The sequence below is a fragment of the Zosterops lateralis genome, assembly GCF_965231275.1.
Source record: "Zosterops lateralis genome assembly, chromosome: 6".
Taxonomy (NCBI): Eukaryota; Metazoa; Chordata; class Aves; order Passeriformes; family Zosteropidae; genus Zosterops; species Zosterops lateralis.
In genome coordinates, this window is record NC_139761.1 from 39954722 (window position 1) to 40098900 (window position 144179).

Consider the following 144179-nt stretch of genomic DNA (forward strand, 5'->3'; position numbering starts at 1 on the left):
AATAAAATGTGTTGGTATTGCCTGGTTTTAGTTTCCAGAAGTATTTATGTCCAGAATGCAGCAGAGCTCCATGTGACATGCCAGGCCAGTGCTGCAGACTGTCCTTCTCCAGCAGATCTTCTATTGGCCACTCATTCTTTGAAAACGTGTGGATAAACCTCTTGCAAAGGCCATGCTGAGAAAGAGGACAGCTGGGGTTATTATTTGAAAAGCCGATAGTATTTTCTCCATAAGCCACAGATAAAATGTTTCACATTTCTATTTCAGGCTGTAAACCAGACCGGGCTGTTCTTGAGTGTAAGTTTACCTTCACAGGAAATCCATTGTTTGGAAAGCTAATGGAATCACCACACCCTGTTGAGCACACAGATGAGGCTCTCAGATAAATTCTCGTTCTCCATGAATACCTAGAAATTATCTGATAGTGCTATCGTTAAATTGCAATATTGAAAACCTTACAAGAAATGATACATTTATTTACACAAATCTGTTGGGGTTGGAAACTTGATCTGAAAGAGGAAGCAAATTAGCAAGTAGAAATTTTAGAGTCCAATCCAATGGACCAAGATAAATCATCAATCTGGAATAAATTACTGCAAGCTAGCAAGAACCCAAATTCCAGGGCTAAGATCTTAAAAAAAGAGAGCTTGACCTGTTGTACAAAAACACTGGCAACCTAGTAGCTTTATTTATCCCCCCCTGCATGTATACAAACCAAAAACTACTCTGAAGGAACATTTTTGCACAGTCAAGCATTCAAAAAAAAGTTTGCACATTCCCCTACCCTCTTGTGGCAGAAATAGGAGCTGAGTAAGATAGAAAATGTGTTGGTTATGAACAAGTGAATGAATTTTCTCCATAGATGGAAAGAAGTCCAGAGGAGACAATCAATGCAGCTGTAAAGTACTATGAAAATAGTGTAGACACCAGCACTCTTTTGAATGCCTTGCATTCAGTTCTTATAAAATGAATCTGAGCAAGGAAACCTTGAAATATTGTGAGAATTAGCATCTTAGCAATACCACATTGACATATTTAGAAGTTTGCAATTACTACTCAGCTCTAGAAATGCTGCTTCTTCTAGTATTTTACAGTAGAAAAAGTGATGAGTTGGTCTGTCTGTAAGGATATCCTAGCTCCTTCAGGCACAAGAAATGCATGGAGAAGATGTGAAACATGAGAGAGAAGATATCCTTTTTGTCTCCATACACAGCTACACCAGAAACTCAGTTTCAGATTAGGTCCCACTAAAAGAGCAGGCCATATCCATTAGCATATTCAGAAAATTCAATAAGAAAATCTAGTTGCAAAACTTGATTTGTTTACATGGCAGTTCTGAGTGTGTGAAAAATCTGATTTTTAGAGTCATATCCTCTCCCTTGCTCCTTATAGGAGTAGTCTGGCTAAATACAAATAGATTTTTAAAGGAAAAACTGAAGGCACATTTTTCACCAGCATAATCCTGAGATATTTGAAACTGTCACTCCAAAACTTAAGGCACTTGAGAAAAAAGGGATACAGCTTTAAAAATACTGGTCCAAGTGGCTGACAGTTTATGAAATCAAGTAGTTCTGCTGTCAGCAACTGAAATGAGACCTTAAAGTGGGAAGTACTGGGCCAGCTTCAAGTGTTAGTGTCTACATTGCAGCTCACCCAGCTTGTAATGCAAGTTACATTGTTGGATTTTAATCCTGAAGTAGCTTTTACTGCACATAGTTTTAGATAATCCCAATCACAAATTTTGGATAATCTGTATTTTACTTACTCATCTGCAGGGGCAAATGATCGTGTTTACACTGCTTGAGGCTCAATTTAAAGAAAGAATGTACACGTGGAGAAGATCCTTTCGCCTTTGCATTTACATTAGTGTCTTTCCAATATAATGCATGTTTTATCTCTGTTCTGCTGAGACATACAGACTGCTGCTGTTAGTGAAGCTGTACCTGCTTCATTTCCCCAGAAGAGATACCACTGTGCAGCTGTATTTTCCGCATAACCATAGGCATCTCTGATGTTTTATGAACATCCAAAATATGATTTTTTTGATTGCACAACCCACCCAGCACATTTTAATTGTGTTTGCCCTTTGTTCCTTTTGACCTTTAAGCCTTTGCTTGCAATAAAACCAGTAAATAGACAGAAACAAACTGCTATGCCGCATCAAGTCCTGCTAGAATTCAAAGAGAAGATTTGTAAATGTGGAAGTGTCAAGAAAGAATAAGTTTGCCCTGATTCATATAAACACTTTATTCAAATGCTTTGGGTACAGCTAAACAGTCCTTGGGCAATGTTTGTTATGGTTTCACCTGCTTCAAGCTGGAAACTGAAAGTGTTTTGGTTAATGGGACAGAAAAGTTTCTTGAGTTGCTCTGCAGCTGCAAGTACTTCTGTATGTTATGCTGAAACACTATCTCACATCTTTTAACAGCAATGCACTTCAGTAATTCAGATTTTTTTGTTTTGTTTGTTTTGGTTTCTTTTTTTTTCTTTTTTTTTCCCCCACAGGGGAGGAATCATTGCTTTGTACTGCACTTAGAGTGACTGGCTGTACCTGCTGGCATTTCCTGGAAAAGCAGAAATAAATACAAATCTTGATATCCTTTAATGGACACAGATATAAGCCTTAATGAAAATGTTTTAAAACTTTTCTTACAATACTAGTAACTTGGGGGAGGGCGGGGTGGGAGGGGTTCAAGTATTGGAAATTCTTTTCTACGTGAAGGTGAGACTTAACAAGTATGAGACCTGATTTCAAACCAGTGGAAAAAGCAGGAAAAATTCTGAGGGCTACAACAGAAACATCTGATGTATCATTTTAAATGTGTTTTTTTTTTTTTTTTTTTTTAGAATTTAAGAAATTTTGGTTTTATATTAAATGATTGGTAATAGACTTAGAATTTTTAAAGTTTTATTTAACACTGGCAGTTTCAGTAATCTATTATATCTTGAATTTTCTTTATCCCTGGTGACATGTTTTCTGTAATTCTTATGTTACAGTTGCATTTCTGCAGTTTCCTGACTGGTGCAGTGCCTGGGTACCCATAGCATGTTGACTTCTACAAGGAGGAAAAATTAACTGGTTTTGATTTTTGGGTTTTTTTTTCCCCCAACTCATCTTCCTCAGTATATGCAGTCTTTATTTAAGAGGGACAAAGGCATAACACCCTTACACTCCAGCTGCATTTTTTTCAAATGTAATTTCTACACTTGTTTCTTGAATATAATGGTTCTTGAGCTGTTCCTGCCCATGTCTTCTTCCTACTTCATACAACAAAACAAAGCTTGGATAAATTATGCTAGAAACTGTATTAGTCTTCATAGTAAGCAAAGAGAAAAATACCTGTAACACTCTCCTGTTCTGACTTTAGTTTAAGTGATCCTTGAGTATTACCATTTTACAGTGGTCCACAACAGGTAATATAGAGTAGTTGGTATGACATAAAGCCAATTTGCAGCACCAAGCTGTGTATGGGAGGATTCAGATAAGTGTCTGGTTTAACTCTGGTGTCACCTGAAGAATTGGATGTCTTTATTAATGAAGTATTTCCAAGGTACAGTTATACTGCAATAAATAAAAAGTGTCCACAAAACCTAAGGTCACCAAAGCCCCAAACTGATGTTTAATTAAAAAAAAAATTAAAAAAAAAAAAAATTGAGAAGTACTTTTTAACATCCCTTCCAGCTCTGGTGATTCTTCCTTTCAAGTTTACTTTTACTACTATGATAGCTAAAACCTGAATTTGCTTCTAATCATTTAATACAAAGGGATAAGGATTTAAGGTATTTTTTGAGAAATTGTTGTTATCCATCAAGATTGTTTATGGCTCTGGGGTTCAGAGATAGATAAAAATAAGAGACAACTTGTTAACATGGCACAGAGAAATAAAAAGTTCACAGAAGTAGAATCTTGTTTCTAGAGAGATTTAAATGTGGACTTCAGTATGTGTTCATGAATTTGGGGGGAAAAGCCAAAATACCTTTCCAGTCCATTTTAGCTCAAGTTGCTACTCAGAGGAACTTCGGAGACAGGTGGCAGAATGTCTCATCAAAGTGAAACTAGAGTTGCCCTGCTGAGATTCCACCTGCTATGTAAAAGTGCTACCATCTTCTTGCCAAGTGGGAAGAATTAGCTGACTCCAGCAGATTTTGGGTCTGTATCAGGTAAAAGTGATTAATTAGGCTGTGAGATTGAGCATTAGAAACTGTACACTCCACAACAAGATCTAGAATCCTCCACCTTAAAATTGTTTAAGTAAATTAATTTCCTAACCATGGCAGTGAAAAAGTGTCCCATATTCTCGTGAAAATTTCCCTTTCCAAGGGTTTCAGAGCACCAACAAACTAAGGCTCTGCCTCTTGGTCATGGGATGAAGAAATTGTTGGAGTCACAAGAGGCATTCTACACCTAAAATTGAGCTTTTTGTGGTGAAAATAAATTAGCTGCTGGCCTTTCAGTGTAATTTGGGAAATATACTCCAAATTGTATGTACCTGCAGCCTTTAGCATTTGTAAAAAGTTAGCACTCTGTAACATTTCCCTCACTAGCTTTTCATCTCTCTCCCAAGTAATTTAATTTTCTTTCTCCCATTATGTCATGGCTTAGCACAGTTCAGGTCACAAATTCCTCAAAATAAAAATGAGGCTGATAGCAGTAGGTGCTAAAACGTGGCTAGTATGGTTAGAACTGCAATATAAATAAAAATAGCTCCTAACTGTACAAGTTACGTGCAGATTGATCACATTTTACCCACTGGTATATCCCGTGGATACAGGGTATAGTACTGTGGTTTGTTCTATGATTATATGCCTGCAGCACAGAATATCATGGGCTTGAAAGCAAGTAAACCAGCAATAGTTTCCTGTTGCATTAAACAATCACTTGAAATGTACTTAATTTCACACCACAGTAAGTACAACTGAAATAACCACCACCTGTGTCAATGAAAGAGCCCATCTATTTTGGCCTGATTTTTGTCCAGTTTGCAAACATTGTATCTAAGAACTGTTTGCATTGAAAGTACCCTAATATTTTGTGGGTTGGTAATCAGATTTATGTCTATAAAATAGTATTTTCCTACCAAACAAGAAAGACCCATCAGATCTCCACTTTTCAGAAGTCTTCTGAACAATTTTACTTTCTTTTAGAATCCTTCTTTAGGTGACATCCTCCAAGCAAAGGTAACATGTTTCATTTGGAAGGACATGCCTTGGTTTCTGGATCATCAGCTTTGAGTCACAGAATGATTTGTGTTGGAAAAGGGCCTTTTAAAGGTCATCTGAGCCCAAACCCCCTGCGGTGAGCAGGGACATCTTCGACCAGATCAGGTTGCTCAAAGACCTGTTCAACCTGATGTTGAGTATTTCCAGGCTTGGGGGCTTCCTTCCTTTCCCTGTACCATGCAGACTTTTGGTCCTTTTGCATATACCTAGACTTTTGAAATGTTTTTGATTTATAGAATTTGGGTTTTGGAATACAAATCCTTGACTAAATTTGTCAAGCAATAAGCAATATAATTGTTAGTAGGTGTAACAACTGTTGCATTCACAGGAGCTAGCAACTGCACTCAGCGCTTGACAACCATCAGCAATCTGCTTATGATCTCAATTTCTCAACTAATCTATTATTGTCAGTTAGAAATCAAAACCTTAGGGGGAAAAAAGATATATTAATTATTTCTGCATTTCCAGATTGCTCTGGAAGGTTGCTATGGGCACAGAATATTGTAACGCTTCCTTCCCTCCCCCAGACGAGGCTTGTGGTGGTTGTGCCCCAAGCTCCACGTTAGCACACAGCTGATCCACAATGTATGAAGTCAAAAAAGAAAATCCAACAGACACTGGCATAATGTCTCACACCTTACAAGCGTATTTGTGAATGTTTACTAGTTCTGGGGAAAACAAAACAAAAACCAACACGAGGGCTTGTGAAATAAACCAGAGCAGACAAGTGTGAAGGAACACAGGACAAACAGCAATATGCAGAGCAGCTCTTCTGAGTCCGGGAGGGGGTGCAGAGGATGTGATAGTTACAAAATATCCATCCTTACCCGCTCTGGCTTTTACTGAAATCACAATATCCTCAAACACACTCCTACTACAATTTCTATTTCATAGGCTTGCTACCTTCCCATCTCTGCCATTCCTCTCCCAAGCACAGTGAAACATCACCAGTGCACATTACAAACTTTTAAAATGTACTTTCCTACATGAATGTTTAGGAAACTATAGATAGCTACGTTAAACGCCCTGAAATTCCGCATCCCCCCGGGGTTGGCCCTTTTAGGTGCCCTCTGGGGAAGGGTTTTGTCAAGGGTGCTTGGACAAGAGCGGGCCTCTCCCAGCCCTGCCGTCACCCAGCAGACACAGAGCACTCCTTTTTCTCTCGTAACTCTCATAATTTTCTGAGATTTCGTGAGATTTCTGTATTTTGTAGGGATGTTGGCATTAAGCCGCCCCGCCTGTTCCCGGGCAGGATGCTGGCGGGACCAGCCTGTTGCGGGGCCCTGCCGGGACAGAGCCACGGGGGGAGGGAGCCTTCCCGAGGGATCAGAAGGCCGCTCAGGGTGCCGGGCACCGCCGCCTCCGCTCCCGCCGCGCTCCCCGCGGGAGGCCGGACGGCCGCGGCGCCGCTCGGCCGGGCGCTGCTGCTCCTCGCTCACGCCCACCGCCGGGGTAAACGCTCCCGCGGGCTCTGGCCGCCGCCCCGGGTCCGGCTCCCGGCGGGAATGGCCCCATAACGCTGCCGGGCCGTGCCGAGCCCGTGCGGCCGCTCCCGGGGCGGGGGCGCGCGGGAGGAGGCGGCGGGGCGGGGGGAGCGGCGGCGGCGGCGGCGGCGGGAGGTCCGGGGCGCGCATGCGCGCTCCGGCGCTCCGTGACGGGGGCGCTCCCGCGGCGCCGGGGCCCGGCTCGCGCTCCCATAGGCTGCCTTCCCCCGCCCGGCGCGCGCCCGCGGCGCGGCTCTTCCTCCGGCGCTGGCGGGGGCGCGCGCTGCCCGGGCCGTGCGCCGCTGTCACCGCTGCCCGCGCGCCGCTCCCCGCCCTCGGCGCGCGCCCTGCCCGCGCCCCGTCCCCGCCAGCCCAGCCCCGCTCCGCCGCCCGCGGGTTCCTGCTTCCGTCTCCTCCCGCCGCTCCGCCCGCCCGCCCGCCCGACACCCGCGGCACCCACGGCGCGGGCTCCGCCGCCGGCGCCGGCGCTCCGGTAAGGAAGGGGATGCGGGGGCTCGGCGGCGGCCGCGGCGGCGGGGAAGCGGCTACCGAGGCGAGACGGGGCTGCTCCGGCCGGCGCTCTCCATCCCTTCCCCGGGCCCGGCGCCCCCGCTTTCGCCGCTCGGGCGCTGCTCGGCAACCGCCGCCGCCGCCGGCGGGGTGGCGATGGCGGGGAGGAGGCCGGTCCCCGCCGTGTGCCGGGATCCCCGTGGGCTCCCGCACCTGAGAGTCGCCGGCGGGGCCTGAGACCGCCGGGGAGCGCGGCGGAGGGAGGGGAGGCCGGGGCTCGGCGGGCGGCCGGGGCATCACCGGCGGCGGCGGGGCCGGGCCGGGCCCGGGAGGGGGATGGAGCGAGCCCCGGGCGGTGGCGGTGCCGGTGGCGGTGCCCGCAGCCCCGAGCGCGGCTGCCGCCGTCCCGAGCGCCGCGGCCCCGGGGTGCGGGAGGCGGCCTCCAACTTTCCTTGTCCCGGGAACTGCGGCCGCCCCGGGGGACGGCTGCTCTTGGCAGGGAGGGATACACGGGAAACGCCGGCTTGGAGCACCGACCTCACGCTCTAGGGCCGCCTGGTACCTCGGGAAAGTGCGTTGGTTGGTGCCTGGGGCTTTTCCCACGGCCACCTTTCCTATACTTCGGTACAATTGACTTTGGTGGATCCTGTTACTGGTAAGGCTCTGGCCATTTACCCCTGGGCGAGTTAGTGCCTGGTGTACGCTCAGATCCTTCACACGAGTGTGCAGGTGGTGTGTGCGCTCTGTTCTCATGCACTCCACAGACTGGGCTGTGACCCTCTGCTTTCAGAAGCTCCTGGTTGAGGGTACAAGAGGCAGGGACTATAACAGAAGCCTGAGGGCAAAGGCATCAGCTGTAAAATTGCGTGTTGAAAGATTGCAACTTCCTCGGGGCAATAGCTGCTGTCCTGGTGCCCTCAATGCACACATGCTGCTGTTGTGTACATGGATGTGGCCACCAGAACATTCTTGTACTTTAGCTGCAATCTTGTAGTAGCACTTGACACCTCTTGTTCTCTGTGTGTGTGTGTTTGTATACTGAAACATACACAAGAGCTGAAAACTATATGTTTCAGTATACATATATATATACATGCTCTTTCTATCCCTTAGGACAGGATCTTAATGTCTAGGCCTGAAAGTTAATGGAGTAAATACTTCAGAAAGACTGAGCATGAAAAGGTTTCTTGATTTTATGGTATTTATCTTATTTATTTTTCCGAGTAATTTTCCACTGGAAGTCATCAAAAACTTCAGGAAAAGTCTGAGCTGCAGAAGTAAATAAGTGGCCAGCTTGCCTGTGCTGCTGGTGCTTGGGGTGCTTTTACAGATGACTCTTACAATTCCTTTCATTATTGAAGAAAACTAGCTGTGAGGAGTTGGTGACTGTGCTTTGATGTATTTCCAGTAGCGTCTGTTTCTCCGGTTATTGCAGGTACTGCCAGATTTTTATTGATGCTTGTTAGGGTTTCATATGTATATGTACCTTAAGCAGGCACACTAGCATATTGCAAAGTTTGCATATTTTCCCAACTACGTGTAATAAGACAGCCTTTTTCAAAGTTGGAAGTATAATTAATTACTCATATTTTCTGAGCAAGAAGTCCAACAGTGAGGGAAAGGCAGGAATAATCAACTTGGAGTGTCGAATCAGGCAAATTCACTCTTTTAGTGATGTAGCTGCCAGGTCATTTGACAACTGGGAAACAGCTATGGACGGTCAGTTTGAAGTTGTAGCTTTCTTTCTCTTTTAGTCTGTTGTCTTCATTTATTTAAAATTTTGGCATTTCATGAGCTGAACAACCTAAAATAGTTCTAACTAATATGAGAAAAAAAAAAAAAAGGCAGCTATACTTGCTGGAGTAGAAATGGAGCTACTTCACCTTAAGTGAATCAGTAAAGGTTGTACTAAGCCACATAGGGGCTTCCCTTTGGTTTGACATCTGTGGTTTATGATCACTTTATTGAGACTGCAAATAGACACTTGATTGTATAATCGAATGCTTATGTATGATAAATATTGCACACCATTCATAGTGTAAATATTTTACTTTTGGTTCATTTCTGTCTTTGTGTGGCTGTATGGAATAGATGCTTTATCTGTCAGATCTTTTCTAAACCAAATGATTTTCCCAGGCTTGGAATGTATGCAGTTAAAAATAATAAATAATAATTTTATTTATAGTTTATCACATCAATCTGTTCATTGGCATTTCAGTGGATAAAGATGAAGAAGGTTTGGATATGCTTTGAGTATTTATATCTTGTTGCAGAGTCAGAATTAATGTAAAAAGTAATTACTATAATCTTAATCTGGTCTGGAGGGGGAGCTAGTGTCAAAGCAAAAGTGACTTAATTTTCTGGACTCCTTCAAAAGCTTGTTGTTTGGTCGTAGAATATGCTTCTAATACAATAAGGAAAACAAATATAGAGATGCATGCTATGTATGATTGCATTAATATGCATCTCTTCTGTGATGAAACCAATCTGCAAGTGAAGTGACGTGGGATGTTTTTAGGGAAATAGAAGATGTGTTTTGCTATTGTGCAACAAAAACTGTATCCAAAGAACTTTGAAATTGCCAGATCAAGCTCTTATAAATCATCAAATGGCAGAATTAGGGATTCTTTTAAGCCATATAATGTGGCCTCTAAGTGTAGGGTTAAATGTTACATTTTTCCCTACAATGTTGCTTTCAGAATATGGCATAGATGGTGTTCAGTGTGCGATACTGAATCCTTTTTCTTGGTGTTAAATAATGTGTAGCCTCACTATTTGTTTATGTGCTGTTCATACTGCACTTTCTTAATTTCCTCTATTGCTGTTTCATTACATTCAGTCTCTAGTGCCTGCATGTTTCACTAGTAATATTTTCACATAAGTCTCCTGAGATATATTATGTATTCCTTTGTGTTGGATATCCAATTTAGGACCTTTAGGATATGATTTTTCAAAATAATCTATCAGTGTTTTAATGATTTATGTGTTCTAAGATAATTTCCCATAAAGGTCTAATTTACTAACAATAATCCTGCTTTTTTTTGTTGTTGTTGTTTTTAATAAACCCCTTCAACAGGGATCCATGACTGCATATCTAGAAAATGCTTCTCTGCTTGATTTGTAGTATGGTGTGTGTTGATTTAGACTGCAAATATAAATACTTAGATCTGTTGCAGTGTTAACCCCAAGGTACTAAGTCCATGTTTTTGATGAAGAGTGGATTGCTCATTAAAAGTTTGTGGGGTTTTTTTAATTTTTTTTTTCTTTTAAAGATTATTTGTGAGCAAGAAGGAAGAAAATAAAATTTTCCAGGACAGTAGTAATTCCCTCACTTTTCCTACAATACCCATCTTATTAACAACATACTTGCCAATATTTGCAGTGCATGTGGTAAGGTCCTTATATAATATAATGTTGTTATTTATTTTTTTCTAGCACTTTGTTCAGTAACACAGCAAGAGCACCTTGGCCACAAGGGCACAGAGAACAAAACCAAATAACCTTTAATTTTTGTGGTGTGACTATATTTTCTTTGAACCGATGGTTAGGTTTTTGATAGTCAACTGTATAAAACACCACAAAATTCTTTTCACACAACCAAAATGTTCAACATTCTAGATTAAAAAAAAGTCAGCAAGCCTGGTGGACAGGATGAAGCTCTGTCCTCTGGGATTGCACATATGACTAATACACATATAGCATGTAAGTCCTTAAAAATGCTGAATTTTGTCTATTTTGCTATGAAACTTGTGCCACTTGAGCTACCTTGGAATGCGATACTAGTAATCTGTAATTCAGCTGTGCTCCAAATGATGTTGTCTGTGCATGGTTTTCTGAGATTTTTAAGTGTTTGAAAGTAGAGGTGAAACTCTGGAATCTTGGCTTCTGTTCCAGGCTCTGGGAGTGAGGATGTTCTGGTGGATGCTGATTTTTCTGCTTATTCCTTGTGTGATTTCTCTATCCCAATCTTTTTTGCCCTATTCTGAAATTTTTATCACTATCCTATTTTCCCCAAGTAAACGGTTTGTTTTTTGCTAAAGGGCTTCTTATCTGACATCCAGTGCTGCTGTGCATAGAAGTTTTAACTCATAAATTGTTTATCCCAGTTTCTTTCACTGTTTGAATCTTTTCTGGCTTTTCATAGTCCTGTCTGCTGGTTTCAGGTTTCTGTCCATTACCCTCAGTTTCACATCCAGTTCTCTGTCATAAAAAGGATCTCTCCTCTTTGTGTCGTACATTTCCACTGGCTCCTGTAGTTCTGTCCTCTGTATTTTTCCACCTTCAATTTTGTGCTTCATTCTTCCTGGCTTCCCTCATCTGAATTTGTTTTTTTCAATTCCTGCCTGTCTTCCTACACGGCTCAGACTTGGTCTGTATCACAAACTCAAGAATGTGTTCCCTGTGTCAACTGTATCACCTTTTTCCCACATTGCAGTTCTTTCTTTAGTCAAATTTTATTCCCTCCTCTCTTTTCCCCACTTTTGTTTTACATGAATAGCTTATGTTTTCATACTTGTTGGATCCAGCAAGGGTATCACTGAGAATAAATTTAGATGCCAGTGATCCATCTTGATAGTCAGGAAAGCAAACAGGCCTATCAAGAGATGAGCTTGACTTTGTGGGGAACTCAGGTCTGAGTTGCAGTACAAAAATGGGATATACAAACAGGGGCAGCTGGGACGGGCTACAAAGAAGAAATTTAGAAAAATTATTCTGGTATGTAGGGATGACACCAAGAGAGCCAATGCACACCTAGAGATGCCACTTAAGAGGGAGATGAAGGGCAGGAAGAAGAGTTTCTTCTACTACTTGAGTAGTTAAAAGCAAGACAAGTAAAATACGAGCTTATTTTGGAATGTGATGTATCATAGTGACAGATATGGATAAGATAAGGACAGATATGGAACAGATAAGGATCCCTCTGTTCCTTAGTGAGACATCACCAGCAAGATCTCCCAGGCCTCTGTGCTTAGTAACAGGGGTTTGAGGAGAGTAGCTTCCAGCAGTGGCTGAGGATTCATTTGGGGATTATTGAGAGAACTCAAATTCTGCCATTGCATGGGGCCAAATGGACTGTGCTTGTGAATGTTGATAAAGCTGGCCAGAGCCACAGTGAGGTCCTTCCCCATCACCTTTGAAGCATCTTGGACACCAGAAGACCCTCCCAGTGGCTGAACAAATGCATATGTTGCACCCTCCAAAAAAGGCCAAAATGCAGCCTAAAGAGCTACAAACTGGGTAGCTTCCTTTTTGTCCCTGGGAAAATAAGGGTATAGGTATTCTTGGAGCACATTTCTGGTCACAGGAAGGAAGTGAATGGGAGCAATCAGCATGGATTTATCACAGGTAAATCACTTATGACGAGGCAGATTGCCTTCTGTGGTAAGCTGACTGAATGTTTGGATGAGGTAAGAACAGTGGATTTAATTTTCATGGACTTTACTAAAATTTTCAACTCTGTCTCCAACAATATTCTTGTATCCAGATTTGGGCAGTACAGATTGCTGGAGAACTAGGTGATATAAAAAAGACTGGTTGGATGGATGGGCTGAGACAGAAGTGCTTAGTGTGTCATACAGATACACATATTGGTAACAAGAGGGGTGCTGCAGGAGTTTGTCCTGAATAGTGACAAAGTGTGCTCTTGTGCTTGCAGATGACACCAAACTGGGGGGAAATAGTTGCTCTGCATGGTGATGGGGCTGCCATTCAGAGGGATGTTGTCACTGTGAACACAATGCAAAGTCCTACACTGGTGAAAGATGAGCACCTTGGGGACAGGGGAGGGGTGTTTATGAGCACTGCCTCGTGTTCTCTCTGTATGGGGAGAGAACATGAGGCAGTGTTCATAAATTGAAATGAAGAAGGTTCAGGCTGGATATAAGGAAAACCTCTTTGTATGGGGGTATTGAAGCTGTGTAGGAGGTTTCCCTGAGAAGCTGTATGGCTTCTGTCTTAGGAGTTTTCAGGACCCAAGTAGGAAAGTTGAGCAACCCATGCTTATCTCATATCTGACTTTGAGCAGCAGATTGGTCTGAGGGACATGTGGAGGTGCCTTCCAAGTTCTGTTATCCTGTGAGTCTGCAGCTGTGGATCTTTAGTTACTAGAAGCCTTACAGGAGTGCAGTAAGTACAGACGGAATATGTAGGTGGCTCAGCTGCAACATAGCAAAACAAAATCAGTAACAGTAACATTACAGTGAGCTTGACAAAAACATCACTTATATGTCAGGGTAAGCATTTTGCTGTCTCTTAGAAAGATGCATGTAGAGCTTAAAGGATACAAGTGATTGAACTTTTTGAAGAAAAATTACCTCCTCTAATGAGGCAAAAGTGTATTTTTATGTAGCTTTCCTTGGAAAGAGGAAAAATACGTTTTGCATACCATGTAAATGTTGAAGCAGCTTTGACATGGACACCTGGCACAGAATGGGTCATCTTGAAAAGCCTTTGGCAACTTAAACTGAAAAATTATTCTTCTACAAGGAAGTACCTGTCAGCCTTAAAAATTGCTGATGTCTCTTGGTCATTTGTCATGACAAGTATGTAAATTCATATTATGTAGCCCATAATGCATCATTTCAAGGTGATGATTTTCTGACAATCTGTTAAATCAGTTGCAATCAATTCTGATTTCCACCCCCAAATATTACGTACTAAATCCCTCACATGATTATTGTTTCTTCCTGCTCTTTTCTCCCTCCCCTGCCACATTTTCAGGGTGGGGAATAAGTAAAGGAAGGGAGGAAGAGAAGTAGTCCTAAGATGCAAGGAGTCCAGTAACTGTTTTGGAAGACTTTTGGCTAAAAGTCTTCAAATCAGAAGAGTCGCCTGTAGCAGAGAACTACTGTGAAATAACAGGCTGGGTGTATATGTATATTTAAATTTTATTTTATTTTATTTTTGTTATTTAAGGATGAGATGTTATATGAGGTATGATCTTTTTCTGAGGTTTTTGCCTCTTCATCTGTATTTTTTAACCTGTACTCTTTAGGTATCCTCCCTAGAATAAATGGTTATTTCCACAGCAAAGCATAGGTTCTATGAATCAATGATTGTATTTAGTTCCTTCAAATATTAGATATTTATAAAGCATAATGTGCATAATTTTTTTCAGAATATATAACACAGTAAAAAGAAAGACTTCATCTGTTGGTTGATCTAGAACTTGATGAAGTTTGTGCTGCTACAGTTGCTTTGTGGTAGCAATATTCTGAATGTAAATGCTTTTTAGGAGTGTGCTTTCATTAAATGTTTACTTCATAATCTTATAGTATGATGAGTAATTTTTCGTAATGTTAGAGAATTTCTTTTGTGAGGCAGTTAATAACAATAAATATCACCATGGTATTATCAATTCTACATGCTACAGACTCTTTAGAAGCTTATGGAACATTGCTGTGAATATCTTATGGACATCAATTTTGACTTGCTGTGAATTAAACTCTTCAAAGCATTGTTCTTACAAAAGGTTTTGTAAAAGAGCAGTAGGAATTCTCTTCCAATAGCCTCCCAATGTTCATCTTTAGTTTATTATATTACTTATCTTTTACTTCGCCGTAATTTGTTTGTGCAGTGACACAATAACTTTTCAAGGTAAATGTGATTCGTATGGGTACCAATATATTTGTTAAGCTTTTTTGAGTTTATTTTTGAAGGTGTTTTTGTTCTTCTATGTAATAAATATTAAACTAAGTATTTATCCAATCTACTGCTTGTTGAAGAGTTCATAGAACATATTTGCAAAAATATTTGTTTAAATTATTAATGTTTTCAATTACAGAAATTTCTTCTTTAAGCCCTTTGCCTCTAAGGAAAATCCTGTTGACCAAGTTCAGAATGTGAGCTTTCAGATTGCCTGGAACCTTTGTCTTTAGCTCTGTGCCTCTATTTAAAATGATAAAATATGTAGTATACCTGATATGCTATACATAGCTCACTTTTTTCTCCTTTGAGTGTTTGCTAAACAACTTCCTTTATTTGACACTCATGTGGCAACAACAAAAACTGTTCCCTCTCAAGGATACAGTCATCTAATGTAGATGTAATGTGTCAATGGATACTCTCTCTCCACACCCTCTTTTTGATTTTCTCCAACCCTGGATTGTATAAAACCATTCATGGCAGGGCACCTGTGTCTTTAGTTTTTCTCAGCTGCCTAGGCAAGCATTTGTTTCTTATTTAGGCCAAGATTTGAATATACAGGAGAAAAACTTGAAACCAAACATAAATATTTTCCTTTTGAGGGTTTCACTGAGACTCCTTTGTGGTACTGTGCCATGCCTCAGTGTGCTTAGTCAGTCTCTGCCCTTCCTTTTTCTGTAGTCTGGGTTTAGAATGACTTGTTCACAGTTTACAATCATCTCAATGCATGTCTTCACATTTCTGTTCAATAACTAAATCTGTTTCACAGTTATCTTGGGATTTGTTTTTTAACAGTACAGCATCTGACTTTTTGATCTATTTATTGCTTGGGGTGTTTTTAAGTTATAGCAGCTAGGACAGCATGAATTACACCTTTTTCCTCATGTGGCCCACTGGAGGAATTCAGTGGCATTGAAAGATGTTCTCCTTGAGTTATTCTTCATTGTAGATGCCTACTCAGCAGTCTGGATTTTGGATTGAACTGCTAGATATTCTCTTTGCAATGTTTTTTTTCTTTTAACGTCAATGAAGTGATGTTGGACTAGGTATCAATACTCTGAAGTTTGCTCTGCCAGGCTATAAAGATGGATGGGAATTTTGGTACTGTGGCAGCTTACATTACACCCTATGACAATGTTTTCAAATTCTGCAGATATATGCTTTGTGGACTTCCTAGGGAGGAGGGGATGTTCCCTAGCAGGTTGTTGATGTTCTTTTCTGATGTAATTTTTTTTTTCAGTGGCAGCAGGATCCTTCTAATGCATGTGAGAAAGCACTTTTTTCTTTCTTCATTTAATTACAACAGATAGTGCTCTTACAGATGAAGAATTCAGTATAAGTAGAGCAAAGAAATATTGGTCTCTCAAGGAGCCAGGCATAGATATGAGATACAGAGAGATCAGCATAATTTAAAATGCTTGTTTGGTTTTCCTGTACAACGTACTGCAGCATCATGCATAGGTAATGTTAATAATTCTGCAGATTCTGTGTCTACAGAAGAGCTGAGACAACATGGGCTGTATTCATTTACTTGCTCTTAAGACCCTTCTGTATGTGTACATGAAGTCACTTGCAGTTTATCCTCAGACATTGACTGAACACGTCTAGTTGCTTCAAGCTGTTGAGAATAGGAAATATCCCAAGTACTGAAATCTGACATAGGGTCATAAAACCATGTGTTGAGATGTAATAGGATATGCTGGATCTCTTCACCAGAGATGTTTTGATGCTAGACTTTCCAAAGAATGAGTTTGAAATACTGTTTTACAGAGCATTGATTTTTACTTACTTCAAATCCACTGTTTCCTGATGTCCTGCAGCAGATAAGATCCCGCTGTCCTGGCTTTGAAGAGACAGTCACAGTTTTGTGACCAACTGTATTTTTAGTTAAGCCTTCCAAGACTGCCTTTTGTGGTACATGTTCTTATGTAGATTGTGAGTACATTTACTATTCCACCTCTACCAGTCTCAGGTTTGCTGTTTTTGTGCTGTGGCTCTTTGGGGTGGGCTTGCTCATTCTTCACAAGAATAGAGGGGGACTGTCACATTTGTTTGCCTGCTAAGTGGGTTGGTTAACTGCATGCATGTCCCTAGTGTTGGTTTTTTTCACAGTTACAGGTTTCACCTGTGGTTAAAATACCTTATCCAACTGTTCATGTCAAGTGGACATCAGTTGTCATTAGGAAAAGATTAAATCTAAGTCCTTTTTACCTGCAGTTTTTGTTGATGTGACATGTATTTCCCCTGCCCTATCTGATCTTTGATTGGTCATTTTATGTTTGTCAACTTTGGGGAACCCTTTCATAGTACTTTGGCCTATCTGATTCCAGTTTTACTCTTGCTTATGTAACATCCTGCTTTTCTTAGAGGAGAGATTTGGAAGACAAGCATAAAATTGACTGTGGTACAATATAGTACAGATTTTCAGGTATTTTCAAGTCATGCCATGCTGTTTAAGGCATTGGTGTGATATCCTGAATGTCATGGAGTCATAGAATGGTTGGTGTAGGAAGAGACCTTAAAGATCATTGAGTTCCAACCACCCTACTATGGGCAGGGATGCCTTTCCCTAGACCAGGTTTCTCAGAGTCCCAGCCTGGCCTTGAATGCTTCAAGGGATGAGGCATCCACATCTCCTCCAGGCAGCCTGTTTCAGTGCCTCACCACCCTCACAGGAAACAATTTCTTCATATTATCTGATCTAGATCTATTCTCAGTTTGAAGCCATCCCCTGCCACTACATGCTCTTGTCAGAAATCCCTCTCTGCCTTCCTTGCAGGCTCCCTTCAGGTACTGGAAGGCAGCAATTAGGTTACCCTGAAGCCTTCTCTCTTTCAGGCTGAACAAACCCCATTCTGTCAGTCTTTCCTCATAGGAGAGGTGTTTGCTATAAACTGTGTTGAAAATGAAATGATTAATCTTGGCCTTTTGATTTTATAGATTTATATGACTAATTTTTTATGCTTTCAAAAATCAGAGCTAGTAAATGGAGGTAATAGTTTAGTGTCCCATCAGGAATGTTAACCAGGGTATCAATTACATGGTTATATTGGAAAACAAGTGTGAAAAGAAGTAAGCAGAATTGTATCTTGTTTATTTCAGAGTGCTGTCTTGAAGGTTCTGAACCGCTTTCATGCCGAGTCATGTCTTTTGACTTTTTTCATGTTTACGTAGCTAATATAAATACAGAAATACTTTTTCACAGTCCTTAAATTTTCATTAAAATATGTTGCCTCGTGATGCTTGTGTAAAATGCTACAATATGGTCATACTGTGTTAGATAGCAGAGGTGCAACCTGGGTATTCCTGAAAACTGTTTCCTGCTGAGAGATTTGTAAATAGTGAGTAAAACTCACTGGCAACTGCAAGTCAAACATGTTTTGTAGCCAGTTTTTTGTTTCCTTAAGGGGTTTACTGTGATCTGACTTCTAGGACAGTAAAGAACTGCTTGTGTACTTAATCTTCTCTGTGCCATTCTGTTATGTACGAGCTCCTCGAATTCATGAGCAAATCTGGAATCTTTAGATTGATAACCTTTTGTTAGTGGCTTCTCTCTTGAAGTCTTCTACAGTTGTGTAGTATTTAACTTCTTACCATCCCTGGCGGAAGCAACCGCAATGAAATTGATTATTTATCTGGTTTAAGCATATCTTATTAAAAAAAGGTCATAGTTTTAACTGTTCTTTTTGAAATTCTTAGTCCTGTGAAATAGAAACAGTTGGAATGCTCCTTTGGACAGTTCTTTTCTTGGCTGTTGCTTGAAAGTATTCTATTAATATGGTGTTTATTTACTGTCATCACCTGGTGTTGAATTGTATCTAGAGCTCAGGGCCCTTAGACTATGGCTTTTTTTTTTTATTCTTACGTTAGGTCAAATGTGATTGTAGATTAAAAAAAATGCTGTGAACTGTGGATTCCCATCTGAGAATTCTTCAGCTGTGTTTGGATATGGTGTGTGAAGACTTACTGTTATTTTGAAAGTGGATAGTCCCAGGTGTGCAGTTAGTATGTGCTAACATAAAAAAATACAGGTTTATTTAAGAATAAACAATGGTAAACCAAATTGGAATATTGTCATTTGAACTGATTTCTAATGACACTTGTACTATTACAGGTGTCTGTCTCCCCTTAATTGCACTAATTACATATGTGTAATTGGTGACAATAGTGTGTAGAGAAAAGCTATTTGGAAGGCAGACTCATTAGTTCTTGAGGGTGCATTTTGAGCTTCACCAAAACATTTTGTCTCTCATCTGTCTTTTATCTTGCACTTTTTCAGCTTTAGACTTTATATTTCATGATGGAAATGTATGAAGTGTAGTGACAAGTTTGTCCTTCTTTATCCAGTAGGCTCTTTAATGAGTTCAGTGATGGACAGCACTCATGTCAAACTACATCTCTGTAAAACTAAGTGTACAGTGAAAGCTGCTACAAATTTTGCTTATATGTCAGGCTTAAGATTACACATGCTTTTTTTAGCATTGTCTCAATGTAATGTTTCCCAGAGTTTGTCCATATACTACCTTTTCTTTTCCTACTGTCCTGTTGCTAGGATCAGGATTTAGCAGAAACTCTATTTTCACGATTCTGTGTCTGTTGGTGTTTGAGTACTGCCTTGTTTTCTTTGCTTGGTGTCTGTCAGTATTTCTTGACTGATGGGAAAAGGTGATCTGTGGTTAAATGAAGCAGCTGTTTACAAAGGAAAACAGAATTCATTAAACAATTTATAAAGGGCTTTGCTGTTTGAAAACTGGGTTATGTGTTTAGTATAGATTAGACATATCCATATTATATGCTTATAGACAGATGTTTATACAAAATTATAAAACTATACCTGATTATACTGGTCACGTAGGGTGGCTTGTACCACAGTCATTGGGTAGTGTAGGGAAACATGACTTACTACCAATATATACTTGCTTTGGGTGTGAATGAAGCACTTTTTTTGTAGAGCCTTTAACCCATAGTAAATTCATTGTAGTGTCTGTCTGCTCTCTTTCATACATTATAAACTGAAAGAGAAAAAAGATGAAATTCAACTTGACTGAAAATCAACATGTAACTTTTTTGCTTTTTATCCCTAAGTAGGAAGGATGTATGTATAATTTGCTAAAGATTTTCTTCATAAATTAAGCATGAGAGGAGTAAGAAAGTTATACAAGATTGGCTAATAGATAGTAAAAGTGGGAGATAGGAAAATAACCACCACTTCAGGAGGAACATTAAAGTGTACATTTGAAGGATTAGTCTCTTAATACCATGCTCTTTTAGTCTGTTTCTGGTGAAGCCTGTTCAAGGAAAAGATGTCAAAAATTTTTCAAATAACAGCAATGTAAAAGACCTGAAATCCCTCTGAACTGAAAAGTACTCTAGCATTAGTATGTGTTTTTTTCCCTAACATTTAAGTTCTATAAAACTTGGTGTGAAGTATCAAAAAATATATTCCAAGTAATTTTCTGTTGCACTGAATGATACAAATTGCATGGGTTTTCTGTATAATATTTATACTGATGAAATTATATTTTATACAGATTTTCAGCTTCCTTCATTATCAGGCACCTAACAGACACTGGAGGAAGATCTTTCACGTTTTGTTATTGAAAATCTGTGACCACTTCTTTGATCTTTATTGCCAGGATCTTAACTTTGATAGTCTCCTTGACTTTATTTGAAGATTTGTTTGAAGATCTACCTTTGATTAACCTGTCTGATAAACATGAACATTTACCATGTCTGATAAATATGAAGCTGCACTGCTCTCTCAAGGGAAGCAGTGTTGTGTGTTCCTTTTTTCTCAGCTTCCTGGTTGCTGAACGCTGCTTTGCATCTGTTTCTTAGCCTTCCCACAGAGGAGCAGTGGCAGCAGCATAGAATTGATACTGTCTTTGAAATCTGCACAGCTGCTGGTGTGGGTCTGAGTCACAGCAGTGAGGTTGACCACAGTCTTGTTAATGCACTGCTACTTGACCAGTCAGTTAATAAAAGCAGACTCACTCAAGCTGATCGATGATAGGCTTTGGAATAAAGTGCTATGATTTTTATTTGGTTCTTTTTTGAAAGCCTTTAAAGGAAAGATGAAGTTATGTACAAATTTCTAGTATAATTTCCAGAGTAAAATCAAACCATGTGCTCATTATGGGTAGGTTTGAAGAACTTATCTTTTTCAGAAGGTAGAAAAAAAATGAAGGAAAAGGGTGAGGCACCTAAGGCACAATCAGAAATGTGGTTTCTTTCTTTCAATTTACTAAATTAATTATTTCAATTTCATACATAGAGGATTTTTAATAGTTTTCTTGGTGTTGATATTTCTCTTGTGTGTTCACATCTCTTTCAATATAAATTTTCTTTGACTGTAAAAGACTTGAGTAATGGTATTTGTAGGCTGGTATTTGCAGTGGGTAGTAAAGTCTATATTTTTAATTTTTAAAAAACTTTACGTGCTTTATGTCAGAACTTTGATAGGGTGAATTAAATTCCACAGTTTAAAATGATCCTGCAAAATTAATAGCAAGGTTCTCTAGCTTTTTTGATATAAATATGAACTATAAACAAATAAGACTTTCTTTTTTTTTGGCTTACAGCCATGTTCCTTTGTGTTGTGTTTTCAACATCACAGTTGTTTTTCAGTTTTCAGTGACATGTATGGTACTGTCTTTCTTCTTCTGTGAAGCTTGCTGGTTTATTTTATTTTTCCTGTGACTGTCAAACATTGTCTTTTGGTAGCATGAACTTTCTCTTTTGAACTGTTACTGCAACTAGTAACAAATAAACATGAGGTTGTAGTGCATGAGCAATTTCCTCCCTCGAACTCAAACCCAGGTTTGAATTTTGTTTCTTGACCTGGTTTTAAATGAGCAGGTTTGCCAGCATTTCAGCTTGTAGATCGTTATTTCTTCTGTATGTTGACTGTATTCTCATTTAACAACATTCTTAATTGGGTTTTCCTGACAGTTTTTTTCCCAGTCTTTTAATTCATTAGCCTGTGTCTACAGAGAGTGTTCTTTCTGTGTGATTTTCTTTCCTTCAAATTTTCTCATTCTTTCGGTTGAATTTCTGAAGATAGTTACTACTTTCTCTGCTTTTTTAATGTACTTTTCCAGACTTTATCTGCACTTAATTTTAGTTTCCTTAAGCTGGTTTCATTTCAAATCCCTTTTGACTGCATCATCACTAATAAAGTGGACCATTGTCTGTTAGAGGGGACAGCTGGCACAGATTGAGATTTGTCCTTTCTGTTAATCTTTCAGCTTTAAAATAGGTAGCTATGTGCTCAGTTGGAAGTTTTCCCAGCCATGTGATAACCCTCAGATTGTTCCCAGAGGTTGGGAGAGTGCAGTTGGCCTTTATCAGAAATATTTCAGGACTTGTTCTTATATGATGATTTTCAAGTCAGTGTCTGGGAAAGTTTTAGTCATTAATATATTGATGTAATCTGTAAAGTTAACTTTGTAAGGCATTGTATTGTAAAGACAATAGTTAAACCAGTTACCAACTAGAGGTTAACTCAGTTTATCTGTGATCTGCTTCCTAAAAGGCATAGTCTGTGAATCATTAATATTAAATCTTATGCTTTGAATGATTCTACTAGCTGTCTAGAAAAAACCCCCAAACCATACCCAACAACCAGAAAAACCCAAAAAACAAATAATCTCCCAAACCAAGCAAGCAAGCAAACAACCAACCAATCTCAGCAGTCCATCCAACTCCCTCATCTACTTAAATTTTCTGGTTTGGTAATTTATAGGAGGTCTACATTTTCCTGCTCACTATAACTTCTCCATTTTAATGTTATGTGGAGTGTTTGGCTTCTGTTGCATTCTCTGTTTCAGAACAGATGTGCTAATCTTAAGATTTTCAAGATAAGATTTCCTGCCCCACCCTGTGTATCTGTCCTCCCTGAGCCAAGTCTGCCTTCTAACAGGATGGAGTATCTCACAAAAAGTGTTGTGTCAGTTGAGTTATATTTTTGTTTACTTTCCAAGATTTCCATCTAACCTTGATTTTATTCCCATAGTTTTTGTGTTAGTTTGCTAAGAAGCAGAAGTTTACAAGGAGGCTCTGGAGATATTCTACTGTTTGCCACCTTCTCCTCCCCGTGACCCTTTAGCTACCCACACTTGCCACTCATTCCTTTGGAGCTGTGATCTAGGTTGCCATTTGTAAGTCTTGTTATTTTATTAAAGAGGACAGTCTTTGCCTTTAATTTGCTCACTGGTGATTTGAATGACAGCAGAGTTTTAGCCTGCCAGGCTGGGAAGCACAGATGGCACTTCACATGGCTGAGAAAAAGTGGAACTCTGGGGAAAAGAAGCATATGTTTTCCTGGATTTGAGAGAGCTAAAAGAGGTCCAGTGCTTGAAGTGTTTTTCCAAATTTTCCCCAAATTTGCACTACACATGCAATAGTGTAATGCATTAGCAATGTCACTCTAGCATACACGAAACTTTGCAAAGTGAAAAATGTGGGCCTGCACATACTGAACAACAGTGATGTGTCTTCCAGGAGTAATGGGATGTGTCAGCTAGGGCCATGTAAATGAAAGGAAGAAATCAGTCAAATGGTTGGGCTGGTGTGTCTTGAAGGAGAGGAGCAGGAAAGAACTTGAGAACTGTGCAGTGTTACATAGGTTTATTACCTTCTGAGTCACCTACCTCCTGGCAAGTGGATAGGTTAAAAATATGTTTCTGTTTGGGATTTTTAAAATATAACTTAATTCTTCATTTGGCCCTTTAATATGTCCGTGCACTCTTCTGTGTACTGCATCAGTTTTGTAGAGTGTTCCGAGTTTGTGCCTTGAGGAACTATTATATGTCAAAATTTTAATATCGTGAAGAGATTTCATACCTTAAAACAACTATTTTATATTTTCTTCTGTATAGGATAGGGTATCATTACTTAATGATACTAAATTTTATTCCTAGTTGTTTGTGGTGTACTCTTAGAACAAGGTCAGAGTGGCAAAGAACTGTGACAAAGGGAAACAAGTGTGGGGAGATCTTTGTCTTTTATGCTTATTTTGATGACTATTGAGGAATAATGCTCCCAAATCTGGCTTGATTGAAAGTGGAATTTCATTGACCAACTTGCATGTCCTTCTCAAACCAGTGGTAATCACAGCTTGTTTGAAGGGGAATCTCCTATATCAAATTGAACTGCAGAAAGAATCCTGTGCACTTCTCTGCAAAACAGATGATTCCTGAGAGCTTTTTCTCTGTGCATTAGAAGTTTGATGATTTGACTTTGTACCTTGCATATACCTTTGTACCTTTTTTAGCTCTTAGCAGTATGAAATCTGAAGAAAAAAAATGCAACAAAACCAACCCCCAAACCACTCTATTATGTATATAGAAAACTCTATATGATTTTCTTAATATATACACTTAAAAGATTAGCTTTCCTTCTGTCTCTGTGGGATGTTTTTCTTTCCATATTTGTTTCAGGAAATTTGCTTAGTACCAGCATTTATCAGTGTTACCAGACAGATGGACTGATGGATATAGGAGAAATTAAATTCAGTTTTTCAGTTATATACCTACTTCTCCATTAGAAACATACATTATCTCTTAAAACTGGAAAAAATCATGTTCTGAGGCTCACTTTTAGAGGCTTAGAGAATTTTCCATTTCTTTTTCTTTACCAATTTACTGATTTTGTTTGTTGGTTTGTTTGTTTTAAGTGGTTTTGTTTTGTTTAAGTGTTTTAAGTTGTTTAAAATAGATTATTTTCATGCAGTGCTCTCCCTAACGTAGGCTCAGTCACTTCTCTTGAAACTCGGAGCTGTAGAGCCAGCAGTGGAATATGTGGGTGACTATACTAAATTAGCTGGTCTGTGTGCTTCAGAAATTGCTTGTACTAGGGAAGGTAGGATTATCATGATTAGGAGCAGATTCATGTGTTTGGAGTAATAGAAAGTGTTTAATAAATAGAAAAAAAAAAAAAAAGATTGCAAATTCATGTACTTGAGCACTGATGAGAACTCCTGATAGAACTAGGCTGGTGACAAGAGGCAGATTGCTGTTGTATCATCCAGCTCTTGATCTGCTTCCTTCTCAGACTATGTGGCTTGGTGAGAGTAACATGATTCTAAACCCCACTAGCTGGTTTCTAGATTTTAAAAACAGATTGTTAGGACCAGCCAATAAAGCATTCATCAATTTACATTTAGATTGGCATTAGCTCTGATCACAGTCACACTTGGAGAAGAGCAAGTCATTTGGATAAGAAAGAACTGTTAGTGTGATGAAGCTGAACTTGCCCTTCTTAAAGGAGAAGAAAGACATTTGGCAAGTAAGACCTGGGAAGAAATAACAATAGTCTTTATTGGGTGGGAAGGCATATATGGGAGAGAAACATCTGAAAATAGATATATCTGAGGCATAAATTTAGGAACAAATCTTGTTTGAAAATCAGAGGATGAGGTCTAGTCTCAGTAATGGGGAGAAACTCAGTGGCTCGAGATGATCTTTTGCATATTTATGTAAGAGTACCTTGTAAAATGATAAGGTTGATCCTGGACTCACAAATTAAAAAGGAACATTTGAGATTTCCTGGTAGTACAGTAACAGAAATCTCTGAAAATGGGGGTAGAGCAGATAAAGAATTATTAGATTGTTATTTGTCCTAAAGTTTTCAGTTTTATGAATGCTTGGAGCTACATCTGGTATCCTGTGCATATCCAAAGAGAATATTTATTGTTTACATTTTTTCACTTCTTAGTGTATAGTTATCTTCTTCTGAAGTGGAGACAATTTGCTATTCTCTAAAGGTGGGGTTTTAAGTGATGCGTCTGGTCTGCCCTATGGTATCGGGAAAGTAGTCCTGGCCTGGCATATGGGTTAGTGTCTGTGTTCAGAATTAAATCAGTTTGCCCCAGTCAAATGGAGAAGGGATGGGAGAAGTGTTTCCTTTTTTCTTTCTCCTTGCTGCAACCCTCTGTATTCCTAAGATGATGCAGGTATTTTCATCTAATATTTCTGTAGTTGCAGTCACTAAATTATGGCATCCTTGAGCTCTATTACCTTGCTCTTGTGCTTTCAAATTTTGTGTCTTTTTAAAATGCAACTTAAAGTATATGAAAATTTTTGATTAAATGTTTTGGACTCAGTTTTGGTTGTAATGCAGGAGACTGGATTGAACACTGCAGATGTTATTGAATCCTTTATAAAGATACATTTTTTTTTTTTTTACAAATAGTTTAATTAAAAAAAAAGAAAAAAGATAATGACTAGTCTGTGTACATCGAGCATTCAAAGTCAGAATTGGGTGTATAACTAGAATTTCCTATTCATAAGATTGCTTCATGACGTTTATTTCCAAAAAGATCTGTGTAAGAGGGCAAATTTATCTGGAGAGAACCACTGTCTAATTAGTGATATTTGTAAATACTCTTGAAGTGGTTGAAACACAAATGTAAAGATTTTTTTAAAATACTTTCAGTTTTTACATTACGAATAGAATTCAAATCTCAGGGATTTATTTGCAATACTAGCCTGTAAATTTGTGAAATTTTGGTAGTTTTGAATGTTTCATAGTAGGCTGGCTGTTTTAAGATAATCATAATTTCTGTAAAGTGACTGTCTATTCTTTTTATGGAACAGTTGGAAAAAAAACCCAAAGAGCTTTATTTCTGTCCTCTTAGTAATGTAAGTCATGGTGATTTGCCCAGCCTGGTAGGACTGGAAGGCCTTTTGGTACTGCTTGCAATTCTATTGCTTACAAATAAATCAACTTGTAAATTTAGTAATAGTTCTTCTTGTTATATGAAATGTCAATATTTCCACTTCATGTTTACCATGAGCCAATTGGTCTAAATCTATTTTTCCTTATGTATGGCTCACATAATGTACTACCTTCTACTTGTTAATGAGGTTGGAAAGATGAATTTGTAAGAAAATACATGACAATGCTTCATACAAAAGTAACAGTAAGCATCCTTCTAGACCATGCTCTGATGTGTTCCCTGTAGGGCTACCCCTTGGGACATGTGGACTCCAAAATTTGTTCTGCTTGGCTCCTTGAGTCACCTTCAGCTGAAAGTTTCACCTCTCCATTTTTGTGAAGGAGGCAGTGTAGCTGATTTGATGAGAGCTACAATAAAAGAACAAGTTATTTTTTCTGATGTTACTTTTTATACATGGAGTAACTGGGTTGTATTTTTTTTGTTTGAATTTCTGAGGTACTTTATCACAGCAAAAGCTATAACCTTTTCATTGAGTGCCTTAGCCAAAGTATACCCAAACTATCCATCTCAAATAGAAGTGAAAATAGGCTGTCTCCTTATTTCCCTCAGGCTTTCTGTTTTTGGAAGTTCATGGGCTCTGACTTTGTAGGTGCTGATTACTTTAAATAATTTATTACATGAATAGGAAAACACTGAATTCAGATTTGTTTTTTATCACTGTTGCTGCTTTTGAGAGCTTTAGGGTTGCCAGTTCATCTTGTTCATTTAGCAGTACAGCTGCTGAAGCTTCTCTTTGAAATAGAAAATCACTTAATTTTTATTCAAAAATAAGACTAATTTGCCAGAATTCTCATTGCAGTAAAAGTCAGTTATCTGAAGCGTTTATAATTTTTTTTTCTTTTGTTCCTGTTCCTGGAACTATTGTTGCTTTAATTGGTTTCCTGTTTATTTCTTTTTTCTTTTTCTTGCTTTCATTCCTTTCCTTGAAGTCAGGTTCACAAATAAGCTTTTTCAACAACCAAATTATTGCTGTTTCAGAGTCTGATAGTGCAGCTTGTGATTGCTTTTCTGTTAAATGGCCAGGAATCAAAGTTTAGTTTGCTGCCATTCTGAATTAGTGAGGTAACTATTAGGAAATGATGTGCAAACTCCATGCCTTGATAATTCCAAAGTAAGATTTTGTTTAAGACAATTGTTTCTTCACTGAAAGAGTTGTCAAGCACTCCAATAGGCTGCTTGGTGAAGCTGTTGAGCATCCATCCCTGGGTGAATTTGGAAGATATGTAGCTGTGCCTCTTAAGAACATGGTTTAGTGGTGGGCTTAGCAGCAGTTGGTTTATGGCTGGGCTTGATGATCTTAAAGGTCTTTACTAACCTAAATGATTCTGTGATAAAAACTAATGATCTTTTCTTCTTCTACTTTCAGAGGATTGCCTATGCTTCAAAATGAAAGTGAGGAAGAAGGATCCCCAAAAGTATTAATTTGACCAATAATTATTGCTTGAAAGTAAGTACTTCTCATTCTTTGTGGTGTTGCCTTCACAACTGAAAACTGCTCTTCTGTTGATAAGCCTTTGTCAGCTGAGAAAAGGAAATTGCAAAAGAGAGGTCAGGTCCTTCACTTTTCACTGATCATTGACAAAATGGGTCAATCAGATACCCGTTTCACCTTTTGTTTCTCCTTACACCTATTTCTCTACCTTCTCTTTGCCTCTCATCTCTAAAAAGAGAAATTCTTTGCTAGGTTCATTATGTACTCTCTGTGTTATGTACAAAATCCTGTATTTCTTTGGCAGTATTTTTGTGCCCTTTCCATCTGTATTGCAGATATGACATGTATTTCTCAGAGATAAGCTGTGCTTCTGCAGAGGCTGGGCACAGGCTCTACTCCATGAAGTTTTTCAAGAGTTATAAGCAACTAAGCTGTTGTGAGTGGAAAGTATTGTGTGTTCTGGGATACCCCAGATCCAGTGCTAGTTAATACTTCAAATTCCTATGGCCTGGGAAGGTCCCATAATAGTTATGTTTAAGGACACATTTTTTTTTTTAATTTAAATAAAACTTAGCAGAAAGGTAACTCTCTTCGTTTTGAGAAGAATGCTTAAAGAATAAAGTGAATTCACTGAAAGATGAATTTGGGTGTGAACTTGGAAACCAAGCATACTATGTCATTATTCTTTTTTTGGTGCAACTGTAGAAAAGACTGTTATAATCAGTATTCTTAATTATGATAAGAAAGTTGTGAAAATTTCTTAAACTTCTGCATTTGTACAGATTAGACTAAGAGTTCATGCAAATTTGTTGCAGATTTGATGCTTTTACAATTCACCCAACCTAACTAGTGGTTGTCAAGCTGGCAACATCTAAAGTGCTCTCAATTATTTTGATTTATTTTGTGCACTTATAATACTAGAAGTACTGTGGTACTGTAAGAGTTCAATGAATTGTTGATTTAAAAAAAAAAAAAAAAAAGGAAAAAAATAAGTGAGATTTCAAATAATGTTCTAGGGACCTTCTGGCAAGGCCAGAACAAAGAATATGGTGATAGCTTTCTAAGTGTCCAGGTAGGTGTCTTGAAACTGGGTTAGCTGTTGTGACTGCTTCCTATTGGTGAGAGGACTTGTTTCCAGTTCTGACCCCAGCAGTTTGTGGTAATGCTCATGGTTTGACTTTGAGGAAGAACAGGCTTCTGTGGAAGCTTCAGACTAGAAGTGGCTAATCTTGCCAGATCCCTCCCAGCCAGTGCAGTTAGTTGGAATGCTTTATTGGTATTAAGTAGAAACAATGAGGGGAAAAATATTTTAGCAGGTAACTAGGAAACTGTAACAGTCTTTCCCCCACTCTACCCTCCAACTCTCCAGCCCAATGTGTAGTATCTGTGTGCTCCAGGCTCTGAAAATGAATGAAAAGTAGAAGAACTTTCATGACTTCTCAAAACCTCACTTGTAGTCAGAATTGGCTGGTCCCTTGTACGTGACGTTATGTAATACAACAATTTGTATCTTGATTTGAAGTTTTGTAAATTAAAGTTTGTTTCTCTGTGAAAGCCTGCTTGCAGGCATGAATGCATATGTAATTACTTACTTTTGTACTTCCTGTTGTTCAGTGTTCACACTAACTTGATTTTTCTGGAAGCTGTGGTGATGACTGTCTTTAGCAGAGACCTGTTCCCTCCTTTAGCAAGAATGAGGCACAGTGGTTGAGAAGTGCATGAAACCTCTTCTTGCCTTTTCTGTTTAGTTTGTGTGGGAGGGTAATTAAAAGGATTTGTGCAGGTCTATAAACTGCAGTGCCTGGAGCTATAGTTAAGCCAGTGGTTTGATACATGCATTGCTCAACTACTGAGGGAAGTTGAGCAGTAGAGGAAAGCTGGTTTGGGCTAGGTGTCTAGGTAAGATCTAGGTAGTGCTGGTGGGTTGAGACAAGTAACTGAGCACTATAGTGAAGGTGATATCTTTCCTGTATTCCTTGATTGTGCAATCCATGGATTGTGTTGGATTCCTGCTTCTGGTCACATTTTGTAACAAGCTGTATTTGGAATTATTTTCTGCTATCACAGTCTGGCTTGGGAAAACTGTATTACCGTCCATATACTTATTTAATATTTTTTCCTGATTCTTTTCAGATATAAAAATGTTTCCATGGTAGCCTTTCCTTTTTTTTTTTTTTTTTTTTTTTTTTCCCAAGTCATGTTTCACACTTAGTCTAATCCATTCCATCTATGAACTGCTGTTCTGTAGTTTGTTGAGAAATAAAGATCAAATCAATGTTTTTTATTGCATTCTAAAACACTTTCTTATCCTTTCTTGGATATTCTGTAAGTTAGATTAATCTGTGATAGGCTTTTCAAGATAAACTAATCTCTGGAAAAGGCCTGTATATCTTGAGTTTTATTTATTGTACGGGCACCTAAAGTCTCGGATAGATATTCTCTGTTTCTACATATCTAAATGGATCAGTGTATGATTCTTGTTGGAAAATACCTTTTCAGGAGGATAAGTTGCTGATTTGGCAACTGCCATTTTATCAGGACTGTCTCTCTTAGGTTCTGGAGTGTCTGTGATCTTACTTGCTACTTTCCCTCTTGCCTGAGGATCAGCAAAGTCTGTTTCTTGTTCTAACACTTGGCTTCAGTGTGCTCTTCTATCCTGGTAGGCATTTAGCTTGGATTCTTCTTTGAAAGATTGCTTCCTGCTCCTCTGTCTCTCTGAACTCTATTCTTTGTTAAAAGTGTTCTAGATAAGTCATTTCTGATGCAGCAGCACAAACAACAGTCTTTTATGTTTTTCTTTTCAAGAAAAGAGGATGCTAATGGATCCATTGACACACGTTTACTGCAGTGAAAAATGATACAAGGCTGAGACACTGTGGAGAGGTTGGAAGACTGGAGGAGAATTTAACATGAAGCCAGAAATTAGAATGAGCAGGGAAAAATGGGTTTCAAGCCGTTTAAGGGCAAACTTAAAATACTGCTTTTAAATTAAAGGAAAAGAGAACAGACGATTCCAGGATAAGGAATGGCTGAGAGTTCTGAAGAGAGAGATTGAGGGTTAAGAGCTGACCTTAAATTGAGGGTATCATGCACAAAAAGTAGTTCTGAGAATATAACATCACACCACGATGAGTAAATGAAAGTGCTGTCATTCAGCACTGTAAAAGTGATGTAAATCTCTCTGCACAACCTAGGATAGAAAAGGAGTCAACTAGGTCATTGTATCCAATTTGGAACTGTACCCTTAAAGCAAGCAAAGAAATCAAAATTATCTTGCTAAATTGGAGAGTCCAGAAGAAAATAATATTGAAAATATAATGCTTGATCCAAGATCTGTGAGGAGAGGTTGAAATAATAAGAGGCTGATTAAGGAGCAAAATTTTTTCCCTGCTTAATTGTCTATCTCTTTTGTGAATGAAGCATAGGGAGAACAGCTTTTTGCAAAAGGTGCTGAGAAGAAGTGCAGGATCTCTTTCTGCATATTGCAGTGGTTTTTATTTCAAAAATTTTTTAGCTTAAATACTTCCAATGGACCAAATAACATTTCATCTCAAATGCATCTAAGTTTAAACTTAAATAGTCCAAATCTAAAACATCAACTGAAAATTTGGAAAAAAACCTAGGCATGATAACTGGTGGATATTATTTGGCTTTAAATTATTATTATTTTTACAGCATCTGAAAAGCCAAATTTCAGATACCACTGGTAGTCTGTACCTTTAAAAATGTCTAGGGTTAGTCTGTTACACAAAACTAAACTTTTGTGTTGGCACATTGTTTAAAGGGACAAGATCAGAGGAAATAGCCAGGCAAGAAGTTTCCTGCTTCACAAGTTCTTTCAGTTAAATAGGTGAGGGTGTACATCACAGGGTTTTTAAAATCTTGTTTTTAGTATGAAATACAGAGAGATATTGTAGGTGTGACAAATGTATCTGTGAGTTAGAAATTTTTATTTAACATTATCATTTTTAGATGAAATGATAGAGGAGGAGATAGTCTTGCACGTTCTGTTGCTAAGTGAAAGAAATTGTAGTTGTCACTGGGAGAACAAGATGTGGATAAATGTCAAGGCAGATTCTACAGTATAGAAATATTCTGCAGTTGTTTTGGCTTTGCTCTTTTTAAAATGATGTAATTGTACTACACTGATAATTCAGTACTTCTTTATTGTTTGGATTATATTAAATAGTGGTTAATAAACACTTCTGAAATTGGCAGATCCTGTTAGCATAGGAAACTTCATTTAATTGTTTTTGCACCTCAGTCTTAGTGGGGTTTTTTTGTTACTTCATTTGTTCTTAAATAAATGTTGAAATAAGCCAAGTCTAAGGGGAATGAGAAAAATTAGATGCTTGTCAGTATGAGGAAAAAAACCTAATCAAGACAGAGGTTAATTATAGGGTGATTCACTTGAAACTGATCCTAATGATACTGTCTTTTAATTAGATTGATTTTGCCTAAGCATATTTGCTGTAACTCATGTTAACTGTATTAAAATTGGTTAATGAATCAAAAAACCTGTCAGTAAGGAGGGAACTTTCAAACTCTAAGGAAGGCTCCCTCATTGCTACATGGCAGGAGGTTCTTGGTCATTTGCTTTAGCTCTTGGGAAGAATACATTGCTTCTAATAAATGTCTAAGTTTGATAGAAAGAGATCACTAACTGTTAAATTGCTTGGCAAGTTGAACTGGAAAGTATTTGGATAGAGCCAAATGTGTGATTCCAGGTCTAGAGACCAATGGTAGATTGCACTTATCAATTAGAGACAATGGTTTTGAATAACACACCCAGTAGAAGGAATGTAGGGGAGGAGATGTTAACTGCTGTGTATACAATATTAATGGACTGTGGTGAGTGTATAATGGCTAGTTTAGGGTTCCCAAGATTAATCAGAAATAGTCTTAAGAGTTTTAAAAGAGAGTGTAAAAAAGCAGGTTCTGGGAAAGTGTTCTTCTTCATTTAAGAAGCTTGTTCTGTTGAAGTGTTATTTGAGAAGTTTTGAAGATTTGAACTTTAATCCTATATGAAAAAGCATTGGTGAGAGCTGAAAACAGAGGTTTGGTAACTAAGTACTTGAGCAATTTGTCTGGAAATCATTTGTTCTCTCTCATTCTTTCTTTTAATGTTTGAATCTCATGGATGGTTTTAGTAAAATGTGCCTTTTCTTGGAGAATATGTGTGGTGCTGATGCAAGAAATAGGAGAAAATGTATGATCATTGGATCACAAAGTAAAGATGGTAGTCATGATGTATTAGAGTGCAACAGGACAGTATAGTAGAATATACACATTATTAGATGGAAAGAAAACAAGGATTGCCATTGGTCTTGCACAGGGAGCTGAGACCTAATGTTGTGGCTCAGGAAACATAGATAACTACAGACTACTACAGAGGAATTCCAGTTCAATTCCTGGTGCAAATCCCAGTCCATATTCGCCTCTGGGGGAGCAGGATATTAATATACCCTTACCCAAGTCAGCATGTTACTGGTAACATTTTTCACAAGTACTGTGTAAAATACAATGTGTCAAAACAACAGGAATATAAAGCTGTGAAATCCATCCTTGTTTCAAGGCATTTCCAGCTCCTTTTCTGCCAGCCAAATGCATTTTCAGGCATCATGTTGCATCTTCTTATGCAGTAGTTGTATTATTCCTTTCTCCTTTCTATATGGTGTATAGATTTTTCACCTGTCGAGCTAATGGTAGAATCCTTCTCAATGAATGTCGACTTTGCAATTCTGCCACTGAACATGTTCCTTTCCAGGAAATATGCTAATGTTTTCACAAAGTTCCATTTTTAACAGACTGCTTTTTGCACCTTCCTTCCCAACCATATTAATATTTGTGGTATTATTATTTTTCTTTTTAACCATGGAAAAGTACTCTTTTCCCCTGTGTGCCTCAGATTGGCTTAGGAGGGCAGAACACCTGTGTGTGTCTCTCTCCTCTTGATTCATCACGGTGTAGAAATTCCCTGGTCTTGAAGTGTGCTTTTTCCTGCATGTTACTTTGCTGGGCAAAGGTCATGTTTTTAGCATCTCTAAATGTATGAGAATAACTATTTTCTTTATATTTCCCTTCAAGAGGGGGGTAGTCTGGAATTGCAAACTTCTGGAGGGCAATCCTTCCATTTCGCAGCATTGTCCAAGGACTTTGACTGTGTTGCAGAGTTACGCACAGTTGTGTTTGGCACGAACATGGTCTGAAGGGTGTGAGGAGATTGCTGATAGTCCTGTAAGTGTAAGAGTGAATGAACTTACAACTCAGTGCTTTTCTCACAAACCTGAAAGCACCACTCAGCACTCTGCAGGTGGTCAGTGAATACTTAAAGCAGTTGATGGTTTTTGTGCACCATCTGTGTCATGCATCCTTTCTTCTTAATTATCTTTTCATTTCAGTGTGTTTTGGTGCTTGCTGAAGTCAAACAAATACGGAAAAATTATGTATGTTATTGTTACATGTTCATAACACTCCTCTGAGAAGAATTCATGTGTCTTCTGGAGAGTGGCTGAATGAAAACTGGTGCGATGAGCCACATGTATTTTATAAAGGGTACACTAAAAAGCCACTAATGAAGTTGTGGGAAGTGGACTCTTGAGTCCTCATAATTTCCTGAATGCTGTGATTAGCATCCCACAGAGCATTGTGAAACAGTTCATTAATCATAGTCAGCGATAAAGAAGGCTCTGGAATGTCAGCTGTATTATGCACCTTTCTGTGGTTACAAGATCTTGGGAACAGGGACCAGAATATTTACAAAAACAAGTGTGTGTGTGCTGAGACCCCTCTTAGCAGCAGTATGACAATTAATGCTTTCTGGAATAAAGGGAATAAAACTTTTTCTAGTGTAGCAATACTATTAGAATAGGTTCTTAAGTTATTTTGCTAAAAATGTTTTATTATATTTGTATTTTTCTGTTACTAAACTATTTCTATTTTAAATTAACATTCACATTAGAAATGCTTGCACTGCACTAATTTTGTCCCACTGATTCCATTCAAACAATTCATCTAGTTGTGTTCAGTTTGCTGATCTACATGTTTTATTATTATTTTGTAATGTTCTGTCCTAGTGTTCCAGATATTCCAGAAAACTAATTTACATATACCTGGAATCTCTGTTTTCAGTTAATAATTGTTGCTGTTAACTAATGTGTATTTCTTAAAATACGTTCTGATGTAAAATGATCTGTATGGTGAATATGAATTACTAAGCTCCATTGGATGGGAAAAATTAATGTGGATATTTTTGGAAGTTATTTTGCAAAAACTGAAAAGTGAATATTCATTCTACATCAGTGCTACATAGTTTATTTGAAACGGTATATTTCTGAAAACTAGTACTGTTTTAAAGCATACACTTGGAGTCAGAGGTCACTAAATCAGAAGTGTTCCACCAATCCCTAGATTTTTCAGCTAGCAGCTTATATTTAGTTTTGTCTCTTTAGTCCTATAGCAGTATTGTACCCCAGAGAGTGTTATTAGGATGTGACACCTATGAAAAATAATCTCTGAGTTTGGGAGAATTTTACGGCAACATATATTAGAGTGGGCTAATGTTTTGTTGTCTCACTAGAGGAGGAAGCATAGCTTGAAGCAAGGTCAAGAGAAAGGAAAACTTGAGCTCTGTTCAGAAAATCAGTGGAATGTAGTTCATGCATTGGCTTCAGAAAGTATCTTAATAACATAAGCTTTCCACCTCTCATTCTGCTTTTTTCTTCTTTTTGGAGCACTGATCTTTCAGTCTTGAACTCTGCAATCCCTTGAATTTGGCAGAACTTGAGGGTTTTTCCATTTATCTTCTGTCAAAGGATTGCTTATCACCTGCTTTTCATTTATTCTTTTGGATCAACTTTTTCATAATTTAGTAACTGTAACTGTTGTAAACATCATCTAGAGATGGAGTTGATGGCAGAGAGAATGGGGTATTTCTTGGTGCATGCCAAATATGAGTAGGTTTTGTGTGATTTCCTAAAAATCTATGGGTTTTCTCCAGATCTCTGTGCAGTGAGACTCAAATCTCTTCTGTAAAGAAGCATCAGAAAAATTAATTGATAGCTTGATACAGAAAATAAACAGAGCTTTGATGAAATTCAGTACCCATGTGCATGTATGTGCTCTTTCCATGTAGTTGCTCACTAAGTCATTGACAACTATTTCTGTTGCTATCTTGTATTTCTATGGTATTTTAATCTGTGCCATTTCTTCAGAGATGTCAGGAGCATGTTATGTATCCATATGCACACAGAAAAGAATTTTTAAAAGAATTTTTATCTATGCCCTTTTTAGCTGTCATAGTATGAAGAAATGTTTTTTTCTGTTTTGTTCACATCTACAGTACTTTTTCTAAAATGTAATTTATTCTGGTACTCTGCTTAAGGATGTAACTTTTTTTGGTCTAATTCCTGCCCTGTTATGATGAGTAATCAAGTGTTTCTTTCATCTCGAATGATTGTTGTGTTTATGAATTGATTATCTTTCTTCAGCTGCTAAATTTCTCATTTCTGTTTCTCAGAGTGTTCAATGTTCTTCAAAGCAAGAAGATATTTACCTTTTTTTTGCTCTGTTCCTCTGGCCCAGTTCATGCAGTCAAATTGTGGAGAGGGTTCTAGATTTTTTTGCCTGTGAGCCTGTTTTTACCTTTCTCCACCTGTCATTTAATTAGACAAGATTAAGGAAAGAAATACACAAATGCATTTTTCCTAAGCAAACAGGGAAGACAAATTATTTCATAGCAAGCTAACAACCAAATAATTAATAAATGTTTTGGTTTTATTAAAATATCAAATATATTATTTTTGGGGTGATTTGGATGAACTAGTTAAAAATTGATTCCATTCCCCCATTTTCTTGTTCGTAAGTCTCCTCAGACATTTTAAAATAATGATTCTCATTTCTAGAAAGCTCAGAACTGTACATTAAGAATGTTTTGGCGGTGTGAGATTGTATTGCTGTGTCCTGTTTCTTGTCTTTTTATTGGAATCCTAACATTCAGTGTGTTTGATCTATAATTTTCTTGGTCAAGCAGAGAAAATCTGAGAGAATGGTGCAGAAGAGAATAGTCAGCTCAATGCTTAAAACATTAAAATGTCCCAAACCAAAAAACAATCAAACTAACAAAAAAGAAAAAAAACCCCAAAACCAGAAAACCAAACCAACAACAACAAAAAAAAAATCCCCAAAAACCAAACCAAAACTTGTAGCCAAGCTGTTCCAAAAGTCTCTGTTGCATGTCAAAAACCTTTTTCTACAGGATTGCAAAATGATGGCCCACATTGCTCCAATAAGTGTGACTCTCTCATATACCTTCATCTTATTGATTATATTTCTGTGCTAGGATCAGAGCCTATTAATTCTATATATAGAACTGGCTTCCTTGTGTAGCTGTTGCTTATATTGGTCTTGACACCAAGAAACTAGAAGGTTCTCTTTAACCTTATTTTACAAGAATTCCAAAGGTGGTCTTTGAGGTAAAAGATGTCTTAAGTTTAACTCCTGTAAAACACAACCATGAAAAGAGTTATTTGATATGTGTTCCAGTATGGTGTGTTGAAGAAGAGCCAATGTAGAGGTGACCTGATCAACAAACTATGATTAAACTGCCTGTTTTTGGCAAGGCTTTTCAACAATTGCTTTTAGAAAAATGAAATTTCAGGGAGAAAAGAGAAACAGGGTTTTTTTGTGAATTTGTAATGCCATAATGGAATAAAAAAACACCAGAATATATGGTTATTTTCATAATGGTAACAGTCTAATACAAGCTTTCATCTTATCCTGCTCAAGGGCCTGTGCTGGGGTCATGTGTACTTCATCACAAGGATAAATTGTCTGGAAAACAGAGTCTCTTGAGCTTTCCTGGATAGAACCTATATAGGAAACTTCAGCATTGTATTTACAACCAAATAATCTTGGCATAATGTTTTCATTTTAATTCTTATTTTGTGTGTGTGCTTCTCTAATATAAATAGGGAGTGAAGGAAGTTAGAAGTGACTACATATTGAGATTTAGGAAGAAATCTTCCTATGGTTGGGTAATGAAAAAAAATTTTTCATTTCTGTGAACATATGACTATATGATACGTGTTACTCAGTACAGTGTGTGTAGTAATGGATCCATTTAAAGCAAATTAGGGTCATGTGGTTTTTTAAAGTACCAGTGTTGAATTTTTGATCACCTGATGCTGTCTTAGACATTCATCTACCATCATTGCCGTAAAAAAGAATATACTACTAGAATATTTAAAACACGTATTCTATTCCATGCGTGCTTTTAAAAAGCTTAACTTCTTGTGTATGACTGAAATGAATAAACATCTCCATGCTCATTTTTGGATCTAAATTACTTATTTATCTCTTGCACCAGCTGTGTAAATTACAGTGGTATAAACAGAGTGTATGAAATTTTTCTTCTATCAGTTGTTGTATCGAGAGTTTTTTCTGGGGAAGTCTTATGAAATCAATCAATAAATATTTAGACTATTTATAAGTGATGTTGTATAAAAGTAGGAAGTAGTGGTTCTTTTTATATGTCATTAGGGAACCTTTTTGTAATGTTTTATATTTCTGTGAAATAATGAGTAAATGTATAAATTATATGCCTATCATTCCATCATTTTTCCAAAGACAACGAAGATATTTTACTACATATCTGGTATTTGAAAATAAGATTCTGAAAATTAGCTAATTTAGCCAATAAACACATCCTGGGCTCGTACAGTAGTAGGATGTTGTGATACTGCATTAATTTTTTGATTAGTGTCTGGTTACTCTTAACTGTCTTTCTCTCAATATTGCTGTCTTTAATATTGATTTGAAATGTGTTTAGTAAGTGGATAGCAAAATTCACCTTGCCATCATATTCTGGTAGCTATTTTGTTAGTTTCATTTATTTAAGAATCTTTACATCAGTTTTAACCTCCTGATATAAGGAAACTGGTGTCCATCACCACTATCCTTCAGAAAAGTGATGGTTATATTGTGAAGTACTACATCTTGCCACCATACCTGTAAATATTTTAAACTGCTAAAGAATTATATTGATCATAGCAAAATACTTATTCACTTGTGTTGAAGAAACACTTTGGTAGTGAAGATAGCAATGACAGCAGGAATTAGTGATGCTGCTCTAGGTGAAAATAAAAAGCACAACATTCTTGTTTAACTGTGACGTTATAGTTTATTGAAGGAATTTATTACTTTGTTTTGTTCTGAAGTTAAAAAGGAGAAATGTTATTGCAATATTTTTGCACATCTTCTGAAAGAAATGCAACTTGAATATTCCTTCTGCCATACAAGCTATTTAACTTCATAAAGGCTAAGATTTTTCTCCAAATAAGTGTAGTGGCAGCTACTAACAGTCTTGAATTCATTTATGGGGAATTAATCAGCACTTCAAAAGGTGGCTGAACAGACCATAAAACTGTTTTTCAGAAGAACCAGTTATCATAACATTTTCAGCCTCAGGTAATGTTATTATTATTGCTCAGCATCTCAAAAAACAGACACCAATGTCTTCCTATTAGTATTACATTTCAAGTTGGTGCTTTTATGAAAAATCTGAAAACAGCAAGTTATGTGGTCCAAGATTATTTAGGTTTATATCAAATATAAAATAGCTGTGAGTAGAGGAGACAATTAGAATTGCATCTGAAATACTGTAATGATATTTTGATTCTCATGTCTTTGCAAACAATTGGATGTTTGCAAGTTACAGAGGTTGAGAAAAAGAAGATTGTAAAATACATGTTGCATTGCAAATTTTAAATCTGTAAAATACAGGTTGAATTTTACAGGTTAAAATTTACAATCGTTTACAGATTGTCAAATGCAGTGAGAATTTTGGTTGCTGTTTGATTCAGTCTCTATGAAAGCATATGTATATGTAGCAGACAAAAGCTGCTGGAGAGCTGATGTATCTGAAAAGTTCAAGTGAGCATAAGGAATCTGTTCTGAAGAAAGAATCTCAGTGCTCGTTATGTGTAGTGATGGGTGGAGTGCAGGGAGAAGATCAGTTACCACTTTATCAGTGTTATTTGTCCAATTTTCAGTTCTTGTTTCCCCATGTACTACACTTTTGGGATATATGAATAGTGAAGATAAAGAATTTTTAGAATTTAAAACATAGCGTTCCCTGAACTTTGAACATGTTTTAGTATTATCTAAATGTACTTTTTTTTCCCTCTGACTGACTCGAAATGCAATGCTTTGTGATTTCGTACATTTGAAATGAAGCCTCTGGATTTTACTGTTTTGGCAATCTAATTTTTTTCTTCTATATAATGTGGCAAGAAAACGGGTCTGGGACTATTGGGATGCAATATTGGAGAATGCAATGTTGGTATTTCTTGGGCTTTTCTGCCTTATACACAGTAATTGTACTTAGTAAATAGTTAATTTATTTGACATCAGTTACAGAAATGGATGTAAATAAAAAAAGGAAAAAATTAATACTTTTCCTCCAAATTGATGATTGGATGTTGTTCTGAAAAGATAAGAAATAGTTCAGACCAACTTTTAGAAAAGGAAAATGTGTGAAATTACATAGGTAGTATGAGGTTCTGTTTTGTTTCTGAGAATTCTTCTGTATTGATTGCAGCTGACACTTTGGATGTGTGTGGATGCTTCTGTGAATGCTGGTTGCAGGATCAGGATCTAAGTTAGGGGTGCAAAGCAGGAACAGTAAGTCCTTTGAATACAGGACTTAATTATCCCAGCAGCAGTACGTGACACCCTGGGAGCACTTTTATTTATTACACTGTTCTGAAAAGTGCAGTCTGCCTGTGTTTTAACTAGTACATATACAGATGAAATGATGAGGTTCTTATATTAAAACATGAATACAAAGTGTTCACATGCACAGATTTCATTAGGATATAAAAATCACATACAATTACAAAATTTCTTTGATCTTGTTTTCCTAATAGACTCCTTTTTGGAGCCTTTAACTGTATTTGTACTAATAATGCCCTGTTAGTTTGGAGAAGAACATAGTAATTACTGCATTTACAAAACTTATTGTTGGGAGTTTTTAATTGATTTGTTATGAGGGATGGAAAGCTCTCTGATTAGAACAAAGTTACAGACAGAATGTAATAGGTTTGTTTCCTCTAGCTCCAATACTGATTGTTATATAAACTACAGGTAAAATGTTAAGCTTCATGTTTTAGTTTACCATCCAAGCATCTTTCATAACATTTCTTTTGTACAAATGCTTGTGTTATTTCATCTTCCTTTGTTTCACATGACTGGTCACATATTGTGACTTCTTTCTTTCTATGCTTTACTGCTACTTTTCATAAGAAGAAGGGTGTGAGATAAAGCAATCTTAAAAGTAGAATTTATTTTCTTTATTATATATTTAATCTGTATTAACATTGACATGGTAAGGCTTAGTTTTGAAAAAGTTTTCCCTAAATTCTCTAGCAGTGTGGGTTTGCTGTGTATCTGCAGAATTTAACTCTTGCTACCTACTTCCAAATGCGTACACATGCATCATGTCATTCCAGCCAACTCCCAAATAATTGCTTTTGAAATTCTTGCAGTAAAGGTGTTCTCCCTAGCTCTGGTGCTTCAGAAGTTCAAGTTTATTATATTAGGTGTCTTGAAGACTCTTAAGAACAAAATCGAAGCTCTATCAGAATGGGCTGAGTTCCATGGCACTGTTCATTTACTGTATTTTGTTGCAATTTTCTTCACCTTTTTCCTTCATTTACTGAAAAGATGTTCAGTAATGACCATACCTACATAAGATCCAGTCAGAAGTAGTCATGTTTAAATTAATGTGATCTGAGCTTTTGTTTGAAAAGCCTCCCTGTCCTACTCAAATGTCAGCAGTAGTTATCTGTAGAAGTGGAAGCAAGCAGCCATGACTCTTCTAGGTTACTTTCTGAACTTCCAGGACTTGGATTCTTCCAAGACAGATGCAGTATTGTATCCATGGATGGACTTTTGTAGAAAAAAATATTTAAGTCTGCTTTCTTTAACATATCAAATTCTTTAAACTAAAACATTTTAATTACAGTGAATTTCACAATCTAGAAGTGCCTTCTGAAAATCCTAATATTCTACATCAACTAGCTCTCCCTAATTCCACCCTAATTTAGTTTATAAAACTTAGTCACCTTCTGAGGCATGACATCCCTTACAAAAACAATGTTCTTTATTTCCCGGTATCTGGTATTAATTGATGTGCTTATTGTTTCTGATGAGTATAGTAGTTTCCTAGCTGCAAAAATTCTTCTGTCATCTTCTTTGTGAATAAAGATTTCAATGTAGGCATTGAATAGAATTCCTTCTGTTAACTACTAATACATTTATTTAATTTAACTTTCCTGCTGTGGTCTTGTATTCAATGTGCTGTAATAATCAACTCAAACGTAATTTGCACTTATGGAATCTATGTCAAGTCTTTCACTTCCATTGTGCTTTAAAAATATTTGATACAGCTTTTATACATGTAAGAATTGGCTTCTCAAAACTTCTGTAGGCTGTCAATTTCGTATTTTCCAATTAAGTTTCATCACCACTTCTCTGCTTGGTTTATTTGTGTCACAGGGAGCAAAAACTTGGTCATTGATATTTTATACTTGGTAATTTTATTTTGATATTTTATTTTTATTAAAAAAATACAAATTTTTTAGATTGTAAATTAAATGTTAAAAATTGTACTCCAAAGACTTTTTGCTGCTTCTGATGTTGTTACTGGAAGTGATTGTGGACTTGAAGTGACCAGCTCCTTTCCAACATTTTCTAAAAGGCTATCTAGTTTTTTTTAAATTCTATCTTTATACTCAGCAGTCACTTCACCACAGAGCACTCACTAGTATTAAACAGCTTGTTATCTTATATGGGTGATATTTTATACATTATTGTATAACCTGTCTTTTATCCTTTAGAATCCCTGTTAGTCTCCGCATAAGAAGGATGTTGGTATCATCTACTTATGGGACCATTTCTTTTCTAAAAATTTTCTTGAGACTGCCTTGACTTGTGAGCCCAGAGTGCTGAAATTATTAAAATTTTTGTTCAGTGTAGATGTGGCACTTTGGGATGTGGTTTGGTGTGGACTTGGCAATGCTGGATTAATTGTTGGACTGCATGATCTTAGAGGTCTTTTCCAACTTAAAAACTTCAGTGATTGTATGATTTTACTTATCTGTCTAGAATATTTTGATTTTAGCAAAACCAACTTCAGAAACCAGTGTTTCACTTCTAAAGGTCCTCACTTACCTACCTCAACATAAATAATCACATGTATAGTGCAGCATGACGAGGTAGCCTCTGCCCTCTAATCTTCTGCTGCCATTTGTTATAGTCTTCAATTTTCAAGTTGGGTAGCAGGCTGATTTTCTTCTTTCATTGTTGCTTTTTAATTTGTGAGTAATTTAGGGGCTAGAGATGTAGATCCTTTATGCTCCTCTTTCTGAACTGAACTCTAAATGCCATCCAGACTCTCCTTTAAGTTACTAGGAGATTCTGTCCTGAGACTCAGTTTGCTAAAGGAGGGTTGCTTGCTTTAAAAAGAATACAAAGATTTATAAACCAAAAGCCTACTATCTGTGTTTGGGCCTTAGCCAGACTCTTGAATAAAAAAGAGTTTGTGGAGTGTGTGTGACTCTTGCAGGAGACAGCTCAGAACCATGGAGAGCTCTTTTCAATTCCAGTATAGGGAATAATGGGCATCCTTGATTTTTTCTTGTTAATATTGCTAAAATTAGCCTGAGCTATTCAGAAATGAAGGAAGCTGAAGGGCTTGAAAAAACCAACACTGAAAATAGGAACAAGAATGTAATACCTGTTATAAAAGAGTAGGTGGAAAAAGCCTAACTTGTAAGTTAAGGAATTGTGAGATATTACTGGAGAACAGCTAAACATTGGAGCCACTGGCACAATCACATCCTCATTATAATGTGTTCACCACAAAGGAAAACACTGCTTTTCTTCCAAATAATAAGTTTATACACAATTATTCTGTGAGGTAAATGGCTGTGTTGCTATGTAGGTTTGCTTAGGAAACAGTAAGGATAATATGATTTTAGGTTTTTCCTATAAGTACTTGACTTCCAAATTGATTCAAACAGTGCTTTCAAATCCTGCATTTTGTTACTTATTATCAGTCTGAAATACTTGAATGGGATTTCACTAGAATTATCTTTGTGAACATAAGAAAATTGAGCTTTTAAGTCCTTTGTTACTGTGAAGTATTATATTGCTTTAATAATTACAGATTTCATATGGAAAATTAATCTAAAATCTTATTTTTAGAATTTTTAGCTAATAAAATAAAGTATTCTTTGGTAAAAAAAACACCAAGCTTGCTTTAATTGCTGTAGAAAAAGTTATATATATCTGGGCACATAGACACAAAAATCCCATCTTACATATAAAAAAAATAGCTCATTCATTAAAGCTGATATTTGCTAACACTTGCCATGGTTTGACAGCAAATTTATGCATTAGCGATAGCTTTTATAAATAAAAATGGGGAAGTTCTGATTAACAGTGTAAACTTAAAGTATTAAGTTTAAAAGGACATAAAAGGAGCTAAGCAAGAAGCTAATACTGTCAAAGGTGTTTTAAACTCAGTACGTTTTAAACTCACCTGTCATTTTTCCTTAATAATGTGTCACACCAATTTTGAGAGGAAAAGGCATTGGCAGCATTATGTGAAGTTTTGACTTGCAACTTCACAGCTCTATTTTATTCATAGCCTTACTATTGTGCAGAGGGCTTTGAGTTGTTCAGTTCCTTCACTTTTAAACAAATGGATAGATCTTAGATCAGTGGTACCCTTGAATCATGGTGATAGTGAGGATCACATGCAGAAAGCAATCAATTTTTGGTGCCATGGAGCTCTACAAAAGCTCTAAACCAGTGTGAATTAGACAGCATGAACCTATATGCTAATGCAAGTAAATTGTTTCCTATGCTTGAATTAGCACACTAGGTACCTTTTTTAAATGTTTTTTAATGTGTAAAGTTCTGTATCCCAAGTAAAAAAAAAACAAACTGGAGTGCCAAGGGAAATTTTTACAAATTAAGATTTGCGTATTTTGGCTGAATGGAATTAAAGTTGAGGCAGATACTTCTTTATCATACAGCAATATTACTGTTTGCAGTCTCAGTAAAATTTGTCTTGCTCTAATAAAACTACTGCATAAAACATTGTTCAATCTGAACTAGAAAATGGTGATAGAAAGCAAGTCTGATTATTTAGTTAATGATCCCATTTGACATTCTTTCCCTGATGTGGCCCACTCAAAACTGTATTCTGGCATTTCTGTCAAATCACCCAGTCTCCAAGCCTGCCATATATAAGAAGAAAGTATTTTAGCTCAGTTCTGTGACTTTTTTTTTCCCCCAGCATCTGAATACCATATAGCTTTCACTATGCTTTGATTTTGCAAAACCTCCTGGTTGCAAATATCACTTCGGTTTTCTTATGGCTGCCAAGTGTCATGCATTTTTGCATAACTATTACAAACTCAGCAGCTCTCTCATCTGCCTGTTTTTCATCTTGATTTATAAACATCCAGCTGAGTTGTGGACAGACTGATGTTAAGTTTCCTGGTTATTAGATTTTTTCATGTTGCTTTGATGCCAGCCAAAGGAGGAAAGATCTTACCTCTGATCTTGCTTCTGATGTTTGCAGCCATTAAGGAATGACACGGGGAGGCAACTGGAAAAGAAAATTTAGTGGAGCGCTTCAGCAGAAACAAGAATGAAAAAGTCAAATATTACCTTAAGGTTGTCCATTGTTTTTTTTTCTCCCTCTCTGTTCCTTTCCCAAGTTATCCATATTCTACAGATAGGGAGCTGCACTTTCCCCAAGAAGAGGGAGCTGTACTTTGGTCCCAGATGAGCCCTGAAACAGGAGGCAAATCTTCTATTAAGTTTTGTTAAGAAAGGAATGCACCATTTCTGTTTGTTAACTCTCAAATGACTAATGCAGGGCAGAAATCCCTTTTCTCTTCAGCTTCTTGATTCAACTATTGTGTATTTTTGAAAGCATTTTTGGTGCTTCAGTTAAAAGGGAATGAGCAATTTGGAATCCATTAATGAAGTCATTATTATAATGTTTTTCAGTAGCTGTTTCCTTTATCTGTTTTGGACTTACACATTTAGAACTACTTTTTCCTACCTCATGAGCCAAATATATCTACATGGAACTCCTAATCCCCAGATTTCATTGTGTGTTTTATTTGCAAGTGTAAGAAACAATTCAATGTCACAAATTCTTTCTTTTTATCACATAAGTTATGTCCTTCTAACTTCCACAGTCTGTTCTTTTATTCATTGCTTCCAAAAATTCTCTTTCTGTTTTTTTTTTTTTTTTTTTTTTTTTGGAATGAGGCTTCTACAAGGGTTATCAGTAGATTATTAACTTACTACTGTGGAGGAAGATAATCATGCTTAATGTTAGAATGAGGGGTTTCAATTTTTATTATTCATCGACTGTGATTATATTAGAATAGGATTGTATGGAGTCAATACAGTAAGTCAACAAGAAGAAGTATACCTTTACTATCATGTGATTCTTCTGTTCATTTTCTGAGGCAATTTTTATTTTACAAAGACATTTCATTAGTTCAGATTAAATAGAGTAACTTCTCACTTCACTGTGTTTCTGGTTAATGTATTATCTTAATAGTTAAAAAGGACTGTAAAAGTGAAGATTGTTTTATCCATATATATCCATATATATAATTTCCTTGGAGGAGTGCATTGTTTCTGCAATTCACTCTTTTATCTTTCTAAAAGAAGAATCACCACTAAGTTTTTGTCTGTTTGACAGAAAATCTTGTATATATTTGACCAGTACACTGCTCTTTTTCTTTCGAGGTACAATTCTCTCTTTTGTTCAAAATGACATCAATTTTAAAAAAAAGAGAAATTACTGTATCACTTTTGAAGTTTTAAAATGTAATATGTTACAAGAATCATGAGCACTTATATTTGTTACTGTGTCTAATATAGAGCGCTTATTATTTTCAAACTGTATTTGTTACTGTTGGTGTGCTGTTGTTTCTTTTATCTAGTTTAGAAAAGTAATTACTTCTGATTAGATTCTTAACTCCTGATAAACCTTTCAAGGTCAATGTTCTATGTATAGCTTTAGCTTAAAAGCCCCTGAGTGCTGAGGGTACGGACATCTCTGAGCCACTGCTCTTGTGATAACTGAACCTTTAGGTGTTCACATAGCATAATTTTGAGGAATGTTGGGCCTCTGATACTAAAAATTACCTAAATTGGTGTTTTGATTGGTTTTTAGCTCTGACCAGAAGCTATGTAGTTGAAGTAGGATTAGTACTTAATTCCATTGTGTTTTTTGTTATTGTGTGTGTGTGTGTTTTGCGTTTTTTTTTCCTCCAGTACAAATAAATTTAGTAACTACAGGGGCACAGGACCCTGAGTTTGCCATAATTTTTATGTGGTACACCTTAGGTGTTCTCTGTGTAATTAGCTCCTCAAAGGAAACCAAATGTTTTTTAACTGAAAAGGTGCCAAGATTTATTAGGATAACAGTTAGGATAATTAACACTTTAAGTATTGCAAACTCAGTGAATAGGGAAGAAAGAAGAACAGGGAAAATTTTTACAAGGTTTTTCTCTGCCCACATTGCAACTCTAAGTGTACTGTTGCTTCTACTTGCTCACAGTTAGTTCAGTGCCTTTAAGCCTTGAACTAAATGAAGAAAACTTATGTTTCTTTGGAAGATAGCAGGAATTTCCTTGAAATTTTGGAAGTTGTATTCTTTTGCTGTGGAATACTTTTAAAGAGCTGTTCAATTTATTTGTGGTTTGTTTTCTCCAAATCTCCAGATCTGTGATTTCTCCAGTGATTATTCTAGTGACTTTTAAAATTTTGATTAAAAGAAAATTATTTCCAAGGTTTCCTTAACGTAGTCATAATTTTTATAAATGATAAAAATACATGAATGATAAAAGATATAAAAATATTTGAATAATATTCTATTAATTTAATTAAAATTAAGGGTGAATATTCTATCTTGGATTTTTTTTTTCCCATTTCAAAGTTTTGCCTGGTATTTTGAGCAAGGAATAATGTTTAGAGATGGGGAAACAATTATTTGACAAAACTGCTAAATAGCTGAACTGCTTTAATTGATTATGCAGATTTATATCTTTCATTCAACATGTATAACATCTTTCAGCTGCAAATTTGATGGTATCTGTAAATATTAATGAATCAACTTCAAACATAATTTTGAAGTTGGCAAATATTAACAAGGGAAAATGGGGGCTGCTGAGACTGACTTGTAAAATTTACTCATTAAATCAATACAGAGCCTAAAATATTCTTTGATTTAATTCTTTGGTTGCTAGATCACATTGTCTCTAATCTAGATATAATAAAAGATAGTAGTTAAAAATGTTCCGATTGAATGATTGATCTTTGTAGATAATCCATGATTAGCTAAATAACAAGTAGAAAATGTGATATTTTAAAAGAAAAAATTAGATTCTTTCTCACTGTTATGATAAAGAGTAAATCAAAAGGAACTTATTCTTACAGAATGTGAAATAAAAGGGACTTTGTTTTTTTTTTTTTTGTTTCAAACAGTTACTAATTTCACTGACCTCTGGAATAGTGGAATTACATGTTAATCTCCAACCTCCATGATGCAGTTGTGTTTATTTCCTGCTGTCACGGAGAGGGTAAGCCATTCTTCATATGTGTTATGAAGTCAGGATTTTTTAAAATGTACTGCTGTCTATGTGACCCATAAAATACGTTGTACATTTGTGTGCTATGCCTTTTAGAATAACATGTTTTTACACACCAAAAGCTGTACGAGTTCTTTTATTTCATGGAATCACATCATAGCTGGCTTTGGAAAGTTTCTTTGGGGATCTCCTAGTCCGACACCAATGATCAAGGTAGGGTTGATTAGAGTGCATTGCTTGAGTCTTTGCCCAGCTTCCAGGGATGGAGACTTCACTGACACTTTTTGCTGCACTTTCACCAGTGTGACCATGTGACAGACTAAATACAAGGAATTTAATCCAATCTAACATATTGCATAAAATAAGCTATCATGGGAAGTTTTAACAATGAACTGTTCTGTTGATCAGGAAAAACAAATAACTAGAAATTGTCCTGCAGTTTTCTTTTTCTAGAAATTTTGATTCAATCTTTTCTACTTTTTCAAAAATTTTGCATCAAATGTTTGTATTTATTATAATCACTTTTTTTTTGGTTTTCTTGTAGAATCATTTCCATTAATGATTGATGTGAAATTTCCTAAGTATGTGGGTTTTGGTTTTGTGTTGTTTATTTGTTTCGGCTTCATTTTTAGTTTGTTTTTGGTTTTTTTCTTAATTTTTTTCCAGAGGATAAAAATCCAGAAATTTCTTGGGTAATTTGTACCATTTTGAACAGCAAGGAGATAATGTAAAGGAATATAATAAACTAGAAAGTAATATTAGAAATCATTTTGGGTTGAAAGAACTAAGACCTTGTTCAGTGCGTCAAAAATTATTATTTTTGATAACAACTCAGTTATTTGTGGTAGTTAGGGGTCATTGATGGAGGAGGAGGCTTATAGGATATAATTGCATACATTTCTTAATTACTTTCCTACATGATTCTGATTGAACTTAGACTTGTGAGGGAAATGCATTTATTCTCTCAGCTTCAGTTTTTCTGCTACACACCACCTTAAGACCTTGAAAAAAGCAGTAGCTTTTTTGATTTGCTGATTTCTGTCATGCTTCACTGATCATCAGTCATTTTGGGGAATTTATTGATGCTGCTTTGGTTGCAAATGCGACAAGTCTTGAGCTGTTGATATTCTCTCAGTTTGTATTTTATGTGTTAAATTTTGATCCTGTTGATTCATTTTGGTTGCATCAGTAAATATTGACTTCCTAAAAGAAGAATAAATTTGGCACAAGATTACTAATTGGTCATTCTGAATATTTGTCCCCTGCCTTCCATTTCATTTCAAATTTTTGCAAAGTTGTTTTCAGGTATGAAATGCTATGCAGTTAGATTGAAAATTGTTTCTGTGCTCCTCAGCTGAGCATTTTACATCAAATACACACTATAAGTACCAAGAATCTTTCACTACATTCATACATCCCTGCCTCAAATGTTTTGTTTCTATTATAATATGTATTCTGCTAAAGCTTCTAAACGAATCTTCAGATGATTCTTCTCAAGTTCATAATCTTGCTTTTAGAGTCAAGGTTTTAATTCCTCAAGTCCTAGCAATTTACCTTCTTCGTAATCTCTGTAAGTCTGAAAAATCATCAAGCTTCTACATTCAGAGACAGAATCTCTTCAGCGAAAGTTCAGGATGGATCAATGACATGCGTCTGTCTCCAAAACTTGTTCCAGCTGGTTAAGATTTTGTTTTCTAACCCAATGAGTGGGCCTGTAGCTTTCATATGTGAAGTTAAGGAAGTCCCTCAGTACCATCTCTTCCTTCTCAAATGTTTAATTTGAGAATAATCTGCAGATTGTATAAGATGCATAGACTGTATTTATTCATGTACCGTCATAAGGGACTATATGAAGAGAATATCACACAAACTCCTCAGACCAATCTGTACAGATATAAAATTAGACTTTTACAGAAAGAAGCAGGGAAAGAGGGAGATGTGGATGTACGAGTAAATGGTGAGCAAGTCTAATGATTATGTCAACTTAGAGCCTCTGATACATGTAAATGGAAGTTAGACAAAAGAAACAAATTTCTACAATAATTAAGTATATATATATATGGAATACTATGAGTTTTATGTTCTTGTTCCAGAAAAAAGAGGAAATGGATAGTTTTTATGAGGAGAAAAAATATAACTAAAACAGTGAACTTGACTAGGAAATTAAATGAACTTCATTTTGGGTACTTTTAGAACATAAACATTAATACATGCTCTGTGAATGGGTTTCTGGTCTCTGGTTGAAGAAAACAGTAGATATAATTTGTATGCTAATAGAGGTAATTAAAAAGTTATAGATGAATGAAATGCTTTCCAAATTGTTTCCAGTCATGATTCTAAAAACGTTTGCAACTAAATGGGAAAAGGTCTCTTGGGATTGATATATATGAATGCTAGAATTAGAAATAATTACCAGTCCTGGCTTGATCACAGTAGTGTGCAAAGCATGGGGACAAATTTCAAAGAAATGATAGTTAACAAAGTAGAGGTAGATAAAAAACGGGAAATTAGATAAATGCAACATAGATTTGTCATCAAAGATTCTTTGATCTATATTATTCTGGGTTTACTTACTAACTGTTTCAATGAGGTCAATTTCCCAATGAAACACAGTTGGGGAGATAATATCTATGTATCCCTGTCAGCATTTCTTGGCATGTAGAAAGTTCTATGTTGAGTGAGAGAAATTGTGGATGAAAAATAGAATAATTTGTTGGAAAAGGAAGTAACTGAAAGGATGAAGTGACAGGGACTTATGCTGCAAGGAAGAGTGTCAGCCTGGAGGAGGAGACTACCTATTACTTCAATGGATTACATGTGTTATCCATCTTGGATGTTTTCAGTAGTAAGAATGTCACAAGTATATAATAGTTTATAATGAAATATAGGTCACAAATTAGAGGAGGGGGTCAGAAAAATTTACAAGTATTTTTTACTTGGGAATACTGGGGTGGTAGAACGGGATATAGTGTAATAACATAAAGTTAAAAGGATGAAAAAGAAGAATTTTTATATATAAAATAGTGTATAAATTTGAAGAGAGATAGATGCAAAAAGGTTTGAATGTATTATGTCCCTGTAAAATGGTTGTGGACTGCCAGAACAATGCAGGCATGAAAAGAGAAATCCTGTTTTGGGATACATCACAGTAGGCAGGTCCAAGAGAGAAAAGCAAGTATTTGGTTCATACGAGACTCCAGCAATGCCTTGTGTTACATGCAGAATTCTGATTCAATTATTGTGTAAAAACTTCATAAAGAATGCATTGCATACACTGTGAATAATATTTGTAAGGTTTGCTTATTTTTATCAAACAGTACAGAAGGATTTACTTGTTACTTTTGTCCTTTGATCCTTAGTTTTATCTTAATATCCTAAAAGGATTATTTCCTTAGGCTCTAATCCTTTGTCAGAGGCTGTGCCATCACATTATTCTTAAATAGGAACTGGAATCAGAAAGTTGGTTTTAATTTTCATTTTTATGAGAGCACAACAAGCTAACATTACTTAGAGTAGAATGCTTTCCTAAGAAGGTATTTTTGTTAGTGAAATCTTAAAAATTCTAATATAAGTTTACTTTTCAGGAAAACTAACAATGTTCTGAGTTGTATGTCTGGTGTAACATGCTTTTTGAGTGTTTCACAATTAGTGGTAAGTCATTGTGATAGCTCTTAGAGTGGAATAAATTTCCTGTTTTGTACATTTTACAACTTTATGTGATGTACATGCCTTAAATATAGTGCTGTAAATGTTAGCTATAGTGGTGTGTGTGCTTTACTTCATGAGTAATTTTCTCCTTGTCAGCTTACATAATGTACACTTTTTTTTGAGTGAATCTAGGCCAGTAGGTGGTTGAGCCAAAAGCAGACTTCCTTAGTTTGCTTTGAATTTAATCTAAAATAACTTGAAACCATACATTGCCAAGAAAAATCATAATGCTATTCTGGGGCTGTGATTCTGTAGGAAGCAAAAATACACAAGGAGAAAATACACACTGCGTCACTGAATTTACTATTGAAAGCATGTCTGAAACAGTACATGAAAAAGAACCTCATTTAAGTCATAGAAGATGCCCGTCCATTTGAAATTATATAGTATTGGGCTATTCCATTTTCTCATTCTTAAGTACCTTTTAAAGCTTTAAAATAACTTGTAGGCTTTATGGGAGCAAGAGGAAGAAAGGTAGTGGTTTTTGGTTTTTTTGGGTTTTTTTTTTAATTAATTATTTTTGCTATAGCAAAATAACTTTGACATGGATGCACATTATTTCTCGTTAAGATATTGGTGCTGTGCTTCAGTCTCTTTTTTTAGTTATCATTTTAATCAGGTCTCTTTAGTGTTTCATTTAGTTATTTTCACTCAGTCATTCAGTGCATTCCAGTGCATTGAACCAATGCTGTTTTTTAACCAGATTTTTCCAGTTAATTTGTCAACAAAACATTTTCACATTCTTACAATTAACTGTGGCTTGCATGTGTAGTATGCACAGTTTGATTTCCTAATTAAGGCTTGAAGCAGACCATTGTTTTTAGGTAAATATTCTGCCTCCTCTTCATGGAGTCTAAATAAGTTTGTGACACTAACCACATTTTCTGTGCTATGCACTTACAATAAATAAATTTTAACTTGAGTTCCTTTCTCACAGTGTTATTTTTCATGCAACTGATGCATTGAACATTATGTATTCTCAGTGATTTGTGGTAGCCACTACTTACCATACCTATTTTGTTTCATTAGATAATGCTGCACATTTTGTAGTGGCTTTTTATAATAGACCCACAAGATTAAATTAAACCTGAAAAATAGCTTACTGTACATGACACTTTCAACTTCACATTTGCTTTTAATGTAACTTCATTCTTATTCTACAGATTTTTTCCTGATATTGGTTTGATGTCTTCAGTAGCTTAAGTAACAAATCAATTTATAAGGAGTGATAGAGAACTCCTATATTTGAAAACAAAAAGCATTCATTTTAATCAACATCAATGTGCTGTTTATTTCTCATTATGTTGAGAAAATTTTATAGATATCTGTAGTCTCTTCATCTTCTCTCTTAGGGCACCAGGAGACCTTTGTAATTTGCATATGGAAGATTTTGCACTGTTAATGTCATATCAATTTGCTTTATTTTGTGGCAGCTAAAATTTGTGTCTTTACAGGCATACATTCAGGAGTGACTGAGAGTTATCAATTTCACTTTGGCATCTGCAGTCCCACACTGATTACTGGCACTAAAGATGGCTTTTATTTACTCTCCTGATGTACCATACTGCTTCTTGTACTGAGCTTTGCCTTTCCACCCATGCCTAGCACCTGTGACTGGTATTTCTGTGCTTGGTAGCTGGGCTCTTATGAATAGGAGCTGATTTACCTGAGGGATCAGGTTGAAGAACCCTCTTAACTGTAGTGATGAAACTTGTAAAGAAAATTGGTTTGAAAGATTGCTCTAGAGCTGCTGGGGAGAGTAGAGGAATACATTCTTTTTCATTTCGTATATCCAGGGTAAGCATTTTGAAAGAGATAAGAGATAAAGAGATATTTTTTTTTACATTATCTTAGAGGGTGACATTGTAAGAATGTAGTCAGCCATTCTCAGGTTCCCCTAGAAAGGAAACAAAATTAATCTAAAATTGAAGGGAAAAAAGTTAGCTAATTGCCAATATACTATGTTTTGGTGTGCTTATGCCCCAGAAAATGCCAGGGTATGGGTAAATCTAATCAACTGTAAGACAAGAAATTATGGTAAATCTCAGGAGATAACTAACTACTAAATTAAAATCATGACTTTTTCTGGTAAAATAAAAATAACATAATATTCTTAGATAAAGGACCTTCACTATAATTATAACATAAATTTATAATAACACTAACAACTGCTATTTTGATATTTTTCTGTCTTCTGCTTAATAAAATATATTTATTGGTACTGCTCTGCCTCATCTTTTGGGTTTGGTGGACTCTTATTTAGACATTCAGTGTCAGATGGTGTTAATAACTGTGTTATGATCCATGACAGGTTTGAATTGCTGCATTTGTGGGCTGCTGCTGCGGGTTTTTTTTCCTAACTAAAGGCTCATACTTTCAGTCTTGGCAGTCTTGAACTTAGTTTACAGTATGAAACCTCATAAACAGCTGTAGAAAATTAAACAAGTATAAATATTGACATGACATCTTGGCCTTCTGTCAGGCAGATAGCTGTGGTTTACGTCTTTATGTGGAGATCTTTCAGAAACCTGAGACAAGCTATAAGAATTGAACAGTTTAAAAAATGTGACAATTTTTGTTTTAATTTGATTTATCTAAAGATCTTGTGTGAACTCCAAAATAATGAATCACAGAATGACAGAATGGTTTGGTTGGAAGGAACCTTAAAGATCATTTAGTTCAACTTCCCTGTCATAAGCAGGGATGTCACTCACTACATCAGGTTGCTCAAAGTCCCATCCAGCCTGGCTTAGAACTCTTCCAGGGATGGGGCATCCAGGGATACTGGATGTCTCATCCCTGGAATGTCAAATAGTTTGACAAAATGTCAAATACGTTGACATTTTACATTCCAAGAACAGTATGAAATAAAAGAATTAATGTGAAAGTTGGTACAGTACAAAGTTGGTAGTTAATTGTTGTTGGAACTCATTTATAATTGCATACAACACATTTGAGATACAGGCTTTTTAATGTTTTCTTTCAGAATGTTCTTCCTGTTCATTCAGCTACTTTGGCATCTGTATTTTATATTTAACTCTACTGTGACTTAACTTATGAAAAGAACAATCACATCTTCAGAGATTGATAGAAATTGGATAAAACCTGTGAGGACTTTGTTGCATTTAGCCCAATGCTGAACTGATATTTCATAGAATTACCAATCACAGCTAAAGCCCCATTCTTAATGGGCCTCAAAGGTCATCTATACACAACTCCACACTGATGAACTACGTACTGATTTTTTTTTTCCATTTTTGATTTTTTCCTCATTAAACATCTTGATGACATCCAGTTCACTGCTGTCAGAATTTTTCACCTCATGTTTCACCTTGTTTTCCAAAGACTTGCGAATATGTCAAGCTGTATGAAATCTGCCGTGGGTGCAGAGAGGTCTCTGCCCACTCTTTCCACTTAAAATGATTGCCTGGTCTTACTGTACGTTTCTTCTCTCCTAGTGGGGTGGGGACTCACATGATGATCCTTCTTCTTCCATTCAAGCTTAGATTTTTTGGAACATTTTGGGGACCTTTTTGAATGCCATTTAAAAATCCATATTGACTATATCAATTATATAACAATTAGAACTGGTGCTATGTGTTTGTTTACGTCTTCAAAAGAACCTTAATAAACTTATGGGGCACAATTTGTCTTTCTAAAAGTACATTTTTACTTTACATTTTACATTTTACTTTCATCCTTATGTCTGCAGATTGGTGACAAGAATATATTATTTTCCTGGCCTGTAATTACAGGGTTCCCTGCTGTAGCCCTTAGAAATAATTCAGTTTACTTCTTTAAGTTTACTTTTCTTTGCTACAAAGGTGTTATAAGTAAGGGGTTGCACACCTCTGTTAATAATTAAACTATTGCATTCTTTAATTTCTTTAGAACTGTTGGAAGAATACCATCTGTTCCTGATGACTTGTTATATCAATTTAGTGGATTTTTGATTGTCTGATCTACTAACACTGTTGTTTGAGACAGACCAACGCTTCCTGTGATAAACAAGATACCTAATTTGTGAGTCTGCTTAAACTCATGTTTTATGAAAAACAGATTGGAAAAAAAAGTCAGTGTTTTACTTGCAAAGTACTCTATAAACAATTGTGTCCCATCTTAATAGTCATAAGTGAATTTTTTTTCCCTCTTTTTAACATATACCAACTACCCTTCCTCTCAAGATAAGTAGAGAAATTTTTCAGCATTTTCAGTGCTGTTGAAAACACTAAGGATTTTCAAGGTTAGAGTTATTGTATCTGGAAGTATGTGCTCCAGGCATATTTCCATAAGTGGGTGAGTTTGGAAGTTATTGCAATTTGGGAAGATTTTGCTCTAGAGTTTAAATGAGTTGGAACAGAATAAAATAACTAAATGAAATTAAAAAGAAGTTAAGTGAAATAAGGATCAAACTGAAAAGAATAATTTCGGAGAAGGTAGATGTGGAGATGATATCTCAGAGGAAATACAGTGGATTTAGAGGTTTGAGAATTCAAAAAATAGGTTGCCTTGAAAATTGAGTCAGAATGGCATATATGTGCCCTTTAAAAAAGGTAGAAATGTTACATTTATGAGGAAGAGAGGGGAAAACTGCTTAAAGAAGACTCTGGACATGCTGTCAGTTAAAATTTGATCTAGATAGATAAGGAAATTTTTCCTTCATTGAATGATATTTTGCCAAGTAGAAAAGGAGTTGAGGTGATTTTGCATTTTTTAAAACGGCATGGTGATTTTTTGTGAGAGAAGGTATTATTACCTTTGGAGCATTTTTGTTTCTTTTTTTTATAGTTTTCATAATAACAACTTGTCAAAATGGTTTTGATAGTTTTGAAAAAGCAGAGAAGTGTTTCTAAAGTCATGGCTGATTTTTAAATACTTGCAAATAAGCATAATAGACTGTTAAAATGGCTATAATTCATTTGTTAGACTAGCAGTCATGATAAAAATGGAGAATAAAGTTAATAAAAGTGAAAAGATGTATTTATAATTAAATAAAAGCTATTCATTGATAGTAAAGAAAAATGTCAAGCTTACACAATGACTTTTAAACTATTTTAATGTCTGAAATGACACATGAAAGCGTAAATATTTCTCTTATAAAAAGCAGCATTTCTTCTGGCCATTTCAAAGCTAGGATTAATTGCATATTCTTTGTCATTCATTGGTGAATTCCTAATAATGTTCTGTGGAAAGTTAAAAGCTTTTTTCTTTGTCTCTGACAGAAAGTAGTAATATTGTCTACTGTCATTCTTGAATGTTAATGACAATACATTTAGCTCAATTGCAGTCCACTATGTTTTTACATATCAGAATTATAATTTCAGCTTTATTTTTATTTTTTCCCCACAGAATATAAATGAAGAATGATGCAATATTCTTTGTATGTACAGCCTTATAAGAATCTTCTTTAAGGAGTTGCATTAAGACAAAGACTGAAAGTAACTTTTCTCTGGTACGATGTGTTGAAGCAGAGGAACTGGAATTGTCCACCTTTGTACAAGCTAAGAAAATGTTTGCTATTTTGTGAGTGAAAGCAGCTCTGGAGTGAATTGAACTTCTGAAAATGCGGCCATGGACTGGTTCCTGGCGTTGGATTATGCTCATCCTCTTTGCCTGGGGAACTTTACTCTTTTATATTGGTGGGCACCTGGTACGAGACAGCGAGCACCCGGATCACTCCAGTCGGGAATTATCCAAGATCCTTGCTAAACTTGAACGGTTAAAGCAGCAAAATGAAGACTTAAGGCGCATGGCAGAATCTCTCAGGTAGGATCTCAAAGTAATTAAAACTGTTCAGAAAATGTTTGAAATACGAAATAGCAGAATTTAAATTGTAAGGGTTTTTTATGGGAGTTTTTGCAAAATTGTATTTCACATTTAAAAGTATATATATATATAAAGTGCTATAAGTAGCTGAAAATATATTGCAAAGCCTTTAAATAAATAATGAACATTTAGTTCTGGTCTAACGTAATCATTTCTTAAGAGCCATTTAATGGTGTGGAAGTGTTACTGTCACAATAACAGAGTTCTGCAGGTGATTCACCCCTCATTCCCAACTTCAAACAAGTGCAGTTATTATGACATCCATACAAATTAGAACATCTAGTTCTTTATACTTCTGCATGCAGTAATTGGAAGAGCTCGTTTTAAAATTGCTGAAAACATTTGTACAGCTTGTTGAAGATAAATGCTGACTTGCTGAAGATGATCTGCATTAGATTGCTGCATTATACAAATTCTTTTATCGAAGTTTTCTTCCTTGCCTTGCTGCTAAACTTGTAGAAATACTTATAAAACAGTAGGATCATTTCCTTTTTTACAATTACATAGTCATTGAAATATAACCCATTCAAATTACAGAGTGACTAGATGAGAGTAAATTATTTTACTGGTGGTAGGGTACTGTTTGCCTCTCAAGGAGGCAGTAGAGACAGGAAATAAGTAGTGACTGAACTATATTTTAGGCAGTAATGATTTTTCTGAATACCTTTCTGTATTTCACTTATCGATATTCCAATCAATATTAAATTTTGGTGGGCAAGTTTTAAATAAAAGCTTATACTGTTGATAATTTCCCATGATTTATAAAAATAAAACCAGCAGTTTGTATCTGCTCTAAACATGCTACAGTATTTCAACATTCCTTCTCTATGATTCTGTTAATGGTGTCAGGATGCTGGAATTAGATGAAAAGCCATGTTGACTGGACTCTGTTCATCCTTTTTGTAAATATGTTGTTTAACAGTATTTCTGAGACTTTTCCTCAGAGTGTTTGCATATCATAACCACAGGAGAATCTGAAATCCTAGCATGAGAAAGCCTAAATGACTTTACATACCAGTTGAACAGCCACAGATGCCCAGATTTAGTAGTCAGTAGGCTCTCCAGGAGTCAGGGACAGCTTGAGACTGGAAGATCATCAAGCATCGTTTTTTGCTGGAAGTAATCTGAGATTGGTGAAGTACTGGACTTTGAGGGAAATAATGCATGACGATGTAGGGCCTTTTCATTATTTTTACTGTGCCAAATCCATGGTTCTGTTTGCATAGAAACATCACAAATAGGTTTTAGAAATATCCTGGTCAACCTCTGTTATTAAAGTATCAAATCATAATGTGGTACAGAATTTCGGTATCTCGTTTCTTTGTTTGCCAGATAGGATAAGCTGTGTTGAAAATAGCTGTTAGCTTTAAAACTGTCCCATTTATAGTTTTGTAGCAGTGTGTCTGTTTAAAATGAGGCATTAACAAGCAGTCCATAGGTGGAGTATCTGTGTCCTGGAAGAGATCACTGTTGCTGTGAGCATACATTATAGAAACAAAACACCTCTTAACTTCAGAAATCCAATTAGATGGAAAAGATTACTTTTGCTCCAGTTTACATCTTAAAGTAAAGACATAATTTATTTTAGACTTTACTGTTCAAAGACAGAAATTATTTGAATATGATTTAATTGCTAGAGTTTTTTGGTTTATATTGAAAACTCTAATTACTCAATTACTATAGTGACAGTTAAGCCTGAGTGGATAAGACAACACTCTCCATATTGGTACAGCTCATACAGGGCATGAGGTAAAAACTTGGTTTTGCTGCCCTTTTCCACTAAGATTTTGTATCTAGAGAATGAAACAGGATGTTTTGTGGTTAAAACATAACATATATTATGATATGCAAAAAGGCTAAGATAATGCCTCAAAGTAGGAATATTCCAAATAAGAACTTAAAGTTACTTGTGGATGAGTTTATACAAGATGAGAGTGCCTACCTGTAAAATTAAAACAATAAACAAAAATCTTCTGATTAACTATTCTAGTTTGCTATACTAGTTAAAGTATTTTGGCACTATTAGATAAAACTTTTGCATGGTAAAAAGCTCCAAGTTAACAGAATTTACTTCAAGGAGCAAAGAAGTTCTGTGAATGTTGGAAAATTATCATAATGAATATTAGTGCTAGTGAATATTAATTGCTAGTTAGGGCAGGCATGAAGGGGCAGAAGGCAGGTACAAGAATTAGTAGCTTAGTAGAAGTGTAAGTTGATTTTATGTTCCATTTTGAAGTTAGAGAAAATTGGTATTTCGTCTTTAATTGTTAGTTAAAATAGTAAAATGCAGTTCAGTATATTTCAATTGCCTGGACTTTCCCATAATAATGGGTTCCTGTGACTTCCTTATCACCTTTATCACCTGATAAAAGTGTCAGTCTTCTGGGATGGTTGAAAACAGGAACTGGACTGTGCTTGTGTCCATCCTTCTCTCTATAAATACCAACATACAATTACAAGAAGTGATCTTTCCACACTGAGATTTGAATCCTTCTTTGCCACCAATTTGTGTAGTAGCTTCTCATCCCCAAACACAACAACAGCAACAACAACAAAAAAAACAACCCAAAAGTGTGCCTTGTGTAACATACCTTACGTGCATGCAAACCCAACCATTCAAAACTTGACAAAGATCATGTCTGTGAAAAGGCTTTATAAAATCTTGCTTCACCCTGTTTTGCTCTGTGATACTTAAATAATACATGGTTTTGTAGTTTTCTTCTGCTTGCTTCTTTTCACAGATGTGTAAGGAGTAGCATTAGGGTTTTAGGGCAGACATAGGTACTTTTTTGGGTTATTCTAGTTTATTTCCCACCCACTGCAACCATTTCTATGTTTGATTTCAAAAAATATGTTATTTTCTTATGAATTTATGATTTAAAAATATATTTAATTTATTACCCATACTAGTTAACAGTAGTTTGTATTTTTGCAAGGATTTTTGGTGAGCATATTTTTTGATATTTATTTTCTAAGATGTACCTTTGCAAGAGTGCAAGTTGAAACAGTCCCATCTTTTTGAAGATGGCCTGAAATAAAAAAAAAAAATATTCCTTTAGGAACTGAGTACACTTTAGTGGTACACTTCTGATTACTTGAAATTACATCAGGTGCCACATAGTTTTTATGGCGTATTTAAAAAGCCTTAGGTGAGAAGTTACTGTAGTTTTTCTTTTGCCAATATGATACTCTGTAAAACCTTCCTTGTGGCCTAGAATGAGGCACAGATGTATATTAATGATGCAGAAGATAAATGGAATTAGAAGTGTTTTGTATTGTCTGAGTTTTAGAAATTATGTGCATGAATATTGTAGTAGAGTGAGTTTGGACAGTTACCATAGTCTGTATATGTTTATAAACAATATTGTGTGAGCAGATCTGGGTTGATTTTAGAAGCATTCTAGATTTAATTAGTGCAAAATAGTAATAAATCTGAGTTTTTCATAGGTTGTTGTTTTACTATTCTATATCCAGTAGACCTGGAAGAGCCCTTTCAAGGACACTTACTACAGATGTAGTAGGTGTGACAGCAAAAATAGAAATTTTACTACAGTTTTTGTAGTTATTTAAGGGAAACTTGAGAGGGAGTAATAATCAAATCAAAGTATTACATAATGTTGTTTCCTAAAACCGCTAGATTTACCCAAAATTTTTACTTACTATTAGGATTATGATATGACTGCTAAAGACTGTCCCTGTTGCATGGAGATGATATAAGGCTTTTAGGAATAGGAGAGCTTAAAATTACAACTTTCATAACGTCCCATTTCTTAGACAGAAGCTGTGAAGCTGTGTGTGCCTTCATCCTTGTCCTAGGCTTTCTTTGTTTTTGCAATGCATGAATGCTTCATAGTATTCATGTGCTTCTTTATGTACTACTAGATGGTAGTCAAATTTTTATAATTTAGGGTATTTTGATGGAAGATAAACCTGGCAGTTTAGGAACCAGTAATTTGAGAGTTCTCAGGGAAATAGAGAATCTTGTTAAATGGATTCTTACTGTGTTCATGTTATGAATACACATTTGGACTATATTTGTTTCCTAGAGTCTTTTAAATATTGCATTTTGTAGAATCGGCAAATCTTTTAATAAATATGATAACCTGTTTCTTACTCTGAATTAGGAGTGTGTGTTATAAAGCAGAAAAGAGGTGGAAAAGAGCAAAATATCATCAAACACATAAAACCAAACACCAGTATCTCTACACATTATTCTTTGAGTTCTGAGAATAGCTTTAGAAAGAATAGATCAGATTTTAATTTTGAAAGAGCACTAGAGTATTTTAATGTAGCTGGTGCTGAGGCTGGTGGAGAATCCAAACTCAAGATCAATTAATCATAAGCAACTCTATTAAAGTAGTTCTATCAATTACTCTGGGCAGTTTTTGAGTCTATTAAACCTGTAAAGAGCATTAAAGGGGCTTGGATAGAATAGTTTTGGGTTGATAAGGAATTAAATTCTAAAGTACACATTTCTACTACATGTATTTAAAATATCTCAAGTTTGAAGCTGAGGGTATTGCATAGGCCAGTGTGGGAGGAATGATGATAATTGAAGTAAATGGTTGGCACCTCTGCTCCTTCTACCATTTTTTGTGCAATTCTGAGTTAAGGGAAGGAAGGTGTGCAGTGGATATAAATCAGTGCTGATCAGGGCTGTGCTGATCTAAATTGATAAGGGATGCTTGCTCTTTATTTGCAGATAACATTGACTCTTTTATTTCAGTTTTGTTTACTGAGGAGGTTTTATCTCAGAAGGATAAAGTGACAGCCTGTATTCTTTCCTTTTGTGTGTGCTAGTGGTCATTAATAATTGAACATGATTCTCTTCTTGGAGAAGAGAAAAAAGTGAAAGAAGAAATCATAATGTGACTTTAGTTAGTTATAAACCTTCTAGCTCCATACAAAGAACTTGAATATAAATGAAAGAATGAGAAATTATTTGAGTGTGAACTTGTGAAATCTTACATTTTCCTTTTGCTGATAAATTAGTGTAACCTTTTAGGTATCTTGGAAGGAGGAAAAGGTTAGAATGGTTTTTTATAATTTATGGGTTTTAAAAAACTATTTTTACAATTATTTTACACAGTATGGCAGTTCTTCTAGCTAAATTGAATGTCACTATGATTAATTTTTAAGGGGTTCTTTTTGCCTTCAGAGATCCAGACTAGAGATCATTGCTTTGTCATTGCCCCTTTGTCTCCTGAAGGTGATGAGACAGTGGCCTCAGTCATATGGATTATGTACACAGAAATAATTTTTTAAATCTGGATTACTAACAAGGGACAAAGCAAAACCAGGTTATCTCTACAACATAATCTTTTTGATGTTTAAAGTTATACAGTAATATCTTTATTTGATGACTAGATTATGGAAAAGAAAATTTATATTTGCTCTCAGATGGCAGGAAGCAGCATGCAAACATCACACCTTGTAACTATTGAGAATTCAAATAAACTCACTGCTTGGTTTATTAGCTTGACTGATCATTTAATTGGATTATAATGGTGTTTATTTTGTGTTCATAACTTAATTTACAGTTTTACCATAGTAATAACTGAAGGATACTCTATACTAGATGCTTACTGATGTGGTATTTATTACTGCTTAGAATCACCTTAGTTTAGATGAACTTACTTTAAACTCACTTCTCGTATTTTAAGGAGTAAAATAATTGTCAGGACTTGAGTAATAATTTTTTGGTAAGAATTCCTGTTTTTCAATAGGAATTCTTACTCATAAGTATGCATAATTACTGGGATATTCTGCACTAGAAGTTACCTGCATACCGGATGCCATAGACAAGGATTTTAATTCAAATGCTTCTCCCTCAAATGTTGTCTTACCTCCAACTCAGTTGAAGTACTTATAGAGGGTAATAACAGCCAAGCTGTGCTGGTTGCAGAGAAGAATATTTTCCTTAATTTTGAGATTGGATGATAGTGAGGAAGACAGCAATTCCAAGTCTGATGAGGTAACAGATGTAGACACAACTGAAAAAAGAATAAGCTATCTTAGTTTCATCCTAAAAAGATGTGATTTCTGGAAGTCCAAGCAGCTAGCTTAGAGAATGTCCCCCCATCCCAGCTCTTTTATCTAACAGTCAAAGTGTAATAAAAAAATTTATTGCAGTGTGCCAAAGCAAGATGAATGTTAAATGGCAAACTGGTACTCTTCTTTTTAAGTTCTTAATTATATCAAATGATCAACATTACTGTGCTTTTTTCATATCATCCACAACCATCCTTCCATTAGGATTCTCTGATTTACAGACTTTACAGACTTTCCTTATGCTAAGAGGATGTGTGCACTGTCTCAAGACTTCTTATGGTAATGATTTTCTATCCTTTCACCCTATTGTTCTTCACAGATACTACCTTTAGGGTATGTGACTTGCACAACATAAACTGTTCCATTTTTTTCCCTGGTAATTTCAGGGTTAGTTGTTCTTCACAACTCAAATTGTGGTACCAAGTTGGCAGATCACAAACACATTTCCATCTGGTGGTTTTCAATTAGCATAAGAACGTAATTGTCTTTCAATAATGTACATTTTAAAGGCTTGTTTGTATTGTCTTGTACATGGCAATACAATACTGCATCTCAGTCGGATATAACACCGTACAAACAAATTTGTTGTACAAACAAATTCACAAATGGATTGTTGAAACAGTATATTTAGCGAGTGCACGTGTTTAAAATTAGGATATTTTACACAGTTCTGACATGCTTATTCCATCAGTGAATGAAAAAGCAGATGTACGAGCAGTTAATGATAATTCCTTTCTGTTTACTGTGGTACTTTTGGAACACAAATATTTTTTTCAGTAATTTAATTATCCCTAGTAAGATAGGGATAGGATAGCTTTCAATAGGAAGCTTTAAGACTGCAGAATTATTTTACTAAAATTCTGTCAGGCTATGTAACTACTTCTTCCTTCGCCTCTCCTATCCCCTTCTGAAAAATGGTGCTTAAATGCTATCCTTCATGTGATGCACGTTTCTGATGCTCACATTAGGTATTTGTTCTCTTAGCTGTTCCAGGGAAAGTGAACTTTTCATCAGTTCCTGAAATTTTATTGGCATTAGTCATCCATACCTGAGAGATATTAAAATTAATCACATCTCGGTAGGATACTTAGAATGGTGTAATTTCTTTTTTACAGGGAAGGTGCTCCCTCAAACCATTCTATGCTAGAGGCATCTTTTGTCTGTCAAGGACTTTTCCTGTATATGGTGCTGTGGAACTCTGTGTGTTTGTGTGTGGAGAGAATATCTGTCTCTTTTTATGTTCATATTCCTTTATGAAGGAAGAATCATCTTCATGTTCTGCAAGAATTCTGTATTCTTTGCAGTTGTAAAGATTTCTCATTGCGTGTCTGCTTGCTCTTTTTCTTTCTAGGATGAGCTCTAAAAAAACTTATAAAACGTAGAATAATTTTTAACCAGAAGAGTGTTTCCTCTTGAAATGAAAAGGGTTTTTATTTTTTCCTGCATTACATTGTGAAAAAGAAGTTAGCATCTAATTTTTAAACTTTAATTTTCCTTTTTTAATATGCGTATTCAAGTTGAGATGATGAACAAACCTCAATAATGAGGCTGATTTTTTGCTCATAGATTTCAGGATATGTATTTCCATACATCTCCTGTGCTCACATATCAGAAATTTAACAGATGGATGTCACAATTGCTGGTGGTTTTTTAGGTGATTTACACTTTAGAATACTTGAGTTGTCATAAAAAATCATGACAGTGGTACATTTAAGAAGGTTGGAACTTGTTCTGAGTCCAGACAATATGTTGAAATCATCCTGTGTGAATGTGTAGGTGACTTAACTGGAGATCAAGTGCAGGAGCCCTGGTTCTTTAAGAATATATGGCCAGGGTTCAAGATCAGGATGGCTTTCTTTGTGTGCCAGTCAGATTAACAATTAAACTGCCACAGATACTATTTTCACAAGCAGAGCCTTGGATTGTTCTTGTTGGTGAGTAGAAGTCTTGTAAAAAAACACAGTTTAGGTTCAGGCTGGATCGTACCTTGCAGCTGTGTTGTGCACTGTTTTTCTCCTGTGGAATTGTGCTTTTAAAATCTTGTTTATATTAATATGTTTTCTTGTTTTAAGGAAATCTGATGGAGGTTTATTAGTACAACACTATGAAATGAAAATGAGAGGAGAGCTGAATTGTTAATGCAAATAATTTATCAAATAATTGTATTTATAAATCATGCAATTTCTTTATTTTCTGTGTCCTAGGATACCAGATGGTCCCATTGATCAGGGACCAGCTGCAGGAAGGGTACATGCTTTAGAGGAGCAACTTCTAAAGGCCAAAGAACAGATAGAAAACTATAAGAAGCGGACAGGAGATGGTTGGTAGATAAGTTTTCTTTTACTTCTAAAACAAGTTTTGGTGCTTTGGTATTTCATTTGGTATATCACAGATGTATTGGCTTCTTAACAAGTAATTCAGATACAAGTACTGATGCTTTTTATGCCTTTTTTTTTTTCTTTTTTTAAAGTAGAAGGCCTCGGAAAAGACCATGAAATACTAAGAAGGAGGATTGAAAATGGGGCTAAAGAACTTTGGTTTTTCCTCCAAAGTGAACTGAAGAAGTTGAAAAATCTAGAAGGAAATGAACTACAAACACGCATTGATGAATTTCTGTCTGATTTGGGTCATCAGGAAAGGTACTTGCATTAGTTGGTTCTGACCTTCAATTTAACTGTCATTATGTTGTTCAGAGATGCGTGGCAATTATATTTTTCATTGTTGCCAATCATCAGGACTCCTTATTGTTGGAGTACCTTTTGTATTATATTAACGTATTTTGTGTGAGTTTTGTTTATGCTGAACAAAATTAATCCAGGAAGTGTTAAAAATTCAGTGACGTCTGTATTTAAGCATATTATAACTTCTGTTCCTGTTGGGGAGGATGAATCAGGGAAACCTTATAAATATGATTGCTTAGCAAAAGATTCTGAAAATATGAAACCTATAATCGAAATAGAAATGAAAGCTTACTTTGAGTTGTAGGATACTGAGTCTTAGTTACTATATAACCTGGAGACAATAGCCTGGCCAGCTGAAGGAGAATCCCTTTTGATTGAACAATACCTTTCTGCTGGCTAAGGGATCCAAAGGTCAATGTAGCAAAACAGAAAAGTCTAAAGAGTAGTTTTTAGAGTTTAAATACATTTTAGAGTTTACCATACATTACAGTATGGTAATGTACTAGTTCTTATGGGCTGTATGTAGATTCTATAGGATTTTGTGTCTTGTACTGGTTGGTTAGTGTAAATTAGAGTATTCAACACTAAAGGAGATATAATGTTTTGTAACAAGGACCTCGCTCTCTTACCTTGCTTACTGCTCTTACGCCTGCGCTCTGACCCCTGCCACCTCTCTCTGGCTCTCTTGCTCCCTCCTCTCTTACCTCTCTTACCTATTACCCTCTTGTTCTCTCTCTCCCTCTCTCTTTGAGACTTCCCTTCAGCCGAGGCTGGTGGCTGAAGGCAAGGCCCTTTTACCCATGACCCTTGCAATAAAACCACGTACTCTAGAATGTCTCAGATCAGCAGAGTTCCTTTTCCCTGGTGTCCACAGATGGTTTTATGTGTTCCCAGCAGGACTGCAATGACAGTTTGAGTCTCATCAGTGAACAGTTATACAAAAATAATTGAATTAACTAAATATACTACCTTAAATCAATGACCTGAAAAATGCTGTGATCTCCATGTGTGAACATCAGGAATTAAGCAAGAGCCTTTGAAAATAATGATATAGTAAAGGGAAAAAGTCATAAGAATTTTCAATTCCTTAGAAATAATGCAAACACTATTTAAAACATAAAGACAAAATAAATTTGATTATAAATATGGGCAAATAGTATAGTCCATTAAATTTTATAATTTAATATTCCACAATTCCAAAGTCCATTTTGTCACAGATTGAGTTGAAAGTGAGAAGGGACTATTCAATTATTGAAAGTTATTATTTATATAAAAGACATGATTAAATTTCATCCAATTAGTGCTCTGCCAAGTGCAGTTTTATATATTTGAAATAAAAGTAGGTGCTTGGCTGAAGCAGAATTTTCCAAAGGACTTGAGATCTTCACTTGAGCAGTGCACTGACAGAGAAGCTGCCACTTCCCTGGATGGTTTATTTCAATGCTATCTCCTCTCAGAAATATTTATTCTCCGTTGAAGTGATTTCCATCTAGGCTTCTTGAACTTCAGGTCATGGATTCTTAAGTACCTTTTGAACTATCTCTGCTAAAAACAGGAGCAAGTAGTCTAATACCAGACTTTCCGACATTGGTCATGGTAGCGCAATCACTTGTGTGCACATTATTGCTTCATTTATAAAGCCAGGCTGAGGCAGGCCACATGAAACCTTGAATAATGTTGTGTGTGTTTGATGCCAGAAGGTTTTGTGTTGCCACCTCCCAGAGTGAGTCCTTTTCCGTAGTCCTTTCCATTCTACACCGATGATTATTAATTCATTCAGTCTTAGTTTGCAAGTTTCTGCATTTCTGTCACTCTTATGTTCACATTTTTCTATACTTCAGGATGGGATGAAACCCATTCGAGTGGTGCATAAACTCCTTTGCATTGAACTGTGAAACTGCCCTGTAGATCTCTTGAAGTTATGAGATGAATCTTACTGTGGTACAGAAAGAAGTTTGTATATGATGCAAGCAATCACAACTGCTCTTTTTTTTCCTCTGAGAATTTTTGTGTCGAGTACAAGTATTCTTTCAGTTGTCACAGTGGTTACTAAATATAGAATAATCTGAAGTCTGTTTAGTCTTAGTAATAGGTCTATGTAGACCTTCCTGTCTGGTGAGGTCCTGAAAGAAGACTAAAATAATTTAAGCTAAAATCAAGCAGCCATAAACTAGTTTTTATTAAAATGAATCTAGACAATCTGTTTATCCTATAGAAATTCAAAGGAATTGCATTGGAAAAAAAGAGATACAAAAATGTTTCTATGATATTCAGCATGTGTTCCTGGTGCATTTGTAATTTTGCCTTCAAGCAGTAGAATTATCTTGTGTTGCAGAATGCACTTCTTGATTACCGCTAGTCCTAAGGAAGTTCTCTCCTGCACCTTTGAGGTCAAGCTGTCTCCTTCTTTCCTTTTAATCTTTCAGTCTTGTAGTGTGAATTGCAGGAAAATTCTCATTTTTTAATGTGCACATTCTTTGGCATGTGGTGCACTGCTGTCTCTGGGGCGTTCTTTTCCCTTACAATGAATGCACAGCAGCTCCCCAGGGAAGGAGTGGTCTCATCTTCCCTCCACACTGTCCAGCTGGTCGCTTCTCTGAAAGGAACGTAGCATAAGTTTGGAATGAGAACATCTGATTTGCTCGTTGTGCTGAGAAGCACAGTGTTTTGGGGTTTTTTAAATTATTATTTTTTTCCTTTATTAAAAAAAAATAAAATTCCTTTTCTGTTTGTTTGTAGTTTGGGTTTTGTTTGTTTAGGTTTTGGTTGGTTTGGTTTTTTACTTATTGCCTGTTTGTTGGTTTGATTTGTTTTTTTTAACTACACATGTATGTTCTGAGGATTTTTTTAAAATGTTGCCAAATGCTCTTTTGTTTACAGTTGTGTCTTAAAAAGTTATATTTTAGATAAATGGAGCACTGCAAGTGCAGCTGCTATTACTTACTTTTTTATATATATGTGCACATAAATATACATAAAGCTATCTCACAAATTTTAATATATATTATAATCTAATGTTAGGATTAGAAAGATTAGTGTTAATTATAAGTACTCCAGGGAGTTTTTCATGCTGTCCTTACGTGGGAAAACAGAGAGGTGGGTATCAAATGATAAGATAGCTATGTAAGGAAAGAGGCTAATATTTATTTTGTTTTGTTTGAGGAAAGCCTACTGTGTCATAGATTAAGAGTTGCTGTCTAAGAGATGATAAATTTTAGTTTCTGTGGTTCTGGACAAGCAGTATTAGAGTTCTTTGTTAATTTTGGTTGTGTTAAGCAAATTGTTTACTACTTATATGGTAGTGCTTCTGGTTGGATGCCTTAATCAGTATTGGCTATGCCCTAGGAGCAGTGTGAATTTTCTCCAGGAGAGTGCTGCTCTTGCATATATTTTTGTCCAGTATTTCCATACTGATCCTATTTGAGAAACGGTGTTGGCCAATACAAGAGTTTCCTTGAGAATTACATAACTGTATTCTCATCGTTGCTATAGGGAAGAGGGCTGTTGAGAGTAAATTCATCTAAACACTGGAAAGACTGTTTGATATTGAGTTATTAAAAAAGAGCAAATGAATCCTCTAGTTGTCATGGTTGTTTCCCGTGTTGACAAAATTTGTTTGCCAGGTGGCTATTACTGAGTTAGTTTCATTCCTTCTCCTGGGGAGTAGCTGTCATCAGGGATTTTGTGGTAACTGGCCAACATTTGATGCATAGTGTTTGGACAAATTTTCACATTATTTCCTTTGAACTACATATTTTCCTTTGAGTTTTTATTTGTTGATGTAAAATTTTTAGGAGGTTTAAATTTTTCCATGTGACTGGGATAAATGTCTAGACTGATTGTTAAAAACGCCCACCCTTCCCTCTTTATTTTGGCAGTCAAATACAGATGAAACACAGCCAGATTTTTTTCCTCCATTCTGCTTTCCAGAAGCAAAATGCTTTTAAGTGCAGCTCCAAGGTTTATTTTATGATATGAAGCAACAACAGCAACAAGTTAGTGTTGTTGGTTAGTAAGTGAAGTTTCCTGCCATTTTTCCACCTGCAGTAGCCTCTGATAATCCTGTGCAGGCTCATCCTTGTCTGCACTGAGCTATCTTGGGCTCATGGGTCACCACTCCCTGTGCTTTTAACTCTCTGCATGGAGTGTGACCCTGGTCTTTGGTATTTGTGTCTCTTCTAAATCTGTATTAATAAGTTATCACAATGACCTGTCACACTCAAAAAACCCTAGCAGATGTAGCTAGAAAATGCACATTTCTGAGCAGTAACAATCAAAGAAAGAAGGTCTCCGTGACGGTGTCTTAAAATAGCACTACCTTATAATAATTCCTGTGTGATAGCACCTGTGAATTTTTCACTTCCTGGTTTACTTCAGGGTTTTATATTTCTTTTTTTAAAGAAGATCATGGATACTGTCTGAAAACTCTTTTATGAATGCATAACATTTCCTGCAAATCATTTGATACTTTTTATGGTTTTACTGAGCAAAGCTGCCTTTACCTAATGTGATGAGTCATTGAGGCTGTGTAAGGACACTCTCACCATTTCTCTTACCTCAAAAATTGTCCAAGTAATTATATTTCTTCTGTAAGACTGATTATTAAAACTAAGCCGCTGCCTTTTCTTTGTCATGATCACCATGGCCAATAATATAAAAAGTAAAATTTGGGCAACACTTTTTTTTTTTTTTGTAGAAATAGGAAAAATTACTTGAGAGCTGACAGCATTTTTAATTTTTTTTAAAATTGGTTAACTTTGTATTTTCAGTTATTTTTTCAGTATTTAATGAAAATATATTCCTATAAAGTATAGGGAGAGTACACTGATTACTTACAGGTACAGAAAATACTTTTTAAGGCTAATTAAATTGCATTTGAAATTGGTTTAAAATGTGACTATCGGGTTGCACAGCTGCTTTTAATGATAGAGGATTTTTTTTTTTTTCATTTTTTAATGTTTAAGCCTTAACTTGGTATTTTTTCTTTAAACACCTAACCTGGTTACATCTTGACTGGGAGGAAAAATATATTTAAACTCCCAAGAAAATGCATCAGTTTCCTTTTCTAGTATGCCTACTATCCTGTGTGTTTTCTATTAATAGGGAAACGGTCTTAGGAGGAGCAGACTCTTTATCTCTTCAGTTATCTGTATATAATCCATTGTATTAGAACTAGTCCATCATTAGTTCTGTTTTTATTCTCTTTAAACTGTGTGTGCATGTTACTGTGAGTATTATGTGTCTTTAACAGTAAGTGATTTAAAAATAGTTACCTGTTGATGCTTTAAATTAATTTTTATGCAAAGCTGCAATACGGTGTTTCAAGCTCAATTACCTTGTAAAAGAAAATCCAGTTTATATAGTTTCAGATTAGAATGTAGATCAAGTTCTTCCACTTGATTCACAGAAGGTGAGGATTACTGCTGCTGAATAATTTAGGTAAAATATTTACTACAACAGTAGTAGATGCCATAGTCAGTGTCTCAGTTACCCTGTGTAGAAGCATGGGGATAATGACCAAATGAGAAATATGAGACTAAAACTACAGATCCATAAATCCAATTATTAAATTAGCAAGAAAAGATTGTCTGATAACTTTGCTGATAAAGATAGGGCTGCCCTAATTTGATTTATCTCAATTTTTACTGCTTAAATGTTATGTCATTGGAAGTAATTTCCTAGTAGGGATATGTAGCGTGCTCTTCTCACTTATATACAAGAGGTAGCCTTGGCAAATTGGGTTTGTGCTTCCAGTGCTAACAAGTCCTGCCGGCAGCTTGACAAGACCACTTCAAATGTTATTAGGAAATGTATTTGTCTTACCCTCACACTTTTTTTTGGTCACCTCCCAAATTTCTCTGCCTTTGTTCTGTTGCTTCTCGTTCCAAGTGATCAAACTTGTGGTTTATCAAGGATTTCGTGCAATAAATAGCGGCATCTCAAGTTCAGATGAAAGTATTAAGGAAAGTGGTTCAAGCTTACAACTGTAGCATTGTTATGCAGAAATGTTTAGCAATATTAACTGTTCTCAGTCTATAAAACCAGCTCTAAAATTACTGGTTCTGAATTGGACTACCTGTTACTTCTAGAATAACCATTGACAGTTCTAGAAATACTTTAAATCGTTTCTCTCTAGTTTTTTATTTCTTCCCAAAGGCCACAGAGATTTAAAAAAAAAATCTTTTCCAGGGTGGTACCATTTGGTCAAAACCAGTAATTTTGACTAATCTGCAAATTTTAACAAATGAATGTCATATAACATTTTCATTTTCATGAAAATGATTATGAGTACTTTATTCTCTTTTTTGGCCAATGAAATGTTTTAACCCTAAGAAGAGAATCTCTAATGTATTAGATAATCTCAAGTTAGTATTTGATAGCTCCTCAAAATTCATGTTTTGTAGTATGGACTTGCATGGCCATGACTCTGTTTAGAATTTTTAATTGCTAATGGATATGGAACATTTATTAGATGAAGGATGCAGTCAGTCTGTCTTGGCTGCTGTTTGACTTGTATAGTAGGAGGTGGCATGAAGAACATGATTTTGAAGCTACAATTGAAATATCTCTGTAATTTATCTTTGATTTAATTTAATCCTCCAATTTAGTAATGCTAAGATTTTCCATGGTTTGTTATGTTTTCCATTGTTGTTCATAGGTCAATAATGACCGACTTGTACTACCTCAGTCAAACAGATGGAGCTGGAGACTGGCGAGAAAAAGAGGCCAAAGATCTAACAGATTTGGTACAGAGAAGAATAACTTATTTACAGGTAAGAGGGTAAAGCTTTTGTATTGAGGTAAACATCTTTTTCTTCTTATATAGATTGCACTTAGCTAAAACCTTGCAATAGAACAATTACGTGACGGTTTAAAATGAATGTTGGTATATGAGTGAATTATGTAGAAAAGAAATGATTACATTTGTTTCAAACATTTTTTTGTATGTATAAGGAAGGTAATATTCCAAGGCAATCATCAGGGTTTGTATTTTTGTCATTTGTTTTTTTTGGATCCATAGTTTTTACTGGGCTGTACTTACCTGTTTGAATTTTTCACTGTATTGTAAAAGATAATTCTCTGCTTGATATTTTTTAATTTTACTCTTTAGAGTATCAAAATGCATAAATATATTTGCATAGTTTTAATAATATAAAAGACCTTGTATCAAACTCCTGAACTAGCAGCCCATTTTAAAAAACATAAGGAAGCAAAATTGAAGTGCTTGTATAGTGTATTGTCTAGTCCTAGATTGTTTCAACAGATGTTTCAGACTTCTCTAGATGCTCATATTTTTGAGTGTATAAAGTCTTTTTAATATATGTATTTTTTGTGTGTGTATAAAATGTAAATAAAAATTGGTCTGAAGGTGTTGGGACTTTTTTCATGACTGAATGCATGTAGCTATTTATGTAGTGATCAAAAATATATTTAATGTAGTCTGCTTTATTTTTACCTGGTTTATTTTTTATGGCATGTGTGCAGCTGTTTTGTGTGGTCACTCCTAATGTCTGATCTTTTCTCTTGTGTAAATAGCTGAATTTGTTTCTCAGATTTTCGTTATTTCACAGTTCAGCTTCTCTTCTGTGACCAAGCTATGTATTTGTTGATTGTTAAATAAAAAAAGACACCCTTCTGAGGAAAAAAACATCTCTCTAAATTGTGCAGGAGTCATCACTTTATTGCACTTCTTCAACTCCTTTCTGAGAACTGTTCCTTATTTTTTCATTTTTATACCACTATTTGGCAGTAGTATACTGTAACAGCTTTTCATCCTGATAAATACAGCCTTTTTCTATCTTTTCCTTGTCTTTCACTATCCATTTGTTGTCCTATTTAGTAATATAACTGTGCAAGTCATCAAAAAGAGCGCAAAGTTATTTGCTTTAACAAATATGCACCAATGTAAAGCAGTCAATTGATTTGAAATTACACACATTGATATACCTCTATTAAATAAAACTGTATTAAAAAATAAAATAAAATGAAAAATTCAGCAACCTTGCCCCTCAAGTTGATGCCAAAAAATAATTATATGGCACATATTTGTAATTGTTTTTTAGTTAAGTATGAAAGTACTGCATAGCTTTTTTCTGGTACATGTTGAACAGTGACAGCTGCATTATTTTGGGACATCTCACTGGGAAGTCATTTAGCTGAATGATTGTGAATAGTGATGACTGCTACTTCATTTGGATGACATTACCATAAATTTGTTTTAATGAGGCTACATGTAACTAGTTCCCTATAGCTGGAGCAACATTTAAAAAGCTAGGACTTTATATTTAAGGAAAAGGCTTTATTTTCAGAGATGTTTTTTATCAAACAGTTGAAGAGAATATGCAAAAGAAGTCAGATAAGAGCACCTGTAGTTCTGTAATCAAGTGAGCAAATTATTATGAAGGCAGCAGTTTTCTGTCCCTTCTCTTTTGTGCTTATTTTTGTTCTGTTTATTTTAGGAAGTTTGTGATTCAGCATGCAGTCTCTCAATAGCAGAATATTTTTGCCTCTGATTTAAAAAAAAACTTTAAACTTTTTGTTCAGCTTTTAAGGTTAAAAATAAAACCAGGTGAGAAAGGTTACTAAGTACTCAACAAGACATCAATTATATTAGTCATAGTTTGCCATATTCTAGTCATATTCTGCCATACTATTTAGTTGAGGCTTTGTATGTATGCAAAGAAAAGAAAATTGGTCACAAGACTTTTTTCTGAGGTTAGTGGACTTTGCAATATTTTTGGTGAGTTTATGTGTCACTTAGATTTTTCTGTCTTCTGTATTAAATCCTCTCTCACATCAAAATTACTGATTCCTATTTTTAATAAAAGTGCTCATGCTAAAATTACAGCAACAATAGAAAAGGCTATGGGCACTCCGCATACATGCAAAGGGATGCACCCCATACAACTGTAATCAATCAAATTAAAAGTATGTTATATGGTTTCAGTACAACAACCACCCAGGAAAGTGTGATCACTGCTGATATCTGTGATTTCTCTAGGACTGAGGAACACAGAGTGTTTAAGTCCTTCTGCATGCTGAAATGTTTTACTTAAGCTGGAACTTGTGTGTTGTAGGAGAGTAGGTGCAAACTAGAAGAATTAATATTAGAGGAAGGTTTGAGATTTCTGTCTCTCAAATCAGACACTATTTCTGACTAGGGAGAAAAGAATGTTTTCTTCCAGCAGCTGGAAGAAACTTCTGGTGGTTTGTTTGTTTTTTTTGTTTTGGATTTTTTTCTGCCCCCAAAGTCTTGAGGGGAGCTGGTATGAAAAGGAAGGACTACAATGACATCACAAATGAAGGGGAGTAGAAGATGGTATAAATTACTTTTGTGTTAATTAGGATAAGAAACATCTATTTTTGACATATATCTCTAAAATAATGGGATTTTCCAAAGATTTTGTGTGGGACTCTCTTCTCCAGCAGACTGTAGGGTAAAAGAATAAAATATTTATTGAAAATATAAAAAAAACCCCAGCTTTGTTAACAAGTGTCATACTGTGTTGATGAGGTTACTTAGTAAATGGTATCAGAGTGCTCCACTCCACCCACTCCACCCTAGTATCTTCTATTTCATTGGATTAAGTACATTTCTCTGAACTGTTTTAAATTCATTATCAACACAGTCATTTCTCATATAGTAAAATATGTCAAGGAGCAGGGTTTACTTTTGCCAGTTTGTCATGTGTTTTGATGGTTGACTACACGCTTGAAAGCACTGGAAGATGGTTAGGCATAGAGGCAGCACTTGGGACATTATTCCCATCTGAACCTACTTTCTGGCTCAGAAAGGCCAACCAAGAGCCCTGGAAGAAGAATACAGTGGAAATCCTGAATTTTGTGAGAGCAGCAGTATATGCCCATGTTCTTTGTGATGAAAGACCATTAAATCCATCTTGCCAGATAGAAAAATCTACTTTTATTTTAGATGGTATTCTCTTCCATAGAGACATGTAATTCTAATCATTTTGCTATTCTGAAAATTTGTAAATTTTTTCAGTTGCTTTGTTCATAGAAGTTATTTTGAGGAAGATAAAAGATGTAAACTCTAGATAGGCTGGGTGATCTAATTTATATATTGAAGTATGTTTTGTGTGATGTGTCAGTTGTAGGTTTTTTCTGTTTTTGATTTTGTGTGGGTTTGTTTAATTTTTGTTTGGATTTTTTTGGTATTTGTTTTTACTGCAGTTGTATGGCTGTTACTTTACAGGGCTTGACATTCATGGAGGTCCCTTTCATCCCTCTCTTCATTATGTAGATCATTAAATTGGAGATAGGAGTGTGATGAGCAGTGTCATTAGGGTTGAGAACAGAATGTACTACCCATTCAAATCAGGGATTTATCATCCTTTTCTGTGACTTTGTGCCAGGAGGAAAACTCTTTTGTCAGTCTTAATTGGTTTTGAAATTGACTGTTATCCTTTATCAGCTCAGTACTTTTACTGGTTGCTTTGGTTGGCAGTTTTGGTTATGAACACCCAAGCTATTCTGATGCTTGAAATGTAACTTTTCTTCCTTATGAATGGGTAATATTTCCACCTTTTCCTGGAAACACCAGTTGAAATTGCAATATGTCCAAGTATCTCTACTTCCCCTTTTTCTTTTAAAATTCTCAATGGACAATTAAAGCCCAAATACTGCTTTGTCTTTTTGCTATTTGAGTATAGCAATTTGAAAAAACCCCACAGTCATAAAGAAATAAGTTAAATAACTTCCTTTTAAAGTCACAAACTAATACCAATATATATAGTTTTCGGTTAAGTCTACAAATAATGATAAAACCCATGTAAATACATTATATTAACATTGGTAAGCAGTCACACTATCACATTATGTTTCATTGTGTGATTAGTACTTGATTTCCATAATGTTTATAAGCTATTATATGAAGCTTGCATTTGCATGAAAGAAAGTGAGAAGGGCACACCTTGACAATATTTCAAATATGCCATTGATTAAATGCTTTCATTTTAGAGGACACAAGCATTTGGAGGTAATGACAACTGTAAAAAGCATAATCTAATGACATTTTCCAAAAATTCACAGAGATTATCCCTTCCAAAAAGAATAGTGTTATGGCTTTACCCAAGCTGGCAACAAAGAACCCCCCAGACACTCACTCCTCCTCCCTGGTAGGACAGTGAGGAGAATCAATGGAAAAAAACCCCAAACAAACAAAAAGACCCACAAAGAAACCCTATTGTGGGTTGAGAAAAGAACAGTTTAGTAACAAACCAAGCAAAGTATGGTAATATTAATGACAATAGTAGTAATAAAAATATAACACTGCTGGTAATAATGATATGAAGAGGATTTTTTTGGTGGAGTTCTTTCTGTGTGGACTTGCAGAGAATACTAGAAAGGCCCTTTTTCTCTTCTGACAGACTGTGAGAAATACATTTATTATAATTTTAAAGATAAAGTTATCCATTAGGTTAGGTTTAGTCTCAAGTTATCCATTAGATTTGTGATGACAAAAGTACTGGTCTGAGGAACAAAAATTACAGATGGAAATTTTATGTAATTTATTGTTTTCATATCTAGTTAGGTTTTGAATTAGATGTATTTAAAATGAAAAAAAAATTAAAATGCTGAAGTTATAACTCCATATGTTGTAGAGTTTTGAGTTTGTTTTGTTTTGGATGTTTTATTATTCCTGCCTCCCTCCAGTCTGAATTGTTGTCCCCTTGTTCATACCACTAAATGCACAAATTAATTTTCTTCTAAAGCATTTTAGGACTCAGAATATTCAGATTATCTTTAAGATCACTTGAAGGAGGGATCTCAGTTCACCAGACAGGGATCACTGTTTTTCGAAGATTTGATTTGATTGTTGCAAATTTACAGAAAATTTAAAGTTGTTTAGATGTGAAAGAAACAGAAATTTGATTTTGAAACAGAATATTGATGCTCAAATATCAGTATTCTCATACCTTATCTGAAACTTTCATCCCAGAGATTTTATGGGAGACCTTTCTGGAATTTAGAAGTATCTCTAGAGTCGTGCAAGTATGACTCTAGACAAGTATATGTACTAAAAAAGTACTATCTTTTACGTAAAGAAAAACTTCTGTTGGTTATGATGTTGTGTTGTCTACGTACCTAAAATACGGTTTAATTTAAACATAGCATTCATACAATGTAGGCATTTGCCTCCTATCTTGTGGTTTCTTGGTTTGTGGAAGTGAAGTATGTTATTTTATGGAAAGTGTATGCAGATTAGAATTCTGTCCTTTATCAGTCTGCTCAGGTATGTGTTTTACATTCTGCATTTACTATGTGGTCAGTTAGCCTGGGAAGCAGTCCCTTAATAAGCATTTGTTTTATTCTGTACCATTTGTTTTATTCTGTACATTGTAGACAGGTGGAAATTTTCTTTTATTGGATGACATGCATGCTTATTGAAAGAGAACTAACAAACTTGAAAAAATGCCAAAGGAAAAAGCATTCCAACACTGAGAATCATGTTGATGAAATGTGAGCTCAGAGTCCAAATGTTGGCTTATTCTGACAGATTTACAAATGAGAAAGTAATTTAAAATCTTAAATGTATTCTATTTTACATTAGGATAGTGAAGTACGTTCAATAACTGTTCGTGTTCACAGTGAAGAATTCACATAAAATTTTCATGGAGCTTGCTCATCCATTTTAATTGGAGATGTGTTATAGCAGAATGGCTTCTGTGATTGATGACATTTGCCAGTTTTTCAGAAAAACGCAAGCCTTTGGTGCATCTTGTCTTCAGCTCACTTCTTCGTCCATCCTCACAGAACCCGAAGGACTGCAGCAAAGCCAAGAAACTCGTGTGTAACATCAACAAGGGCTGTGGCTATGGCTGCCAGCTCCACCACGTGGTGTACTGCTTCATGATCGCCTACGGCACGCAGCGCACGCTGATCCTGGAGTCGCAGAACTGGCGCTACGCCACGGGCGGCTGGGAGACCGTGTTCCGGCCCGTCAGCGAGACCTGCACCGACAGGGCTGGCTCCACCACTGGCCACTGGTCAGGTAAGGCTCAGTCACACACACCATCCCTCCTGCCTTCCTTGCAGCTTCATTCCCGTACAAATAATTTGTCATCTCTTTTGTGCTGTGTGGAGCGTAACTATGACCGCAATTGTGTATGCAAGTGCCTTTTACATCTTATTTATCTGTTGTATTGAAAAAAAAATTCCTTGGTAAGATAGCTCTGCATTGGGAGAGTTTTTTTAATATAAAAGTTTTGTATTTGATATTTAAATTATAATTTTTTAGCAGGCTGCTGCTGCGTTCTCTGCTAGATATTAATCTTGTTTTCATGGGAAGAGAGTATTAAATAGAGAGTGTTGTTAATAAACTTTTTTAAAAATAATGGATATTGCCAACGTTAAGCGATAGAAATGTAAAAGAAATGGTATCCAATAGTCATTCACACCTCAACAAAAGAAATAAATACCTAAAATAATTCCTAATGCAAGCTGAACAAATCCAAAATCCATGTTGTTAAAACAATGCCCATGTAAAATATGAATTTTTGTTGTACAACAGCAAGTTGGTCCATTCTTATATCATGTGGAACAATTTGCCTAGAATAAGCACTGGGCACTGATGTTTGGAGGATCAGGTAGCTTTGTTTGTGTCAAAGTAAACAGTATTTGTTTTAAATGACATCTTTCTCCATGTGATTGATAGTAAAAACATATCAACATCTTCAGTCTTTTCACTAGGACACTGCATAACCCGGTGAGTGGAGAATCTTAAAGTAACTATTAAAGTTTTACACATCTGAAATTAACTTAATCAGATTTATAAAATCCAGTTTACAGATTGCATGTAAACTTGTGTGTTTACACATTGAAACAGCATTTGCACATTGAAACAGCATCTGTTCTTCAGAGCTTCAAGGTGCTACAAAACTTAGCTGTGAGAATTCTAGTGGGTTTTGTGAATGAGATTTCTTTTTGCATGAATGAGATTTTTTTTTGCAAAAAAATGTTTCTTTGGTTGGATGTTTATAGGAACAACTATAAATGGAAAACAGGTATTGAGAACTCAGATGAAGTTTTATTCATGTTTGGCAAAATTAGTAAGTGAAACTACCATCTGGGCATGGCTCTCAGTGGGCTCCTCTGTGTGACTCCAGAATTTAGATGCAAGGAATTTTGTGAGCAATTTTAGACCACAGTAGACTGAAAAACAGTGCACTCATGCACACATAGCTTTAAAAGATTTTATGCTTTCATGAAAATCTGTTTAAATAGATGATGATTTCCTGCAATATAGGCTCTTGTGGATGAAAATACAAATAATGCTTCATTTAAGTCCCTACAGTTTGGATTCTTTTTTTTTTTTTTTTTTTTTTTTTTTCAGTTAGTTTCTACATCAGGATGAATAGTTTGAAGACTGAGCACATGAAGTATTCTGATGCGATCAATTATTTTTTAAATAACGAATAGCACTAATTTGAGTTTCGATACTCTAGAGCTGGAGGACATTGAGCTATGAAGGACAGTCTTTCTATAGTCAGCCTGTTGGCCAGCCACACATGCTATAAACTGTGTTAAATTCTGATCTTGTGGAATGGCTTGGTCAGTGAGGATGAATGAGACAATCAATCTCTGTACTTGCCTCAGTGTGGCTTCAGTAGGAGTTTTCACTGGATACTTAAATGCTATTAAATTTTCAAGACAGTGTATTTTGCTGAAGATTTCTGTGTGTTTTTTATGTCTCCCTAAATTTATATAGATTTTTATTTACTTGTGTATCTATTTATTTATTCCCTGTTTTTTTCAGGGATAAATAAGTCTGAAAGTCTTAACTCTAGTTAAGAGCAGTTTCTTTGCAAAACCATACCTTTAATTTTTTCTTTTTTCTCTACAAATTCTGAAGCCAGCATGGATTTTCTAGATTTTTAAAGTAAATGTCTTAAAAGGCGTCGACATTTATCAGTTTTCATTTTCATAGACAAAACATTTCTCAAGTGTAGTATAAGAATTTTTCATGATTTTGTAAAATTATGTATCAAAAATATTTACACAAGTGAATAATTATAGCAAGTGTTCAATGTAAATTATAGAAATAGGCCCACAAATCAGAAAAGTATATCAGCTAAGAAAAATGCTTTCACATAATTTGCAGATCTGAATAGATAATAATTTAGTAAAATGTGCTTCATGACAAAATTGTTTAAGTTTGTACATTTATCTTCCTTTTATTTTAATTGCTTCTTCTTGACATTTTATTTGCAGCACAAAATTTTGCTGTTTCTGGACTTTATTTTTGGAGAAACAATTTAGATAGTAATACCTTCTCCAAAGAATTAAGAGGCTTATATAAGCTGAGAATACATATAGTTCTGGAATTTCCTTTGTCCAGTCCTCTCCTAACTAGGTGTAAAGGCTAAACTTGTTTTTGGAATTTGGGAAAAAGAGTGAATTTTAATGAGCAAGGTGATATTTGCCTGATAGCAGAAGATTAGTAAGACCTGTTCTCATCTGTGAAGAATTAAGGGTCACCTCAGCCCATGTCATGTCTTGCAGGAGTTGTTCTTTGTGTTTGACACTAAACTTTGTGTAGTTTTGGAATCAAGTTTAACTTTTCTGGCTTAAACATATTAAATGATTGAGAATTCTACTGCAGATTTCTGTAAATACAGCAGTTATTTTACTGTGGCATAATTTTTCCTTGTCTTTTGGTTCACTCATACTGTCATTCTAGAGAAAAAAATCTGAAGAGATGGTTGGGTATATGCTCTTTTTAGTTCTAAAATTACATCTTGCCTGTAATTGCATCTTTATTGTAGTTAGTTTTTCATTTGATATCTATGGTCAAACTGTTTATGAATAATTATGGTAGGAATTTTTATAAGAAGCATGAATGATTTACCAGTAATAAGAGCCAAAACGTAGAGAACTTGTAAAGACATATTTATCATGAAATTTTTGATCAATTTTCTTTAAATTAATTAGTTAGCCAGGTCATAATGTTGCTATCATTGCTACATGCTAAAATGGAGCCTCTTCTTGTCATTTTTTACTCTTTGATTTATGATGTTATGGTGGCATTCCCCAGTAATAAATTGAAAGAGGTCTATAAAATAACTAGACAAAAAAAAAGAGAAAGAAAACAGATTAATAGGAAAGACAGATTAATGTACTTTTAGAAGTCATATCTGCATTGCAAGCTGGAGAATGATGGGATGTGGAGGTAAAGAAGCCCCTTTACATGCTTTAAATAACACTATGTGCTCTTTCCCATAAGGCCTAAAACCCAGAAAGATGAAAGATAACTTGAAAAAGGAAACCTGAAACAAAGTTTCCTACAGTTATCCATGAATATTGATTTCACTGCCTCTAACTGTGGTTTGCTGAATTAATGCTTTTGAGGAAGGGATACCCAGAGGGGAGAAAATGGCAGAGCTCTTCATTTGTTGGTAGTGCCAGCTTTTAAGTATTAATTGAACTACAATCTTAAAATATGAATTAACTAATATGTTTATATGTATAATTCAAATGCGAGGATACTGTGGGTACACAAAATGAATGTTTAATTTATTAAAGTCTATCTGGCAACAGTAATCAAAAGGACTAAATAAAAATTGCAAAATCAAATCATAAAAGTTGTACAGAATTAATTGCAATAAATTAAAAAGTTTCACTCCATGAACTAGATATTCCTTGACAGTCGTTTTTTATGGAAATCAGCTGAATATTGAGTAGTGGCCTAAAAACCCCTTTAACTTGCATACAATTGTAAGACTTATGTTTTGCTCCTACGTCTCACTCTTGTTTATAAAATCTTCAGATAAAATGGGTTCATTTTTAGTTCTAGTTCTTAACATTGTTTTTGTACAGTGACTTTCATTGTTTACATTTTACTTCAAACAAGTTCCCTTTCTGTGAAGCAAGCTGGAGAACAGTGATTTGAGAGAAGAGAACAGAGTGTAACAGCAACCTCTGAATTTTGCTTTTTTTCAGTTCTGTTAATCTTGAAATCAAGCTACTGATATTGTGTAGATTTTTTTGTCCTCAAGGTGCCTTGTAAGATACTCTATGTAAAGACATTTGTCTGTGTAAACACATAAATATATTTAGAAAGCGGTAACTCTTAAAAGGACCCTGGAATTCTAATCAGGTATATCTGAGTTTTCAGAGCAATGCAGTAGCCTAAAAGAGCTAAGTGATCCTTATTTATATCTAAGTGGAGAGTTCTTCAATAATAGCAAAAAGTTATTTTCACTGTGCAGAGCAAAGACAGGCTGCAGGACACCATCTATTTCGGTTATATGGTCTTCAAAATGAATATTGATAAATATGAAAGGATTCTGAGAAAGACCTACACTGATTCAAGGACATAAAAAGCTGCATTACAGTAGGAGATTAAAAACTGTAATTCAGTTCTAAAATAAAGCAAGCTTTAAAAGCTGGCACATTTTATAGGTATTTCTATATGGGAAGTATTTCTGCTTTTAGACAAAGATGTGGTAGACAATTTTGATTAGAGATGAGGTCTGTTTTTTAACAACTCACTGCTGCTGTTGACCCCTATTATAGCAACTGGTCTAAAAGTGGAAAAGCAAAAAAATTCCATGATCTGAAATTGGAATTACAGGAGATGCAGTCTTTTCTTGTAACTAGCTTTATTTCTTTTGGGGATTTTCAACACAGAAGAATGTTTGCCTTTGGCTTTTGAGTGGGCATGGGGTTTTTAAAATTTGTTTGCTTTGTAATGATACTTTTAATATTGTCTTACAACTTGTGTCACGAAGTTCACTTGTGCAGTCCCAAATCTGCCATACTAAACTAAATTAATTTGTGTTTTAAGGAGGTTGTATTAAAATACATCTGTGTGTTCTTTCGTGCTATAATCAATCAAATCAAATTGATCCTAATTAAGCCATTTATGTGGCCTAAATGTACCACTGGTTCTCATCTAATTTTAGGAGGAATTTCATCAAATCTATTCCTCGTAAAAGAATGGTGTTCTTGGAAGTTGTTTTGCATGTCAGTGGCATCTTTTAACAGGATGGGAGATAAATGGGAAATACTTTAATTTCAATACAGTCATTGTCTAGTAAATATTCTAATAGCAGAAGTAAGAATGTCTGTATTTGTTTAAAGGCTGATGTGTATAATTGTGCTATCTAGCAAAAAATGTTCAAGGAACAAAAATATTGGGATTGTATACAGTGAGTTCTCCTTATGTTATTGCTAATTTAGGTGAAGATTTTATGTCTGTATAAAATGCATTTAAGAATTTGGTAAGAGTTCCTTGCATGGGTGGGACCATAAGCAGATGAACAAACATGTTCCATGACAATTCTTTCCCTGTGCTGAAATGAAGGAAGGTAACCTAAATGTGCCCACTGAAGTAATTACTTTCCAAATAGCAGGGGCTTCTTTCCCTACATTTTTTGATAAGGGGAAGATGAAGCTGAGGATTTAGAAATCCAAGAGTGCATGGAGGTGGGGAAAAGGATTCTCAGTTTTGTTCTGTTCAGTGGTAGGAATGTCAATTGCATATTTGGTTACACATTTTATGCTGTTCATATGAAATACTACACTTTGAAGCATGATTTTTCCTTTTTCCTAACAGATTAATGTTGCCCCCCCACGATGTAGTAGCAAAATTGGTACCTGTAGGTTAGTGGTTGATTGCAAACTTTGCTCACGAGCATTAAATCGTGGATGACAAATTACAGATTGGTAAACAAAATGTCCATTACAAACTGTAGAAAAGGTTTTTGCTTAACTGTTGCCCTTCTAAGAATTGTTTAATACGCAAAAAAGCGACAAATTGGCTTAATATTAGAGTTTATTTGGTTTAAGATAGCCATTCTTCAGTTGATAAGTTGTACTGCAGCATGCACAGTAGGGAAAAATAGTATGTTTTGTACTCAAATGAGAATTCAGGGGGGTTTTTTGAATATGAAAGGAACGCATGAAGTAAACTAAGTATGTTAGGTCTCAAACTACAAAGTTTGAAATGCTAATCCGACTTCTTTGTTTGGCCGCATAAATTCCAATCCAAACTGAAGCATTCTTAGGTTTTTGGAGAATCAACCTGCATTCAAGTTTTGAGTTTTCTAATGTATTACACTGGTTATTACAACCAGTTACACTGGTCATTACAACGTACTAGTTCAGTAATATTACCTATTTTTAAGTAATCTTTAAACAAGGGTAACCTGAACTGGCAGCTGTGGAATTGAATTGAAGTAATCCAAACCCTTCCTACATCTTGAAAATGACTACAGCCATTTCCAGGTGGGAGACGTCCCAGAGCACCACCAGTACTATAGATTATGGCTCTGATACTTGTGAATATATCAATTATTATAGTGGCCATTCTTTGTCTTCATGCATCTTGGTTTTTTCGTAATGCTTTCATTATGTTTTCCCCTATGACTGAAGATCAGAAAAATTTCCTTTTCCATTATTGCAGACTTACACCCCTGATTTTCTGCTTTCATGTTGGTAGACCATTTGAAGTAGAATGCATCCTTGTTTCTTTCAGATGCATTGTTAAGGTGTATCACTACTATGAATCTCAAACAACATACAAGGTTTATTCTCTTCTGTTTAATTTATGGGTAACTAAAATGTCCTTTTGTGTACAAATACCTTGAGAGCCGTGTTCCATCTCGATTTGCATATGGAGATACTTTTACTAATTCATTGAAAGAGGAATCCTCCAAGTGTTCAAATTAGAACAATACAAGACTAGGAGTTAGAAAACCACTATCTCAAAAAGATGGTGAATGTCTTGTCTAAAATGAGAGTGCTTCTCCACTAGATGCCTGGACAGCCAGCTGCAAATATTAAGCTCCATTGTCATGACCTGTTGGAAACTTCTAGGTCATGAGATATGAGATATTGTCTGCATGTTGTCTTGTTTTTTACATGCTTATACATGCCTGTTATAGGCTTGAGTGTATGTCCAGTCAGCATGTGCATGCAAGAGATAAGTTCCTGAAGCTGTTGAAGGATTATTATAAAAACAGGCTATTTTCTATTCCAGAAGATATTACCCAATATTGAAAGCAAGTATTTGCAACCATTTTCAAATATATAATAATTATCATTAGACTGAAATAGAGAAAAAGCTTCAGTGGAATTGTTTGAAATCAAATCCAAAAATGGTTTTTCATCAATATAGCTGTAATGATCTTTTTTATGTGTTCCTGAGTTATTTCAACTATTCTTACGTATGATCTTACTTTTAAAACATCAATTCTGTTTACTGTTTACTTGAATGACTAGACTTGGGAAACGTGGCAAAACTCCTTTGCATTTATTTGCCTTTGCAAATACATTTCATGATATTTTCTGTCAGCCAGGGAATTGGAGCTCCTCTTTAACTGGTACCCCTTTCATATCTGCTGTTTAGTTGAAACGGGGCATTGTTCAAAAGCAGTTTGAATATATAAAGATAAAAGGAAAAATAAATCGCTAGTAAGCATCTTGATTTCTACCCAGTGTGATGGTCTTCTGACTGTTTTATGAAGTCCCTTTGTGCAATCTCCTAATCTGTAAACTTTCCAGCTGACATGCTGGGTATCTAAACAATTGAGGATGGGAAAAACCTTTGCTTTTTAATGTTCTCTCGAAGTGATGTGACAGTTGCCACATAAAACTTCAAGTTAGTGATGAGAAGTTTTCAGTAGGGTGAAACAGAAATATAGGTCTTTGTAATATAGCTCATCTGAGATGCTAAAAGGGAATGGAGGCTCTAAAGGCACCACTGCTTTTGTTTTGTAAGAGACAGAGCTATTGCAAATGCAGAAATTGTTACACTCAGTCGAAGCCTCCGTCAGTCAAAAGGGAAAACATTCACTGGAATCTCATCACTTGATAGGACAGTAAGAGCACTGTTCATATTTATGCCGTGGTTTTGGTTGTGGGTAGGATTATCAAAGAACTGGCATAACATGGGAAAATAAATATTATGGCAAGATTACTCACTTGTGTTACAAAGACATGTTAGTAGTTCAGTAGCTCTGGAAGTCACAATTTTTGCAGGAGCAGAAAGGATATTAATTAAAGTTTTAGTTTTTGGGAGGGAGATGATAAAATAATATCTTTAAAGATTTATTTTAGACTTGTTTCTTGTGGAAGCAAAAGTTTGTACAAGGAAAAGATTAGAGAAAAAAAGCTTTTAGATATATGAGTTGTATTTTACATTGACTACTTTAAAAGAAAAATATTATTTTTACCTCATGTCAATTTCATTTTATAATTCATCTATGGCATAAAGCTCTTATAAGGTAACTTTATTTAAGTTTGCAAATGCCCTGAAGATAGTTGTAGGAGGTGTAGTCTTCATTACAAAACAGATAAAGGCATACTTTTACTTTCTTCTGAATTATTTAACAGTTCATACAGAGAGTAACACACCATCATTTTACATAGTTTTTACTTTTTGCTGTGTCTGAAAAGAAGAGCACTGAAATAACATAGATGGACCCTGAACCTGCTTTCCTTTGCAATATGTAGCAGGAATGAGCAGGACAATGAGGAGCCTTGAGAGAATTCAGCACAGTCCTCTCACCATATTCTGTGCTAGTCGAACAGCTTTCCCAGCACTCTGACACATCTCCTGAGGCTGAATTTAGAGTTTTTCACTTGGGTGAGATTTTAAATTGGCAGTCAGTCCTTTGTGCTGTAGGGCTTGGTTAAGTAGATCTGTGATAAGCCTATGCAAGTTGGTATCAGCTTAATTAAGTATATTATAGATACAGAAAACAGGAAGCTATTCCATTTTACATTGGTTTATTCAGTTGTGTTTCTAGCAAGATAAACTGAAATTAAATTGAAGTTCTCAGTTACAAGACAGGAATGTCCATAGCATGGTGTTCTTTGGCATACTTTTAAGGACTTCTTGAAAAATTGAAATTAGCTGATGAAATTTGAAATAATAGGAGAATGAATGATCAAACAGGTTTTCAGTTAATATTAAGTAAAAGTAGTGATTGTACGGTAATATGTCAGCCTCCTTTCAGGTAAGAAATTAATTAACACCCAATAAAAAGCCCATCCAGGTGCAGGTATGAGCCAGTGTTCAGATGGCAAGAAGTAAGGTTACCTAAAATGACAAAAATTCCACAGGTCTTTTTGAGTCAAACCAACATTTTCAGGTTTCCAAGAAAAAGAAGTTGGTAAGAAAGATAAAAACAGCTCAGGTTTTTAAATGGGCTTAAATTAGAGTAAATTTGAAAAGTAGACAGACGGTAAGGTTATGCCAAATCACAAAAATTATATAAGTCCTGAGAGCTATAAAGTGATTAAGGCACATTTGGATACTGCGGCGAAGCAAAGTTATGCTTTTTGTAACACACAGAGCTCATTTCAGTATTTAAAAAGTATTCAGTGGATCTCCTGGAAATTGAAACTGTGTTACTAATGTAGTAGTGATGAGCATATTGAAAAACTGATAGTAAATAAGAACTAGATGGTGCAATTGGCATGGGTCATCTGAATTAACCTTCCTCCAGGACCTACCTCCAGAGCATGTTGTTATGGTAAGAGTCGGTGTTTTCAATATTGCAGTACTTTATGACTTTTGCAAAAACACTCAATCTTTGGTTACTCAGTGAAGTAAAATCCAAAACAGGATTAAGTTACAGAACTCTGGAAGACAATTTTTTAGGTTATTCCAAACTGAAAAATAGTACCTGAAATCATATGAATGTTAAGCTATAAATAGAAATATAGTGACAAATTTTGACAACTGTAGAAGTAAAATCACATCAGAAGAAGTAACTTGAAGTAATGCTGACATGTAAGTTATGTATAACAACTCTAGAGGTATCTTCCAACCTAAATAATTCTACAATTACATGATCAAAATTGTACCACTGCTGAGCAGGGAACTGGACCTGATTGACGTGATAACGTTGTGATTAAAACTACCAACACAGGAAAAATATGTAAACATTAGTATGGATGGAACCTCAAGCATTCTTTCATGCCATTCCAAGTTAAACATTTATTGTCTAAACTTTCGCCTGATACTTCACATCTGCACCAGATTTAGCACTTCCCTGGCTTCATGCTGCTTTTCTTTATTGCAGCTTTCTGAAGTTGTACCTATAAAGTATTATCCACCATATTATAAGATTTAAATGCTCAATATTTTTTGCTGAATTTATGAACTTCTATTAAATCTTTTCCTGTGAGTGTGATATAATAGATGATAAAAATATGAACTGGCTTCTGGAATTAAAAAGAGTCATCTGTAGCTGTAGTATGAGAAATTCTTCTAAAGAATCCCTTACAGTGATGGTATACAGTGCAGTGATGAAATACTGACATATAGATATATCTTGGAAGACAGATTTCCAAATCTGGTAAAAATCTAAACCATCTGTATATTCTACTGTAGTTAATATTTAAAACATAACTAATTCTTACATATGTAGATCATATTTTCAAATTCTTACTGTATGTACATCACATGCTTATATGGTGCTTGTGTTTTCCATGGTCTATTTAATTTGCTACTTCATAGTTTAAGTTCTTGAAGACAGGGATTGTCTTTCCCCTCTTCAATTAACAGCATAGCTAATCCAGTGGTTATAATGATGTCTAAAATGCTGAAATTTACTGCAATAGAATGTCGAAAGAGCAGCAGAGCTGTAGTTACTTTTTAAACAATTTCTTATGCCTTAAAATATTTCTTTGTTTACTTTTTAGCAAGTAACTGAATTTTAGACATTTTAGATAACCAGTCTGTCCTGAGAAGCCTTCGCAAACAGTAACGGTATAGTTATATATAAGACGGTATAAACAGGAGCATATTTTATATTTTATTAAATACCAGCTGCTAAGAATTAACGAACCTTCAATTTTGTTCTACTTGAGTGCATTGTGAAATACAGTTTGTATCTAAATGTAGTCTGGAACTAGATGTATTAGATTTGTTAATGCTGTTTCTGAAAAAGTGTAGAGCAAGGGTTAGGTCGTCTTTTTGAAATGGAAGATACAGATGCATACAGTTGTATGTTTGGGATATTATTTGCCAATGGTAAAGGTTATTAATAAACTACTTGACTCATCTTAGTATGTATTTTAAAACAGGTGAGGCTAATGATAAGGATGTTCAGGTGGTGGAACTTCCCATTGTTGACAGCTTACACCCACGGCCACCCTATTTGCCCTTGGCTGTCCCTGAAGACTTGGCTGATAGACTAATTCGTGTTCATGGGGATCCTGCAGTGTGGTGGGTCTCACAGTTTGTGAAATACTTGATTCGTCCACAGCCTTGGCTAGAAAAAGAAATAGAGGAAGCCACAAGGAAACTTGGTTTCAAACATCCAGTGATCGGGTAGGTATTTAGTTTTCTTTTTAACTGTCTGTGCTTTGGTATGTGTATGTAGTGATTCCTGTTCAGGAAAAATTGTTCTATGATGATAATCAGAATCTCAACCTATTTTGTGGGGAGAAAGGGGGATTTCTATATGAAGCTCTTATTTTTTAACTGTTCGTAATACAAGTTGATTGCAAGTACTTCAGCATACTTGTCTACCTATAGTTGGACAGATATATAAAAAGCAGCTCCAGAGATGGTTTTTTTAACACCTCCTTCCACATCCAGTAATACAGAATTTCATTAATGTAATTGCCTTATAGGTTGTATTCCAGGCACTTAACTATCTGTGTCTTCTTTCCAGTGCCTATAGCTTTTACATTTGAGGAAAAAAGGCTAAGCCTACATTTTACATGCCACAATTCACAACTATTTTTTTCTCTGGCTACATACGAGTATGGTATATGCCTTTCCCTTCCCTGCTGGTGTTTTCGCAGTTGTAGTTTCTCAACAATAATGATGAATTGGAAAGGTCTGTTTGGGGAGATATGGGGAGAAGGAGGAAAAGTAGTAAAAAGCAGCTTGGAGGAGAAAGGTTTTTCCATCATGTAGTGTGAAAAATGTTTCTGCTGGTGTGCTAGTCTTGTTCCTTTGCCAGAAATTCCTTCAGTCCTTAAACTTTCTTTTTCTAGGCGTACACAGTAGGTTGTCCAAAAGTTAGTTGGCTTTTGACCTTGAGCCAGTAGGGCACTTCACCGCTGCGGTATCTGAAGACTTGTTATGTTTCAAGGAGGTCAAAAAATGCATTTGTAACTACCTTAATTCAAACTATGTATTAAATGATGCAAATATTCCTATTTTCCTTTTGCCCTGTATTGATCAAGCATTATCTGTCTACAGTAGATAACTTAACCTTGTGTACAAAAGGAATCCCACCTGATATGCTGTAATTCAATGTCCTTCATTCCTTTCTTTCAGTTACCCTTTGCCTTCCTTGTTAGACTATTATATTGCTTTTGAGAACAGACTAACTTTGTGTTGTCGGTCTGTCTTGATGGACAATGGATGCATTCTAATCCCTCCTTATTTTATGTCAGGATTCAATTTAAAATTTCATTTGCTAAAGCATGTATAGTATTTATGAATGTAATTCCTAGTTTCTCCCTTTTTCCAGTGTTCACGTCCGAAGGACAGACAAAGTAGGGACAGAGGCAGCATTTCACCCCATTGAAGAGTACATGGTACACGTGGAGGAGCGGTTTGAGCTTCTTGCTCGCAGGATGCATGTTGATAAAAAAAGAGTGTATTTGGCTACAGATGACCCTTCATTGTTGCAAGAGGCAAAATCCAAGTAAGATGAATTATGTTTATATTACAGGTCCTTCCATCCAGTTAGCTTTACAATTTCTGACTATTGTGCACCACAAGTTTTAGTATATATTTTTTTATCCTTTATTCAGTTAAGACTGCATTTCATTTTCCAATGATTTTGATTTTTCTCTCAGATACACTTTTTTGGGATTTTTTTTTTCCCAAGGAAGCTTTTCAAAGCTTAATGTTAAAAATCTAGAAGAGTTGAGCAAGATACATGTGACTATGTAAAAACAAATCAATGCTGTATAAAGGAGGTAAATAAAAATAATATGCATATAAATAATAAACACACAAAAATTCTTATTGAACATATATATTAAAAAGAAACTACTTAAAAATGCTGTAAAACCTGGTTAATATATTAAGAAGTATATAAAACCTGTCCAAAAAATACCTCTCTGTGAACAGTTGCCAGAGGAATTTTTATAAGTGGGTTAAAAAGCTTGTGATGAAGCCCTTCCCTCTTTCAGAAACGCTTCTATAGTGATAACACAGAAGACTTTCATCCCACATGTTGAATAATTTTGTCCTTAAATATAGATGAGATTCTCAAATTTTTACAGTTTCTTTGTTCCTTTTTTTTTTTCTCTGTATCCTCTTCTAGCTCTCTAGAACATGGATACATAGTAAACATTCATTTACTCCTACATGGCCTGTATTTCCTTGTTCTAATTAATTAATTAATACTTCCTAAAATCAAAGCAACTCAGTGGTGGTAAATTTTTGATCCAAGATTCTATTCTTGGTGACATCCTTGGAAAAATATATAAGATAACGTACTGCATAACAGAATTTCTTTGGCATTTGTAAGGTAAGCAGAAAATGTTATTATGTAGCAGAAGAATTTTCTACAGCTTTGGCGACCTGTCTATTTCAATTGTACTGTTTCTGTTTTTCTTTCATATCTATAAAAGTCTGCTGTTTAAAATTATGGTGTTTTGTAAAAACTAAATGAACAAACTCAACTCCAGATGATGGCAACCTAATCCTTCCGGTTTTGTATGTGTAGAGGCAAGAACAATAGCAGAAACAATGATAGCATTTAAAGTTCAAATCTAACTGGTGAAAAGACAGGTAATGCGAAGTTGAGGTTATAATATTTTATTCGTTATATTTTCCTAAATAACTTTAATAACTGTTTGTAATATGACAGAATTCAATATTGATGTAACAATCTTAGTTATGCATTTTTCTTTATTTTTGTTTAACTTTCAAGCCTTAGCATTCTTTGTGAATAATAATGAGATGCTCTACCTGTGTAAACATATTATCCCAAGTTTTTAATAGCAACAAAAACTAATTGTAGATTTGTAACTTAGTAAAACAATACTGAATTTTATTAAAAATTACATTGCAAGTCCATTCCAAATTACAATTTTACTTTAATATGGTAAGATACAGCTCAATCAAACAGCATTAATTTTATGTTTTCTTCATAAAAGACATAGAATCTGTAAGCATTGAAGAACTTTTTATGTGTTACCGCTGCATTTTCAGGTCACAGCTTACACTGAAACATAATTTCCTACGTTACTTGCACCCTACTGTTCCTTGCAGCTTCAAATGCCTTGAGTAGAAGGCATTGGAAACTTCCTGTGATTTCACAGAAGGCAGGATGCAGTTTGATGTTTGGGCATTTAATAGCATCTGAAGGCAGGTTAAGGTCATGTTTTGGCAGCAAAGAAGCTTTTCTTTCTCTTCTTGTGAAATAGACTATAAATTGGTTTACGCTTCTGACAAAAATGTTCTAGTCACATTGAACTACCAAGCTTTGATAGAAACAGCTGTCACATTGCAGTAGCTTATGTTGCATTCATTATTTGGTGCAATAATATTAGTAAGTACTAGATACTGTATCTCTCTACAAGAGAGTGACTGGCTGTCAAACAGCGTTGGCATTTAAGTAAAGAAAATTTAGCCAACATTCACATGAATAGGCATGCTGTTTCTAGCAAGAGAAGTATTTTAAACTATTCATAGTCACGAAAACAGAAATGTTTTGACTTAAGTTTCAGAAATTTCCCTTGCAGTCAGATGTCTACAAACTGCAAATACAGTAGTAAAGATAGTGCAGTCACTACCACCAGTTTGTAGAGTGTTTATGTTCTATTTCCAAAAGAAGGAAAGAAGTGATATATTTTCAGAATTAGGATCATGTAGAACAATTTTTGTAGAGAGTAGCAGGGTTGAGAGTTCAACAACTGTAATGATTGGGGGATTAAAGCATTTGACAGCTTCTGGTAAGCAGAGGTCATGGTATTTATCTTGGGTAAGTGATGTGTTAGGGATGGTGTAAATTGCTTTTTCTTTGGTGATTTAATAGTTTTCACATGCAAATTTTTGAATGTCTAGTACATGTGTTTCTTGTCTATAATACTACTTACAGTATCTTCACTCTTTATGGTATTCAAAAAAATACAGATGATATATACATAAATTCTTAAGATGCCATATTTAATATATTTCTGGCTTGTATATGAACCTATTTAGGTGTCTTTCTTTTGTATATGAGCAGAAATATTCAGCAAATCACATTCTTCCTTCCAGAATGTTTACCTGTAAAGTCATCTGTATTTTTTTTCTCTTTTTTTTTACTATATATTTACTTTCACAACAGCAGGTTAATGTCTTTTTCCTTTTCTACTATCTAGTTTGGCTAACCCTCCCCACCCCCCTAAGTCATAGTATGCCTGATATATAGAATTCAGCAGTGCTTCAAAGTACTAAAATCTGATGAACAGCTTATATATTTTCCAATTTTTTTTAGAGCAAGACCTGAGAAGACACACTATTTCTTACTCAGTCTGTTGACACATACACCCACAATCTTCTTTCAGAGGGAAGAAAATTTTCAGTCCCTGTTCTGGACACTTCCACAGGCCTTGCAATTGAGAACAGGAGCCTTGGCCTGGCCTTGCTTTGCACCTGCAGTGATAAGCTGTAGTTACACAAGGAGTTGATCAGCTTCTGAAACCAATGGAAACTTGAAACAGTGCCATAACTGTGCTTGATTTGTATCCTTATCTGAGGCTCTTAGGTGCAAGAAGGATAGGTATTTAACTCTCTCCTCCCCACCTTCTTTTGATTTTTTATTTTCTCTTTCTCATAAGAGGGGAAAAAAAATCCTTCCTGGCCTGTATAGAGGTTTCGAGAATCTAGTAGATAGCTTTAGAAGAATTGGGAATAATTTTTAGATATGTGGAAGAGATATAGTACATATGTGTAATAAAAAGAAAACACAGATGTGCCAGTTTCCATTATTTGGTTGTGTCTTTGAGCAGGCTGCCCAAGGAAGTGTAGTACACTGTCTCTGGAGGTATTTAAGTCATGTAGATGTGGCACTTTAGGGGCATGTTTGGTGGTGGATTTGGCAGTGCTGGCTTTACAGATGGACTCAATGGTCTCCCAAGTTGTTTTCTAACTTAAATGATTCCACGATTCACAATCTGGGCCTTTTGTGTTTCAGAGAAGAGACTATGTGAGAAAAGCTAGAAGACATCCTACAAACATTGTGTTTTTGTGATTCTGTCAATAAAAATGTGGCAACTTATTACATATGAATCATTTTCTACACATTCAGGAATCCTAGTATTAGGATTGTGCCCAAGTTCTACTTAAAAAAGAAAAAAAATCACAAAATCTTAAAATGTAAGCCTTACATTAATCATAATATACAGATGGAAAAGGGGAATGGAAGGAAGCAAGAGCTAACTATAGAACTTTGATAGTTTCATTTCCTTTATCCTTTGCAGTCATTGTGGCAAGAATAGCTTCAAATAGAATCTCAAGCACTGTAGTGAGTGGGTAGGAGAATTAAACCTCTCCTGATGCAGGAACTCAGTGGGCCACATACAGCTTGAGAGGAGTGTGCATCTGGCCTTTTCCTGTATTTTTCTTCATGCTCTGCTTTCAGCCTGTATTGGAGACAGGATAGTGGACCAGAGGATTCTTTGGTCACACTGAGTATGGCTGCTATTTTACTCATGTTTTAAAAGAAGCCTCTTCTCCCAAGCATTGTGTGTGGGAGACAACATAAAAGTGCTTGTTTGAAAACTTAAATGTGTGAGTGGATAAATTACAAGCCTTGATGATTGTTTTGAAGAGTGGGCTCTGAAACTGTTGGTTAGATGAATTTGGATCAACTTTATAAAATGGAATTGAAGACCAGATCTAAAAGCACCTCAACGACTGTTTCCAGAATAAAGGAAAGAAGGAGAACATTTTAAATGTATGCATAAAAAAGATGTGTAAATAATTCTGATCTTTAGTTTTTTACCAGATCAAATATGACACTTTTATTCTTGTGCTTCATTCCTTAAAGTTACTAGAGTGATCTTTTGCTAGTAAAAAATCAGATTGCTCAAGAAAAGTTCTTTTGTGTCTGCTCAGCATGGATTCTGATTTTTGAAGTCTAAAGGAAGTGATTCATTTTAGTGATATTCCTGATACAAAGAACTTGTAAAGGAGTCTGCAAATATCTTTATCATTTTTGTTGTCTGTAGAAGTACCATCTTCTGTTAAATGTTCTTTGTGTTACTCCACTTGCACTTGTTTACTAAGATAAAACTGGTGCTCAGCTGTTTCTCAGGTAGTTCTCAGAGTAGGGTATGATGTATTTCCATTTGGTCTGTACTTATTTCTTCTTTAAAAAAAACCATGAATATGATTAACACAATGGAAATTATAACAGAGTATGTGACAAATATTGTAGTGTCATCTGTTGTATTTTGAGAGCTGATTAAATATTGACAAAAATGTTAGACACAAAAAGATTAGAAATTAAATAAAAATTGTGAAAGGGTTCTTACTGAAAATACTATTTTTTAGCTTCATATAAGCTTCGGTAATTCCTCAAAAGGAGTATTATAAGTTATTCTAATACTATTTCCACGTTCTTTTCCTTTTTTTCTGTTGATTTTCTTCTGTTTTTTATTATTTGTAATGTAGTAGGACCATTCCCTGACATTGATGATAAGATGCAACCTTTAAAGCTGTCCCATACATTCCACATCTGAAGTGGGCATTTTGCATACAGTTTTTTGATTTGCTTGTGAGATAAATTTGCTGATTTGTAGTCACAAAAGCAGCTATATTTGTCCATTTCACTTTTGAATACAGATTCTCCATACTTTTAACATTAAAATGGAATAAATTAGGCATGTTTTTATGAATATTATATTAGCTCTCTTGCTCTCTTATATAATGTCATGATTTATATTTGCAATGAAGTTACAAATTTGAAAAAAAGCTTTTATATATATAGTTTTGTTTTATAATAAGCTTTGTAGTTGAAATTCTGTAGTTGGCTGGTTAGTTATGTGAGTAGCCCTTCATGACTGAAATATGATTGCTGTATAACAGCAACATGGTTACCACCCTTGTTACATCTGTAATAATTGTCTTTGATAAGACGCTGACTAAAAATTTAAGTAATTTGTGCTCCTTTCCACTGTTTGTTTCAGATTTCAGTTCCCCAGTACAAAAGTGTAATTTTTTGAGAAAGAACATTTTTTCCCAGTATTTTTTGAAAGGATTTTAATTTTTTAAAGTTATTGTTACATGATAAAATCTTTTATTTTAATGTAATATAAACTAAAGTTTCATATTTCAAAAAAAATATTTTGGCTTACAGTAGTTACTAATTTTTTAATAAGTCAAGAAAAGTGTATTGGCATGGAATTTTACATTTATTTCCTTTTAACCAGTGGATTGCAAAATTCGTTCTCCATATGGCCTTAAGAACTGTGAAAGACTTTTTTTATTATTTTCGTTAGTTAACATGCACTTACTTAATATGTCCCTTTTACAGGTAACTAGTTTCCTGCACAGTGTCCTAATCAGTATCTAATAGTATGGTAATAAATGTAGCCTAGTAAAGTCAGAATCCTATATCCTGTTTAGCATGAGAGAAAATTTAGTGGTCTGAGTATATTTAATCTAAAATCAGCATCATTTGCAGAATGTGGTATATACTTCCTGATATTTCTTTCACTTCTTCTTTGTTATGTATCAGACAGACTTCCAGGATCTTTTTATTTATTTTTTCTGGATAATGAGAGGGCATGCTTGGAGGCAGCAGTGACATTCTAGAGGGTTCAGCAATGTTGTAATTAATTTCCTGTAAAGCAGAGACTTACTTAAAAAGAATTAACAACCCTATCTTGCAGCAGAGGTAATGCTTCTTAAAAAAAAAATAAACAGAACACTGCTATTGACTGTGTATTGTATTTTCACAGGTATCCAAATTATGAATTTATCAGTGATAACTCCATATCCTGGTCAGCAGGACTCCATAACCGATACACTGAAAACTCCCTAAGAGGTGTCATTCTGGATATTCACTTTTTGTCTCAGGCAGACTTCCTGGTCTGTACATTTTCATCCCAGGTAAAGTGCAATGCAGAGACAATGCTGATTGTGTGTACCAGTTCTAAATCTTAGTTTTCTTCATGCTTCTATTTATAAAAATCTGTTTTAAGGTTAAAAATGCAGCAAAAAAATCACCAAGCAGTGTTTTGTGGCTAATATACCGATCCACCTTATTCACATTTGGCAAGATACTATTTCTATCAGATTGAATGTTTTTACTTGCTGTTGTCATTATTCTCTTAGGTGACACAATCACACACTGTTAGATGAAAGTGGACACAAAACTCAAACGTTAAAATCCACTTATAAACGTAATGTTTTACACAGCCTCAAATGTAAATTTTCTACTGCACTGTAAGGCACAATATTAATAGATGGTCAATACAGTGATGTATTGACTTTGACAGGCAGAATTCTTAATAAAATTGCCATAGCAAGAAGACAGCAAAACGACAGAAAGTATAGAAAAGCCTCTTATCCCTGAATCATGCTGGTGGATACACTTTATTTACCATTCACCACATCCTGTAGAGAGAATGACATTTTATAGCATATTTAGAAGGTTTTCAATACAGACTGTTTCAGACTAAAGACCTGAGTAAAATCCAAAGTAAAAATCCTCACTAAGAAGAGCTGTGAGGAGCCATCCACTTTAATAATAATGTTTGAGTTAGCTGGAGCACATCCTCTGAATGCATATCACAGTGAAAGAAATAAAACCTATGTCTGTATGTCTTAAATGCTTCACATGCATTGGTGTAGAGACAGTTCATAGTGTGAAGGAAGAATTATGTAGTCTTGGATAAAACTTAATGAAGAATCTGTAACATTTTCTGCTATTATATTCAGATAACTGTGTTAAAATTGATAAATGTTTGCTTTAAATAAAACCCTGGGTATAAACATAGTTTAAATGTAGCAAATGGCTTGGCCTATATTGTAATTGAGTGTTAAGTGTTGAAGTAATTTTGAAAGAATATATGTTTAAAATACATCAACACAGTTAAGGTGATACAGATTGATCAGGACCTCTGAGGGGCATCTGATACAGCTGGCTTTGAGGGTACCTTTCAGGTACATGATGTCTTTGAGCTCAACTCTCATTCTCTTTCACCATGCATTTGACAGTAGACTTGTTTATTTGGATAACATATTTGGTTTTCCAGAGTTGCAGAAAATTCTACCAAAGTACAGGAGATCCAACATTAGAGTGTTGCTGTCAATAGCTGGACTATGAATTTGGTCCAGTATTTTACTTAATTTCTTCTAGGCAATTTATTGTGCTTTAATAATTCAGACTTCTCAAAAAAAATTTAATACAAGTTTTTCTGGGCATGCAACAATCTGTATCTCTACAGAGTCTTCATATATTGTGTTTTTCTAAGGTCTGTTGCAAGTTTTCCCAGTATTTGTAAAGTTCCCTTTTAAGGGATTAAAAATTTGATTCTCTTATCTCTAACATTTGAATTGCTATCCCTGTCCTTTCATCAATTAAATAAACTATTTGATAATTAATTTGGCATTGAAGGTAAGCAAAACAAGGCAGTTAATGACCATTTTTTGTCCAATAGATATGAAGAGAAAGTAAGGTTAAAAATGTTTTCTTGCTTATTTCCATTGCAGTTTTGGACTTTTTCATTAGTCAATTCTCTACTGACTTTTTTCCATTTTTCCAAAAAGAGTCTAAACTTCATTACAGAGGTATTAAGAGAAAATGAGCTATATGTATAGATACAGGAATTCCTCTGTATTAATTGAGTTTATGGTGCTGAAACTAAAAGAACACTGGTAGAAGTTGAAGAACAGGTATTTGCTTAAAATATTGTTGTTAAGGAATTAGTCCTATCATGTAATGGAGAGTCAAGGAAAACAACCCGCCTTGACACTACATTTCAGCAATGTCACATTAATTGAGTAGATTATTTATTTTTATAGAAAAGCCACATGGGAGTTTAAATCATAACACAGTAGGAGAATTAAGATTACATATTAGAACAATTTTTTTGTCTCTTCAGTCTTTATTTAGATGAAATCATAGCTCCTTCTGACTGGCATAACTTCATTTCCTTCCAGAATTTATTAGTCTTTGTATTTTTCATTGTACAGGTAAGTATACAGGCTGTAGAAAAAGGAATCTGGGAATAAAAAATGGGAGGCTGGCTTTAGCTATGTTTCAGCATGTGGATGTTTTGCCTGCTGTCCTCAACAGTTTACAGTTTAGTCATCCAGATTTGGTGCTACAGAGAAAACAATTGCTGAGAGGAGATGTTGAATGTTTTGTGTCAGATACACAGGACTCACTTACTAAAAGCATTTCTAGTGAAAAGATTTAAAATCTTTATTGTGTGTATTATGTGTTTCTGCTTCCTGGGGTACACAGACATGCAGAGAACAAAACAAAAACAGTCACAGAATCTATAAAATAAATATATGCAAATATATGGGTAATCAAATTTGTTTCTATATTATGGCTTCTATATTATGGTGTGTAACAAGTACTTCGAAATAATTAACTTCAGCCTGATCTTCTGAAAGGTACTTCTGAAAAGTTATTTTAAAGTTCAGATGCAGAGGGATAAAAGGAAATCTATTACATTTTTAAAGCCAATGCCTCTCTCAAAGGAGCTAAGAAAGTACAAATACATCTCGTATGACTGATCAAAGTTCTATTCACTGTATCTTCAAAGGGAGAAAATAAAAGTAAAATCAAGCTTTACTATATTAACATAGACTGAAAATTATGAAAAAGCTCAAATGCTTCTTCATATTGAAGAAATCTGCTGTATTGTTAATCAGTCTTTATCAAACTTGTGCAAAATCAGAGAAAGACACTGTAATGGAGGTCAGAAGTCAGAAAACCCACAGTAGCCAAGTCAGACACCTGACAGAGAAGTGCTTTCTAGCCAGTTGTTGGAAAAAAAAAAAAAAAAATCTTTAATATAATAACAGGCTTTTATGTTTCTGGCAACCCTGGAAAATACAGCATAATTCTGACGTGGGGACATCTGTTCAGTCTGAAGAAAATTCCCTTCATAAAATAGGATACAATGACAATTAAAAATGCATATTTCTTCTCACCAACATAATTATTGTTTTGATGGAATTCAGTTTCATTTATTTGTCTTCTAAGTTGCCAGCAGTCACAATTCTATCACTCTTCTAATATAAACAGATTATATATTTTAATATATATTTTAATATATTTTAAAGCCCTGGACTTAAGATACTGTTTGGTTGTGAAAATTTCAACTTCCTTTAGAGAAGTAAATGCAAGGCCTCATCATTGCAGGATAAATTTGAAAATGTAAATTCTAAAGGTTCAATCGGAAGTAAAATACAGTTTGTAGTAGTAGAAGAAAAAGAAAACTATTTTGCTTTTACATTTGGTTGGCTACAGATCATTAATTTTGAAAAGCAGAATTGCTAGTGTTCATATAGATGTTTTCATTTTATACTGAAAAGTAGACCGTACTAATTATTTATCTATCACTTATTCAGTATTTATAAATACTGAATGTTTACCAAATCTGATCACTAGAGGCCTAATTAAGATTCTGAAAAATTTCATGCTTTTTAGTAGCAAATATGTGGGATTCTGTGGGTTTTTTTGATGGGCTTTTTGGTTTGGTTTTGCTTGGTTTTTGAGTTTTTGGGGGCTATTTTTGTTGGTTGGTTAGTTGTTTTTTTAACCCAGACATGCCAGACCCTGATACTCTTGGGAAATATTACTATACATTGGTTGCTGATTTCTGTGGTATATTTCAGTCACACATAATATTAATGACTTCTGTTTTTATTTCTAAGGTTTGTCGAGTTGCCTATGAAATTATGCAGACGTTGCATCCAGATGCTTCGGCGTATTTCCATTCTTTGGATGATATCTACTACTTTGGGGGACAGAATGCTCACAACCAGATTGCTATTTATGCTCACCATCCACGAACTGCTGATGAAATTCCTATGGAACCTGGAGATATAATTGGAGTAGCTGGAAACCACTGGGATGGTTATTCAAAAGGCATCAATAGGAAATTAGGAAGAACAGGCCTGTACCCATCCTATAAAGTTAAGGAGAAAATTGAGACAGTCAAGTATCCTACATACCCAGAGGCTGAGAAGTAGATTAAAAGGAAGACATTCGGCAGTTGTTATTATTAAAAAACTCAATTTTGATTGGTTCAAACCAGTCAACACACTGACTATTGGTTTCTATGGGATTTGAACTTGCATTTTATCATGCGGTTAAAATCAAAGCCTTTGCAATGAAACTGGAGATGAAGCTGAGAACAAGTGGATGGGCTGTTGTCTGAACTTATTCTCAAACATTTTTGTTATATGCAGTCTCACACATGCACACACAAACCCACGTACAACAGGAAAACTGTTGTTTTATACTTCTTGTCTCTTTTCAGGACTTGTCCCAGTCATTAGTCTTATGTGAGCTTTGGGCTCTTTTCTCCGCCATTAATTGACAATAATGTTCAGACTTATAACACTGCCACATTGTGTAATTTGAGTGACATGAACATATTTTGTATGTGCAAAATTTGGAACATGGTGCCTATATTTGAAAAGTTTGTGACCTTTTTAGAAGAGCCATGCCTGTTTTGCAATGGGCAAGAGTCCACTTTCGTCTGGTGTTACCATGACCACTGAACTTGCTTCAAACAACAGATTCAGATTTCAGACTAGATTTCTTTACAATTTTGGAGTTTTTTTAGCATTCCATTGATTACTTCTCATCATTAATAAAATAAAGGTTACATTCAACAATGAAGTAGTCACTGTCTCTTAGGAGCTTTTGTAAACAATGCCATGAACAGATTCTTTTAGTACTGGTAATTTTTGGACACTGCCTTTGATTGAAAAAAAGCAACAACAAAAAAAATCTACAAAAGAAGGAAAACATAGCCTGAGTTTCATTGAATTTTAAAACACTTGTGTAGTATGACAGTTGTGTAGGGCACAGTGCTGCTCAGCTTTGTGGACAGTAGGTAACAGCAGGATTACTTCAGTGGCTAAATTGCTTACATTTACCATCTGACACTATTTTCTTACCTTTTCTGTTTCTCTTCTGAAAATAATTCAGGGTTTAGGGTGTTATGGCATTAGCATTTTGGGATTGAATGTAATTACTTTTAAGTAAAAAAACTTCAGGTTATCCCATTTATAGAACTCGTCAGTCTGGACTACTTTAAAAAATCTAACAGCTTACCCAGAAATAGTAGGTTACAAGAAAATATACAAGGATGAATTTTTATGCATGTCATAAGATTGTTAGTAATTCTTAGTGTTTTGAAATCACTTGCCAGTCAGCTCTCATTAAGAAAAGAGATAATTTACAAAATAATTTTACAAAAAAATCATAGATTTAATGGTTGTATATATAGATACATATTATATGTAAGATGACAAGAGATTGTTTCCAAATAAAAATAATATTTAATAACATTTTATAGCTTCCAGTACAATCCAGTTTGGATTACTGGAAGTGTAGAAAATGTTTACTGTTCAGAGACTGAGGAATTGCCACGTGAGTAAAGGTTAAAACAGCATGGCTAGTTGACCTTAGCAAAGCAAAATTATACTTAATTATATTTATGAATAGACCAAGGACAGTGTTAACATAATGAATGGATGGACTTGACTATGAATAAATTTTAGGCTGAAAAATAAAAGGAAATCTCTGGCAATGTGCACTTCAGCAGCAGGCTTCCAATTGAAATCGTGGTGAGATGGAACTGGATTGGTATGTGAAGGAATTACAAAGTAGTACTTTCTGACATTACTTGCAGGACTGATCCTGTAGATACCCCCCAGTAATGTGACCCTCAACTGAAAAACTATTTTGCGTCTTGAAAAAGAATAACAAAATCAAAGTTGAAAACCTTTTGGGGGAAAAAAGATACATTTTCCATAGTGTTAAATAGACCTATCAGTGATAACTAGCTTAGATACCAAATGAGAATTAGAGGCTGATTAAAGGATAATGGAAAATTTGTAAGAGCAGCCAGGAACTGCTAAAGATGAAATTTTGTGATAAAAGATGCCTAGAGTCAACTGGTGTTATCTGTATTTTGGAGCTGCTAAGGAAACAGCTTTATATTAGTTTCCTAATTGGTGCTGGTAAATTTTCCACTAATTCAGGCAAATGTGGTATTTCAGAGGTACAAATGTAGGCTAAATAATAACTTTTTTTTTAAACTTTATTTTGAATTGTACATATAAAGCTACTACTACTTTTCAACTTGAAAAAAAATTCAAATGAGCATTTCTTCCTCAGCAATTAATTAATTTTATTTTGGGGAAAAACTAGTTTAGTTGTTTCTCCACAAATACTGCATTAGCTAATTGATACAGATTTATAGATTTTGAAAATGTTTTATTTTTTAAGCTATTTACTTACGGCTTCAGACCCCCTCATTTCTATCTCATTCCTTAGAGTGTGATTCAGAAATAGTAATTTTTCTGTAGTCAGGTAACTCAGTTAAAAATACAACAGAAGAAGATAAATAACAGAATATCTAAGATGAGCCCAAAGGCAAAACCAGATCTTCTGGTGTGGTAATGAGAGAACTGAAAACACTGATGTTGTAGAAGCTGTACCTATATAATGTGGCAATTCCTCAGCACACTGTATCTGACAAAACATTGGCAAGGTACACATGCCTCTTTACATATTCTAAGTACCTAATGAATAATTAGGTCATCGTGTTTGAGAAAATGATCATGAAATGATACAAAATTGGAGCATTACTGTTAATAATTCAGAAATGTACTAATGTAGATGCTATGATCTTATTCCCCAGGGTCATATGATCCTCTAGTGCTTAAAGTTTAGTACTTCTCAGAGGAAGAAATCTAGCAATACTCTGCTTGCTAGATGCATGTTTCTAGAGATTTGTTTCCTTTAAGACTACCAATTAGTTATATTTTGGAATCCTGGGACATCAGTACATTAAAAATGATTTTGTTTTATATTGAAAAAAATGAATATTCGAGGCTTTATTCTCGGTGTACAGTGGGGTCCAGGTAATATAGAAGGATCAGTGGGAACATGGAAAAGAGACCTCCAGATTTTTACTGTAGCTCACGGAAAAGTGAAATAATAGGAAATAAAATTTTTGTCTTGAATACCTGGGAGAAAGCTGAATCTTTTGAAATCTATGAACTCATTAAGTTACTAGCCAGAATGCTTGTGAGGAAGCAAGCATACATCGTGTTTCTTCTGTTTACCTTGTAGCTCTGCAGCAATCTAGTCTTGTAATTTTTGCCTCATACCAAACCACCTTCTCTGATATCCATAAGACAACAAACTTTCATACCCCCTTAAACAACTGCTGTTTAATTAAATTTTTCCTCTCTAAGAAACTTTGGTGCGTGTGTGTGCATATGCATGTTGCATACATAAAACACAATATGAACAGCACTCTTGCATTCTTTGCTATTTTACATTAGCACTGTCACATTCTTTGTGAAAACTTACTTGGCCAGGTAAACGTAATCTTTGGAAACTTTGTATTCCACATGCTGCTTGGAAGCTAAGAAATTTATTCTGAGTGGTTCAGTTAACTGGTTTTCTGTGACATTGATGTACCACCAACCTGAGTTCTTGATTTTCAGGCCAGCCCACAGTGAAATGTGTGGGATTTACAGGCTTTCTCTACTAGCATCCTGCTCATGTGAACTGCTTAGTATTATGGATTTGTTCATGAAGGATGATGTTTTATTTCAAAGTTTTTACATATTTTAAATGTTTACCTTCAGATAAATCTTTTGCTTAACCCTTCTGTCACTGAATTTTAAGAAAACTTCAGGGAAAACAGAAAGATTTTTTTCTCCTTTACCAACTTTCTGAAAGGAGATCTGATGATACCTTTTTTTTTACGGAGAGATGTTAACAATGTAAATGTTTCCTTCATAATGGGTTTTATGTTTCTTTGATTTGCAATTATAAAATAAGAGTCTTCTGAGCTAGGAACATAATAGAAATAAGTGGAAAATTTTCATGACAAATTCTTAATAGGAGGAGGGATATTTTTCTTCATGCTAGTGGAATAGCACCTACCATTTGGAACCTTTTCATAACAGTGAATTGAACTTGGTTTTTCCAGGTCATTAGTTTCTTCACAGTGTAATTTCTGATGTGACTGAGGAACCCAGATAAAAATAATTTGCTTAGTTTGGGAAATGGGAAGAAGAGAGAGTCTAGTAAGACATGGTGTTGTGCTTTTAATATGAGTTTCTATATCATCTTATAAAGCCACAAATAAACATTTCTGTACTGGGTTAAGCACCTCTGCTAGTGAAATCATATGTAGAATTTACAACCCTCCCTTTGATTTTGCCTAATACGAGTCTGAGTTGTGTGTAAGCTTTGTGGTCGTATTCTGATTCTTGGTTGTTATTATACTACAGTTACATTCCTGTTCTGGTGGCGTGGGAGGAGGTTGTCAAGGGACTCAAAAGGTTGTTGGATATTCTTATTGTATGGAATTAAAATTGCATATCAGCTCACTTAAATTCCCTAAGGTGCCCCTAGAATTGTAATTGTAGTCTCCAGACATTTGTCGAGGTCCCCTCTATCTACCTGCAAGTTTACCCGGAGCAAGACTGAAACAAAGAAAGTTATTTATAAATATGAACTTACAGGTTGTGTTTGACTTCTTAGTATTCTGTTTATTTCCAAAAAGCATGAAACGTGGCACACTGCATGATACAAGTAAGAGGATAGTATAAAATTCCCAAGCCTGCAAAAAAAGAATTATCTGTCTGTTTGCCCGCATTGTGGGTCACATTCTCTGTGTACAAGATTATTTAGGAATCTAAGTACATAAGGCAGAGGTCTTTCAACATTACTGCTGAATCTCTTCCATTGATGTTTGCTGGTCTTTAGTCCTTTCTGTACTCTGCACAGACAATGCTGGTGATATTTGCTATTCACTGGAATCCCTTTATATTTTATGCTCGTTTCCTTTGACTCAGCTTGTCAGCAGAATCCTATTGCCACTGAAGTTCAAGCAAGTTTGGATTAATGCAAAGGCATGTCAGTTGTTTGCACAAAAAAGTCTTTGCCATTGCTCAGAATTAATGTCACACTCAGACTGGCTCCTTGGGAGGTGCTGTTGAAGGAAGGAGCCATCCCCACTGCACTATACTGTACATGTTTTATAACTGCTGGCAGTACTGATTTTACTTCCAGTTTTGCATGATTTTTCCACTTTATCCAGACTCAAGGTTTTGTTTTCATTTTACTATATTTATGAAGTGTTTTCTGGAGAATGATGAGATGAAGTCCCAAATACCCTACATTTTCTTAAAGTATAACAGACCTCATCCCATGTCCTTTTAACTGTCTTAAAGACATACTTCAGTTGCACCATTTTAGTAGAAACAGCTAGCTTGATGTGTCCTGAAGACTGACATTTTTTGCTCTTCTATTAGCCCTACCACCTACTTGCATCTGATCCTGATTGACTATGGTTGTATGAGGCTTCTTCACACCTTTCTGCTGCACATATTTTGATTTCCTTACCCAGTAGTCATTACTTGACCAGGATTCCAAGGGACAAGTCTGTTTTTCATTTTTTGTTTTTATTTTTTAGAAATGTGTTTTTGTATTGTCCCTCATTAATTTAGTCAAGGATTCAAAGAGGAGACACTATAATCTGATGTGCCTGCTAAGTGTTTAGGAGGCTTACAAGGCATAGAAATGCTTTTAATAATAAGGTTTACAGCTCATACCATGACAGCTATCTTGACCAGATGAAGGATGTATTTTCATAGCATTCCCTATTCATTTTTGGCTAGTGCTTATTGTACGCTAATACCTGCAGCTTAATTTGCAAGAGACACAATGTAGATGCAGTACTTTTACAGGACCATATGGATAATTTGCTACTCTTCAGCCTTGGAATCCTTTTTTTTTAAACTTAGTTTTAAAGTTCCTCCCAGGCAAGTTGGGGGGGTTTGTGTAATACCTCTGCACCATTCTCATTAATTTGTCCACTGCAAGCAGAGCCATGAGGATATTGCAGCTCAGCTGTGAGAAGCCACTGAATGTAGAGATTGCCATCCACTCTGGATGTCTACAGAAGATCCATCTCTTGAAGAAGCCAAGTATATTTGCCGACACCTTTCCAAGCAGCAGCAAACTGGAAGAATGGAAAGAGACCAAAAACCAGGGCATCCTACTCTCTTCTTCGTGAATGAGAAGGAATTGGGCCTGTGTAATGTTGGTGGGAGTAGATTACTCCAGTACTTCAGCTTATTGCTGGAGAATGACCTGTGATGATGAGTTTATAATTCTAAATCTCTGGTCAGTTTGTAACACCTATAAAATTTTGTTTTCACTTGAGAATAAAATTGTTATACACAATAAGTTCAGACTTGTGGAATTAGACAGTTTTGTTCTTGCCTCAGATGATGTGTTAGCTTTTCTTGAAATGATGGTTGCTAATGAATAAGATTGTTATTCAGCAAAGACAGAAAAATCTTTTTAGGCTGGCTTGACCATTTTTTAACCTGCACATAAGTAGAGATTATACAGGGGCTAGGAAATTATTATGTAATAGATTTAGGATGGATAGGTTTGTTCCTTTAACTGTTCCTTTTGTTTATAAACAACAGAGGAATTGTTTTGTTAATATTAGGAAGTTATAGTTGCAATGTATCTCCCTGCTCAAAATGCATTTCTTTAGGGCTGGTGATGTGCTATGACTGCTTTTTATTACACTGATTCGTATTAGCTCATTTGTAGGTTTCTGAGTGTATTGCTCACTCCTTTGGTCCAATGTTTAGACTGTAAGATTTATGATCCAGGAGTTGCCTTTTTTTATTTCCATCTCTTTGTCCTAATGGGAGTCTTCAGTGAGTAGGATCTCTAGACAGTACAGTAATAAGAATAATAATTGTAGCCATAAAATGGCTTAAACGTTTAATTTGTAATGCTAAATTCAATATGGTTTTTTAGTGCTTGCTTTTATTTATGTACCATTAATATTTTATTTAGTTATATATATTGCTTATTTGCCATTATGTGTGTATGAAAAAGACACTAAACCCTCAAGGAATCCAAGTATCAGAAGTCAGATTCAGGAAGTTATCTTATATATCTCCTCCATTCTTATGACCTTTGTCATTGATAATATATTTACATCTTTGGTTCTGAAACAGCACTGTGATTTAAGAAATCATCTTGTGTACTTTTTGTGCTGTCACTCCTTCTCTTGGAATTTTATAACTGACCATGTGTATGCTAAATCTATTTAACTGTGAATTGAAACAGGTTCATTTCTATGCTGATTGGTCTGGTATATGTTGGTCAATGATGATTTTGGCAGTAAGCATGAATGTATATCCTTCATTTCCGTGCTTTTAAAATTGAGTAGGAGAATAAGTGAAGGAGCCATTAGAATAATAGTCTTTTCTCACCCTTTGGTGAAATGTCTAGAGCTTACTTATGCCTTTTTTTCATTGTTAAGATGCACACATAGACAGTAATGTATCTTATATGAAGGGATAAAATCTGTTGAAGCATCTGAAGAAGCCTCGAGAGGACCAGGATGCAAGGTAATGTTGGGGTTGATATGAAGATGTGCCAGACTTGCAATTACCTGGAGGTCTTCTCTTCTTGGGCTGCCCCTTCAGAATTCATTTAACAGACAGGCATTATTTTGTTGTGACTTCATGCTGGATGGTTCCTGAACGTCCTGTTCCTTTATAATAAGATGCATCATATTATTACATGTACTCTGCTGTACTGCTCTGTAGTAAAACAGTCTAGCTTTTCTCACTGCAATGTTGATGTTACTCCCTCTTCATAGTTTCTCTTGAAGGGTTTACTTTTGGTAAGGCCACACAGTGGTTGAAAAAAAGAAAATAATATCATTCTTTACTGATAAGAGTCTGATATTTTATTTCTGAAGCAGCTGTAATTTGCCTTGCTGGCATACAAATCCACAAGGTAGATTTTAACTTCTCTCTTGTAGCAAGTAGCTTACTACTGTTAGCTGTTGCAGTTTGGGACTGAAAGTAAGCTTTAAGTCTCTGAAAATACTTCTGTCTCTCATTACTGTCTGAGAAAGAGTGGTGACCCCTCCTGACAGCAGAGATATGGAGTTCACAAGAACTAGATAGGGCTAATTCCATGTGATACAATTTTTCTCTCAACACTGACACTCTCTTACCTAAGTCTCTTTTATCCAGCTTGAATTAATTTTAGAATTTAGAAAAAAGGCAATAGTGTTGTCTGATTGAAAGGCAGTTGTAAATAAGTTTACTAATCATGCTGCTAGTACAAGGCATAACAGTGTCCATTACTCTCTTCATTTATGCAATAACTTCTCCAGCAAGTTCTCTACTGTTATTTCCAACTTCCTTGTTTCCAACTGATTGCCTTCCTGTCTCTGCTTATACATGGAGTAGTCTTCTACTCTGTGCCTTTATATCTCAAAAACCCCCTGCATATGTACCAAAGCTGAAAACAGAAAACTAAATGCAAGATATTATCAACACATCTGATTTTTAATCAAATTTTGTCTTTTGTGTATCACATTTTTAAATGTTAGGTACTCAGAAGCAAAAAAAGAAAAAAAAAAATCCTTTTTGTTCAGACTTTTTAATCCCGAAACAATAGACAAAAAGATTTCTAGGATGAGTAAAGCCTTTCCAGAAACAGTAGATCATTTAGCCCTAGCACAAACAATGAAAAATAGAAAGCTTACTGAATTCCCCAGAGCAGAACTGCATGAAAGAGTACTGAGTGTGCCAGAGTGGAAATACAGAGGATTATAATTTGGTTTTCCCCTGTTGATTTCACAGCTCATCTAAGTTTCTGCTTATCTGTGAGGAATCAGCATTAATTTTCATCTGTGGAACTGGACAGATGCTTTAGTGTGCAGGCTGCCTGTCAGAACAGCTATATAAAATTAGGTCTCAAGATTTTTAAAATCTTACTACAAAATTACCTTGATTTTCTCTTAGAGTATTTAGTGGTTTTGCATCTTGAGGTTTTTGGATAACCACTTGTGAGCAGTGTATAACATGAATGATAGAACTTTAAGTATATCCATCTGGAAAGTGTAGGAACAGCTGTTTATGCATAAGGCGATACACTGATGTGTCATGTTAATTAATCATTTCCAAGTCATAGGAAGTACAGGGTGTATTAGCCACTCAGCAGTGTGGCTAGCAAATGATTTGTGAAATCACTGTCCATTCTAACTGGGATGTTTTTATTAAAGGACATTATCTATGACCAGCAGTTTTAGTCTGAAGTCTGCCACTAGTTTATCATGGCACACACAGTGGTCAAGAATGTGAACTACATTTTACTATTGGAGGCAGATTCAAACGGTAGTTGAGTCTCACAAATCACTTAAGAACATGTTATTGGACAAAAATGCTCATATTGATTTCAGTGAAAACTCTGATCCAGAGTTTTCAGATTCTGCCTGGGGAGGATTCAGTTTTCCAAGTGTGTATCAGAAAAGTGCACTGTACCCATATTTTCTTATTATTGCTACTTGTCTGAGGAATTTTATGTTGCTGATGTAATGCTTTCTCGGAATTCCTCACACAGGTCAAGCTTCTATTTGTGTATGTCACTATAATAATATATGCACAAGCAGACAAGGATGTTCCAAATTCCATAAATCCTTTTTCCTTCTGTATACATTATTTACATATATACATATATATATATATATAGTGTTTTAGTATTTGTGCTCTGGAATGGGTGCCTGAGAGCATCATTAGATTATCATGTCAATACTGAAGTTAAGTATCTCTAGCATGCTTGCAATTAGAGAAATTGTTTTTCCAGGAATCACAATTGAAAATTGCTTAGATGAGTGATCCTTATTTTCAGCAGTAGTACCATTTAGTGATGTATCTGTTTGCAATGGAAGGCAGCAAGCCTTTTATCAGAGACTGTTGGAATCCATGTTTTCCTGAGGAGGCATTTTTGATTCCAAGGAGGTGTGCTGATGGAAGCATTCCTTAAAATTCTCTTGCTACTGAGACGTCTCAAAAATACAGCTGAAGCATTTTATTCTGACAATTTCTTCATAGACAAGGAAAACTTAATCCACAGGGTAGTTCAAATTATCTGAGAGCTTTGTGGGAAAAACAATGATTTTTCTGACTGCTGACAGAGTATTTGTTTCACACTGTAACATTTTTCAACAGCATCTAGGAAGATTGTTCTTTTATGCATTTCTGGTCTCTACAGGCTACATTCAAGAAAAGGTTAATCTGAATACCAGGAAAAATATCTACCAAAAAAATTAAATACGGAAATAAAGTTGTTTGTTTAACTGCAGCTTCTGATGATGATGAGTGTATTTTCATTCATAGTTTTCTTTGCAAGTTTTGAACTACTCCAAGGATTTACTTTGTGCCAGCAGTCAGAGTCTTCTGTCCCTTTAAAGGCAGTATCTTTGTCTTATACTCTATTAAAATTTCTACATTTTTTTCTTTTCAGTGTTCTTCATGCATGTGTTGTGTTTCTTTGTCTCTTTGTGATTTGTATGGTTTTTTAAGACTGCAGTGGCTAGAACAGACTTTTGAAAGTTTTGGTATCAGAAGGCCCTAGACACATGCAGATACTCTGTGTTTCATCATTACAAAGTTTTCAATGAACCATAACCAGAGCTCCTAAAAATACTGATAAATATACACAGCTCAGGTGTCATAATGACTGAAATCTTGACTTGGTTTTGAATTAAGCTGTTCAGATTTTGTCTCTTTTCAGAGTCTTATAAGTCTTTAGTTTGCACCAGAAAACTTCAAACTAGATATGAGTAGAGTGCAGTCCTGTGAATCGTCAAGGACAGGACTGCTCAGTGTAATCCAAACATGTCCAAAATTTTTCACCAGCTTTACTCAATGGCCAGTAGAAGAAAATAACATAGACTTCCCTAGAGACCTTTTCCTAAATATTTTTAACAATTATTCTTCTGTGTATGTTTTTGATTTAGTCATTCCTTCCATCAATTCTGAAAAAGGACTGATTTCTTACTTCATTCATTGATTGTTAGGAATAAAATGTCTACTGAATAGGAATAAACAGGTCAAGAAAGAGAAAAGTTAATTGCCTCTAAGAGATTTATGTTTGTTGTGTGTGCTGTTCCCTAATGTATTTCAGTTTTCCCACCTTTTCACTTGCATTGTATTTCTTTATACCTCATAAACTCCGTAATGAAAAAGAAATAAGCATAGAGTGTTTCCTTGACAGTGTGCTGAAGTGTTCTTAGGAACTGAAGAGCCTCAGTTTTCTTGATATAGGTGCAGGAATGCCTGCCCAGCCCCAGTGGAGTGCATCAGGAAAAAATAAGATACTTTATGGGTGTATTTTTTTAATTACTAGGGTTTTAGTATTGAGATAGTTGTGCATCTGCTATTCTCTTGATAGTTGTCTTATATATTTATTCTACTCTTCAGTATGAGGCATCATGGATGTTTTAGTTATCAGCCCCTACACTCTTAGACTGTAATAGTTTCTTCTGAGGGTTTATGGCAAGAAACCCAGATCAGTTCTCTGTCAGTTGTTTCCTTTACAGCCTTATTAAAAGATGAAATAATTAGCAATGCTTTTCCCCAAACATGCAATTCCCAAATTCATAGTCACAGTCTTCTGGTTTAGCCATCACAGACCTAAGATTATTTATTCATGTTCTAGAATGTGTGTATATATCATTTTGTCTATGTTATTTTTAGAGTTTGTATTTTGAGAGAATATTGTTAAGGCAGACTGAGTCCTTTTATTAATTAAGTCACTCATTTTAGGATTTTTTCCCTTATTGTCCAGGCATTTAGAAATGGTAACCACTCAAAATGTGCAGATAGCAGTGTGAATAATTAATATTTTTACCGTTTAGCCCCAATTCCTTTGGTTCCAAGATCCTTATGGTTTTATATTTTGATCTTACCAGAACTGGACCCTGCTCAGTTATTTTCTTGAAACCAGTGTAAGTTTTCCTTCTTCATTAAATTAGATATAATGCCAGCATGAGATCCTAAGGAGACTTCAGGTCTCAAAATTTTGAACTAGATACCAAGTTTAGCTCAGGTTAATTGTAGTGATTTGAGCACTACTGCAAAGCCTTGTCTACATAAGCACCAGCCACACACTATCTGTAGCTATTATTGCAGTGTGGTAATACAGCTGAGAAAAGTTACAAAAGTCCTCCTCTGGCTCAGCAGAATTAAAAGATGCAAATTAGTGAAACCCAGACAGTTACCCCTTTGAGAATTTAATTACTTGGAGGTCAAAATTAGTTTAATCTTCACCCACATTTAGGGGGCAGGTACTAAACATGGCTTAGCCAGCAGTTTGCTTTGTTGTACAATAAAACCCTCAGGTCCAGCACTGTTCCGTGTATTCTCGTGATTAGAGAAGAAATCCCAGAAAATTAGTTTCCAAATGGTTGTATCAGTAGCCTGTGCATACATAATGCTAGAATTCTAGTCTCTTAATGGAGAATGTACTTAGACAATATGGAACCTGAAATGGTAGTTGAAATCTAGCAGTGTATTTAATGAGGGCCTTGGATTTTTGCATGTATGGAGAGGTTTAGAGTAAAAATCTGGTGTTCAGCAATCTCGCTCCAGAAAAAGGAATAAAGCAACAGGAGCTGAGGTGTCCCTGTAGGTCTGACTAACCATCTACTGCAGCCTTCTAATTCCTTGACTGAACTTAAAACAGTCTGCCTCATACTCAGGTTGATTCACTACTCTTCCATTATCATTTATTTAACTGCATTGTAATTTATGTACACTATGGTTTTCTCTTTATTTCTGTGTTTTCAGGAGCCATGTTTGTCTCCAGGAGTTGGCACTGATAAAGCTGTAATGGCTGGGAGATGTGCCTAATTTGGGCACATATATTCTGAACAATGCTAATGGTACTAAACATTACTCATGAAAATGTCACTGGGTGGTGATCTCTGTTTGCAGCCACCCTGATTAATCATTTAGATTAGGCCAGTGGCAGGACTAACTCAGCTTTCAGCCTGCCAGTGTGTAATGCAAGCCTTAAAATATATGAAATGTAAGAACCTCATGTTTGAGTTCATATTGTATTACCATGTATTGACAGTAATCTTTTAGTAAGTTTTTTGTTAAACAAAATATTACTGTTTTCTAAGTGTGGTCATGTACATTTTATCTATTTTCAATCTAAGTAATGGACAATTTTTTGTAAAAATAAGGTAGAATTTATAAATGAGGAATAAGAATGGGAAATATAGATTGAACTGCGTGTGCCAAGTAAAAACACAAGCACTTAAACTACTCTAATATGCTTGGATCCTGATTTTATAGGAAATGAAACGTGTCAAAGAGGAGGAGGAATTCTGAACCCTGAAGATTAATGATAGTGCACTCTGTTTCAGATATGAAACCCCTCATAATTGGTCTTGATCCTTATTTTGAAATGGCTTCAAGTGGTTCAATTCAGTTTGAAAGAGAAGTTTATGTTTCAGCTTCCAAGGGGTGTTAGAGGATTTTGGTATTATTACATTTTCCTTGTTAATTAAAGGCACAGATTCTCATTCCCATTTCAACACATGTTAAACCCCTGTTGCAGAATGATTCCCCACAGCATCACAGCTCAGAGAAGCAGGTGTTTGACTAATGTTCATTGAGGATAAAAACATTTCATGACAGATGTTCAGACAAAAAGAAAACATAATCATTATTGCTGCATAATTATAAATTAATTGAATTTTGCTTTAATAGTGCCTTAGTCCATAACTGCTGGAAGATGGTACAGCTGTAGGAAAAGTCCTGTTCATCATGTATATCAATTTCTCAGTGGTCTGTTGCCAGTACTCCAGTGGGTTGTAGTTAGACATACTTCAGATAGTTTTAATACACCGTAGAGGGAAACAGCAGCTAACCACAGTAAAGTGAAAGTCATCATAGCCTGATTACACCTCCATTCGGTGTAACTCTAGATTAAACACACCTACACAACGCTGAAGTCCTAATTGTAGATGCACTTGAAAGAAATTACTGTTAAGATGGCCAGCAGGAACTTGCTAGTTGCCCTTTTGAGAATATGTCTTGAAGACAAAGTTTAATGTAAGATGCTCTTTTTAAACTCCTAATGGCTATCAAGCCTAATAAAAGCAGTTTGAACCATCCAAATATGGCTACCTAGTCGTGCTTAAATACTAATTAAAAATACTTATCATCTGGAATGGGAAACCTTATTGAAGTCAGTTCACAATTTCTGCTGACAAGTTATTATGTTCTAAAAATGATAGGTTAATTAACATACCATAGCCATGGGGGAGGTAATGTTTGCTTTGTTTGTCCTTGAAAGAAAAATGAATCTTAGTGGATGAACTTAACAGGTAGCGTTGTGTCCTGTGGAGAGATTTGAAGTCAATGTGCTCTTTGAAAAATGGAGTTTCTCAAGTTTGTTTACTTGTGACAACTGTCTCTAGGAAATAAATTCTAAGGGAGGACTCAAGAGTATTTAATGAGTGTTATATTTTTAATTGAATAGAAACTTTCTTTATGTTTGTACTTAATTTTTCTGTTACTCTTTCAAGGATAAGGTAGTATAGATAAAAAGGGGTTTTTTTGTTTTCTGCCTGTCATTTATGACCTGTTATGCCTTGATGGTGGATCCTTGTAAGACAAAACTTATCAGCATGCTCCATTATCCCCGTTTCTAATTGTTTGGATGCTCATTATTTGAATAATGTTATGATTATTCTGAGAGCATGGCAGAAATTTCTGCTGCAATCCTGAAAACCCTATAGAAGGAATAATTTTGTATGGGTTTTTTCTCTTAGGCAAATATGCTTTCCACTTTGCCACAGAAGGGTCCTGAGATCTGACATGCTCTTTATTTTCTCCAAGTTTTAATTACTTATTTAATTTTTATTTAAGTAATATAATTTTTCTGCAAAGCACTGCTATGTTACAATCCTGACAAAGAAAAGATTCTTCTTTAGTGATACTCCTTTCCATGGCATAAGTGGGGAACCCACTGAGGTAACATAATTTAGGCATGATAATTCTCTCTGCACTATTAAACATTGAGGCTTTAATTCCTGATCATAACCTCAGTCCAGAAGAAATGAAACTGCTAATCAATTTTCCTCCCTTAGTCTTGTGCTCTCAAATGGTATTGTAGTGAATGTATTCCAGAAGATTCACTGAGGCTGTGTTGCAGTTCCTGATCATTGTATTCGTCATTCACATTGATCTGGCATAAAGCAGGATTAGCAAAGTCCCCACTCAAGGTTAATTCATGCACCTACTGTGAGTACTTCAGTCATCAGTACTTCAGATCAGCAAAACCACACCTTCATGCGTTTAAAAAGGAAATGTGTTGAGTGGGACTGGTATCTCTCACTGGTCACTCGGACCAGTGGGAAAGTTTTGGGGCAAGGGAGACTTACCCTTGGTAAAGGAGACTTGGTTTAGGGAAGCTTTAAACAAACTGGCCATACACAAGTCCATGAGCAGACCTGACAGGCTGTGCAGATGGAATTGGCTGATGTCATTGTGAGGTCACTCTTAAGTGGTTTTGAGCAGTCACTGTGTTTGGAGGAGATTCCTAAGAGCTAGAAGAAGGGGAATGACCTTCTTATCCTTGAGGAAGAGGATCTTGGGAGTTACAAACTGTCCAGCCTTGCTTCAAGGGAAGGGAGTCCGTGGGCTGATAATTGGAAACAACTTCTAAATATATTGGAGACTGAAGGTGATTTGGAGTTGGCATGCAAAAGGACTTTCTTGCTCAATCAACCTGACAGCCTGCAAGGTTTACTGGGTCAGGAGGTGAGAGCTGTGAACTTTGTTTATCTTGATCTGAGCTTTTGATAGAGTCTGAAATGCATCCTCAAGTCAAACTTACAAAGTAAGTTATGGCTAGAGAAGTGGACAGTGGGGTGGACTGAAAACTAGCTGAGCTGCTGGCTCAAAGGTTTTCCATCAGCAGCACAAAGTCCAGCTGGAGTCCAGTCACTGGTGGTGCACCCCAGAACTGGTAGGACCAATACTTTTTAGCAGCTTCATGGAAGACTTGGATGATGGGGGCGGAGTGCACCTCAGTTTTACACCCTGATATTCTAAGGGACGCAGAGAATGGGCTGCAGGAATCTGGTAGAGTTCAAGAGAAGGAAGTGCCAAGTTCCTCCTCTGCACCTGGGGAGGAACAACTCCACGCACTAGAGCAGTGCTGGAATCCAAGTGGCTGAAAAAGAGCTCAGCAAAAAAAGACCTGGAGGTCCTGCTGGAAGAAAAGATGAATGAATCAGCAACAAATGTTAGCATTTGTCTCAGGCTACATCAGGAAATTATTCCCAGCAGGTCAGGAAAAGTGATTATTCCCCTCTACTCAGCACTGGTTGAGGGCACATCTGAAATGCTGTACTCAGTTCTGGGCTCCACAGTACAAGAAAAATGTGGACTTGGAATGAGTCCAGGGAAAGGCCATGAAGATTAAGGGGTTGAAAAATCAGCCGTGCTGAATCAGCTGGGATTGTTCATCCTGGTGAAGACTTGGAGGGAAGGAAACCTATCAGATATTTTAAAGCAAAAAGAGTATCCTCCTTAACCAAGGAAAAACACTGAGGCCTGCCTGTGCAGCTATAAGCAAGATCTTAACAATCTGAAAGGTCTTTCAAAAATAGGCTGGAAAAGTTGCTTAATCATCATAGCACATTTGTTGAGAACTGTGTTAATGATGAGTTCTCCTGCTCTGTAAGCACAGCAGCTCATTGTAAGCCCTTGTGTTTCAGAAAACAGGTCAGTTAGGACACCTACCTTGCTTTTAAAGCCTTTTCAATGGCAGCCAGCCTAGAAGAAATTGTTACTGATGAAGACTTGTATAACACAGTCCCCAGTATAGTCCTGAAAAGTAGTCAGGTAGTAAAAATTATGGTCTGTATCCATGGTCTTGGAAAGACATCAGCCAACCAAAGAAATTGTATATAGCCAGATTGGTTTTGCAATTTGTGTAGCTTGATCACACACTAACTGTAGATACTTCCACATTAGGTTGCCTCTGAGTTTAGCTGAATGATGCAGCTGACAAACATACTTGGGAGTGTGCAGTGTTTCTTATGCTTACTGATAGTTCTGACCACAGGGGTATTGCCCTGAATTTCCTTGTGTACTGAACATAATGCATCTGAGAGAAGAGATTTAAACAGTTCTGACGTTCCTTGTTGCATATTTTTTTGCTTCCCTGAGCCAGAAATGCTAAATTCTTGGATCATTATCTAAAGCTACCGTCTACATAGACTCATGGAGCTGCTTCTTTCCTTCCACTTCACAAATTTTTCATCTTCAACGGTATTAACATACGCACTCATCTCGCTATTTGAGTCAGAGTCAATGTTCCAGCACTAACTATCTTCCTGTCTGCTCTCAGCTAAAACTTAAACTGATCATGTAAAAGAAACAGCTCTTTAGCATGCTTTTCAGAGTTTAAGGAATTTTCTTTAAACTACCATTAGGAATTGAATTTAAAAACTTTCTAGTGTATTTGTTTTTTCCTGTAATAGAAGTCAGAGCAATTGCTATTTTTGATGGATAAGTAAAGAAACAACGTATTAATAAATGGTGATAATTGATAAATGGTGATAATGGCATTTTGTGAGATTACTGAGGGGAAAAGGGAAGGCTTTGAGGGATATCCATGTTTGTTCAAAGAGCTCACCAAGTATAGGTTCTTAAAAGTTTATTTTGCCCTTGTAGGGATCATCTAGAAGCTTGGCTTAGGGTTTTGGGAACTGTATGCATGTGCAACAAAAATATATCGGCATATATCAGTGCTTTAAAAGATTTTAGCTCATTCAAGGAAATCTCACATAAACTTCATCAATAAGTGTAAAATAACAGTTTCAGAATAGAGATAATTTTGTTGGACAGTTATAAGGTCCAAAAGCTTATTTATTACTCTACATTGAAAAGCCTGAGTTCTTTTTACCCCTACCCTAAGCTTGTATGTATGCCAGAAGTTGAAAAGGTACATATTTTGATAAGACCTCTAAAGGAATTTCAATTTTTTTGGTTGCAAGGGAAGAATAAACCTCATTAGGCAGAAGTAAAAATGAACAATGAACTAATAATTTAGTTAGGAAAGAAACAAAATAAGAAATGTGGAATAATTATTAGGAGCACTGATAATGAACCATCTCTTTAAATTGCCTAGCATTTTCCATTATGTTAGATTTTTGTAGCATGTTAGCTTTTTCCTCTCAAAATTTAATACCTTATTGTTTTCACCAACCTTTAAAGTTTTCCAGGCTCAAAGACCTGCAACAGGAGAGAGGTCTTTTGTAAACACTTCAAAATTCTCATTGAATTATAAAATGTTACAAATTACTACTTCCCTTACTTAATTTGCATTTCAGAAAGAGATTTTTGTAGATTACTGAATACAAAAGGCTACAAGTCCATGCTGCTTCTGTGATGTGATAATAAACTATTATTACAAACTTCTGCAAGTAATTAGATTAAAAAACAAAAATCAGGATGTTAAATTTAGTGAGTGTAAATAATAAGTGCAGTATTTGGAAATATTTAAAGAAGTAAGCGCAGCTGTATATATGGTAAATTATTTTATGCTTCTTATTTTAAAGCGTAGTCAATGAGATGCTCACATGAAAAAAGACTTTTTTTTTTTCTGTTAGCCCACAGCTGCAATAAAGAAGACTGAGACCATGACTGCTAATGGTGGAGAATTCTCAGAAGGTAGGTGTTGTCACTGATGATGTCTGACACTCTAGTCTTCAATTCTGTTGTTGATATTAACATCTATGAAATAGAAAATTCAAGCAAAGCAGCAGGAAAAACCAGTTAGGATTCCCATATTTACTTACTGGATGATATTTGACACCCTAGTAATGAAAGATACTGATGAAATGCCTGATGGAGTCTCAGCAGAGGAAACATACATATGGAGAGGCTTGGTGTAATATTCTGCACTAATTAAGGCAAATTTACATTTATCTCTAATTTTGACACAGATGCTGTGAAGGCTGAATAATTGATGCATAAATTCTTTCTGTTATGCAGCTGAGAATGTGAATGATAAAGAATTTATGACAATGACGTGAAACTATATTACCACATTGTCTTATTCAGCCTTCAGTCTCTATTGTAAACTTTGGAGAAAATATGGCCCTAAAAATAGACAATGCTTGAGAGGAAAAATATGGGGGTATTTTAAGTTTTGTTAATAATGCATAATGCATAATGTAAATAACAGCAAGTTATGAAAAAATGCATACTGTGCTGACACTGATTGGGTAATCATTTGGAATGCACTTTGGTGAGAAGCAAAATCACGAGCTGCAGAAATGCCAATGATGCAGATTTTTCTCCATTTCTGGAGACTGTATGTTTTCTGTGTTTATTCTGAATGTATAGAAGGTATGACATGATTACATTTGCAAGTAGGTAAATGGAATAAGCCCTCATCCTGATGCAGTCAGTAATTTAAAGCAGGAAAGTTGTCTGGTTAGTCAAAGAGATGTGCAATTAGGCCTTGCACATGCTGAACACAGCTGCACTTACCTCAGCTGGGTTTGTTCTGCTCTCTACAGCTTGGTCAGGCGTGACTGAACCAACTCTGAGCTGTACAGGAAAAGAACTGGACAACAGGGGGACTGCAGATACAAAGAATGCAGGATACACTAATGACCTAAGAATTTGCAGAGATACTTAAGTTTTAGGTATATAATTTATATCAGAATTTTTTTTTATCCTCAATGATAGCAAGGACCAATTGTTTTATTTGTTCTTATTTGTTAATGCACTGATGTTAATACAGAGCTGTTGATTAACTTGCCTGGTCTGAGAATCATCAAGTCATTTGTTACAACTGACTTACAAGTTCTGTAATAATCCTGTTACTTGGATATCAGTGTGCTATAGAGTAAAGCTGTGTCTATAGCTTTCAGATGAAGGAAGTGGGATATGTATGTCATTCTCTAGGTCCATTTTCAGAGTCTCTGGGAAAATGATGTGTAAATTTGAGTCAGAACACAAGTATATGCATTACTAGGGCTGCACAGATCTGTGGTTTGAAGTTCAAGAGGAATAAACACATGGACTATAGTATCTTTGTAGCTCAAAATGTATTTATGTATTTATGTACTATAAGGGTTCCATGGGTCCTGCTTGTGCTTGATTCTAGCTAGCACTGTCCCATAATTAGATTTTCTAAGTCCGTTTTTTAAATAAAAGTAATCTATTTGCATTGTTCATGTCAAAAAACAAACCCAAACAAAATCAACCAGCCAACCGAAAAACAAAAAAAATACCCCCTGAAAACCAATCCTGCTAATTTTAAACAGATTATATTTACTTTCTAAATTAAATCAAAGGTACAGATTATATTTCTATGTAAAAATGCTTGGCATGAGCTCTGGCCTTAGAGAATATAATAATTGAATGTGTGAGATTGTTTAAAAAGAAACAACTGTTAGGTAGCATCCCTGCTGTCAGTTTTATAAACTGCTGCTGATACAGCAGTGATGTGTATATTTCAAATTAAACCCAGTCTAAGACAATTTCTCCTTTCACAGTCCAAATGCGTTGAGTCAGTGTAATTATAACAGCAGTGTACTAGTGAGATGGTAACAATGCCCAGATTTACTTTCTCTGGAAGAAATAAATTTTAAATAAGAATTGAAGAAAGAATTTTTTTTCATAGAATCCATTTAATATTCTACTTGTTGGTCATCCTCACTGTTCAAAATGTAATAAATTTTGTTTTATTAGCATATATTGTAGCAATATTGTGCACAATACATACATAATTAATAAATATATATACACTGTGCTAGCAGACTTCTGCTCTGTGTTTCTTGGTATCTTCTACTTGAGGATATCAGAGACACCCATAAATGTCACAGGAAAGAGCCTAGTTAGATCCTGCAGAACTTTTAATTTATGCATGAAAATCTCATATTCTGCACACAAGATTTTCTGTTATGTCATATAACAAACAAGATATTCCTGGGCATGGTCATATGCAGATGTTGTATTTTCTGATATATGAATGGGTGAAAACCTGGCTTCATTATTTCAACAGGAATATCCTGGGTGAAGTCAGGTTATCATTTAAGTTTTTTTTTCTTTTCTAAGTCTTTTCAACTGCTTTGTTTGGGATACTAATAGGGATATTTTTTTGCTGCATGTTCCACTTAAAGTGTCAAAGATGCTTGCAAAGGTGCTTCTGTTGTGAAATGAAGATAAACCTTTCCTGATAAATACCTCTAAGTAAAAAAAAAAAAAAAAAAAAAAAAAAAAAAAAATTTTCTTCTTCTGTGGTAGGAATCTTGTAATCAAGATAATACATAAGATTAGATATCTTATGCCTGGATGGGAGCTAAAAGGATGATTAAATACAGTTTTCCTTTCAGTCTTTGTATATAGGACAGTCTCAGCATTTTTTCTCATTGTGTGTGGACTTTTTCAACCCTAAGCTTAAGAATGGGAATTCTTCATGTATCAGTGATATGATAAGAAAGATTTGGTAATCTGATTTTAGTTTTTCTTTAATGCCTTTTAATGTGCCATTTTGGAGAGTGGGCATTATAATATTAATGTTTTGTCTTTTAATCCCCTGATTTTTGCATTCATAACATAATAACTAGCTGTCCTCTGAGTAAATGTCACTTTCATCTATGTTATTTAGACTGCAACAGCATTGTTTTCAGATTTTGGAGGATGTAAAGCATCTGCAGTAACTGCAAAGCAGATTTTGGTTTGTCGGTGTCTGAATTGATCCTCTTCCATCTGAGACAATATAAAGGTGAAAATCTAATGAAATGTAGAAAGACTAGCAGTATTATAAATGTCATTACCTACATATACCTGATGCATTTTCTCTGTTCTTGTTACAAAATTGGTTTTTTTCTGCAGTAGCCTAGAAATTTTTAGTGGGTGAATTGAAGAATAATCAGAAAGTAGCAATGTTGATTCCAACAGCCTGGATTGTAGAGAAGGGCTTTGTTAAGTACCCACAATAGTGGGGTAGTGCCAAAATATTTCTGACCTTTTCAAGTTAATTGTTTTGAAAGTCACTGGCATTCTGTTTTTATTACTAAAGCTTTTTCCTTGTAGTGTTCATAATTTAAATGTTTTCTGAGTCATGTAGTTTTAAAAGTTAGAAATTGCACAATGTAATAAAATAAAAAGAACCCTGATATGAAACAAAGGAAGGATTAGGTAATGTCAAGTTGTCTTCCTTTTCTTCTGACTGACTCCTTTTTTTTCTATTACCTTTCTTTAAAATGTAAGTAATATGTTGTTCTACCAGGGCTGTGATCTTGTTGAGTAAATAACAGATATATCTGAAAATATAGGAAAAACCAGATCTAATGCAGATCTAGATACTGTCATTCTTAGTTTCAAGGGAGCATTGTTGTCTCATGTTAACTGTCTGTCCATCAGGAAACTCAGATCCTTTTCTGCAAAGCTGTTTTCCAGCTGCATAACCTCTACTGGTGCAGGAATGGGCTTATTCCATCTCCAGTGCAGGACTGGACCTTTAGCTCTGTTGGCTTGGCCTCCATCAGGTTCCCGTCAGCTGTTTCTCTGGCCTGCTGAGATCCCTCTAAGTAGCAGCACAATCCTCTGGCTTATCAGCCACTTCTCGCAGTTTGTGTCATCAGCAGATTTGCTGAGAGTGCACTCTACCCCGTCATCCAGATCATTAATGAAAACACTGAACAGTTTTGGATCCCAAACTTATTTGCTGTATTTATTGCCACTTATACACTTGTAAAAGACTTCACAAGGGACTTTGGCTTTTCTGACTGTCTCTGCATGCTTGGGCCAGTGTTTCTTTATTCCTGCCAGGTTACCTGTCCCTGCTTTCACGTTCTGTGTACTTCCTTTTAGTCCAGGGCTGTGATCTTGCTTCTTTCCGGTCTCTCCTCTCAGGATCCTGAACTCCACCATCTCATGGTCTCTGCAGGCAAGACAGCCCCCACTCTTCACACACCCGTGTGCCTCAACCTTCACCTTATTTGTAAACGAGCAGCAGATCACCGTTTGCAAACTATGCCTGTATCAACCCCACCAAGCTGTAATTGTGAGATCTGTGTAGTTCACAGGGATGCATAATGAATACATGTCCAATAGGACATCAGCTGAGCAGACAGAGATCAAGTACATCTTCTGGCTACTCTTACCAGAGTCATACTGAAAGGAGATATTCTCTGGGGCATTTAGTGCTCCCTATGTGAGAGCAGGAGAACATTAATATTTATAAGTTACATATACACCTAAAGTTACATTTTATGTCAAATCAACTAATTACAGGATTTGTACATGATTTTTTTTGAGGCATCTAAAACCCTTGAAATGTGTAAATTTTTCAGAACTCTTTCTCTACAGAGTATTCAGGGCACCTTGTCAGGTTGTACATAAAAGAGCACTTGGCTGTGGTTCTCAAGAAAGTTCAGATAAGGTAAGTATTCCCCATACCAAGGAGAAAAGCTAACATGATGAAGCTGAGACAGACATTCTGGACATAATGAGAGATGTGGGTGGTGAGAAACCTGTGGGCGATAATGAATTAGAACGCTGGAAAGCAAGACAATGTGTGACGAAATTTGAGGAGGTCCTTCTGTGTCAAACTGTGTGTCCTTTGTGAAGCTACAAGAGTGAGCACTGTCTGAATAACTGTTGTTTCTGCAGGATTTTTAAAATTCTTCTTACTTCCAAACCAAATTTCTCCAGAGTGGTTGATTGAATGTTACTTAATTCAAATGTCTCATTGACAAACAAATTCTTCCAGGTTTTGGAAGCCTTCCAGTTTTGTTTTTTTTTAAGGGCTGCTTGCTTAGATGTATCAACCAGTAGTGTCTACTTTACAAGACTGGATAGGATTGAGAGATTAGCATCAGTAATGGGAAAAAAGGAACTGGGAAGTGAATATCTAATGGAACTTCTTTTTACTCTATAGAAGAATGGAAGTCAGACAAACAAATGTTTATCAGATTATGTATTAAATAATAATGATAATAATAATTCATTGAGTTCATGTGCCCCACACTCCACTGGGAAAAGGAAGAAATATCTAGAGATTTGTTTAGAAACTAATTCTTCAATGTTTTCATCATGAAGGATGTGGAGAAGAAAGGCAGAAGGGGGTTCCATTGCTGTGGTTTCTACGATATCTCTGCCCAGGGGCTTGAAGGGCCTTCGGCATAGGTGGGGTATGTAGAGTTTAATTTAGCTGTTGTGAAGTTAAAATTACACAGTTCTGCACAATAAACTTTCTGACAGTCTTGGTCTATGCTGACATGCTTCTGTTGAGTAAGCACAAAACACGTTCACAGTTTCGTTTATGAAGAATAACAAAACATATTTGAGAGAGAGGCAGCAAAGATTCAGATGTATCTATATAGTTCCTTACAATCTACAAATCAAGCAAAAGAGAATTTCTGGTGTGTTTGATTTATTGATTTTAATCTACAGTGAATTGACAGAATATTTCTGTCTATAGCGCACCTGTTAAAAAAATGTAATTGCAGACAAGTATATGAAATAGATCATGGAAATGTTTCCTTCTGGCTTCTCTTCTTGGCAGATGTGCTAAATGGTTATTCCTTTCATCATATGGTTCTCACACTGTAAAATATAACCTGCATTTTCTCTACTGCATAAGTCAGGCAAACTGCCCATGCACTAGCAGAAAAAAAATAGATGACCTTTCTGAAACATTGAAATTTTTCAGGGCTTTTAAAGTGGCATTTCATTTGTGTGTGCTGCAGTCACTTGAATTGGCACACTTTCTGTGACTTCACATTTCTCCTTTCTCCACATCAAATATAATTCATTTTGAAAATGAGCAGTGACATTTTATACTGAGGCTTTATTAATCTTTGAAGTTACAAGATCCAGTCTTCCTTCGAGTGGAACATTTATAAACAATATCATTAAAATTCTTCTAACAGGTCCCAATTAGTGATATGGAAAAAAAAATCCCAAAAAAGATCGTTATGTTAGACTTCTGTAAGTTCAAATCTGGGCTAAAAATAACAAACTCACCCACATGGATATACTGAGGACATATCTCCTCCATCTCTGATATTTTACTGGTTTGAGATAGTGATATAGCTGTTTAATAAAGAAGCAATGTGGAAATAAAAAAAAAAAAAATTACCTTGACTATATTCTTTAGAGTTTTGATTGAGGGAGTTATCTTTTTGCATCTAATTCAACTATGTTTCTTGTTCATTAATAGTTTGGAAATTGCAGATGAATGCACATAGGCATAATAACTTAGAAGGGCTGGTTCATTTAAATGAATATGTGAGATTGTATGTGTTATGTTGTATGTGTCCTCTCTAAAGATGCAGCAGATCCAATAACATGAGTCTGAGTGATGACAAAATATTACTCTTTCATTATTGAAGCCAAGTATTATTTAAAAAATATTAAAGGAAAAAAAATTACCCCAAGTCTTGGGACTGCCACATGAATGTCCTTCAGTGAAAAATTACTTATGTATTCGATATTTCTTGAATGGCTTTAATAAAGCATGTAAAGCATATTAAAACAAAATTCTCTCAGAGCAGTGACACATGCCAGAGGGCAGATTAATGAGAACTGGATAGCCAAGCCACCTGCCTGATTTCTGTACTGACAATTCACTGGAGTTTTATGAAATTGCTAAATGAGTCTGTAATTTTTCATTGCCAGAGATACAGTGTCTTAGACTTTCCTTGGCTTCCTGATCTATATAAAGGATAGCAAGAGGAAAGACGTCTTGGCTGCAGGGGCATTTGTACCACTTCTGGCTGTAATGTCAATATAGCTGCCACATTTGTCACCTGACATGGCAATTATTTGTTTCTCAAGGAGGAGGCACTTGGTTTGCTGTAGAGAATTGTGGCTCCATATTCACAGATGCTTAGTCAATCAGAAAGATTATTGTAGAAAATTCCAATTACTTACAAAATTGACACATAGCATATCACCATCAAACCTGATGTATCTCTTACTAATTTTCTGAGCTCTTAAATAGTTAATAAAGCTATGCTGTTTTGCTACTGCAAACTTTTTTTTTTAATGAGTGGGAGAAGATACTGATGCCCATATTTGTTGAAAAATATTTGATTTACATGAAGACACCCAGATTTTTTGGAAAAGACAGGTGCCAGGCAGAAATAAGATAGATAATAGAAGTTGCCATCCCTTTGTAATTCAGTTCTACACCATGAAATCTTGGTATGCCCCTCTTTAAAAGGGAAAAATTCAGTCTACAAACAGATTTAAACTCATGCAACCTTAGAGAGACTAGAATAGAAAACTGAGTTAGAATATTTGGCCAACTAGAATTTGAAAGCAGTTAAACTCAAGTGGGCCCACAGGCTAGAACAGAGTGTGCCAAAAGTTTGGTCTTCTGATTTAAGAACTATTTACATGTATCCCAGCTACAATTTTCTAAAAAAGAACTGGCGTCCTAATCCAGACTCTCCAGAAAAGTTATCATCATTCGCCCCTTAGGTACAGGAAATCCATAACAGGTTTCTTGCCCTGGGCTACAAGTTTGAATCCTGAATCTGGAGGAATTTTTTTTAACTTTCTTTTCAGGATTTTCTATGATTTGGTGCAGCTGGGCTTTTTTCCCTCATTTTGCTACCTCTACTGAATTAATCACTTGATGGGGAGCAGTTGGAACTGAATAAGATATAGGGAATTCAAACTGAACTAGAGCACATTAATTCTCACTGCAGGGCAGTGTTAGAAGCTTCCCTGATGCAGACAGATTTCTCATACAGAACAATCAATCTGCCTTCCTCCCACCAATCTCCTCAAAGGCCTCTCAGAAGACAAGAGTCAACTTTGCTCTCTCTACTCCTCCCACCCTCATCACACAAGTGTGATGAGACAGCCATCCTACAAGCTGCAGTTCAGGTGATGGCTGCAGATTTGGCTGTGTGAGAAGACTGGTTGTCAAGCCATGCCATAGGAACCCTCTCAGTGCACCAGTAGATGTGTGCCTGTTACAGGATCAAGCACAGTAGTCTCCATCGTGTGATCATTGTGGAATGCACTGATATTTTTAGTGTAATTATGACATAACTTCACCTACGTAGAGGGGATGGGGAGATCTGGCCCCAGCTGCTTCCATCAAAGCCTATGGGACTTGCTTATGCCAAAAATAATTAACCCCATTGTAGAATAGAAGATCTGCAGAAAATGTGTTGTGTTTAGTGCGAGATTTGAAGGAAGTGGCTTAGAGGAAAGAAATTTACGTCTGTTCCTCTCAGCTCAGCCAGAGAGACTGCACGTAGTTCAGTTCTTGCCTACAGAGCTTGTCTCAGGTCAATGCCTACACAAATTAAATTCCCAAATGTGACAGATGGTATGTGTTTGGTGGGCATGTTCTCAGTTGTGTGCTGTGTCTCTACATGAAGTAGCTGGAAAAGGAGAGCCCTTGGAAAGGACAGCAGGAGATGTTGTTCTGGGGAGAATGTTCTAGGTCTGGCAGGAGAACAGTCAGGGCAGCCTGGGAGGCTGCAGCTCGTTGTGACAGAGACCACCCTGAGGAACACAAGCAGGATCCAGAGACAACCAAATGAACTTCCTTGGGATCAGAGGAGACTGGCAAAGTTTGGTGCAATCCAGAAAGCCACAGAGCTTTCTGTGATTCCTACAAGCAAGGATCTCTCTCCAAGGTTACAATGAGGAGAGATTTGTTTGGAAAACTGTCTCATTTCCATTCTCTCTGATGCGGTCTCTTGGATTTTTTTGCAACTTAAAAGCTGGATTATTTATTTTTTTTTTCATATAACCTATTCCTTCTTCAGTTTGAAAGCCTTTTGTCTTCTTACATTCTCTTCCTATAGAATCTAGGCAGATCCAGATCATACAATTGCTGCCTTTCTATAAAGCAGTCATTTCTGGGCATTTAGTATTTTTATAGTTCCTTTCTGTAAAAGACACTCTCTGCTGATCTTTGGTGTGGCTTTTTGCTGCTTTTGGTGTGATAATAGAACTGACAATAACTTCCTGCAGGTGAAACCTATGCTTTGCAGCTTTTGCTATTTGAATGCTGCCTTCTGCACCAACACTGTCTGGTTCAATGATTTTGACAGAAATGTGTATCTTTTTCTCTTCTGGCCTCTGTATTTTTCTTAGCTACTCTTCTGCTTATGTGCTTAGATCTGTAAAGCTTTTGATGACTCAGCTTGTTTGAAATGTGCAGTTCTTTGTGGTGCAAGTAGGAAGAGACCTAAGTAAAATAGTTGTCTGTGACAGATTGTAGGCAAGCAGGGCTCTTCCTGTGCTTGATAAAATCTGCTAGGATGCGTGGCTTGTGAGAGGAAATGGCGCCTGGTGTCTTCTCACCATTTTTGGGATTGGAGAAGTATTTATATTGTCATGTAAGGATAAGATGGATTTATTCCCAGTTCATTCCAGTTCTTGCAGCTCAGCTCTGTTTTTATTCACACTTCCTCATAGCATTCACACACTTGCACAATCACACACAAATTTGACAATCTGCATGAAAAATTAATAGTAGATCTGAAGATCATGATGTTATTTAATGCTTTAGGGAATGTAGTACAATGAACTTGTTATGCAGGAAGTGCATCTAATCAAGCATTAGATTAGTGCCCTTGCCATGTTCAGGAAACGATACTTCTATGTTGTCCCTGGCAGGTGGTCTCAGAGCTACAAGTGTTCAGTGCATCTGGCCCTAGTGCTTCGGGACTGCATCAGCATGAAGACTGCCATTTCTAATTACTGCCGTATCAGAAAGTGCAGTGAGTGGGGGGATCTTTCTAGTCCTGACTTCTTCTGAGTCATGTGCGAGTCCTGAGCTGTAGAAATGTGTAATTAGCTGGTGTGTGTTTATTGTTCTCTGCAACAAACAAGTCCTTTCATAGGACCTCTCATAAAAGTCTCTGCCTCATCCTTAAGTATTCTTAATAGACTATTCTCATCTAAAGAAAATATGGCAGGAAGAAGGAATTAGAGTTATAAAACACCCAGATAAGGAGATGAAAAGATAGGAAGTAAATCATCAGACAGGAAGGATGGTGTGAAAAGAGAGTGCTTCGAAGTCATTATCAGTCTTAATGTTGAAAATCTTTAAGCCAAAGATATAAAAGGCACATCCAAACATTTGACCATAATAATTATCCAGTGTAAGAAGGCCCTAGAAGGTATTATGAAGTCCTGAGAACCACTATCCTCGTCCATCATGGCCAGGCTACTTAGTGCTTGTGAATATATGGATATGAAAGAAAGATCGTAAAAGAATGAATGAGTTAGAACCATGAGAGAAGGACAGTGACTGAGTGAAATTAATTTTGACTGAAATAAAATTCCCTTTCTTTTCCTTATGGTCTGCCACCAAGTTTAGTCACAAGACTTGTGTAACACTGGTGCCATCAGTTAAATTCAGAAATACCAATTTTACATTGTGTTAGTGATACTGTAACTTTTAGAAGAGGTAGGAGAAGAGGCTCGTAATATTTTGATATCGAATATGTGTAATTCAGAACTGAAGAGTGAAGAAGCAGGAGGACAGCATTATTGTTCTTTTCCTTGACATGTGAGTAGGTAGGTTAGGAGGCCCTGTCACTACTAATTCAGTATTAAAAATGGATATTCTGTTGAGAAGTGTCTGCTTTTATTAACAGCAAGTAGAATTGCCAAATTCAGTTTTCAGGGGAAGCAATGTTGCTACTGGCACTGAATGTATCCCTCAACATTTCCAAAAGTGCATCATTGCATGCATTGTTTGTGTAGGATTTATTCCCATTGTCTGCTGTGTTTCTTTAAATGGTAATAGTGTTAGACTGTACTGTTGAATCCACAGTTAGCAGTTTGCTTTTGGGTCAAATGCTGGTGTAAAGTACATCATTCAGCCACAGCCATAGAGCATTGCTTAGCATTTGTTGATACTCTAAATTTGAATTATTTGTGGGAAGAAAAGGACACATTCCTGCATTCACACACTGAAGCAACAAATAAGAAATGGGATCATGAACTGGGAAACACAAGGGTTTTGTATCTAAACCACTGTCTGGATGCATTTCCTTTGGGGAAATGTGCTTTGGGGAAATGCTGATGCTGGTGCATTTCCCCTAAGCACAGTGGGAAGGACACTACTGTGTTGCTCAGCACTCCCTTTATGAAGTGCTATGTGCTCTTTACAATGTCATGGACCCCTCTGTGCCAATGGGAATTTCTCCTGCTATGAGCCATTAATACTGAGGTCACCATCTGCTTCTTTCTGTTTCTGGGTGCAGAGAAGGACTGTCTTTTTATTTTTTTCTTTTTTATGTGGTTGGCAGGCAATGTTTGGGTTTTAGTGAAGGAAGAGAAAGAGGTGCATCAAATGAATAATTATCCTAGAGGCTTTTTGTACATTAGTTACACAGGCAAAAGCTGTCAGACTGCAATCCTGAAACAAATAGTGGGAGTTTATAGAATTTGAAAATGTGGCAGCCCAGGCTTTTCTTCTGTATTATGACTCTGCAAATGTGCTGATGTGGTTTTACACATGAAAGTATTGCTCTCAAAATTTTAGTCCTGGCATGCATGTGGTATCTTCTACAACATAAGACATAATGCTGTTTTCTGATATAAAAATACTTTTCTCTATATGGTCATTTGCACTCTTCTTGCAGAGTTTAAAACACAACCATTTTTATTTTCTAATGTTGCATCTTATTTGTGCAGGAGCACTAATTACAAAGATACACAGCAGTGGAGAATGTGAGTCAAAATGTCAGTGATGGTCATCAGCTTGGAGAAACATGCAGTCTCCATTAAAGTATCATTAACCTTTGGTTGAATCCAGGACCAAAAGCTCTCAAAATTGATATTAACAGGGAGTTTGCAAAATGAAATGCTGAAAAGAGGAGTAAAGAACCAACACAGTGCCTTGATCAAGCTAATTTTTGGGCACTTAGTAGAGCAGTATCATTAGGGAATAATAGGCACTTTTATTGGCAAACTGAGCACTTTTAGTAGAGCTAATGAGACACAGTAAACATGCAGGTTCCTCATACAGTTTTTCTTACCACTTTTCAGACTAAATTGGCATTATAACATCTTTCTTCTATGTTGTAATACAGTGTTTAGTTAAAGTTTGAGCACTGCTTTGAGATACATTTTGCATGAAAAATCTTTCACAGAATAACATTGCTGCATTTTACACTGTCAGATACAAGAAACAAATGTAGACACAGGAGATACATCACAGAGGTTGTTTGAGGTGAGAGCTGAATAAGGTACATAGCAGATCCAGTATTCAGTCACTTGAATGAAAAGAACACTGAATGCCTGGGACAAAAACTGTGGAAGTGGGCTTTTGTTTGAGTGCTCTGAGTTGCGCCCCAGTGTTAACTGAATCTTTCCTACTGCAGTTTCTGCTTGTTTAAAGAACTGTCTAGCTGAATTTTTAATGTATCCCCTACTCCTTTTCAGATGAATGTTTATTGACTCATTGCAGAAATTTTACAAGTAAAAGCAACATTGGGGATTATTTGCTTTTTTTCATCATGTTTTGAAACTGCCTAAGTGATCAACAAAGAAATTTTGATACTTCAGCTGACATTTAGCTTTTGAATAGTGCCATGAAACAACCAAATATTTCCTCTAATGACTTGTCTGGGAATCCCATATAAATAATGCTATTCTTCAATGTAGTCAGTTTGCTTATTTGTTTAGACAGATAAAACAGAGGAGTTTAAACAACATGCTAAGAGTCCCCCAAATCTGACTATTATTATTGTCTTCCAGATGTCACTTTCATAAATTTAATACCTGTTCATTGCAGGCTGGGGCCAAGAGAAGGGTTTTTCAGTGGTATCAGACAAAGCTGCAGTATGCCTTTTGTGACAACAGAAATTCAGTGTAAGATGAATGCAGCACAGAATACTAAAGCTCAGTATGCCCCAGTTTCGTGGCTGACTGGAAAGCAGAGCTGTTCCAAACTGAAGGTAGAGCAGTGGGGGTTTCTCCTTGTATAAAAGTTGGGTTCTTGTTTGTCTACCAAGTCCCTGCTATCCCCAGGAAGTGGAGCACTGTTAGAGACTGTTACAAGTTACCAATACTTGAAATATGTCTACTTTGTACTATGTTCCTTTCAAATATGGGAACTAACATGCAGATTATAGAAAAATTAGGCCTCTGCTGAATATTTTTACTTGATGTCTTCAAGGAGTCAAGTAACAGCTCTTCTACTGATTGCCATTTTCTATGCTAATCCTAATAGGAGTAGTAGTAATATTGAGAGTTAGGTTTTTATATTTCATGGAATCACAGAATGGTGATGTCAGAAGGGACCTCTGAAATCATCTGATCCAACTCAAGCAGATTTGCCTAGAGGCAATTGTTCAGCAACAATTCCAGGAGGCTTTTGAATGTCTCTGAGGATGGTGACTCCACAGCCTCTGAGTAACCTGTGCCAGTGCACAGTCATCCTCACAGGAGAAAACTGTTTTCACATGCTCAGGCAGAATCTCCTGTTTCTCAGTTTGTGCCCATTGCTCCCTGTGCTTTCAAGATGCTTGTAGATGTCAAGCTGTTTTGCCCCAGCAAACCACTGGGGTACACCACTGGTTCCTGGCCTCAAACTCAACCTGGTGCCACTGACGACCACTCCCTGGGCTGTGCCACCCAGCCAGCTTTCAGTCCATGTCAGTTCTGCTTCACCTCCACTTGCTTCAGGTTTGCTTCATACTGAGGATAGTTTATCACTCAAATCTAAGTGGAGCTGAAGCAATCATATATCAAGAGAAACAGTTTGGTCTTAATATATTTTAATTTCAGATTGTAGTGGTTTGGTATGCAAATGAATGTTCAGATCTGTCACCATCATTTTGTCCAAAATCCTGGCAAAGTTTTCTTTTAGAGAACTGTAGTAGGATATAAAATACTGTTACTTCATATTTGACTTTGTTCCTTCACCTGACTGTTTCACTATAGCATAGCGTTAAATTTAATTAACTTTTCTGTTTGCTGCAGGAATAGAGAAAGTAGTTGTAGACCACCAAGGTGATATTTTCATTACCATCTGTAGAGATGAGAAAGCTTCAGCTACTCATTTTGTCCTTGGCTTTCCCAGCAGTTCATGCTAGGTATGGACAGCTGAATACCTTGAGGTGTCCCCAAATCACTGAATTTTGACCATTTAGCAGTTATCAGAAAACAATTCTCTTCAGTGATAACTTGCTTTCAAAATCGTGTCCTCTTGCTTATTCCAGAAGTATTGGACTAACTCCTGTATTTGTTGGTGGGTTGTGTCCTTCATCTGAACTTTCAAGTTTTTGCATCAGCTATCTTGTAATATGGAAGTGTGGCTATGAACTTTGTCAAAATCTGAAACCCCCAATGTTCTGTACTTATGATTTACAAATTAACAGAGACTTCTGATGATGGAATTCTAGTCAGGTAATTTTCAGTTTGCTAAAATGAACATTTTCATTTGACATAAGGCATCTCTAAAATAGGAATGTCATTTGGTCTTTGGAGGAGATTAAAGAATAGTTGCGTAGTTTTATTCTGCTCCTAAACCTTTCATTTTCAGTGTCCCTTTTATCTGTGTCTTGATGTGACAGATATTGTCAAATACTGAGAGTATTTGACACCTTTTTTCCTGGGAAGTTGCTTTTATTTTTATTTGTTTCCCTTATCCTCAGTATTTCTGGCCAGAGCACAGAAGAGCTTGCCTGGCATTGCAAGTCACAAAAAGTCAAGATTCATCAAAAAATCAGTTTCTTGGTACAGCATCAACCCTTTCAATCCTTTGAATTTTGTCTACAATTTATAGTATATTTCAATCACTAGACTCTGCAGGGTGTGTTCTTAAGTCTTTTAATGTTGGACAGTCAATGGAACTACCACAATTAACATGACATTACTTATTTTTAAAATAGCCTTTTGTCAACAAAAAATCCCTTTGAGCTGCTCATTTAACTTGTTGGTTGTCATGCCTCTTCTCCCAGGGGAAACAATCCCTGGCTGATTGTGTTGTGTTGTGACATTGACAGCTTTTTGCTGCAGGGAATCTTCACATATTTTCCAGGTAAAGAGACAGCAATATGATGTAATTTTAGCTGTTTTGTGGAATGGACACAGTAAGAAAGGCAAACAAAAAAACCGTACAGCTGTGGGGCTCCCAGGACTAACAAGTAGCTGTGAAGCACCTCTATTCTATTCCTGGCTCTGTCATTGTCTGGTGCTATTGTGAACTAGTAAATTAACCTTGTTCTCTGACTGCAGCACCATTTATTAAGTGGGAATGATAATGCTTATTACCACAACGGGGCAGTGTAATTCTTTGCTAATTAATATTTATTAAGTGCCAGATTCTCCATAACTCTGCACCTTTGCCATCATTTACATCTGTGCAAAATGAAGACAAAGTGGCTGAAAAGTGCTGTTGTATTTTATACCTACTCCTTGCCAGTGTGAAGGGTGGTACCAAAATTGCAGCAATGGAGGATCTGTATCAAATAATTTTCGAGATACTTTTGCCTGTAGGCATAGACCTACTAATACAAGAGTGGAAGCACCCCTAACACATATATTCACAGTTCTCCTTCTTAGAATATGGCACAGAGCAAAGTTACTGTGATGTTAAGGTACAAACTTGCAGGACACTTCTTCACAGCTTGCTGCTTCTATGCATATTCTTAGATCATAAGGTAGCTTATCTGCCAGTGAAGAAGGATTAAAGTATGTTATTTACTGTGACAGTGTGAAAATTAATACCCCAGCTGAACCTTGCAATAACTCTTTTGTACCTTCAGGTATTTTGATAAGCTTAATCATCACATATTTTTAATTTTGCTACAATATTGTAGCAAGTGTTTTAAATGTAAGGAACACAGGAGTTCAATGAAAGAAAATAATTTAAAACTTTTGGGTCTTGGTCCTTTTGTCTGCTTTCTTTATATGTGAAAGAAGGCTTTGGATGTGAGCTTATTTTCCTTTTTTCCTTCAGTAATATTTCTCTTCTGGAGATCTTTCAGTTGCCCCCAACAGGTGAATACAATCCCTGTCACGGTACTTGGTTAGGCTGCCCAGAAGACTGCAAGACAAACTGCCACCTTAATTAATTGATGAAAATGAACAAAGAAAACAGGTAACAGAAATGCTCTCAGGCTAGCACAGAAGATGAGGGTGAGTTGTCATTTGGCAAGATCTTTGCAGAATCTTTTTGGCAGGCTGATACTGATCAATGCCTGTTTGCCATGCCTGGCCCAGCTTTTCTTTCAGCTAAATATAAAACTTCTTTTGAAATCTGACTGCATGACATATTCTAGGCTATGAGAAAATGAATAAAGAGTGCCAGTGATTTAGGAATTAAGAAAAGGAAATATGTTACTTACTAGATTTTGCATTTACTGTTCTCATAGGCTTAAAGCAGAAGGTTATTGCAGATTTATTCCTACTCAGTTCGGGTTTCATTTGAAAAATTATGGAAATAAGACATTTTGTTCATTTTCTGTCCACTTGTCCTCAGCGCTTTTCTTTGCATACAGCAGTGGCCAGAATCATGTATATGTTAATCACAAAATTGCTTTAGTGCACATTCTTACTGCCTCTTTGATTATGGGCCTGTCACCAAGAGCTGAGCTGCTCAGAATACTTTCTGATTAATCATGTTCTCATCAAACACTTCACTTGCAGAGTATCAGATAATGATCCTCCTCCCAGAGAGCTAAAGGTTTTCCAATAAATAGAAACTGTGGCTGTTGAGAACTCCAGACAGTGTGCTATCCAATAATTAAAGTGATGGGAAACTATTTTGTCTGTGCTTGTCTCTAGAAGATTAGCACATTAAAATACTCACTCTTATGATTCCAAGCAAAAAACTAGGGTAAGAGAAACACCAGATGAGGTGATATGAAGTAAGCATGAGCATGATCAGCAAGTATGAATCTATATTAAATGAATGCCCTACCTTGCAGGGTCCATGAAAATCCTCCATCTGCTGTTATTGCACAAACAGAAATGTGTTTTGTTTTGGCATCTGTTTGTGTTTGTGTTTGCTCATAGAGAGTATCATGCAGCTTAAATAGTCCAACTCATCCTGTCATAAATATGAGGACAGAGAGACTTTTATCCTATTCAGTCTGTCTGCTTTAGCCACTGTAATGTGTGCTCTAGTTGCTTGTCCAGTCTGCAGCTCAAGAAACCAGATTTTCCCTGGAGAGTCCTCTACAGTCAGACATTGTGGTAATAGGTGTTTTATATTACAGATTGAAATGGACCAGTTAGAAAATAGCTCTTGATATTCTTTAGTACTGAAAGTAAAACAGGTTCCAGAAGGCAAAATTGAATGAATTAGAGAAGCAGGAGGGGAAATCTGCTTTCATGCCTTGTCTGCTACATAAATATTTTGAAGATACAAATATTTTTGTTATATATCCTCCTTGATTTTTTCCCTCTGCAAGGCTGCAAGATGAAGGGGCATGGAAAATCTAGGGCTGCCCATTTCCATGATGTGATGATGAGTACAAGACACATTATATTTTTATGTACACTATATACTTATAATATGTACATTATAAATGCATATTATATTTTGGAAAGACATCAGATCAGTGATTAAAATAGCGCCCACTTACAGGTTGACTTCAGTAATGAGTCAATGTAAATAATGTCAGTAGTTTGTTAAGGTTTTTTAGGTCTTGGGCAGAGTGAGATATACCTCATCAAAAGACAGGGTTTATCAGGTAGCTAAGTTACCAATAAAGTGGTTTACCAAGCTACCACATACTGCCAGTTTTCAGTACTATTTATGAGTTTGCTTTTAGCCCATTGCAATCGTAAAGTAAATTTGATTTAGTTTAGTCAGCATTGAAGGAATCTTAACCTGGATCAGATTTCCTCGTATTGAGGGCAGAATGAGGGTAAATACACAGAGTGTGGTTTGGATGAGCCATGGTAACCTGTCAGACCCCAGTAGGTGACTGTTTGCCTTATTCCTTTTTCTGTTCCAAGTTGCAGACCACACAGAGAACAGAGGAGGGGTTTAACACAATAGCTGATGTAAACATCCTGAGTGTCAGGAGGCCTTCATTTAGACTCTGCTTTTCCATTTACTTGAAACATGATGCTGAAAAAATCATTACGGACCCCACACACCTAAGCTCCTCCAAATTCTGGTAGTGCATAGTAATTCTCATCTGCTCTTGTAAGATGTTTTTATATCCCTTGATTAAAGGTTGAATTTTAAGGTGTATCCTTCCATAAAGGCAAATTAATTCAGGCTTTGTTATGTATTAGATTTTTATGAATAGGTCCCTTAACAGAGAAAAATTCTCTATGTTATCAAATAACTGATTAAATGTAAAATGCTTTTTAATTGCAGCTTAAGGACAGCTAACACCAAATATCCCTTTAATCAAATGAGTGAAAACTATTAATGAGGGTGAAACGGAGCTCTATATGTCCAGATAGTGTGAGACTTACACACTGAGTTAATTCTGTTGAGATTTAATTTTTTGCAGCACAGTGACTTCCTGAAAGGATGATGAATCATTCCCTGCATGTTTCCTTGGCCAGAGCTAAGAATCACAGGGTTGGTAACCTGCTCTGCTCCAGGCATGGTGTTAGCACTCCAGTCAGAGCTGATATTCCTTCATGTTAATCTGGGAAACAGCACAAATGCTTCTCTCTAATCCTTTCTGAGGGAGGTAGAAATCATGCCTGTGATTTGTTTCTGTTCTCATAGGGCATGCACAGGGAAATCTGGCCTGTTTCTTTAAATGTACATCCTTCGGTATGTTTTCCTGAGGGAAAGAAGGTGGCAGATCTGTGCCTGGCAGTCTGAGCAGAAAACTGTAGTTCTGTGATAAGTAGGTTTCCTATTCTTTGTACAGTGGTTGCACTGTCCTATGATGATTGCTAAAAGCCCTGTGATTTCTGCACTGGTGAAATGAAGTGAGCTCTTCTTGTGTGTGTGTACTGTTGGCCCAGGATTTTCTCTGGTACAGTTAGCACAGTCCCTGAGCACCTCACAGGTAGGGACAGAGACTTGGAGTATGGTCCGACCATAGAACTAGGAAAGAGAGTGGGTCAGAGGCATCGATGAGATAACATCGTCATCTGAAATGGAAAGAAGAGGCAGCAAAATGAGAACTCAAGGGCAAAGGTTTAATTTAGAAATTATCATTGGAAGCAGCATTAATTGAAACAAGGCATATGTTTTCTCTCAAATATTCCCAAATTTTAATCCAATTGTTGTAATTTGGAATTTAGCATTTAAATTATACTAACACATTTTACTCCATTTTGTGACAATTCACTGAAGTCTTAATACGTACAGTTTCAATTAAGTTTAACCCGAACCTTGGCAAAATCATTACTTAGCAAGTTTCTGCAGTCTGCCCATATCTATAGAAATGAGGAAAATATTATTTCAGCTGCTACATTTGAAGTAGGAATGGGCTGAGCAAGTTTTCCAAACTTTAGGAAATAAAGAGAATTAAAAATTGGAGGTAGAACTAGATTAGTTCCTGCAAGCCTCATTAGTTCCTACCAGCCTCACTCAGCTCGTTACTGAGTCTCTCAGTATTCTACAATGAGCTGCTTCAGGGAGTTAAACTCATTAGGAAAAAATCAAAGAGTTCAGATTTCCTCTTCAGAATATAACTATTTTACAAACAGAGGATTGAGTGATCAGTGCTTGCAAGTGGGAGAGAACATGAGTGAGGGTGGAGGAGATTCAGTTCCTCTTAGCTGTCACACTAAATTTGGACTCCTCAGTGAAATGATAAAATCAACAGGAACCAAATGAAGTTACTGCAATTTTATTCATTGAAGGCAAAGTAAGAAGTATTTCAGTGCATGAAATAATTTTGAAATGTTGTTCCCTTTGATGATTTTTCTAGATAAGAATTACTTATGCCAAAATATTGTCATCAAGTCTTTGTTTAACTTACCTTTGAATCGAGTCATTATGTCCTAAAGTCCTGTGTTCATGGTTCAGCTTTTCTACTGATTTTCTTCATACATTGTAAAAAAATGTATTATTAGAAACATTCTAGTGAAACAAAACATTTAGTAAAAAATCTGCTTTGGGATAAAATGAGGTTTGAAGTGACACAGTGTTGCAGTGGCATGATAGTATATATGTTTCATAGAGAGAACAGGTAATTTGAAATGATTCAAACCAAGCAAGATTAAAGTGGTTAATTGATTTATTAATAACATGTATTTAAAGGACAATTTATGTGAAATACACAATGTGAATAATTTGAACTATACATTCAGAAGCTGTATCAATAGTACAGCACACTATCAGGCACTTTCAAATGTTAAAGAGCATCTGCAAATGCCTGCATACTCTTAGCTATACCTTCACAACAAAAAGGCAAAGCACCATCCAAACTCCTAGAAATATTAAATAATTTTTCGTATTTGAAAAATTTTAATGTTTTCATGTTTAAATTAATTTTATGCTTATAAATTGGTAATTTGATCTTGAAAGAAGTGTTATGTTTCCTATGTGGTTATGAAAATGATATCCTCACTGATAATAGCAGTTGAATAAACCATATTCTACCTGGTGATTCATAATTTTTATTCTAACTCATGAAAGGAAAACATAATGGTAATTGCTGTACCTTAATTTTAAACCAAAAAGTCTAGGGAGCTCTACAGATTAGTACTTCATTCTAGCTGAAAGTTTTGAGATATTCTATTTGGGACTCAAAAGGTGCTTAAAATCTTGCAGTTTCCTTTAAAGAAGAATTTTAATAATAGTAAATATTGTTTGCTATCATATTATGCATTTCTCCAGATGCATAAATACAGCATAAAAATCAGTTAATACTGTATTTTAAATGAACTTTCTTGCATGCATTCCTTTAGGCATCTGCTTCAAGATTTTCATCTGCATCTAATCATGAAGTTCTGGTTTTGCTGTGGTACCTGGTTTTCCTGTGTGGCAGATTGTTCACATTGCCTCTTGTAAAAATGCTTCAGAAGAATAATAGTCCTGAAAGTGGTACTGGGCATTTCAAGCTTAATGTTCCATCTCAGGGGGGATGATGAAATCATGCAATGCTGTGTTGATAGCAAGACATTAGCATGAGGCCAAGGTTGGAAAATAATCATCACCTTTAACTTTATTGCAGCTTTCATGTAGATTTGTTAATGCATCTAAGAGCATTTAAGTCAATGTTGCTTGTGTAGGAATCTCAGATGAAAAGAAACTTGAAGTCCCAAATCCTCTTCATACTCACTTTATTCACAGTTGAATTTCTCCTCTTTATATATATATTAAAAAGTTTTGATTCTTTAGTCACTTTAATAAATGAGTGACTGCATTTTTAAAAATTTAATTGTTCATTCATGTAATGTATGGTATGTTTGGGCACACATGGTCAGTAATTTCACTGCAACAAGAGCAGGGGCAGTCTGACCTGAACTGGGAAGGCAGTGGAAGGATTGTAGACCTTGCTGCTTTTGTAGCACTGGGAGGATGGAGGCAGAAGGCTGCACTGTGTTGACTTTTTTACTAGAACGTCCCAGAGTCTGTTTCTCTGTGAGGCAGAGAATTTCTGCATTGAATGTTTTCCAGATTGCACAGAAGCAGAGATAACAAAATTTCAGTCAGGATGACCTGGTAGGAAAAGCACAGGGTGGGGAAATCAAAATGTGTGAGTGCTATTCCTTACTCTGCTACAGACACCTTAAATAACCTTCAACAAGCCCATGAGTATTCTTTAGTATTTCTCCTTGCATGATACCTAATCCTGAAAGAAAATATGAGCTTTATTATATTTGTCTTTGCCAACACTAAGTTCTTTTTGAAAAGGAGGTATTATAACAATGCAAAGTATTAATTCTTTGACATTTTTAAAAACTAATGACAAAGGTAATATTGCTTTTTTGTGGTACCATTATGTGTACAAAATTAGATTGGTAGCAATGGCTGAATCAGTACCAAACTCATCAGATCTATGTCAGCAACTTAAAATAAGATTTAATTTCCTATTTCCAGTACTCTGGATTCACTTTTATGGGGAAGAACTTGATTGAGTATTTATTGAACAATATTGCAAGGAAAACCTTTTCTTTTTTCAGCAATGGACATTTTCTAGTCTGGATATGTAACCAGCTTTGCATTTTATTTTCAACAGAAGCATCAACTAAGCTTGAATAATCCATACTTCTCTAGC

General features: G+C 35.8%; 1 protein-coding gene and 1 long non-coding RNA gene across 11 annotated transcripts; one reads left to right on the forward strand and one right to left on the reverse strand.

Annotated features, from left to right (window-relative positions):
• The first annotated feature begins 7140 nt into the window (after nt 1-7140).
• Nucleotides 7141-109403, forward strand: FUT8 (fucosyltransferase 8). Of its 8 annotated transcripts, XM_083863680.1 has the most exons (14): nt 7141-7197; nt 27965-28045; nt 48617-48711; nt 48817-48933; nt 56320-56451; nt 57778-58194; nt 66510-66625; nt 66776-66944; nt 73645-73759; nt 79761-79998; nt 91047-91293; nt 92450-92626; nt 98886-99036; nt 102823-109400. In XM_083863680.1, exons 6-14 carry the CDS (start codon nt 57992-57994, stop codon nt 103138-103140), a joined length of 1734 nt encoding a protein of 577 aa, XP_083719806.1. In that variant the 5' UTR covers nt 7141-7197; nt 27965-28045; nt 48617-48711; nt 48817-48933; nt 56320-56451; nt 57778-57991; the 3' UTR covers nt 103141-109400. The 8 variants fall into 8 exon arrangements, with proteins under 8 accessions (XP_083719806.1, XP_083719802.1, XP_083719808.1 ...); XM_083863676.1 differs by lacking the exon at nt 48817-48933; XM_083863682.1 differs by lacking the exon at nt 48817-48933 and having other exon boundaries at nt 66779-66944; nt 102823-109399.
• On the reverse strand, nt 34273-45883 carry LOC310910720. 3 transcript variants are annotated; one of them, XR_014590390.1, is made up of 4 exons: nt 45773-45883; nt 45657-45710; nt 36585-36683; nt 34273-36058 (listed from the first exon to the last, which is right to left on the reverse strand). It is a non-coding gene; the product is annotated as an uncharacterized lncRNA (long non-coding RNA). The 3 variants fall into 3 exon arrangements; XR_014590389.1 differs by lacking the exon at nt 45657-45710; XR_014590391.1 differs by lacking the exon at nt 45773-45883 and having other exon boundaries at nt 45657-45765.
• Nucleotides 109404-144179: the final 34776 nt, after the last annotated feature.

What these genes read in the sequence shown, in the direction of transcription:
- FUT8 (XM_083863680.1), top strand. Translation starts at nt 57,992, where the DNA reads ATGCGGCCATGGACTGGTTCCTGGCGTTGGATTATGCTCATCCTCTTT. An exon ending in TAAGAAGCGGACAGGAGATG is followed by an intron (nt 66,626 to 66,775) that starts GTTGGTAGATAA and finishes CTTTTTTTAAAG; the next exon opens with TAGAAGGCCTCGGAAAAGAC. An exon ending in TTCAAACATCCAGTGATCGG is followed by an intron (nt 91,294 to 92,449) that starts GTAGGTATTTAG and finishes CCCTTTTTCCAG; the next exon opens with TGTTCACGTCCGAAGGACAG.